The sequence below is a fragment of the Ranitomeya variabilis genome, chromosome 5, assembly GCF_051348905.1.
Source record: "Ranitomeya variabilis isolate aRanVar5 chromosome 5, aRanVar5.hap1, whole genome shotgun sequence".
Taxonomy (NCBI): Eukaryota; Metazoa; Chordata; class Amphibia; order Anura; family Dendrobatidae; genus Ranitomeya; species Ranitomeya variabilis.
In genome coordinates this window covers 164,642,146-164,786,324 of record NC_135236.1, presented here as the reverse complement: position 1 = coordinate 164,786,324, position 144,179 = coordinate 164,642,146, and the positions used below count along the sequence as shown (strand labels likewise).

Sequence of the window (144,179 nt, the reverse complement as noted above, 5' to 3'; positions counted from 1 at the left end):
GTCCGTCCGGCAATCCGGGGGGATCAGAAGGACATTGGTTTGTGGTTACGGATGATGGCGCCAACAAAGTTTGGTCACTCCTTTCAGAGCGGGGCCGGAACTTCCGGCCAATGCGCTTCGCAGGGTTCCTCTTCAGGAGCCGGGGGTCAGTCGGGTCACTCCGGCGGCCAGAAGCACAGAGTTTGTTGGCAGTTCAATGATGGCCAGTGCAAGTTCGGAGCGACTTGTAAGTTCAAGCATTTGTGTTCTAACTGCAATGGTGCCTTGCACGGAGCTTCCAAGTGTTTTAAGAAGAAAGGGAAGCCAGAGGGTAATTCCAAAGAGGGTGACTCTGGTGAGGTTGGACGCGTTGGTCCCCTATCTAAATAGGTTTCCCGACAGGGAGAGGGTGGAGTTGCTCCGGGTTGGTTTTGAGGTTGGTTTTTGTATACCTGCCCCGGATTTTGTGGTATCACCGAGTTTGAAGAACCTCAGATCGGCCTTGTTGCACGCATCAGTCGTGTCAGAAAAGTTGGGCAAAGAGGTGGCTTTGGGTAGGATGTCTGGACCGTTTCCCACTCCTCCCTTGGATGATTTGGTGGTGTCGCCGTTGGGTGTAGTCCCCAAGAAGGAGCCTAATAAATTTAGGCTCATTCAGCATTCGTCCTACCCGAAAGGGAGGTCCGTGAATGGTGGTATCGATCCAGAGCTTTGTTCGGTGGTGTATACGTCGTTTGATAAGGCAGCCAGGTGGGTGCGCAGTTGTGGTAGAGGGGCATTATTAGCTAAGACCAACATTGAGTCGCCCTTTCGTTTGTTGCGGGTTCACACCGATAGCGTAAATGTCATGGTTCCCAATGGCAAGGAAACCTCAGAGAACATAAATAACAGAACAGCTCTTGGGTGATGGAATCTCGAGCTGACCGTGAGCTAAACCTACCACACAACTAACAGTGGCCGGGTGGCGTACCTACGTTTTATCCCTAGACGCCTAGCGCCAGCCGGAGGACTAACTAACCCTAATAGAGGAAAAGACAGACCTGGCTTACCTCTAGGGAAATTCCCCCAAAAAGGTGACAGAAGCCCCCCACATATATTGACGGTGAGTTCAGAGGAAAAGACATACGCAGTATGAAGGTAGGTTCAGCAAAGCGAGGTCCGCTTACTAGATAGCAAGAAGATACAATAGGGAACTTCACGGTCAGCTGAAAACCCTATTAAAATACCATCCCGAAATTACTTTAAGACTCATGTGTCAACTCATGACACCGGAGTGGCAATTTCGGCCCACAAGAGCTTCCAGCTACAGAAAAATAACATAACTGTGAACTGGAACAAAAATGCAAAACAAACTTAGGACTAAGAGTCCAACTTAGCTGATAGTAGTCTAGAAGCAGGAACATGCAACAGAAAGGCTCTGGTTACATTGATGGCCGGCACTAGAATAACTGAGCAGCAAGGCTAAATAGGATACACCCATACCCTGATGGAAACAGGTGAACAGAGAAGTGAAGCACACAAGTCCAGTACCACCAGTGACCACCGGGGGAGCCCAAAAACCAAATTCACAACACGTAAAGTTGTTAGGCTGTTATTGGGACGGCGGGTTTTATGTTTACCGTTGTTTGCCGATGGGCTGTTCGCTGTCATGTGCTTATTTTGAGGCCTTTAGTTCTTTTTTTGGAGTGGGCGGTGCGGGATGTGTCCGGATTGGATTCAGTGATTCATTATTTGGACAACTTCTTGTGCATAGGTCCTGATCAGTCGCAATGTTGTGAGGTCCTGCTGAGGACGGTTGTTTAGGTTGCTGAGTGTTTTGGGGTCCCGCTGGCACCGGGAAAGACTGAGGGTCCGTGCACGAGTCTGTCCTTTTTGGGTATTGTTATCGATTCCGTGAAGTGGGAGTTTAGGTTACCGGCTGACAAGGTGTTGGGTTTGAGAGATGAGGTGGCCCGTGCTAGACGTTTGAAGAAATTGCCACTGCGAGAGGTGCAGTTGCTTATGGGGAAATTGAATTTTGCATGCCGAATTATCCCAATGGGGAGGATTTTTTCATGAAGATTGGCTAGCGCTATGGCCGGGATTTCCGCCCCACATCATTTTGTTCATTTGTCATCCAAACACAAGGCCGACTTGGAGGTTTGGGAACGTTTTTTGTCCTGTTACAACGGGCGTTCATTGTTGATGGACGAAGCAGTGGGTAATGTGGATTTGGATTTGTTTACCGACGCATCGGGCGGTATTGGATTTGGGGCCTTTTTCAGGAGCCGTTGGTGTGCTTCACGATGGCCAGAAGCTTGGTTCGAAAAAGGATTGGTACGATACATTACTTTGTTGGAGATTTTTCCGATTTTGGTGGCTGTGCAGCTTTGGGGCGACGATTTTAGAAACAAAAGGGTGCGTTTTAACTGTGATAATATGGCGGTCGTGTGTGCCATTAACAGTCTGACGACAGCGTCGCCTCCTGTGATCAGAGTTCTTCGGCAGTTGGTTTTGTCTTGTTTATCCTTGAATGCTTATTTAACGGCATCTCATGTGCCCGGTGTTAATAACGGCATTGCCGATTCTCTGTCTTGTTTCCAGTGGGAGTATTTTCGGTCGCTGGCTCCGGAGGCTGTGGAAACGGGGCTGGAATGCCCAGTGGAGCTTTGGAGCGTGGTGTCCGGGCTGCAGAACCTTTAATTCAAGTGTCTTTGGCACCGAGTATGTGGTCGTGTTATCAGGCGGTATGGAGCACGTGGGAGAGCTGGTTGGTGTCATGTGGCGTGGTGGGTACTGGTCGGGAACAAGTTGGGGCGTTGTTGTTGTGGATGAGGCTCGGCGTGGACCGGGGTTGGTTGGCAGCAAAAGTTGATAGGACGATAGCGGCTTTAGCTTTTGGTTTCAGGCTCCAGGGCCTGCAGGACTTGACAAAGTCTTTTTTGGTAAAGCAAGCTGTGAAGGGGTTGAGAAGGGCAGGTAGCCATGGCGATTGCAGGCGCCCGGTGTCTTTTGAGATGTTGGAGCGGTTGGGGGCACGTTTGGGCGATATTTGTGTTTCCGGTTTTGAGGCTGCGCTATTTCGCCTAGCCTTCTCGTTGGCTTTTTACGGAGCCTTGAGGGTGGGAGAGTTGGTGTCTCCCACTACAGTTCATCAAGGGGGCCTTTGGGCGGGGGACTTTTTTGTTTCCGAGGGTGTCCTGTCCGTTGCTGGCAGGATTTTGATAGGCTTCACCCGCGGGGTGATGAGCCTTTGTTACGTCATGAGGACGGGTCTTTTCTGTCAAGATATCAGTTTGTAGTGGTTTTTCGGCAGTCTTTAGAGGCCATCGGTGTGGATTCTTCCAGGTTCGCCTCGCATTCTTTTCGGATTGGGGCCACTACGGAGGCAGTGCGGAGTGGTTTGGCTCCTGCAGTGGTACAGAGGATAGGGCGGTGGGAGTCTGGTCGTTATCGGAGCTACGTGAGGCCCTGAGAGGCTGGTGACTGTCGGTCTCTGTACTTGTTGTTGGTGCGTGCCTAAGTTGTTTATGTTTTTTCAGGTTCATCCTCGCTGTTGGTGTGGATTGTCGGCCACTCTTACGTGTACTGGTGTGCGAAGCGAGCAGACGTCCAACAGGATGGAAGACAGTTCAGCTTTTCCAGGGACGTGGCCATCATCAGGTGGTTGGGGTTTCGGGGTTTAGGTTGGAACAGAGTCCTGGAGGAGGTACACAGTGGCATGCAGTTGGACAGGCCTCCCGACATCCTGGTGCTACACGTTGGGGGAAACGACTTGGGAGTTCGTCCTTGCCGTGAGTTGATCCGGGACATTAAACATGACTTGCTACGGTTATGGGTCTCTTTTCTGGATATGTCTATTGTGTGGTCGGAGATTGTTCCTCGGAACTCCTGGAGGTACGCTCGGTCGGTAGGCAAGATCAATAAGGCCCGATCAAAGTGAATAGGGCTGTGTCTGGTTTTGTTGTACGGAATGGGAGCTTTGCTGTGCATCATTTCAAGTTGGAGTGTGGTGGTGAACAATATCTTTTGGGTGATGGTGTTCATCTGAACGCGGTGGGCATTGACTTGTGGGCCCTTGGGCTGCAGTCTGGAATTGAGTGGGCCGTAGCGTTTAAGGTTGGTGGGGTCTCGGATATTTGAGGGGGTCAAGTATCCTCGTGGTGGCGGGGGAGGGGTCCTTGGAGTTGGTGCTAAATTGGCCTGGGGGGTCCGTCGGGATACGGATTCTCCAGTTGGTATAAGTTTTGGTTGCGGATCTGGTGATTTGGGAGAATCTTGGTAACGGTGCGCTAGATTCCTAAGTTGGAAGTGGACAACGGGAACCCTTCGGGGTATTTTGGTGCTCTCGAGCGTGGGGTAACGGAAGAGAGTAATCTACGGTTGGTCTCTTGTGCACTTGTTTATAATATGGTTAACACCAGATTTTTAGCTTCAAGGAGACTAGTTGTTATGATATCTTCCATACATTGCATTGTGCACTGAAAGGGATTCCGGTTCTTGTTTCATTTTTTTTCAAAATCAGCACTGGAGTGAGATAAAAGACTTATTTTCTCTCCCTGCTCCTTTATCCTCCCCCTTTCCACTCACACTGGACCTGCAGTTCTTCTCCTCTGAACAAGATGGCCTTGAGCTGCTTTTTCACAGTGGATGACATATTCAGGAAAGGAGGGGAGATTAAAGGGAATCTGTCACCCCGTTTTTTCCGTCTGAGATAAAAATACTGTTAAATAGGGCCTGAGCTGAGCATTACAATAGTGTATTTTGTGGACCCCAATTCCCCACCTATGCTGCCGAAATACGTTACCAAAGTAGTCGTTTTCGCTTGTCAATAAGGCTGGTCTGGTCAAAAGGGTGTGGTGTCTTCCCCCAGATCTTGCTTAGTTTTCCGTTGGTGGCGTAGTGGTGTGCGCATGCCCAAGGTCCCGAATCCGCTGCACAGGGGAGTGAAAAGAGCGCAATGTGCACTATTTCATTGGTGATCTGTGGGGGCGGCCATCTTCCTTTGGCCGCGCGTGCGCAGAAGCGGCGCTCTGCTGGCCGCGGCTTCAGGAAAATGGCCGCGGGATGCCGCGTGTGCGCAGATGGAGATCGCGGTGGCCATTTTCCTGAAGCCGAGATGCGAACTCTGCTTCAGGAAAATGTCTCAGGCCCTATTTAACAGTATTTTTATCTCAGACGGAAAAAATGGGGTGACAGGTTCCCTTTAAGAAATGTCTTTTCTAGGTGGAGAAGGAAGCAGCATTCTATGACCGGAGGTAACAGACTTCAGCTGCTGAGAGAGTATTACTCCCATTAGCCTACATCAATGACCACTGAAAACAGCGAGAGCAGTCACCGCAGATGGGAGTATTCATCAACCAGCTCAATAAATAAATTCAAAAAAATGTGGGGTCTCTTCTATTTTTGATAACCAGTACAGGCAAAACTGACAGCTGCGGGCTGCAACCCTCAGCTGTCAGCTTTATCATGGCTGATTATCAAGAATAGATGGGTCCCACGGCATTTTTTAAAATGATTAATTATTATTATTTTTGACCACCAGACACCATAACCCTAATCACAACCCTAACCCCAACAGACCCCTAACCACAACCCTAACCGCAACACACCCGTAACCCTAATTCCAACCCTAACCCTAATCCTAACCCTAATCCCAACCGTAACCCTAATCCCAACCCTAACCACAACTGTAACCCCAACACACCCCTAACCCTATCCATAACCCTAACCACAAGCCTAATCTTAACCCTATTTCAAACCCTAGCCCTAATTCCAACCCTAACTCTAATTCCAACCCTAACCCTAAGGCTATGTGCCCACGTTGCGGATTCGTGTGAGATTTTTCCGCACGATTTTTGAAAAAAACACTGGAAATCTGCTGTAAATCCGCAGGTAAAACGCAGTGCCTTTTACCTGCGGATTTACAGCAGATTTCCAGTGTTTTTTTGTGCGGATTTCACCTGCGGATTCCTATTGAGGAACAGGTGTAAAACGCTGCAGAATCTGCACAAAGAATTGACATGCTGTGGAAAATACAACGCAGCGTTTCTGCACGGAATTTTCCGCACCATGGGCACAGCGGATTTGGTTTTCCATAGGTGTACATGGTACTGTAAACCTGATGGAAAACTGCTTCGAATTCGCAGCGGCCAATCCGCTGCGGATCCGCGGCCAATCCGCTGCGGATCCGCGGCCAATCCGCTGCGGATCCGCTGCCAATCCGCTGCGGATCCGCGGCCAATCCGCACTGTGTGCACATGCCATAACCCTACCCCTAACCCTAACCCTACCCGTAACCCTAACCCTACCCCTAACCCTACCCCTAGTTCTAACCCTAACCCTAGTGGAAAAAGAAAAAAAAATATTTTCTTTATTTTATTATTGTCCCTACCTATGGGGGTGATAAAGGGGGGGGGTTTATTTATTATTTTTTTTATTTTGATCGCTGCCATAGAACCTACCACAGCGATCAAAATGTACTTGTAATGAATCTGCTGGCTGGCAGATTCGGCGGGCGCATTGCGCATGCGCCCGCCATTTTCCAAGATGGCGGCGCCCATGGAGAAGACGGCCGGACACCGGGAGGGACATCGAAGCTAGGTAAGTATGGGGGGGTGGGATCGGAACACGGGGGGGGATCGGGGGAGCGGACAAGAGGACCGGGGGAGCAGACAGGAGGGAGGAGGGGAGCGGACAGGAGATCGGGGCAGAAAGGACGACTGGGGGGGCGATCGGTGGTGGTGGGGGGGGCAGATCGGGGTCTCCAGCCATGGCAGATGCTATTGCAGCATCGGCCATGGCTGGATTGTAATATTTCACCATTTTCATAGGTGAAATATTACAAATCGCTCTGATTGGCTGTTTCACTTTCAACAGCCAATCAGAGCGATCGTAGCCACGGGGGGGTGAAGCCACCCCCCCTGGGCTGAAGTACCACTCCCCCTGTCTCTGCAGATTGGGTGAAAATGGAGTTAACCCTTTCACCCGATCTGCAGGGACGCGATCTTTCCATGACGCCACATAGGCGTCACAGGTCGGATTGGCACCGACTTTCATGACGCCTACGTGGCGTCAAAGGTCGGGAAGGGGTTAAAGATTTTGATATGCTGAACACGAATATGTTCTTTAAAAGTCTGTATCGCGTAAGGTTTTTAAAAACCTTATGTGATACAGACTTTTGGAGCACATGTTCGTGTTCAGCATATCAAAATCTATAAGACACAATCAAACTTTCTCAGGGGACAAGAACTTCCCTGAAATTTCTTGCGCAGTGTTATCTTCTCATTGGACACGTGAGAAATACCATTGTTTATCATTTTTCTACTTTTCTAGGGGACATGGGCATCGGTGGATTAGGCATAAAGGTGAATATTATGGTTGTTTATTATTTTCTGTCTTTTACAGGGGACATGGGCATCAATGGATTAGGTGTAAAGTGAGTATAAGTATGTTTTTAATTTGTATTTCAAGTAAAGGAGTCTGTGTCATTATTTCAATTAAAGGAGTTTATTCTGGCTGTGTCTTTTTTACAGTCTAACTATGAGGTTATTAATGGGGGCGTCTTATAGATGTCTCTCCATTACTATTACCTGTTTGCTTGATGTCAGCAGCCAATAAAGAGCTGACATCAACCCAACAACTATTACCACACTTGCGACCACACCAGGGCAAATGGGAAGTGCTGGGAAAAGTGCCATAATTGGGGCATCTAATAGATACACCTTTTCAGAGGCAGCTATGGGCAGCTATTTTTAGGCTGTGGGGGCCAGTATTCATGGCCCCTTACCAGTGTGAGAATACTAGCCCCCAGCTGTTTCCTTTAGCTTGGCTTGTTGTCAAAAATAGGGGGGGACCCCATGCCATTTTTTTAAATTAATTACTTAAATAATATTAAAAAACAGCATGTGACATCTCTATTCTTGATAACCTGCCATGATAAAGATCAGCTGAATTTTGCAGACTGTAGCTGTCAGTTTTGCCTGCTCTGGTTTTCAAAAATAGAAGAGGAGAAAAATCTATGCAAATGCAATACATAATCAAACAAGGCGACTTGGTCTTCACCATTCTTCCCCTTATCTGTGATGCTGAACTTGAGGACACTGATTAAACATAAAAAGTGGTGATATGCCTCTGAGAGACACAGACAGAAAGACAGAGAGAGACAGCCAAGATTCTGCCAAGACATCCCAACATCCAGGGGACCCTACAGGACTGCTGCCAATATATCATGCCCCATCACGAGGGACACAGATCTATCTTTCTACAGGAAACAACTTAGTGTACCTTTGTCCTGGTTGGAAGAATACAGATCTGCTCCATTGACCATCGCTGAACCATGGATTTGTTTGAAGAATGCCAAGATTGGGATCTGCCAGTTGCCTGGCTCCATGGAGATGTTCAGAGAAGCCAGGTTGTGACCCTTGGGTCAATTGACTTTGTACCTCAATGAACTGTCATCATCCTAAGCTTGTCACTACCTCCTCTCTGTGTGTGGGCCATAGCTGAGGTAGTCGACCCTGGAAGCTCTAAAGTAACAGCTGCTATTTTCCCGGTGAGTCAGCAGAAGGGTGAAACTCTGTAATGTGCACCACCTTGGGGTATTTTGCTTGGACTGTTCTAGGTATTATTTGCCTGTTTTGTAGTTCAATAAAGCATTGCCACACTGTTTTACCCTCACCCTGTGTTGTCTGAGTAGCGTTATGCCCACTTTAAAAGGAGAGCTTGCATTTGGTTTGACAAACCCTGGTCAATGCGGTTTTGGCTAGCAGACCTGGGCGCCTGCCGACCCCCCCGTGTCTCCACATTCAGGTTTGCCCCATCTCTAGTTGTTACCAAACAGTAATATCATTAGGACTATTACCTTTTGGTAACAGCCTAAATTTGTAGGCGGATTACTGGAAAGATCAAGATCTCACTTTTTCACTGCAATAGCACCTCAGAGAGGAATAGAGTCAGTGAAAGGCCTGATGGGGTGAGAATAATTTATTTTATTGTTTTACCCCTTCCAGACCTTAAAGCTGGGAACCATATTGCTTAATAAGAGTGAATTGAATTTCAAAATAGTGGGGTTTTCCAAATCTGAATTTTTTTATAAACTCTTAGGCAAATTAAATTTGTTTCAAATCAATCTCTATCTATAATGTTAGCTTTAAATGCACTGTTTTATGGAGAATTGGGTTGTAGTACAATGACCACACATTTTAAACTCTGTCTGCATTGAATACAGTTTTTCACATTACTGAGAAAGGAGACGAGAGTTGCTGCTTTTAAGATTCTATGATGGGGAGGAGCAAGAGGCAGAATCAGACATTCTGCTGCAATTTCTTTAAAATTACAGCTATACTTTAAAGGGAACCTGTCAGGTTGGATAAACCTATTAACCTGCAGATACAGGGTTAATTTGCAGGTTAATCACATTAGGAAGATGCCAAACCACTGAAATTAAGAAACCTAGAAGAAAATTAACTTAATTTCTTCCAGAAGCCACCAGATTTCAGTCATACAGACATATCAATGAGGCTACAGTAACTGCTAACAGCACTGTGAACAGAGGCTTTGGGCATGCCTCAGCACTTTGACTGACAGCCGGTACAGTACATTACCAATCAGTACAGAACCAGCTGTCAATCATAATGCCAAGGGGTGTTTACAGGCATCACTTTCAGTGACTGAAAGCTGGCATCTAAGGGCTAAATAAAGTTCATTTTCTTCAGTTTCAATAAGGCAGCTGGGCACCTTCCTAACACTATTAACCCACAGATTAACCCTATATCTGCAGGCTAATAGTGTTATCCGACCTTAGAGATAGAAATTTCATGTTACAGATTTCCTATGACAAATAACCAGAGCTAGAAAAGGCAAGAATAAAAGACCTCAACATCAAGGCTGCTTTAAGATGTCAGTGAGCCTGGGGCAACAATCCAATTATTGTGTCCTTATGTCCCTTGTAAAACACACTACATGGCGAGAGCAACATCCATCAAGATATCAAATGTATGCATGTTTCCAATGAAGAATTGATTTGTGCAAATATCTCAGCTTTCTTAGCATTTTAATATTTCATAGCTTATTGTAACTTGCAGTAAAAGACTAGAAAGAAGAAATAACAGCTTTAGTACAAGAGGTCACCAGACTTCCCTTTACATAAAGATGCTGAAATATCAACTGTGCTAAGGCTGTGGCAAATCAAGCTCTATTACTGGCACAAGCGCCTGTGGATTCAGGGCAAATAACATTTAAGTAGACAGCATGGCATATAATTGGTATATTGTTTGTAAAACCATGCACTGGATGAAACATTTGTATGTACTGCAGTGTCTTTAACTATATCTAACAGCAGCAGGTTTTTATATGCCATTTATCTGTTGCATTTTTATAGTTTCCCCTAAATCAGAAATGGAGTAAATGATGCAGTCCTCATCCAAGATTCATCAAATTCTTAGTTATGCATTCTTCAACTGTGTGTAAATTGCATCCAATTTTGTTTGACCATTTCCGATTGATGTTTCCCTCAGATCTCAGGAGATTCACATGGTGTCTGCCTCAATTTTTTGCTGAAAGTTAATAGGACTATATCACCCGCTTGTCAGGCTGCCTTGCCATGGGTAGTCAGACATGCTGCTGCAGCAACCTCTGGCTAGACATAAGGGTTGTTGTGCTGTCACTTGCGGCTTGGAAATGGCTTGAACACCAGAGAACAATATCTGATCTGCTCAACCAATGCTCGTCACACCATCTGATTAGAATTTGGTGAACTGAGCTTTGGAGGCAGAGCGTTTCCCTTGAGAATGAATAGCCTCAGGGGGTATATAATTGCCTATTCTCTATAGTTATACTGTGATTAATCTTTCCCACTTCTTCAGCCTACATAATCTCTATCAAAAATGTATTTTTATGACTGAATTTTCACCTTCTTAATTAAATATATTCATATTATAGTTCAATCAGCTGAGCACATTGATTTATTTTATTGTATTGATATTAACTATTCGCTACTACAGTCTCAGTCGAACAGACCAAAAGGTTACAGGTCATCAGGAAGACATTTTTCTAGTCTACCCTGCTGAATATGAGACCCTTGTACTTTCCACCCAAATACCAATAGTATTGACCTTTTATCATCAGTCTCCTGTACTATACAGCTTCTCTGCCTGCCCAGGAGAGAATACTTTCTTATCGCAATAGTCAATAGAAATGAGCAGATCTATTTGAATTCAAATTTGCCAACTTTTCAGAATTTTCGCCAAAAAATTTGATTTGTGGTGAATACATTTGTGCAAATCTCAATACTGGAAAATGTGTAATTGATTGTAAAAGGGGAAGAGAAGAGAAAGAGCAGGAGAGAGAGAATGCCACTGACCATAAGGGCTCATTCACATTATGATCATTCTGTATTTTTAGCATTTACTCAGAGGATTATGGTTAAATCACTTAAAACAGTATTCAGTTGTGCCCCTCGTTGAACTCACTTTAGTTAACTTTAATAAAGCAAATAGAGTCTAAACGATGAAACTTTAGACTCAGTATAACCTTCTTTATAGAAGTTTGAGTTTTGACCTCTTGCTCTAAGAAGGCCAAATACAGTCCAGATTCCATCAAATAAATTGATATGTCAGGGTATGTCTAAAAACAATTTCAGGCTATTCAACTGGAATCTTCCAACAGAGTTCTAAGTGTAGAGTGTTATGATAATGTGAATAGACCATAGAAGTGCTGAGTAAAGTTATTTTCTTCCATGCTAAATTTTAAGGACAGGTGGGTAAGTAGCACTGGGTCTACTTACATTGTGCGGTCCTCCCTGATCTGTGGATGACCTCCACTCTTTAATATATGAGCATACATAGTACACCAATACAGGTAAACCCTATGGTAGAGCAGGGCGTCAGGCAAACTGGCAGGGACACATAGGATATGTGATGGGCAGCACACTGGCTCAGTGTTTTCCACTTGTAGCTCTGGAGGTCCTAGGTTCAATTCCCACCAAGGTCAACATCTGCAAGGAGTTTGTATGTTATCTCTATGTTTGTGTGGGTTTTTTCTCTGTACTCCAGTTTTCTCCCACACTCCAAAGACATACCGGTAAGAAATTCAAATTGTGAGCCTCACTGGGGACAGTGATGGTGATGTCTGGAAAGCACTGTGGAATAACATGACAATGAATACAGGACATCATTGTTCCAGGGGCACCGTTTCTTCTGAGATGGTTTGCAGTTTAAGGTTGTGAGGAGTTATGACTTGGAAGGCGAAGAGGCCTCCAAGATTAAAGTGAAGCCTTGCGGGTGTATGCAAGTAGCATGACAGGAGTGATGAACTGCAGGATGTGGCTGAATATAGAGGGCAGGATGTATGTACTGCAGGATGAGGCTGCAGGGCTGCCATCAGGAATTTCGGGGCCCCATAGTGGCTACATTTTTGGGGACCCTTTAGATGCCACCCAGGCTCCACCCTAGCTCTGCCTCCAACCTTCTACAGTCCCACCGCCCACTCATAGAAAAACTCCACATCTGCACCATGCCCTCACCAATCACAAATATAGCCATCAGCTTTTGTTTTTGCTAAAAGATTTTTTTTAAGCCACCACCACGACTAGGTAGATTATTTTGGCCGGGCCCTACTCTACTCTAACCTATTAAATATTTGTTAAAATATCCAATAATCTTTTTATGTATATGTTTATTTATGTTTTTTTAATGTGTTACATACAATTTTTAAAATGAACAATATCACCACATACAAGGGACAAATATCGTCACACCATGACCAGACCACATATTAACCCCTACATAGTGACCAAATAATACCACATACAAGGCACAAATACAGCCACACCATGGTCTGACCACATATTACAACTACATAGTGACCGAATACTACAATACTGGTCATTAATAAAAAAAATACTAATTTTACCATAAGTACCATTTTACACATGAGCTTTGTATATAATACACAGTGTATAGCAGTGTTCCTCAACTCCGGTCCTCAAAAACCACTAACTGGTCATGTTTTCAGGATTTCCTTAGTATTGCCCAGGTGATAATTGCATCACCTGGACAGGCAATAATTCAGTCACCTGTGCAATACTAAGAAAATCCTGAAAACATGACCTGTTGGTGGCTCTTGAGGACCGGAGTTGGGGAACACTGGTGTATAGTGTCAGTGTACAAGTAATACAGTCATCACCGGTGACATTATACACAGAAGCTCTGCATATAGTGTATAGTTTACAGGTAATATAGTGATCACCAGTAACATTATACACAGGAGCTCTGTATATAGTGTCACTGCACAGATAATACAGTGATAAATACATTATACACAAGCGCTACGTATATACTGAAGTGTCAGTGTACAGGTAATATACAGTGATCACCAGTGACATTATACACAGGAGCTCTGTATATAGTGTCACTGCACAGATAATACAGTGATCAACGGTGACATTATACACAAGCGCTCTGTATATACTGTAGTGTCAGTGTACAGGTAATATACAGTGATCACCAGTGACATTATACACGGGAACTCTGTATATAGTATACAGTGTGTAGTGTCAGTGTACAGGTGACACACTGACTCACCGGTGACGTCTCTAATTGAAATCCTTCATCTCCACTTTTCATCTTCATCCACAGCACACTGATATCACTTTTTCCAAACAGGACTCGTCTCTGCAGAAAATACACAGTTATCTAGAGCACATTCCCAATTTTTCCCTAACCTCTACACTATCACAGATGAAGAAAAAAAGTGACCGTGTCGCCCTGCACAGTAACAGGACCTCGCCTCCCCCACACTGACAACAGTATCCTCAAAAATAATATCCTTTAATTAGCCCTTACAGTAATAACATCCCACATTCTGGACCCCACGTGTCCCCCATTCTGCCTCATGTCTCTCCATATTTCCCCATGTCTCTCCATATTGCTCCCATAATCATCCATAATAGTATAATATACAATATATTCATATATATAGCAGTATAATGCACCCCCATAGTAGTATAATGCACCCCATAGTCATATATAGTATAATGCACCCCCATAGTAGTATAATGTACCCCCAGTTATATAGTACAATGCAGTAGTATATGACTGGGGGTACATTATAGTATAATATTATAATATAATGCAGCTCCATTCTAGTGTAATGCACCCCATACCAGTATAATGTAGCCCCATAGTGGTATAAGGCAACCCCATGGTGGTATAATGCACCCCATAGTCATATATAGTATAATGCACCCCCATAGTAGTATAATGTACCCCCAGTCATATAGTACAATGCAGTAGTATATGACTGGGGGTACATTATAGTATAATATTATAATATAATGCAGCTCCATTCTAGTGTAATGCACCCCATACCAGTATAATGTAGCCCCATAGTACTATAATGCACCCCCATAGTGGTAAAATGCACTGCCCCATAGTAGAATAATGCAACCCCATAGTAGTATAATGTACCACCTGTTGGCGCGGGCGTGCAGGGGTGTGGCCCCACTGTGCCACAAACCAGACTACCCTGGAAGGGGCGTGACTAAATAGCTTCCTAGGTGTTCGCTGGAGCCTCTGATAGTGAGGTCAGGCCTGTGCAGCAGGAAGCTACCAGGTAACACTCCAGGGTGGTGTCTGGCTGTGGCTGCTGATCCCACCGGGGGATGGAACACAGGCAGGCAGGCACGGCTGTCACACTGGCAGGTGGACGGGTACGGCAGAGACACTGGCAGGCAGGTGGGCACGGCTGGCACTCTGGCAGACAGGCGGCAGGGCTGGGACACTGGTAGGCAGACAGGCATGGCTGGCACTCTGGCAGGACAGGCAGGCATGGCCGGTAGCAACCAGTATACAGACAGGTATGTGGATACAGGTAGGAACCTGTTCAGACAGGAGGGTATTTGAGAACAGATAGGGATCTGTTCAGATAGTTGCAGAACGGAGGTGGAGCAAGACCGCAAGAGCGGATGCAAAGCAGAACCACAGGAAGCGGGGCTTTGAGCAGAAATATTGGAGGCGGAGCCAAGAGCAGAGACGTAGGAGAGGAGCAGGGTAGAACTGCAAGGAGCGGAGCAGGGTAGAACTGCAAGGAGTGGAGCAGGGTAGAACCGCAAGAAGCAGAGCCGCAAAGCGAGAGCAGAGCAAGAGCAGAGAGCGGAGCCACAGAGTGAGAGCAGAGCGGAGCTGCAGAGCACCTGCAGAGCGGAGCCGCAGAGTGCAGAGCCGAGAGCAAAGCCGCAGAGTGTAGAGCCGAGAGCAGAGCAAAGCCACAGAGTGCAGAGCCGAAAGCAAAGCCACAGAGTGCAGAGCCGAGAGCAGAGCAAAGCCACAGAGTGAAGAGCCAAGAGCAGAGCAAGGCCACAGAGTGCAGAGCCGAGAGCAGAGCAAAGCCACAGAGTGCGGAGTCAAGAGCAGACCAAAGCTAGAGGGTACGGAGCAAAGAGCAGAGCAAGATCAAAGAGCTGCATGAGGTTGCGAACAGAGCAGAGAGGCGCAGAGCCACCGGTTGTGGTGAGCAGAGCAGAGAAAGAGAACACAGAGGTACGAACAGCAGAGAAAGGAAGCCAAGACAGGGATACAAACAGACACAGGAATAGGACTAGGCAGAAACGATCAGGAACAGGACAAGGCACAGAAACAAGGACACTGGCCAGGGTACGATGACCCACTGGGTGGCAGACACAGGTGTAATGGAGAACAAAGGTACAAGCCAGGGTACCATACCCCACTGGGTGGCAGACACAGGTGTAACCGAAGACAGGTACAGGCCAGGGTACGATGTCCCACTCAGTGGCAGACACAGGAGTAACCAGACAGGTACAGGCCAGGGTACAATGCCCCACTGGGTGTCAGACACAGTAGTAATAGAATCATAAGTACAGACCAGGGTACGACGCCCCACTGGGTGGCAGACATAGAAGTAACAGAAACGGGACCTTTCACCTCAGCAGTGAGACACTGACTGAGGAAGTAAGTTGCACAGGTGTCCTCCAATGGGTAGGGACGCCTTAAGTACATGAGGCCTCATGGCAATTGGCAGGGGACACCTTAGGAAGGTGCACACAGTCTCAATAAGAATCAGGAGTTGAAGATGCCGCCCCCCTATGCACACAGCCAGGAAGCATGCACAGAGCAGGCAGGAGGCATGAAACACACAGCATGGCCCGAAGCAGAGAGTAAGTAAATGTGTAAGGTAGGTGGGGGATGGGAGGCCATGCAGTGATGCCGGCAGGGTTGTTACAGTACCCCCCCTTTACAGCCCCTCTTCTTCAAGCCGGCCAGGATGATTTGCAGAAGGAGAATAGGTCCACACACAGACAAGCCATGACATGTTCAGGGTAGAATAAGGCAGGCGGGTCACCAGGAATCTCAGAATGCCAAGTCTCTTTGTGCCCGATTGGGTTAGTTTCCACAATGACCTGGGTCTCTTCCTCATGGTAGATTGAAAGCAGGGACTTGAAAGCTTCCTTCTTGACATTTGCATCAACTGGCCAACTGGAAACTGAAAACACTCTCACCGGGTACAACTTCTGCCTGTAGTTCCGAGAAAACTAGACTTCCTCCTCCAAATCAGGGGAGAGCCGAGACAAGAACATTTTTGTCTTGGTATTTTTACCAGCCAGCCACACGGAAGTTGAGGACACATGCACAGGATCCATCCTTTGCCCGATATCCAGAGAAAAATTTCTAATTGACAGAGATGTTCCTGGGTACTGGTCAGTGGTCACAGGTAAAGTCATTGGAGATGAGTGAAAAGAAGGTCACCTCCACCGGGTCAGAGGGAAGCTGAGATGAGTAAATTTCTGTTTCATCAACAGGCCATAAGGAAGCTGAAGGTACCCACATAGGAACCATCTTCTGCCTGTTATCCAGAAGAAAACGTCCAAGAGGCAGGGATGTTCCTGGGAACAGATTACTGGTATAGTCGTTGGAGATGTGTGGAGAGATCGTCACCACTTCCCCAACTTTGGAGACATCATCACACCTTGACTCGACGACTAGCAGAAGCAGACCAGCTGAAGAAGAAGATGACACTGCTGACTGTTTTTGACGCATGGGAACCAGACTTAGTAGATTCAGGCGAAGCACCTTGCTGGGTCTCCAGACCAGAATGGGTGATAGAGTCTTTGGCTCAGGATGACCCATGGGCATATCAGACAGCATATGGAAGACAAACTTCTTTGAGTATAATGCTCCGACTTGGAGCTGTAGTTTTCCTTGCAGGACTAAACTGCTTTTAAGTAGTGCTCGGCCATCACCGGACAACGCCCTCACCAGGTTCTGGAGCTGTAGGATGGAGATCACACACCGACTCCGTATGACTGGTGACTTAAACACACCAAAGCTCCCAGAAGGCATAGAAACAGTCATTGACTTTGATGGAGATCAAGTACTCTCGCCAAGGGCAGCCTCTCCTACTGGCCCAGGGTTTTGGAGTACAGGCTTCACAAGGCAGAGTCCGTCCGGATGTTACTTTCAACCACAGCAATACCATATTTCAATCTCAGCACTAGATTCAGGTTGCAGGTTTGCCAGCCCCCTCTTATCAGACCTCTTGGATCTTGCTCGGGTGGCTGCTTTGGCAGGGTGTGGAACAGGTGAGCCTTGGACAGACATGGACGGAAGTGATGGTTTACCCACAGGTTTCTTTCATCTGGACTGTCTCTGTGAGCTTGGAGGGGAAGACTTTTCAGGAGATGCTGTACTAGGCACTTACTTGCTGTACTAGGACTTACAGAAGGCCACCAGGAAGGCCAGCAGATTCGAGATGATGGGGTCCCCTGCTTCCCACCGGGGGACAGAACACAGGCAGGCAGGCACAGCTGTGAGACTGGCAGGCGGACAGGTGCGGTAGAGACACTGGCAGGCAGGCGGGTACGGCTGGCACTCTGGCAGGACAGGCGGGCATGTCTGGGACACTGACAGTGTCTGACATTCCGGTGTTAGGGGTGACGAGTGAAAATGTAGGGACTGCACAACATAGGGACCCAACTCTGAAAGAAGCCTTCAACAATGTCACTGTCATTAATAGGGTTGCACAGGAGTGGGTGCTGTCACAAGGTTTCCCTATTTTATGATGATTGGGGAGTTGTGCCGGGTCAAGAAAATAATGGAGGAGTTGGTGGAGCAGTTAATAGTGCTGGGGCCCTATAGACTGAAGGTGTTGGACATGGACCATTCACACATTTTGGAGGGACATCTGGGAGTGGAAAAAACGTAGGAACAGATTGTGCAGAGGTTCTATTGGCCTGGGTGTCACTGGGAAATATTAAATTATTGCAGGTCCTGTCCCACATGTCAGTTAACTGCCCCTACCTCTCATTTTTAGAGTCCCCTCATGCCATTGCCCATTATTGAAGTGCCATTCAAGGGAATTGATATGGACTTGGTTTGTCCCCTGGTTAAATCAGCTAGTGGGCATCAGTATATATTGGTCATCCTGGACTATGCCACATGCTATTCTGAGGCAATTCCCCTGAGAAACTTCTCCGCGAAGAGTATAGCCCGCGAATTGGTCCATGTATTTTCCCAGACAGGTTTACCGAAGGAGATCCTGACAGACCAGGGAATACCGTTTATGAGTAAGGTGATGAGGGAGTTATGCAAGGTTCTGCAAATCTCCCAGTTGAAGACTTCAGTGTACCATCCTCAGACAGATGGCCTTCTGGAGAGATTTAATAAAACACTGAAGAGCATGCTGCGGAAAGCCATAGAGAAAGACGGTAGAGACTGGGACTGTCTCTTACCATATCTGCTGTACTCCATCTGTGAGTGAGGTTCCACAGGCCTTTATGGGGTTCTCAACCTTCGGACTTTAGTATGACTGACATCCGCGAGGTCTGCTGGATATAGCCAAGGAGACCTGTGAAGCCAAAGTCACACCCCACAGATGCGTCATTGAGCACATGGCGCTGATGCAGAAAAGGATTGCAATGGTGATGCCCATCGTGAAAGAACACTTCCTCCAGGCACAAGAAGCTCAGGCCAGGGTCTACAACTGGTGAGCCAGAGTGAGGCAATTCCATCCAGGAGACCGAGTTCTCGTGCTAATTCCTACGGTGGAGAGCAAGTTCTTGGCCAAATGGCAAGGACCGTATGAGGTGGTGGAGAAGCTTGGGGATGTAAATGATAAGATTCATCAACCAGGAAGATGTAAATCATATCAGGTCTACCATGTCAACCTCATCAAGCCATGGAAAGGCAGAGAGCCAGTTGAAACTCTGTGCTTGCTGGGCAGCCCAGAAGGCGAGGTTTGAGATGTTGCCATAGCGGAGATGCTGTCATAGGCCCAGAAACAACAGTGCCGGGAGTTATTCCAGAAGAACAGGGACCTGTTCTCAGAATTGCTGGAGTGCATGAAGGTCGTAGAACACAAAGTTCTGACGGAGCCACATGTGCGCGTAAACGTGAAACCTTATCGGATTCCAGAGGCCCATCGAGAATTGATCTACAAGGAGGTGGAGCACATGTTAAAACGCAAGGTCATTGAGAAGTCCAAGAGCGGTTGGTCGAGCCTGATTGTCCTGTCCCAAAGCCTGATGGGGAATGGAGGTTCAGCAATGACTATGGGAAGTTGAATAAGGTCTCCACATTCGACGCATATCCAATGCCACGCGTCAGTGAGCTAATCAAGAGACTCGGGCCAGCAAGGTACATAACCACCTTGGATCTGACAAAGGGATATTGGCAGATCCCCATGGCGAAGGAAGCCAAGGAGAAGACTGCGTTTCCTACACTGGATGGATGCTTCCAGTATGTCCAGATACCATTTGGACTGCAGGGGGCTCCGGCGACCTTCCAGGGAGCAATGGATAGAATCCTTGCACCCCATAAGGAATACGCCACTGCATACCTGAATGATATTCTTATCTTTAGCCCGGACTGGGAGAGTTATCTAGAAAAGGTCCAAGTGGTGTTTTATGCTCTAAGTAAGGCTGGGTTTTCAATAGACCCAAAGAAGTGACTTGGGGAAAGAAGCCAAGTACCTGGGTTATGTAGTGGGTTGAGGCAAGATCAAACCCCAAATCGGTAAAGTAGAAGCAATTCAAACATGGCCGAGACCGCTGTCCAAGAAGCAAGTTAGAGCCTTCCTGGGAATCATGGGATACTACAGGAGGTTCATCCTGAACTTTGCAATGATGGCCGCACCCCTGACTGACCTCATTAAGGGGACGAAATCAGTAATGTTTAAATGGTCTGTAGAGGCAGAGATGGCCTTTCACAAAATGAAAGGGTCTCTATGTAAGCAACCGGTTCTGGTGGCACCTGACTTTAGGAAAGAGTTTATACTCCAAAAAGACACCTCAGATGTCAGTTTAGGAGCACTCCTTTCCCAAGAGAAACACGGGCAGGAGCTCCCTGTTCTCTACCGGAGTAGGAAGCTGTCCTCATGTGAGAGGAATTATTCATAGAGAAAGAGTGCTTGGCCATAAAGGGCTGTGGACACATTATGGTACTATATGGTAGGACGTAAATTTAGATTGGTATCCGACCATGCCCCACTCAGATGGAAGAGGGAAACAAAGGGTAAAAAGCTAGGGTCACCCACTGGTTCTTAGCCCTGCAAGACTTCAACTTCCATATGGAACATAGTGCAGGGAAGCTACATGGTATAACCGATGCCCTCTCAAGAATCCCTTGTCTGGTAGTAAAAAGTGCCAAGCCCCATGGCTTTAGGCAGAGGGGGAGGTATGTAAGGAGTCTAATGGCCAAGTAATCGATAGGAAGTATGTGTCACAGAGATGGCTGCTCTCTGTGATGTAACCCGAAGTATTTTCTTTAGTGCACGTAAGCACTAAGATGTCGCTTGGTGCATCTGGGTTTAGGTTGCGAGTAGCTATGAGAGATGGGTGTGTCTGGCTACCCACATACCTCAACTCTGGGTGTGGTTACAGCCTATATAGTGTAGGCTGTTATTTGGCACATGGTCTGTGTGTTGGGATGGAGAAGGCCTCCTGTGTGTGGCTCCAGTCCGAGCCGAAGTGCTGGAAATTACCCCAGCATGTGTGCCCACAGGCCTGGCGGAGCAGAACCCTGCTATGGACATTTATGCTTTTTTTTTTTTGCCTGATCTGAAGGCTGTTTACTTTTTGTTTGTGCTTCTGGGTTTATGAAGCAATAAACCCTCATGAACTTTTAACGGAACATGCCCCCTGTTTCCTCCTGTCACACTCGAGTGAGTACAATCCCTACAGCACGTAAATGGTCCAAAAATGCAATGGAATAATTATGCAAGGTAATGCAATGACAATCCTGAAGTGCTGTGCACAAGATTAGTAAATTTCCGTTCGTATTTGCAGCATTTTATTTTCTGCAGCATGTCAATTCTTTTTGCTTTTCTTCAGCGTTTTTGACTAATTGACTTCAATTGAGTAAGACAAATCTGCAGCAAAAATGCAGGTGTAAAAAGGTTTGCAGATTTGCTGCCAAAAACGCTGCAAATTGTCAAAGGAAATGATGTCAGAAGGAGGAAGAGTGTGTGGGTGGAGAATGTGTGTGTCTCTGTGTGTGGGCAGGAATATGTGTGTGTCTGTCTTTGTTTGTGTCTGTGCCTGTCTGTGTGTCTATCAGTGTGTCTGTCTGTGTGTACCCATGCGATGTGTGTACCCAGGCATCATCTGATAAGACTACTACTACTCCGGCTATGTCTTTTGTCACATATAACAGACATACATAGACAGCATGAGCCAATGATGGGAGAATAGTCTCATCATCCAGCGCCAGTATTCAATTGTAAAAAAAACAAAAACATTTACATAATTATATCACATACACAATACATACTCACTGAACGCCTAATCCCTGATGCCCGCGTCTCCTGCAAACAATAAAAAATAATAAACCAACATATACTCACTAGGGTTGAGCGACTTTTATTTTTATAGGATCGGGTCAAGTTTCACGAAACCCGACTTTCTCAAAAGTCGGGTCGAGTGAAATCGGCCGATCCTATAAAAAAGTCGGGGTCGGGGGTCGGCCGAAACACGAAACCCAATGCAGTGCAATGGGATACTATGGTTCCCAGGGTCTGAAGGAGAGGAAACTCTCCTTCAGGCCCTGGGATCCATATTAATGTGTAAAATAAAGAATCAAAATAAAAAATATTGATATACTCACCCTCGGACGCACCCTGGTACTAACCGGCAGGCTTCCTTCCTAAGAATGAGCGCGTGAATGACCTGCGGTGACGTCGCGGCTTGTGATTGGTCGCGAGCGGTCACATGGACAAGCCGCGACGTCATCTAAGGTCCTTCACGCGCTCATTCTTAGGAAGGAAGGCTGCCAGAAAGAAGCAGGGCGCGTCCGAGGGTGAGTATATACCTAATAGGAATAGGACCGCCATCGGTTTTCCCTCTGCTGGTTATGAAAATTATGCGGGAGTCCACCCAATTTTTTTTTTTTTATATTTTGAAAAATAAACAGATATTGCATTTCACATAGTTTTCTGACAGTTGCTGTTTTGTTACAGCATATGTAGGTTAATTAAGTTAATGCTCCTGCATAGGCTGGTAACTATGTGTGTTTTTATTTAATATTAATGATTGTATCTGGCTGAAGAGGTTGAACAATGAAATGAAAATTCTGTTTTGTATAATAATATATCTTTATTTAGCTCTATGGATTTACAAAAACGTATGAAAAAATACATGCAAAAACGCATAAATACGCGTGTATTTTCAGCTGTGTTTTTCTGCCAAAAGATGCAGAAACCTTACAGAAATTTCTGCAAACAAATACGCAACGTGTGCACATAGCCTAAGGCTCAAAGATGTACTGTGCCATACTTTTCACTTTGGGTCAGAATAAGCACAAAATAGGTGCTAACTAATAGGTGATGAGGGGAGTATTCAAAGAGACGAAGCTTGGTAATTTACTTCTTTATTGATACTTATTAGTGATGAGTGAACAAGCTCGGTAAGGTGTTATCCCAGCATGCACTTGTGCTAACCGAGTTTCTTCGGCATGCTCGAATAATATGTTCGAATCCCCAGTGCATGCATGTCTTGCGGCTGTTTGATAGCTGCAATACATGCAGTGATTGCCTAACAAACAGGTAATCCCTTAGTGTTTTGCAACTGTCTAACTGGAACATATTATTCGAGCACCCCGAAGACACTCGGTTAGCACACGAGCATGCTCCAATAACACCTTATCCGAGCATGGTCTCTCATCACTAATACTTATCTTAACTGTTTCCATGAATAAACCATGACAATGGGGGTTTATATATCCATTATGTTGGGAATAAACAGCACAAAGGGTCAAAGGTTATGCCTAGTTGCACAACAAATGCATAAAATATACTTATAATTTCTTTAGAGAATAAAACAGTGTAAGTAATGTCACTAGTATAAAATATGGAAATTTGAATCATATAATGAATGCTTACATGTAATGGAAATGAAAAAAAAAGCAAGAATAGAGGAAATAGCATTTTCCAATGTTGATTTTAGAAGCATGGTCAGCACTAAACCTAGACTTTGTCTAATAGACTTTCTGCAAGCATTCTAGCATTAAACAAGAAAAAATTGGATTTTTAACTGGTTTCAAGTCCTTGACACTTTGGTTTTGGAAAACATCAGGACAATATAATTCCTGAAGTAAAACCTGATTAAATAAAGAGTCAAGCAGGGATTTGCATTCCCTCTTGCAGAGAGCCCAGGGGCAAAGAAATGTATCCGTCCCACTCTGCGGACATGTAAATGGAGTTAGTCTGAAGACCAAAGCTGACAGTTAATGAGTTGGAAGCCTCAAGGAATAAATGAATAGATCTACATAAATTAGTTTTCCACTGGGAAAGAATTTGCTGCCAGCCTTTCATTCAGCAAGAGCAAAACTTCGTGCTGGGTTGAGATGAAACCTGTAGATGACGCATCAGACTGGAGATGTGCAGGTAGGGCAAGAGCTTGGAAGCACTCAAAATTTCGAGTTTCAGTAATGTATCAGTCCGCTCTCATGTATTCCTTCACGGCCCATGACATTGACAAGGACTCAGCTAGTTGTATTAGTCTCCAAGGACCTTACCAGAAAAACATATTACTTTTGTAGGTGGTTAGCGACCTTGATTATTAATGCACAAGGGAGAATTTTTTGCTCTACTTTTCATCAAATAGATTATTTAGACTGCATGTCCGAGGTCTGGTATATTTCTAAGTAGCTTCAGGTACCAGCCAAGATTCATTATTTTATTGTATCCTCTTCCTAAAATACTGGTTTGTATGCTGTGCTTAAAGGGGTATTTCCATTTTAAAAACAGTTTTGTTGGTGTTTGACCTCTGGTACCCTCACCAATTTTTAGCATGAAGGAAATTCAGCACTGATATATCTCTGCATTCCCTTCATTCTCAGTATCAATGGGAGTGCAAAACTTTGAACTACCACCTATCATGAAGTTATCTGCATCAGCCAGTGATTGGAAATCTTGGCCATTTCCGATGTGGAGAACACTCGTGATCTGGTTACCAGAGCTGTGGAAGATCGGTGAGTATCAATTCATTTTTTTTACTAATCTAGTCTGGTATCTGGTATATCTGTATCAATATTTTTAGAGTACAAATGTCTTTAATTTCTTTGCAAACACCAACAATTTATATGTTTGGATAGAATGAAATCAGTCCGAAGTTGGATGTGTCCAGTTGAGAGATACAAAGTAGATCATGAACATTGTCATTGGCGCAAACTAAAATGACTGACTACTGTCTACGATCTATGTATTGTGTTGTGGTAATGTTGGCACTGTTATAAAAAGTAGGAAATAAACTGATAATAAATCAAGTAATTGATTGACTGCCTTAATCTCTCAATATGGTATTCTCAATATTATATTGATACACTTCCACATTAAATATGGGGCAACACAGAAAGAAAGGAAATTGATACAGTGCCGCTGTCATTTAATATCCTGCTATTACACTGAAACTGTATAAAGAAAGCTTTTTGATGGTGACCCTGTAAGACAAGCCTTGTGTTATTTACTCAAGTGTGACTATGGATCTGATGCAGTTAAGGTAAATATCATGAAGCCCTATAGGCAATATTTAATATATTAGAGACCTTTTTCTAAAGCCTCCGGCATTATAACAGAGCCGCATTTAAGGTTACTTGTATACAAACTAATAATTTACTTACAGTTGCTCCTTGAAGCAATCTCTGACAATTTTGATCCTCGGAGAATAAGACAATTTTTATTGACAATTTAAAAAAAAAAAAATTCTGTAAAATTCACAGTAAACCATTTTACATAGTGTAAATAATTCTCTGAGTTCTCTATGGAATTTGAAGGAGACATTAAAATATAATTAGTGCGACCAAAATTATGGAATGTGTTTATTTTTTTTATTGGGTTTATATTTTTTTCATTAAACTCAATATGAATCTTCTAAATCATCTGAAAGATTATGTTGCTGTCAATATTTTATTTATATTTATCTGAAAGTAATATAGTTAGCTGATAAATCCTTCATTGCTTCAGATCTATTGGTTCTTGAAAAAGCGTCCTGCAGTGATGTCGTACCTGTCTCCCCAGGCGACCGATGCAGCAATCACTGTCCAGAGTGGTGTATGGCACGAGCCTATAGGGGCTGCTAATTGGTTGCATTGGCCATGCAGGTACTGCTCCAACAGTGTAAATGACAGGTGAGAGCAGTGGAGCACTTCTTTGGTGAATAATGGTATATTTTTTAGTATTTTGCCTGTTTTATTTTTTATTAACTTAGAAAACCTCTTTAATATATCTTAATTTATCTATTTGGGTAAGTATACTGTAGGACATCTGGACAGACTGCATCATTTGAAGGATGGGTTGCAAAATAATATTTTATATTTCTAAATACACATTTACTTATCCTGCAAACTACACGTATTAATACAAAACTTTCTGAATTTAAAAATAAAAAAATGTTATTGTACAATCAGATTTTTGTGTGTAGTATGTATGAGCCTTCAAAACTTTTACATGTGTGCTGCAGATCTAACCTTCCAACAATAGAGCTGAGTGTGAAAACAGCTCCTTGGACCTGCAGAATCAAAAAGGTAGTCAGGCTCTTTGATATAACACAGCCGAATGTGCCGATAAACATCTTGGAAAAACAAAGCTGATTAGGGAATCGGGCACCTTAATATAGAAAAGATGAATGTGCACACAGGTACTTTGAAACAAGGAAATAGTCAGGTAGCTTGATATATCAGAATTGTGTGTGCAACAGGCAGGCATTGAATAGACAGTCAGGCCACCATGATACAACAGAGTCGAGTTTGTCCAGTGGATCAGTAGCACTAGCAACCATTAGAAGCAGGGTGGGCTTACTACCTGACTACTCAGGCAGCATGCAGCCACTTGAGCCAGCCTTAACAGGCCTAGAAAGGTGACATCAGAGATGCATGTTGCATTACTATAAAATTAAAATAAAATGTGCATTAAGAGGAAAGAGAGCTGGTCAGCAGGTAAGGAAGACGTGAGGATCAACATTGGAGCCAGGACAGTTGAGTAACACCTACATTACCATAGCCACCTTTCATTTCTAGCCTTTTAATACATTTCAATACAGTGAATGACAGTGCTGAGAATGTTGTAATCAAATGGATTTATTAGATAGCAGAAAAAAACTCACAGGCAACTTGTACATTTTTTATATATGATATCCTAGTTATTTTAGTGGCCTTGCTTTCTATATGTTCCTGAAGCAAAGTTCTACAGTAGCCTACTTCTTCTTCCGCCTTACTAAATTAAATAGAGTGAAACTACTTACAACACAGAGCCCTCACTTAGGTTTGAAAGGGTTTTCCAGGCTTATGATTTCAATTACTTATCCTTTGGATAGATTGTCAATATCAGATTGTGTTCCAACACCAAACATCCCCACCGATCATCTGTTTTCAGCTCTCGCTGGAGCAAGATGTAATTAGTGGAAAAGCCCAGTGGAAATTTCCGATAGGTGCTTGCTCAGCTTCTGTTCTTGTTAATAGGAGCTAAGCACCAGGACTCGGCAATGGCCATTACACAGTAGACAGAGCTATGCTGTTCTGGTCTTATTCACAGTTTATGTCTGGCCACCGTAAGAGCTGGAAACAATGATCAATGGGGGTGCTGGTTTTTGGACCCTGACCAACGATATTGATGACCTGCCATCAATATCATAAGCTTGGACCACAACTTTAAACTCTTTAATTACAAACTGACATGCCGTGTTTTGGAAAAAACTTAGCTTTCAATGGGTTTTAAAAAAAATGGAATCTAAACCAGTCAGTTTTAAACAACTGCACCATTTTTTTTGCTTTAGTTTTCTATTCTACATTGTGATTTTCTTTTGTGCCAGGGGCAGCACTACAAGACATCTCTAGTCTCATGCAGGCCCTAAAGGGAAAATTCTTCAGATCCGTTACATTGTGTGTACATTGTGTGTTTGGCTTTTACATTTTTGCAATTTTTTCATTTGTTTTCTCTTTCGCTATATAGGTATGTTGCCATTCTTATGTTTTATACACTTCTGTTTTTAGAATTACTTTGAAATAAACCTCTTTTTATTATTAACATTTTTTCATATGCTTCTTAATAATCTCCAGATCCTTTGTTTGGTGGTAAATGTGCTCTGGCAAGACATCCAGAAATAGGTGAATGTTTATCAGACTTACATTATGTGCTTTATATATGTCTTGTAACAATTGTATTCCCAGTCTGAAGAAGGTCTGGTTGTAAGACCGAAACGTCACACAAGATATTGGAATTACCTGTCTTCAATACATTTTTCTGCAATAAACTTTTAGATTGCCAGATTTTTTTATATTCTTAATTGTATTTGTCACATAATTTTAAAAATATGTCACCCACATAATGAAGAACTTTCTTTCAAGTTACTGCTATAAATGAGCTTTTGCTAACACTTACACTCCCTGCCAAGCCAAAAGTTATGTCGCTTATCCATGTTATGCAAATAAACGCTTGTAACCTGACGTTAAATTCATCCATTGGTTTTATAAATGATTCTTTTGAAAGCTGAAACCCTCTGCAATGTGGTTTAGGTTAAGAAAATAAATTGGCATCAATGCAGAAATATTGATCAGTTAATGGACACAGAATGGTCAGATTTTGGCAAGACAAAAGTTTTGTCGCCTGGTCATATAATGCACCAAATCCTAGTTTACATCCTCACCTGTGCTCAGTAAATGATCTTTTAATTAGAGTGTGTGTATAAAAAGAAACTCAGCACCCAAGACCTTCACTTGAACTGCAACTTGAGCTCTGAGAACATGCCAAAAATCCACCCTGCTACCAAAGCCTGGATTATAGAGGCTGAAGACCAGACCACTGCAGAGGTGGCTGGCACCTTTAATGTGTCTCAGCGTCAAGTACAAAGTATTTAAAAAAGATTTGAAGAGACTGGACATGTGTTTGACAAACCCAGGTCCAGTAGACCCCGCAAGACAACTGCTCAGGAGGAACGTTTGTTGGTTAGAAAATCCAAAGCAAGCCACTCTTCAACTGCAGCAGAGCTCCAACAGGCCTGGTCACCTCATGTCTCTGTGTCAACTAGAAGAGTTTGTCTGATTCTGTCTTGAAATGGCCTCCAAGGTTGAATCAGTGCCCAGAAGCCATCAGTAAACAAAAGGCAAATAAAAAACTGTGTGGCATTTGCAAAGTCCCACAGCCTGCTAAACAGATGGATGCTGGAAAAGTGGCAGAAGGTGGATTTCGCTGATGAATCTTCAGTAGAATTACACCACAGCGGCCGCAAATGCTGCAGGAGACCTACTGGAGCCCGTATGGATCCAAAATACACCCAGAAAACAGTTAAATTTGGTGGTGAAAAGATCATGGTCTGGGGTTACAGGGGGTGTGCAAAACATTTGCAAGGTGGAAGGCAATATCATTAGCCTAAAATATCAAGAAGTATTAGCTACCTCTTATATTTTAAATCATAGAAGGGGTCAAATTCTGCAGCAGGATGGTGCTCCATCTCATACATCCATCTCTACAACAAAGTTCCACCAGGAAAAAAGATCAAGGTGCTCAAGAACTGGCCAGCCCAGTCACCAGACATGAACATCATTGAGAATGTTGGGGGTAGGATGAAAGAGGAAGCTTGGAAGACAAAACCAAAGAATCTAGATGAACTCTGGGAGGCATGTAAGATTGCATTCTTTGCTATTCCTGATGACTTCTGTTATGGACTGGTAATTTAGGAGCGATATGCGACTAGCTCTGAGCAGGTGGTAACTATACAGACCGCAGTTCCTGATCTTAACACAACACTAGCAGTAGCCGTGGGATGTTCCTGTCACTCCCTGGACACCTCGTCACAGCCGGAGAACTAGCTACCCCTAAAGGTAGAAATAGGAAAGCTATCTTGCCTCAGAGAAAATCCCCAAAGGATAGGACAGCCCCTCACAAATAATGACTGTGAGAGGAGAAGAAAATGACATACGTAGTATGAAAAAAGATTTAGCAAAGGATTCCACTTCTAGCTAGATAGATAGTACAGGAAAGAACACTGTGCGGTCAGTAATAAAAACTAGAAAAAGTCCACCGCAGAGATATGCAAAAATCTCCACACCTGACTAAAGGTGTGGAGGGCAAAATCTGCAGCCCAGAGCTTCCAGCTTAGCTGAATAGATCCATACTGATAAGCTGGACAAATGAGCAAAACATAGAATGTGCTGAACAATAAAGTCCAGAACAAGTGGACTGCAAAAGGACAAGCAAGGACTTATCTTTGCTGAACTGGACAGAGTGTCAGGGAAATCCAAAAGAGCAGTGACTCCAGGCAGGAACAATTGACAACTGGCATTGATTGAGGGATAAGGCCAGACTAAAATAGCCGAGCCAGAAAGACGATCAGTGGAAGCAGCTGCTGATGCTAAATCCAAGAAGCAGCTATACCACTCAAAACCACAGGAGGGAGCCCAAGAGCAGAATTCACAAAAGTGCTACTTACAACCACCGGAGGGAGCCCAAGAGCAGAATTCACAACAGACTTCATTAATAAATTGTATGAATCATTGTTGAACCACATGGATGCAGTCCTTCAAGCTCATGAAAGTCACACAAAATTTTAAATATGACTCTAATAGCTCCACAACTTCATTCACCAATGATTTGCAACATATATTTGTCTTTTAAGTTAATTATTTGTTTGAATATCACATTACTTTCTGTGGGCGACAAAACTTTTGTCTTGCCAAAATCTGACCATTCTGTGTCCATTAACTGATCAATATTTCTGCATTGATGCCAATTTATTTTCTTAACCTAAACCACATTTTGGAGGGTTTCAGCTTTCAAAAGAATAATTTATACAACCAATGGATGAATTTCATGTCAGGTTATAAGCTTTTATTTACATAACATGGATAAGCGACATAACTTCTGTCAGGGAGTGTTTTAGCAACCCTCAAATCTGGGACTGAAAAGCGATAATCTTGGAAGCAGTAGGAAAGGAAAGTTGATTGGAGCAGGGGAGTCTGCTGGATGCAAAAGGTAGGGTGACTCAATGATCGAAATATACAGTCTCTTATAGTCAGAGGGTGGATGGTTGCTTTAATATCTTTGCTTCGTTTGTCTAAGGAGTTTTTTTCATTTTAAGATAGTCATGGTCGAAAGTGTTAGCATCCTTGAAATTGTTCAGAGAAACAAAGGAAAAAAGGCAAATTGGGCATAATTTCACATAGAACCCCAAAAATGGGTTGGACAAAATTGTTGGCAGCTTTCCAAAATTGTGGGTAAACAACTTTGATTCAAGCATATGATGCTCATTCCAACTCACCTGTGGCAACAAACAGGTGTGGGCAATATGAAAATCATACCTGATATCAGATAAAAAGGGAGAAATTGACTCAATCTTTGCATTGTGTGTCTGTGCGTGCCACGCTAAGCATGGATATAAGCAGAGAGAGAGTGTGTGTGTGTGTGTGTGTATATATATACATGTGTATATATATAACCGGATCTTATAAAATGATTATTCTTTTCACCCATTCTTTTTCATAACACTATTCCAGTCTTCAACTGTAAATAGTTAGAAATTCACTGGTACAATGATGTAAAGATAGCCAACTAGTGATGTGGTCCACTGGGTCACTAACAGATTTGGTATTGGGATAAACCAGGTGGCAGAGTCCCGTTATTGTATGTTCTACTACAGGGAATCCTCAGGTTGCTACACCCAGAGTAATGTCCATCAGCAATAGCTCACACAATCATGAGCTGAAGTTATTGAGACACAGGGTTTGAAGTATGTTGACAGTCACAATGGTTTTCGAAAAACTAGCGTATACGGATTTATAACCACCCACATTTTAAGGTTCATAAGACAACTGTCCATTTAGTCTCAACCTTACAAATGTGAAGCCCATTGCCCACCATAACAAGAGCTATTTAACCCCTTTTTGACCTTGGACGTTTAGGTACTTCCAAGGAAGTCTCTCTGCTTTTGATGCGAGCTTCAGCACTGAGCCCACACCTTTCCTGGCACAAGACAGTTAATTTGATCAGCTGTCATGTGTCTGTAACAGCCGTGGGTGGAATCGCGATCCACCTGCAGCTGTTAACATGTTAAATGTTAATATCTGACAGCGGCATTTAATTTGCGCAAGCCAGATGCGTGTCATAAGACACACCCATTGGCGCCCCGCTCACATGATCGTGGGGCGCCGATGGGTTGTCATGAAAGCCGGGGGTCTGCAGAAGATCAGTATTTGTGCTACTCATAGTAGGGCTGAAGTGCTTCTATATAAAGATTGCATCTTTAAGTTTCCCAAGGAGACTATTCAAGCAATTAAAAAGAAAAAAAAATGTTTTAAAAAATATATATTAAAAAAATATAGGTTCAACTCACCCTCCTATTGCCCCATTTGAAATAATTAAAAAAATAATAAAAAAATACATGTGTTTGGTATCACCTCATTCACAAATGTCTGATCTATCAAAATATAAAGTAAATTAATCTGACTGGTAAATGACGGAGCGTGAAAATAAAAATAAAAATTCCAGAATTATGTTTTTTTTGGTCACCCCAACATTGCAATAAAATGCAATAACCGGCAAACAAAACATTTTATCTTTCCCAAAATGGTATCAATAAAAACATCAGCTTGGCATGCAATAAAAAAGCCCTCACCCAGCACCAGATATCGAAAAATAGAGATGCTACTGATCTTGGGAAATGGAACCATTTTTGTTTCTTACAAACTTTTGATTTTTTTTCACCATTTAAATAAAAAAGAACCTATAGATTTTTGGTGTCTGTGAAGTCGTAATGACCTGGAATTTTTTTCCAGTTTTCCAGTACACAATATGGTAAAATCAACAGTTTCATTAAATAGTAAAACTCGTCCCACAAAAAACAAGCCCTTATACTGCTATATTGACAGAAAAATAAAGAAGTTATAGCTCTGGGAAGAAGGGGCTCCTGTTATGATGACCTGGTGGTTAGGAGCACTAGGAATGACCTGATGAGCAAACTAGTAATACAGGACAAGCTCTGGGAAGTGGGAGCTCTGCTGACCGCAACCCCTAATCCTATCACAACAACTAGAAATAGCCGTGGAGCGTACCTGACTCTGCCTAGACGCCTCTTCACAGCCTAAGAGCTAACTACTAGGGTTGAGCGAAACGGGTCGATCATTTTCAAAAGTCGCCGACTTTTGGCTAAGTCGGCGTCTCATGAAACCCGATCCGACCCCTGTGCTTGTCGGCCATGCGGTACGCGACTTTCGCGCCAAAGTCGCGTTTCAATGACGCGAAAAGCGCCATTTCTCAGCCAATGAAGGTGAACGCAGAGTGTGGGCAGCGTGATGACATAGATCCTGGTCCCCACCATCTTAGAGAAGGGCATTGCAGTGATTGGCTTGCTGTCTGCGGCGTCACAGGGGCTATAAAGGGGCGTTCCCGCCGACCGCCATCTTACTGCTGCTGATCTGAGCTTAGGGACAGGTTGCTGCCGCTTCGTCAGAAGCAGGGAGAGCGTTAGGCAGGGTCCACTAACCACCAAACCGCTTGTGCTGCAGCGATTTCCACTGTCCAACACCACCTTCGGTGTGCAGGGACTGTGGAAGCTATTTTTTTTTTTTTTTCCCCTCAGCGCTGTAGCTCATTGGGCTGCCCTAGAAGGCTCCGTGATAGCTGTATTGCTGTGTGTACGCCACTGTGGAAACCAACTGCTTTTTTCAAAGCACATATCCTCTTGTTCCTTCCTTTCTGCACAGCTATCTTTTTTGTTTGTCCACACTTTTTATTTAATTTGTGCATCAGTCCACTCCTATTGCTGCCTGCCATACCTGGCTTAGATTACTGCAGGGAGATAGTAATTGTAGGACAGTCCCTGTTTTTTTTTTGTTTTTTTTGTGGGAGATTAAGATTGGCATTTCTGCTACAGTGCCATCCCTGTGTGTGCCATCTCTCACTGAGTGGGCCATAGAAAGCCTATTTATTTTTTCCGTGATTTGTGTTCTAAATTCTACCTCAACACAAAAACACTACATCAATCAGTGGTAGAAAAATATTGGCCTCAGTCAGGGCTTGTGTGCCACTGCTGTGTGTGCTATCTCTCATTCAGTGGGCTATAGAAAGCCTATTTATTTATTTATTTTTTTTCTTATTATTTGGTTTCTAAAGTCTCCCTGAAAAAAAAAAAAAAAACATAAAAAAACCGTGGGAGAGTAATATTGCCCTTTCAGCTTGTGTGCCAGTCTTGACTCCTGGGTGTGCCACCTCTCTCTCTCATTCAGTGGGCCATAGAAAGGCTATTTTTTTTTTTGGTTTTTTTAATATTATTTGGTTTCTAAAGTCTCCCTGAAAAAAAAAAAAAAAACATAAAAAAACAGTGGGAGAGTAATATTGCCCTTTCAGCTTGTGTGCCAGTCTTGACTCCTGGGTGTGCCACCTCTCTCCCTCTCATTCAGTGGGCCATAGAAAGCCTATTTATTTTTTTTTTAAAATATTATTGGGTTTCTAAAGTCTCCCTTAAAAAACAAAAAATACATAAAAAAACAGTGGGAGAGTAATATTGCCCTTTCAGCTTGTGTGCCAGTCTTGACTCCTGGGTGTGCCACCTCTGTCTCTCATTCAGTGGGCCATAGAAAGGCTATTTTTTTTTTTGGTTTTTTTAATATTATTTGGTTTCTAAAGTCTCCCTGAAATAAAAAAAAAACTTAAAAAAACAGTGGGAGAGTAATATTGCCCTTTCAGCTTGTGCGCCAGTCTTGACTCCTGGGTGTGCCACCTCTCTCTCTCTAATTGTGGGCCATAGAAAGCCTTTTTTTTTTTTTTTTTTTTAATATTATTTGGTTTCTAAAGTCTCCCTGAGAAAAAAAATAAATAAATTAGGTGGGAGATTAATATTGACATTAGTGCTTGAGTGACAGTCCTGCGTGTGTGTCATCTCTGTGATTTTGTGCCACAGAAAACAGAGTGTGTAACATTGTGCCTGATTTTCCTTGTGGTCTCACCAACCTGTTAAGGGATATTGAAATCATACTGAAGTTATAGCTCACCGTGTAAGTTGTTTGACAGCAACAAATAAAGTTACTTTGGTTAAGATTTTAAAACAATGAGGAAGTCTGGTGCAAGAGGTCGTCGTGGGCGTTCATTGTCAGCTGGTAATGATGGTAGTGGTAGTGGAGCATCAGGTGGTCGTGGGGATAAAAATATTCCACCTAAGTCTGGAGCTGTGGAGCCAGTTTCGTCGTCAGGCTACACAAGGCCTCGAACGCTCTCTTTTCTGGGAGTAGGAAAACCGCTTTTAAAGGCGGAGCAGCAACAGCAAGTTTTGGCTTACATTGCAGACTCAGCCTCTAGCTCTTTTGCCTCCTCTTCCGAAACTGGTAAATGTAAAAGCAGCGCGTCGCTTGTGGATGTTCACGGTCAGGGACAAGTCGCTTCCTTGTCCTCCTCAGCAAAAACTACAACAAGAGAGAAGGATGCAGCAGGCGACACAACGGGTCACTCCATGGAGCTCTTTACACATACCGTCCCTGGCTTAGAAAGTGAAACATTTAACAGGCCATGCCCATTACAAGTATATTCTGACATGGAGTGCACTGATGCACAGCCACAGCCAGAGTACTATGCTGCTCCTTTGACTCAGACCACCACATTGCCCTCTCAGGGTACAGATCCACAATCAGACCCTGATGAGACTATGTTGCCCCGCCACGAACGCTATACCACCGACCGACACAGTGACACAGACGAAGTTGCACACGAGCTCGAAGAGGAGGTAATAGATGACCCAGTTATTGACCCCGATTGGCAGCCATTGGGGGAACAGGGTGCAGGCGGCAGTAGTTCAGAAGCGGAGGTGGAGGAGGGGCCGCAGCAGGCATCAACATCGCAACAGGTTCCATCTGCCGGGCCCGTATCTGGCCCAAAACGCATGTCAAAGCCAAAACCTGTTGGAGCACAGCGTTGCCATCCGGTTAAAGCTCAGTCTGCAATCCCTGAAAAGGGATCCGAGTCTAGGAAGAGTGCAGTCTGGCATTTTTTTAAACAACATCCAACTGATCAGCGCAAAGTCATCTGTCAAAAATGTTCAACTAGCTTAAGCAGAGGTCAGAATCTGAAAAGTCTAAATACTAGTTGCATGCATAGACACTTAACCACCATGCATTTTCAAGCCTGGACTAACTACCAAACGTCCCTCAAGGTTGTAGCACCCTCGGCCAATGAAGCTAGTCAGCAACGCAACATCCCTTCCGTCACTGTAAGGCCACCATTTTCCGCACCACCGGCAGTATCTGTGCAGGTTTCTTTGCCAGCCAAAAGCAGTCAGGGTCAGGGAATCACCAGTTTTGTAGGAGGAAATATTGCATCTAGGGCACCGGCGGAAACAATACCGTCTCCAACCGTCTCTCAGTCTGCCATGTACACCGGCACACCCGAAAGTTCCACGATCTCCAGCTCTCCAGTCCAGCTCACCCTACATGAGACTCTGGTTAGAAAAAGGAAGTACTTATCCTCGCATCCGCGTACACAGGGTTTTAACGCCCACATAGCTAGACTAATCTCGTTAGAGATGATGCCCTACCGGTTAGTTGAAAGCGAAGCTTTCAAAGCCCTGATGGAGTACGCTGAACCACGATACGAGCTACCCAGTCGACACTTTTTTTCCAGAAAAGCCATCCCAGCCCTGCACCAGCATGTTAAACAGCGCATCGTCCATGCACTCAGGCAATCTGTGAGTACAAAGGTGCACCTGACTACAGATGCATGGACCAGTAGGCATGGCCAGGGACGTTATGTGTCCATCACGGCACACTGGGTGAATGTGGTGGATGCAGGGTCCACAGGCGACATCAATTTAGGGACAGTTGTGCCTAGCCCACGGTCTAGGAAACAGTTGGCTGTAGGCGTTCGCACCCCCTCCTCCTCCTCCTCCTCGTCCTCCTGCAGAAGCTACAGCTCTTCCACAGAACGCAGTCTGCCAACCACTCCATCGGCAGATGACACTGTTGCACACCAGTTGTCCCATTATGGGCCAGCTACTGCCAAGCGTCAGCAGGCTGTATTGGCTATGAAGTGCTTGGGCGACAACAGACACACCGCGGAAGTTCTGTCCGAGTTCTTGCAACAAGAAACGCAGTCGTGGCTGGGCACAGTAGATCTTGAGGCAGGCAAGGTAGTGAGTGATAACGGAAGGAATTTCATGGCTGCCATCTCCCTTTCCCAACTGAAACACATTCCTTGCCTGGCTCACACCTTAAACCTGGTGGTGCAGTGCTTATTGAAAACTTATCCTGGGTTCTCCGACCTGCTCCTCAAAGTGCGTGCACTTTGCTCACATATCCGACGTTCGCCTGTACACGCCAGCCGTATGCAGACCTATCAGCGGTCTTTGAACCTTCCCCAGCATCGCCTAATCATAGACGTTGCAACAAGGTGGAACTCAACACTGCACATGCTTCAGAGACTGTGCGAACAGAGGCGTGCTGTTATTTATTTGTGGGAGGATACACGGGCAGGCAGTAGGATGGCAGACATGGAGTTGTCAGGTGTGCAGTGGTCTAAGATACAAGACATGTGTCAAGTCCTTCAGTGTTTTGAGGAATGCACACGGCTGGTTAGTGCAGACAACGCCGTAATAAGCATGAGCATCCCCCTAATGCGTCTGCTGATGCAAAGTTTGACGCACATAAAGGAGCAGGCGTCTGCACCAGAGGAAGAGGAAAGCCTTGATGACAGTCAGCCATTGTCTGGTCAGGGCAGTGTACAGGACGAGGTAGCGGGCGAAGAGGAGGTGGAGGACGAGGAGGATGATGGGGATGAGTATATTTTTAATGCCGAACCTTTCCCGGGGGCACAGGAAATTGGTTGCGTGTCACGGCCGGGTTCTGGTTTTTTGAGGGACACAAGTGACGTAGATTTGCCTGCAACTGCCCCTCAACCAATCACAACCGGAGATTTTACAACTGGAACTTTGGCCCACATGGCGGATTATGCCTTACGTATCCTAAAAAGGGACACACGCATTACGAAAATGATGAACGATGACGATTACTGGTTGGCCTGCCTCCTTGATCCACGCTATAAAGGCAAATTGCAAAATATTATGCCACATGAGAACTTGGAACTAATATTAGCAACCAAACAATCAACTCTTGTTGACCGTTTGCTTCAGGCATTCCCAGCACACAGCGCACGTGATCGTTCTCACACGAGCTCCAGGGGGCAGCAGACTAGGAGTGTTAGGGGTGCACACATCAGAAGTGGCGTTGGACAGAGGGGTTTTCTGACCAGGTTGTGGAGTGATTTTGCTATGACCGCAGACAGGACAGGTACTGCTGCATCAATTGAAAGTGACAGGAGACAACATTTGTCCAGTATGGTTACTAACTATTTTTCATCCCTTATCGATGTTCTCCCTCAACCGTCATTCCCATTTGATTACTGGGCCTCCAAATTAGACACCTGGCCAGAATTGGCAGAATATGCATTGCAGGAGCTTGCTTGCCCGGCAGCAAGTGTCCTATCAGAAAGAGTATTCAGTGCTGCAGGTTCAATATTAACCGAAAAAAGGACTCGTCTGGCTACCCAAAATGTTGACGATCTAACATTCATTAAAATGAACCACAACTGGATTTCGAAATCTTTTGCCCCACCTTGCCCGGCCGACACCTAGCTTTCCTATGAAAGGCTCTTGCCTGTGAATTACTTTTCTAATGTCTAATTTGCTGCAGCTGATTGGCCATTTACGGAGGTGTAAACATGTCGTATGCTGTACAAACTCCCCACACGGGGCCGTGGTATCGCGACTTGGCGCAAGCACCCGTGAGACTGCTGTTTGTCTGAAGAGGTGGGTGTGCTCGCTTTTGGTTGACGGCATTGCTACTGGGTCCCTCATAGTACAATGTAGTGTCTCTGGCGGTGGTGGTGCGCACCCAACGTCAGACACACCGTTGTAACATGAGGGGCCCTGGGGCGGTCCCGCCGGCCTCAAGAGAGTTCCCCCCTACCCCAGCTCAAAATGTGCTCTACCACGTGCAAAATTATGTCGCACAGCTCCACCAATCTTTAGTCTATTCGCTGACATCATTCAATGTCTGGCACTGACAATACAAATTTGTAGACATCTATGATGCAACTTAAAGTAGTCTGTGTCTGTGTCCTATATTGGCACCATTAAATAGTTACTGCCAAATTACTATGTCAGAAACTCAGCAGATGAGCCCACCCCTGTACCTAAGTATGCCACCTTTTTTTTTGTTTTGGTTGTTTTGCGAGACATTAACATCTATTTATATTTTGGGAGTACTGGGACAGACACTCCTTGCACTACTCCTCCACTCACCACCAAGCTGCCCGTGTATCCATGTAACCGCTGTAAAACTGCCATGAGCCTATTGTTTGTTATTTTAGGCCTTTGAAGCCTGTCTGCGATCCCTCCTTCCACTAGTCCTCCACTGACCAGACCACTGCTGCCCGTGTACCCCTGGAACTAATTATAAAGTGCCTACAGCCAGCCCATTTTTTTATGTTAGGCCTTTGAAGCCTGTCTGCGGTCCCTCCTTCCACTAGTCCTCCACTGACCAGACCACTGCTGCCCGTGTACCCCTGGAACCAATTATAAAGTGCCTACAGCCAGCCCATTTTTTTATGTTAGGCCTTTGAAGCCTGTCTGCGGTCCCTCCTTCCACTAGTCCTCCACTGGCCAGACCACTGCTGCCCGTGTACCCCTGGAACCAATTATAAAGTGCCTACAGCCAGCCCATTTTTTTATTTTAGGCCTTTGAAGCCTGTCTGCGGTCCCTCCTTCCACTAGTCCTCCACTGACCAGACCACTGCTGCCCGTGTACCCCTGGAACCAATTATAAAGTGCCTACAGCCAGCCCATTTTTTTATGTTAGGCCTTTGAAGCCTGTCTGCGGTCCTTACTTTAAATACTCCTCCACTCACCACCTAGCTGCCTGTGTATCCATGTAACCGATGTAAAACTGCCATGACTGCCTACTGTTTGTTATTTTAGGCCTTTGATAGCCTGTCTGCGGCCCCTACTTGCAATACTCCTCCACTGACCACAATGCTGCCTGGAGTGCCTGCCTGTGTATCCATGTAACCGATGTAAAACTGCCATGACTGCCTACTGTTTGTTATTTTAGGCCTTTGATAGCCTGTCTGCGGCCCCTACTTGCAATACTCCTCCACTGACCACAATGCTGCCTGGAGTGCCTGCCTGTGTATCCATGTAACCGATGTAAAACTGCCATGACTGCCTACTGTTTGTTATTTTAGGCCTTTGATAGCCTGTCTGCGGCCCCTACTTGCAATACTCCTCCACTGACCACAATGCTGCCTGGAGTGCCTGCCTGTGTATCCATGTAACCGATGTAAAACTGCCATGACTGCCTACTGTTTGTTATTTTAGGCCTTTGATAGCCTGTCTGCGGCCCCTACTTGCAATACTCCTCCACTGACCACAATGCTGCCTGGAGTGCCTGCCTGTGTATCCATGTAACCGATGTAAAACTGCCATGACTGCCTACTGTTTGTTATTTTAGGCCTTTGATAGCCTGTCTGCGGCCCCTACTTGCAATACTCCTCCACTGACCACAATGCTGCCTGGAGTGCCTGCCTGTGTATCCATGTAACCGATGTAAAACTGCCATGACTGCCTACTGTTTGTTATTTTAGGCCTTTGATAGCCTGTCTGCGGCCCCTACTTGCAATACTCCTCCACTGACCACAATGCTGCCTGGAGTGCCTGCCTGTGTATCCATGTAACCGATGTAAAACTGCCATGACTGCCTACTGTTTGTTATTTTAGGCCTTTGATAGCCTGTCTGCGGCCCCTACTTGCAATACTCCTCCACTGACCACAATGCTGCCTGGAGTGCCTGCCTGTGTATCCATGTAACCGATGTAAAACTGCCATGAGTGCCTACTGTTTGGTATTTTAGGCCTTTGATAGCCTGTCTGCAGCCCCTACTTGCAATACTCCTCCACTGACCACACCAATGCTGCCCGTGTACCCCTGGAACCTATTTAAAAGTTCATAGAGCCTAGTTATATATTTTATTTACTATTAATAAGGCCATGATGGACTACGCTGTACCACGCTACAAGCTAACCAGTCGACACTTCTTTTGCGAGAAAAGCCATCCCAACCCTCCACCAGCATGTAGAAGACCGCATTGTCCATGCACTCTGGCAATCTGTGAGTACAAAGGTGCACCTGACAACAGACGCATGGACCTGTAGGCATGGCCACGGAAGATTACGTGTCCATTACGGCGCAATGGGTTAATGTGGTGGATGCATGGTCCACAGGGGACAGCCTACTAAGTCTGTCTGCAGTCCCTAATTCAAATTGTCCTCCACTGTCTAAATTGGAGCTTCCACCTTCTGGCTTTTGGCCTATAGTATAAGAAATTAAACTGCATTTGGCCTTCAACTTTGGTTAGGGCCTACTAACGGCTTCTGCCCCTCCCTGGTGTTGCCCTCAACTAAATAAAGCTGAGCTTCAACCTTCCGGCTCTCATTAAGTGGTTTTTAAAAAAAAAAATGGTGGTTAGGGCCTACTAACGGCTTCTGCCCCTCCCTGGTGTTGCCCTCAACTAAATAAAGCTGAGCTTCAACCTTCTGCTCCAAATTACCATTTTAAAAAATGCAATAGGCTTTTCCGGCCTACTAAAGGTGTCTGTCTGTGTGCCCCTGCCTGGTGTTGTCCTCAACTAAATAAAGCTGAGCTTCAACCTTCTGCTCCAAATTACCATTTTAAAAAATGCAATAGGCTTTTCCGGCCTACTAAAGGTGTCTGTCTGTGTGCCCCTGCCTGGTGTTGCCCTCAACTAAATAAAGCTGAGCTTCAACCTTCCGGCTCTCATTAAGTGGTTTTTAAAAAAAAAAATGGTGGTTAGGGCCTACTAACGGCTTCTGCCCCTCCCTGGTGTTGCCCTCAACTAAATAAAGCTGAGCTTCAACCTTCTGCTCCAAATTACCATTTTAAAAAATGCAATAGGCTTTTCCGGCCTACTAAAGGTGTCTGTCTGTGTGCCCCTGCCTGGTGTTGCCCTCAACTAAATAAAGCTGAGCTTCAACCTTCCGGCTCTCATTAAGTGGTTTTTAAAAAAAAAAATGGTGGTTAGGGCCTACTAACGGCTTCTGCCCCTCCCTGGTGTTGCCCTCAACTAAATAAAGCTGAGCTTCAACCTTCTGCTCCAAATTACCATTTTAAAAAATGCAATAGGCTTTTCCGGCCTACTAAAGGTGTCTGTCTGTGTGCCCCTGCCTGGTGTTGTCCTCAACTAAATAAAGCTGAGCTTCAACCTTCTGCTCCAAATTACCATTTTAAAAAATGCAATAGGCTTTTCCGGCCTACTAAAGGTGTCTGTCTGTGTGCCCCTGCCTGGTGTTGCCCTCAACTAAATAAAGCTGAGCTTCAACCTTCTGCTCCAAATTACCATTTTAAAAAATGCAATAGGCTTTTCCGGCCTACTAAAGGTGTCTGTCTGTGTGCCCCTGCCTGGTGTTGTCCTCAACTAAATAAAGCTGAGCTTCAACCTTCTGCTCCAAATTACCATTTTAAAAAATGCAATAGGCTTTTCCGGCCTACTAAAGGTGTCTGCCCCTCCCTGGTGTTGTCCTCAACTGAACAAAGCTGAGCTTCCACATTCTGGCTTTCGCCCTATACTATCAGATATTAAACTGCATTTGGCCTACTAGTGTGGTTAGGCCCTTGAAACAGTGTCTGCTGCTCTTGGGTTTGCTACTCCACTGAACAAAGCAATGCCGCCTGTTTAGTCCTGTTACCAATTTTGAACTGCATTTAGCCTACTTTATTCTTTGGCCCTATATCTGTTTCCTCCTCATCCTGCCCATTGCCCAGCCACTGCTAAATGAGTCTGCTGGTACATTGACCTAGACCACTACATTCCCCTTGTACTCTACACAGCCAGAATCTGACCCTGCTATAAGTAAGGTTCCCCTTCCCGCATGTTATACCACCTTACAGAGGGACAAAGAGGAAGGTGCAGATGAAAGTGCAGGTTCCTTCATCAGGTGGGGGGGCATACTCGTTGGCGACGTCACTGGCACAGGGCCCCTCAGAGTACGCAAAAGTGTCGCTGCTGGTGGGAGGCGCCCCCGCCATGCAAACACACCGCCGTACTTTGAGGGGCCCTGTGCCAGTGCCAATGCGAACGAGTGGGCCCCCCCCTGCTTGCTCAGGATCACAGCACTTGCAACGTTTAAATACTTACCTTTCCCTGCAACACCGCCGTGACGTAGTCCGCATTTCCTGGGCCCACGAAAAACTTGAGCCAGCCCTACTCCCCCCACAACTTTCCCCCAATTCCCTATGCCCAACTATTATTATACAGTTAATTAAGATTGGCAAGCTTCAGAAACAAGAATGGATGTTTTTGGCATTAAAATGGGCACTGTAGGTGTTTTCCTGGCCTCCACTCACTGCCGACTATGCTTCCCCATTGACTTGCATTGGGTTTCGTGTTTCGGTCGATCCCCGACTTTTAGCGATAATCGGCCGACTGCACTCGACTCGACTCTGGACAAAATCGGGTTTCCCAAAACCCTACTCGATCTTAAAAAAATGAAAGTCGCTCAACCCTACTAACTACCCCTAAAGATAGAAAATAAGGCCTAACTTGCCTCAGAGAAATTCCCCAAAGAAATAGGCAGCCCCCCACACGTATTGACTGTGAGTTAAGATGGAAGTCACAAACACAGGAATGAAATAGGTTTCAGCAAAGGAGGCCAGACTTAACTAAACAGACTTGAGGATAGAAAAGGTATCTTTGTGGTCAGCATAAAAAACTACCAAAAAACCACGCAGAGTGTGCAAAAGAGACCCCACACCGACTCACAGCGTGGAGGTGCCACTCTGCATCCCAGAGCTTCCAGCTAGCCAGGCAGAATCATGATAGCAAGCTGGACAAAAAAATCAGTGGTAAACAAATAAGCTAGCAGGGACTTAGCTTTTGCTGGAGTAGACAGGTCATCTGAAAGATCCAAGAGCAAACTGAACCAGTACTAGGACATTGACAGCTGGCATCCAGTAACGATCTAAGTGGAGTTAAATAGAGCAGCCAGCCTAGGACTAAACGAGGTCAGCTGAGGAAGGAACCTCAGAACCAGCAGCTCCACTCACAGCCACCAGAGGGAGTCCATGGACAGAACTCGCCGAAGTACCATTCATAACCACCGGAGGGAGTTTGAGAACAGAATTCACAACAGTACCCCCCCCTTGAGGAGGGGTCACCGAACCCTCACCAGAGCCCCCAGGCCGATCAGGACGAGCCAAATGAAAGGCACGAACAAGATCGGCAGCATGAACATCAGAGGCAGCCACCCAGGAATTATCCTCCTGACCATAACCTTTCCACTTGACTAGGTACTGAAGTTTCCGTCTCGAAATACGAGAATCCAAAATCTTCTCCACCACATACTCCAACTCCCCCTCAACCAACACCGGGGCAGGAGGGTCGACGGAGGGAACCATAGGAGCCACATATCTCCGCAGTAACGACCTATTGAACACATTATGGATGGCGAAAGAAGCTGGAAGGTCCAAACGAAATGACACAGGATTAAGAATTTCAGAAATCTTATAAGGACCAATGAAACGAGGCTTAAACTTAGGAGACGAAACCTTCATAGGAACATAACGAGACGATAACCAAACCAAATCCCCAACACGAAGTCGGGAACCAACACAGCGACGGCGGTTGGCGAAACGTTGAGCCTTCTCCTGGGACAATGTCAAATTGTCCACCACGTGAGTCCAAATCTGCTGCAACCTGTCCACCACAGAATCCACACCAGGACAGTCCAAAGGCTCAACCTTTCCTGAAGAAAAACGAGGGTGGAAACCAGAATTACAGAAAAAAGGCGAAACCAAAGTGGCCGAGCTGGCCCGATTATTAAGGGCGAACTCAGCCAAAGGCAAGAAGGACACCCAATCATCCTGATCAGCAGAAACAAAGCATCTCAGATATGTCTCCAAAGTCTGATTGGTTCGTTCGGTTTGGCCATTTGTCTGAGGATGGAAAGCTGAAGAAAAAGACAAATCAATGCCCATCTTAGCACAAAAGGACCGCCAAAACCTCGAAACAAACTGGGAACCTCTGTCCGACACAATGTTCTCCGGAATGCCATGTAAACGAACCACGTGCTGGGAAAACAATGGAACCAAATCAGAGGAGGAAGGCAATTTAGGCAAAGGTACCAAATGGACCATCTTAGAGAAGCGATCACAAACCACCCAGATAACTGACATCCTTTGAGAGACAGGGAGATCTGAAATAAAATCCATGGAAATATGCGTCCAGGGCCTTTTCGGGACCGGCAAGGGCAAAAGCAACCCACTGGCATGAGAACAGCAGGGCTTAGCCCGAGCACAAGTCCCACAGGACTGCACAAAAGAACGCACATCCCGTGACAAGGAAGGCCACCAAAAGGATCTAGCCACCAAATCCCTGGTACCAAAGATTCCAGGATGACCAGCCAACACCGAACAATGAACCTCAGAGATAACTCTACTAGTCCATCTATCAGGGACAAACAGTTTCTCCGCTGGGCAACGGTCAGGTCTATCAGCCTGAAACTCCTGCAGCACCCGCCGCAAATCAGGGGAGATGGCAGACAAAATTACCCCCTCTTTGAGAATACCAGCCGGCTCAGGAACTCCAGGAGAATCAGGCACAAAACTGCTTGAAAGGGCATCAGCCTTCACATTCTTAGAACCCGGAAGGTACGAAACCACAAAATCGAAGCGGGAGAAAAACAGCGACCATCGAGCCTGTCTAGGATTCAACCGCTTGGCAGACTCGAGATAAGTCAAATTCTTGTGATCCGTCAAGACCACCACGCGATGCTTGGCTCCTTCAAGCCAATGTCGCCACTCCTCGAACGCCCACTTCATAGCCAACAACTCTCGATTGCCCACATCATAATTGCGCTCAGCAGGCGAAAACTTTCTAGAAAAGAAAGCACATGGCTTCATCACCAAGCCATCAGAACCTCTTTGAGATAGAACAGCCCCTGCTCCAATCTCAGAAGCATCCACCTCGACCTGAAACGGGAGCGAAACATCTGGCTGACACAACACGGGGCAGAAGAAAAACGACGCTTCAACTCCTGAAAAGCCTCAACGGCCGAAGAGGACCAATTGACCACATCCGCACCTTTCTTGGTTAAGTCAGTCAATGGTTTAGCAACACTAGAAAAATTAGCGATGAAGCGACGGTAAAAATTAGCAAAGCCCAGGAATTTCTGCAGGCTCTTCACAGAAGTAGGCTGAGTCCAATCATAAATGGCCTGAACTTTAACAGGATCCATCTCGATAGTAGAAGGGGAAAAAATGAAGCCCAAAAATGAAACCTTCTGAACTCCAAAGAGACATTTAGACCCCTTCACAAACAAGGAATTAGCACGAAGGACCTGGAACACCATTCTGACCTGCTTCACATGAGACTCCCAATCGTCCGAAAAGACCAAAATATTATCCAAATATCCAAATATACAATCATGAATCGATCCAGGTACTTTCGGAAGATGTCATGCATAAAGGACTGAAACACAGATGGAGCATTAGAAAGCCCGAATGGCATCACCAGGTACTCAAAATGGCCCTCGGGCGTATTAAATGCTGTTTTCCATTTGTCGCCCTGTTTAATACGCACAAGATTATATGCCCCTCGAAGATCTATCTTAGTGAACCAGCTAGCCCCCTTAATCCGAGCAAACAAATCAGACATTAGCGGCAAAGGGTACTGAAATTTGAAGGTAATTTTATTGAGAAGGCGGTAATCTATACAAGGTCTCAGAGAACCATCCTTCTTGGCCACAAAAAAGAACCCTGCTCCCAACGGTGATGACGACGGGCGAATATGCCCTTTCTCCAAGGACTCTTTTACATAACTCCGCATAGCGGCGTGTTCTGGCACAGATAAATTGAACAGTCGGCCCTTCGGAAACTTACTACCAGGAATCAAATTAATAGCACAATCACAATCCCTATGAGGAGGTAGGGCACTGGATTTGGGCTCATCAAATACATCCCGGTAATCTGACAAGAACTCAGGGACTTCAGAAGGATGGGAAGACGAAATTGACAACAATGGGACATCCCCATGTACCCCTTGACAACCCCAACTGGACACAGACATTGATTTCCAATCCAATACTGGATTATGGACCTGTAGCCATGGCAAACCCAAAACAACCACATCATGCAGATTATGCAACACCAAAAAGCGAACATCCTCCTGATGTGCAGGAGCCATGCACATGGTCAATTGAGTCCAGTACTGAGGCTTATTCTTGGCCAAAGGCGTAGCATCAATTCCTCTCAATGGAAGAGGATACTGTAAAGGCTCCAAGAAAAAACCACAGCGCCTGGCAAACTCCAAGTCCATCAAATTCAGGGCAGCGCCTGAATCCACAAATGCCATAACAGAATAGGATGACAAAGAGCAAATTAGAGTAACGGACAAAAGAAATTTTGGCTGTACCGTACCAATGGTGGCAGACCTAGCGAACCGCTTAGTGCGTTTAGGACAATCAGATAGCATGAGTGGAGTCACCACAGTAAAAACACAGCCCACTCTGACATCTGTATTCTTGCCGTTCAGCTCTGGTCAAGGTCCTATCACATTGCATAGGCTCAGGCCTCAGCTCAGAAGATACCGCCAAATGGTGCACAGTTTTGCGCTCACGTAAGCGTCGATCGATCTGAATGGCCAAGGACATAGACTCATTCAGACCAGCAGGCGTGGGGAATCCCACCATAACATCCTTAAGGGCTTCAGAAAGACCCTTTCTGAAAATTGCCGCCAGGGCACACTCATTCCACTGAGTAAGCACAGACCACTTTCTAAACTTCTGACAATATACCTCCGCTTCATCCTGACCCTGACACAAAGCCAGCAAGATTTTCTCTGCCTGATCCACTGAATCTGGTTCATCATAAAGCAACCCAAGCGCCAGAAAAAACGCATCTACATTACGCAATGCAGGATCTCCTGGCGCAAGGGAAAATGCCCAGTCTTGAGGGTCGCCATGTAGAAAAGAAATAATGATTTTTACTTGCTGAATGGGGTCACCAGAGGAGCGGGGTTTCAAAGCAAAAAACAGTCTACAATTATTTTTGAAATTCAGGAACTTAGATCTATCCCCAGAAAACAAATCAGGAATTGGAATTCTGGGTTCCAACATCGGGTTCTGAACTACATAATCTTGAATGCCTTGTACCCTTGCAGTGAGTTGATCCACACAAGAGGACAGACCTTGAATGTCCATATCTACACCTGTGTCCTGAACCACCCAGAGATTTAGGGGAAAAGAAAAACAAAACACGCTGCAGAGGAAAAAATAAATGGTCTCAGAACTTCCTTTATCCCTATATTGAGATGCATTAACACTTTACGGGCCAGCTGTACTGTTATGATGACCTGGTGGTTAGGAGCACTAGGAATGACCAGATGAGCAAACTAGTAATACAGGACAAGCTCTGGGAAGTGGGAGCTCTGCTGACCGCAACCCCTAATCCTATCACAACAACTAGAAATAGCCGTGGAGCGTACCTGACTCTGCCTAGACGCCTCTTCACAGCCTAAGAGCTAACTACCCCTAAAGATAGAAAATAAGGCCTAACTTGCCTCAGAGAAATTCCCCAAAGAAATAGGCAGCCCCCCACACGTATTGACTGTGAGTTAAGATGGAAGTCACAAACACAGGAATGAAATAGGTTTCAGCAAAGGAGGCCAGACTTAACTAAACAGACTTGAGGATAGAAAAGGTATCTTTGTGGTCAGCATAAAAAACTACCAAAAAACCACGCAGAGTGTGCAAAAGAGACCCCACACCGACTCACAGCGTGGAGGTGCCACTCTGCATCCCAGAGCTTCCAGCTAGCCAGGCAGAATCATGATAGCAAGCTGGACAAAAAAACAGTGGTAAACAAATAAGCTAGCAGGGACTTAGCTTTTGCTGGAGTAGACAGGTCATCTGAAAGATCCAAGAGCAAACTGAACCAGTACTAGGACATTGACAGCTGGCATCCAGTAACAATCTAAGTGGAGTTAAATAGAGCAGCCAGCCTAGGACTAAACAAGGTCAGTTGAGGAAGGAACCTCAGAACCAGCAGCTCCACTCACAGCCACCAGAGGGAGTCCATGGACAGAACTCGCCGAAGTACCATTCATAACCACCGGAGGGAGTTCGAGAACAGAATTCACAACAGGCTCCGTCTCCTGATCTGTCTGTGTGCACTTAGCATTGCAGAAAATTGAGCGGATGTGAGTGGAGAGCACAGATTATAATTTATAGTCTGTCTTCACTGCTTATCTAGTGAGTGCTGGGTAGCAGCCCTGTGCGAGCACTGTCTGAGACTGTCAGCAAAAGGAGGCTGGTTCTGTGCATGATTTGTAATGCTGCTGATGAGCAGTCAGTGCTTGTGGGGCTATTACTAGCACTCACTGGATAAGCAGTAGGACACAGCATGATCCCCCCAATCCACCATCAATTCTTAGAGATTGCATATGTCCATCACATAGTATGAAAATGCCGAGCTCAGAGGGAGAGCTGAGGGATTTATAGCTCCATCCCTCTAGCCTAATCAGCACATGTAGGCACTAAATAACCCTCAGCCTCATTATATTATTGGGAATGTCCACTTCAGTCCATAAAATGTAAACATTTCAAAGAATAAACTCGTCAGGTACTCCCCCATCCCCACCAGGGTCCACACGTATCATCTTCCACCATTCAGTCTATGCCGAGACTGGAGAACCTGTCAGGACCCTTTTGGTGCTTGGAATCAAAGTTGCCAACCATCCAGAAATTCTAGAACAGTCTGTAAAAATAGGGCATTTTTTTGATCTGTCCGTAAAAAAAAAATTTTTTTTTTAGAGATATCCGTGATTTTTTTTAAACATATACATATAATTCTAACTATAATTATTATTATTTTACAGTTCACTGTGAATCCAGATGATGTCTTCACATCAGAATTATGGGCTGTAGACATGGATCACTTATAATCATAATGATTCATTATGGTTTTCCAATCTGTCCTTAAAAATGTTGACTGTCCGTAATTTTTTGATAAGCCGTCCAGACAAAATAAATAGTCAAGTTACCAACTCTGGTTGTTACGTAACAATAAAAAGCAAAATTTCTGTATTGCGCTTTTCTCATAGTGGATTCCATTCTCACATGACATAAAGGTCCTGGCAGAATATTCAGTTTCTGCATAGACTGAACATTGACAGAAAGATCCAATGGCTATTCAGCACAGACAAGCAGCAGGACACATTCAAGGTGTGTGTTGATGTAGCAGATCAGTGTGTACACTGTGGAGATGTCATACTGTGTGTGATAGCATTGTGGAGACCATGAAAATGGTACCCTACTGTGTGAAAACTGGCTTCACTAAGAGCAATATTTCAATTTTGGCACATATAGAAGAGGATGAGGTTAGGGTCCAGACTAAGGGTACTGTCACACAGTGGCACTTTGGTCGCTCCGACGGCACGATCCGTGACGTTGCAGCGTCGCTTAATTATCGCTCCAGCATCGTAGACTGCGGTCACACTTTGCAATGCACGGCGCTGAAGCGATAATTTCATGACGTAGTTGCGATGTAGAAGTCATACGGGACATTGGGAATATCGTGCACACCTTTGTTACACGCTGCGATCATGCCGCCACAGTGGGACACTTGACGACGAAATAAAGTTTCAAACGATCTGCTACGACGTACGATTCTCAGCGGGGTCCCTGATCGCAGTAGCGTGTCAGACACAGCGATATCGTAACTATATCGCTGGAACGTCACGGATCGTGCCATTGTAGCGACCAAAGTGCCACTGTGTGACAGTACCCTTAGAGTAAAATAAATATTGCCACGTGTCCCTCATTTCTATCTTTCATGTGGTGGCTCAGTGGTTAGCACTGCAGCCATGCAGCACTGGAGTCCTGGGTTCAAATCCCATCAAGGACAACATCTGCAAAGAGTTTGTATGTTCTCCCTGTGTTTGTGTGGTTTTCCTCTGGGTACTCCAGTTTCCTCCCACATTCCAAAGACATACTGATAGGGAATTTAGATTGTGAGCCCCATCGGGGACAGCAATGATAATGTGTGCAAACTGTAAAGCGCTGAGGAATATGTTAGCGCTATGTAAAAATAAAGATTATTATTCATAGTTGGGAGCTATGTATACGCCTATGAGGCTGTTGAGTTTGGGAGACCCATGGTTACTCTGTGCATCATGGTCCATCATGGTCTGTAAAACACGGATGGCTGAATTTGGGCTAAGGCCTCATTCATAATCTATAATAATAATAATCTTTATTTTTTTTAAAATTACGCTAACATATTCCGCAGCGCTTTACAGTTTGCACACATTATCATCACTGTCCCCGATGGGGCTCACAATCTAAATTCCCTATCAGTATGTCTTTGGAATGTGGGAGGAAACCGGAGTGCCCGGAGGAAACCCACGCAAATATGGAGAGAACATACAAACTCTTTGCAGATGTTGTCCTTGGTGGGATTAGAACCCAAGACTCCAGCGCTGCAATGCTATCCACTTGGCCACTGTGCTGCCCTATATCATGGTCTGAATATGTGATTTAAGGACTTACTGTGGGTTTCCTATTTCCAACTTAACAGTGTCATATATGCCTACGAGGCTGTTGAGTTCAGGCCAGAAGTCTAGCAGTCAGTCCAAAAAATCACGGTCCGTGCTGGAAACGTTATATGCAGACACCTTAATTCAGTCTTAAGGTACGTTCAAACAAACTTATTTTTTACCCGTGTACTACCAGATGTAAGCCTATGTACTATGAAAAAGAAATCTCACCATGCTGTAGTCTGGTCTGATATATAGGACAGACTAGTGCATTTAAATAGCAGATCGTTCATGCTACGTGGACAAGTACAAGGAGCTGTACACAGAGCCAGTCAATTTCTAAATTTGTGAAGGTGACTTGCCCATGTGTTACAATGGCTATATGAAATATTACTATAGCCTAAAAAAATTGTAGATACACTAGCACTCTGACCCAAAATAACTAGAATAACTCCTTAATGACTAGTGATAACCATTTAATAAGTAGTTAGCTGTTATTTTTTTTAAAATAGGCTTTTGTAGCATCTTCATTTAGCCTATTAATATCCGTCCACAGCTGTCTGCCTAACCTTTGCTGGTTAACAATTATAGAGGGTCCCCATGTCTTTTTTCTAGGGGGTCCCCATTTTAATAACCAGTAAAGGCTGGTTTTAATAACCAGTAAGGTATCCAGCTGTGTGCTGACTTTTCTTGAACAGCATTGGACTGATTTTATTAGCGCTTATAGGTTTGAGCTCTTAACTGTATCATCAGGCATAGCATGCAGATACAATTAACCTCTGTACTAGTGCAGTGAGCCATGGATTCTCTGTGCTACCACTCTGTAGGCCACCAGTTGCTTAAAAAATAACATTTATTTAAAATTTTATGTAATCAGTAGTAGGCTATGTGCACATGTTGCGGATTCGTGTGCCGATTTTTCTGCACCGTTTTTTAAAAATCCGCAGATAAAACGCAGTGCATTTTACCTGTGGTTTAACCGTGGATTTACGGCGGATTTCCAGAGTTTTTTGTGCGGATTTCACCTGCGTTTTACCACCTGTGGATTCCTATACAGGAACAGGTGTAAAACGCTGCGGAATCCGCACAAAGAATTGACATGCTGCAGAAAATACAATGCAGCGTTTCAGTGTGGTATTTTCCAAACTGTGGGCACGGCGGATTTGGTTTTCCATAGGTTTACATAGTACTGTAAACTGCATGGAAACTACTGCGAATACGCAGCGGCCAATCCGCTGCGGGTCCGCAGCCAAATCTGCAACGTGTGCACATACCCGTATACAATTAAAATAAAAATGGTACCGCTGAAAATGTCATCTTGTCCACCAAAAAAAAAGCCGCCATACAGCTCAATCAGTGGAAGAATGAAAAAAGTTATAGCTCTCAGAATAAAGCAATGCAAAAATATTTTTTTTCTATAAAAGTTTTTATTGTGTAAAAACACCAAAACAAAAAAAAAGACATAAATGGGGTATCGCTGTAATTGTACTGACCCAAAGAATAAAGCTGCCTTATCAATTTTACCACATGCAGAACGGCATAAAAAAAAACTTCAGAAAACAATGTCTGAATTGCTGGTGTTTGTTCATTCTACCAAAAATTGGATTAGAAAGTGATCAAAAAATGTCATGTGCCAAAAATGGTACCAATAAAAACTTCAACTTGTTCTACAAAAACAAGCTTTCACATGAATCTGTCGGCCGAAATATGGATAAAGTATAGCTTTCAAAATATGGCGTCTTTAAGTAAGTGACAGCAGCCAAACATAAAAACCCAATATAAATCTGGTATCACTGTAATGGCACCAACCCGAAGAATAAAATTGTTTAATCACTTATACCCTAGAACGAACAGAGTAAATAATAAATAAAACTAATTCTTCACCTGCTGTTGATTTGTTCATTTTGCCTCCCAAAAATCTCAGTAAGGCACGGCTCACATTTATACTGTGCTTTACACTGAGCACTTACACTGAGATTTACATGTAAATTTCTGAAATACGTGATTCAGACAGAACCCCCAGCGGAAAATTCCATATAAAGAGGCAGATGGAGAAACTGTGGACGCTGTCTGATCTGTGATCCGGGGGTTTTCCGTCTTTTAGGAGTGCATAAAAGTGCAGTTGGCCACAGTTTTGTGCACTTCTGAAAAGGACAATGCTGAGCGAAGGTGAGACAGAAACCAGAGTATTTATACTGCCTCATTATAACTAGTGGCTCCCTAGGGGTTTCATCTGAATCACATCACTCAGAGTTTTAGATGGAAACCCCGATATAAGTGCTCAGCGTAGAGCGCAGGATAAATGAGATCCCAAGCGTTATGTAATAATGTTCCTAAAAAAAGTTCAAATCAATTCACAAAAAAGCAAGTTCCCACTTAGGTCCGTCATCTATCAGTGGAAATATCGTGACTTCCACATTACTCGCAGTACAAAGGCTCTGGAAAAAGCACTATGACTCCTGGCCCCCCAAAAGTAGCGTCTACATTTATGGCATTTCTGTAGCAATAAGAGCTCACCTAATTTATGGGTGCATGTCTCCAGAATCATGAGCTGGGCACAATGTACTGGTCACTACCACATAGTATAGGCATGAGGAGTCATGCATACCAGGGTAGGGGTGAAGGGACAATGCATGCCCAGCTTATACTTGAGTCAATAAGTTTTTCCATTTTTTTGTGGTTAAAATTAGGTGCCTCAGCTTATACTCGGGTTGGCTTACACTTGCATATACGGTACTTCTTTTAATTGTGATTTTTGTATAGCAATTTTACAATTTCATTTTTCCAATATTTAATATGTACATAATGTAGCATTATCCTATTTTCTATGACATGCAGTTTCAATTTTCTAAATGTATTATTCTTATTTCAGAGTGTAGCTATATTTTTCCTTATCTTGTTTTAGCTCAGAGGTGCATACTGGGCATGGAAAATTAAGGAAGAAAATTAGTGCTATCACTTACCTATAAAAGTTGATTGAAAAATATATTTGTCAGTTCCAAGAATCCCCTGAAATTTGTATTACTTGCTGAAAACAAAGGAGAAAGATATTTTTAGAACAAAGATATTCAATCAGAAAAGAAAATATTTTTGACTGAGGTACTCAGCGTTACTAAAAGAGCTAATTAACTGTGAAAACACAACTATTGGTGAATCAGCCTAGAGTCATTATCAGAGTTGTAGTAGTATAGTTAGTATGTGCCTTCATATATGTATTCAGTGATTATGTATATGTGAATATGTATTTATGTAGCATGTGCATGCATTATATACTGCTCATCGTGTAAGGGCACAAAAGTGCCGGTCTGCTATTAAAAAAAAAAATAAAATAAAATCCCAAGGTTCTTCATTCCAACAGTGCAGATCACCTAAACATTGCAGCATCCATTTTTACTATTATATGTCTGGAATAACCATTTCCTTCATCCATAGCATCCACAGGGCAGCAGCAGCGGCTCTCCACACCTTAATAAGTGTACTTGCACACAACAACTTTAGTCGAGTGCTACCTTCGCTTATAGCTATTCCTTACCAGATAACACAAACAACCGGAGTATAAGAATCCCAAAACACATGTTCATAAAGCATATAAGTCTCTTTATTTTTAACAATGAATGACAAAAATCCTAGACATAAAAATTCTGCAATAGTATATATAAATCAGGAGAATGCAAATGAGAACCCATAGGTATGCCAATGGCACAGGGAGGGTCCAAAAAGTCCCTAAGGGAATATGCATCAATGTAGCAAATTTAGCCCAAAAGCACAAAGGAGAAGGCCTGAACAGGCTGTAAAATGTAACATTGTATCAATAATACATCTCCATAATATGCTCTGCTGGGATAGTGCAAAGTGTCATAACTCACCCATTCAGGAGATATAGAGGACTCCCCCCGTGTCACCGACAGGCCCTCTGACGCGCGTTTCGCGTTCAGCTTTCTCAAAGAGGGTATTGTGCAGATTCCTTACCAGATAGTATTGCCCTATTTTGTGGACACTTCTGTCCTTCTCCACAGCTTCTCAATTTACTACAATGAGGCAGACATAGTCACTTTGTGTTTTTCCTAGCCTCCATTGCAGAAATTTTTAGGCGGGCCCAAAAACATAATCTACCACGCTATTGTGTCCATCTGTACCTGTATGCTTCATTTTAGGGAATGGCTCCATAAATACCCTGTTGACGGTAAGTCCAAATCCTGGTTTTCAGGGTTCAGATGGAAATCCTGATGCAGTCATGAAAATATGGTCTAAAAGTGATGCGATCAAGCTTTAATGCCTCGTGCACACGTTGTATGTGAATTTTTTACCTCAACATTTGTAAGCCAAAACCAAGAGTAGAACAGTCAGAGGAAAAGTATAATGGAAGCACGTCACCACTTCTGTATTTTTTACCCATTCCTGGTTTTGGCTTACAAATACTGATGTAAGAAACTCACCAAATACTCAAGGTGTAAATGAGGCCTAAGAGGGGTTTTATTCTGGGATTTATTAACTGCTGCCCATGAACCATAATGACAGGACTGCCCATGTAAATGAGACACCTCTTTACCCTGTCATATAAGGTTTCATTAACCCCTTAGTGACCAAGCTAATTTTGATCTTATTGACCAGGCCAAATTTTAGAAATCTGACCAGTGTCACTTTATGAGGTTCTAACTCTGGAACGCTTTCACGAATCCCAGTGATCCTCAGATAATTTTTTCATGACATATTGTACTTCATGATGTTGGTAAAATTTGTTCGATAAAACTTGCGCTTATTTGTAAAAATATAGCAATTTTGGCAAAAATGTTGAAAAAAATCGCAACTTTCAAACTTTTAATCTTTATATCCTTAAACCATTTAGTCATGCAGTGCAAAATTAATAATAAATAATACTTCACATATGTTTTCTTTACATCTGCTTTAGTTTTCAAACATCATTTTATTTTGTTAGAATGTTAGAGGGGTTAAAAATTTAACCGTAATTTCTCATTTTTTCAACAAAATGTACAAAATCTCTTTCTTTAGAGACCAATTCAAGTGTCAATGGAGTTTGAGGGGCCAATATATTGGAAACGCCAAAAAAGTGATACAATCAATTTTAAAAGCCACACCCCTCAAATAGTTCAAACTGCTATCAGGAATTGTTTAACATTACAGGTGCTACACAGAAAGCAATGCAAATTGGAATAACAAACAAAATAAATGTACATTTTTGTATCTAAAATGTTGCTTTAGCCCCAATTTTTTCACTTTTGCAAGAAGTGATACCAAAAATTTGGACAGTACAGTTTGTTACCCACTTTCTTATGAGTGCAACGATACCCCACATGTAGTCAAAAATTCTGTTTGGACAAACAACAGGTCTTGAAACAAAAAGAGCAATATCTGAATTTTGTAACAAATTTGGCTGAAAGAGATGGCGGCATACAGTGTCACATTTGCAGAGCCCCTAAAGTTGCCTGCACAGCAGAAACCCCCCACATGTGACCCATACACCCCTTAAGAATTTTATTCAGGGGAGTAATGAGAATTTCAAACTCACAGATACTACATAGAATTTGATAACATTGGATAGTCATATTGAATATGCAGTCATATCGTCATCACTTTTTTGTGTAACTTTTGATAAAACCTTAACCCTAAACCTCAAGGGGCTGCACAGCGAGGCACATCCCAAATGCTAACATAGTTACTAATTATTGGGATTTTGATCACGGCTATAGGGTCTATCACAATGATCAAAAGTCATGAACCAATAGGAATAATCCCTGCGGTTGCCAGGTGCCGGCCGACAGCTCTCGGCAGGCGCACTGCGCTTGAGACCTCCATTTTACTTTGAGAACAGGAGGAGGATGAAAAGGGGATGGCGGATATGGTAGTAAGGTACAGTGGGGGTCCTCAGGACATAATTTCTCTCTATTTTGACATGTTATATCATGTCAGAAGATCACGGAAATTCACGGAAAAATAGCAGTATAGTCAGTTTAATATTCCTAGTTTTTTCCCATCAAAAATAAATACTTAAAGAATAAAAATACTAAACTAATAAAACCAACAGTTCCAAGGTCTAAAATTTCAGATTACCATTAAAGTAAATGTATTAACAATGTTTGCTTTGGCAGGCTTTTTGTGTCTCCGTGGGTGTTGGCTAGGATGCCATTTGGAATCTCTGAATATCAATCCATTAGTCTTTAACTAATTGCCGTGTGGTATAGGCACGATTTGTATCTAACTATACATTTTCTCTTCTAGACCTTTAAAACCATACATTTTATCCACCAGCTAAAAGCATTCTGTAAATTGCAACATTTCCACGGCAGAGAATACTCCTTATAGCAGTGATAGAAGTCTACAATTACGTCAGCAGAGTGCATGATCATCCATATCACTAATGCATTTGTCATCTTTGCACTGTTATATACATGATAAGGAATTAACCAGGAACACATTCCGAAAAAAAAACCCAGAAAATAATTCCGCAATCACATTACGCTTGCAGTTTGATTATCATTGTGCTTCCTCATTTTCCAAGGCATTTCATACAAGGAGTTATTAAAAGTCAGACACGGAGGTCCAAGGTATAATTTCCTGTCTGCAGAGATAAGCTATGCTCTACTCTCCATTTAATTAGCACCATTATTTTAGTTTTTTTGCTAAGTGCATTCTTTTAATGGGATTTGTCCTAGGTTGTTTGCTCAATATGTTATTTACAGACCATTTAATATTTTCCTCCTTTTCATCATTTGCTCTGAAGATGATCATGAGACACGATGGATACCATGTACTCCATAGCCTCTCGCTGAGAATTTTAACTTAATCACACAGCTATAATTAATCAGGAGAATAGGCCATAATGAGGCTACTAACCGCCTGGCCATTGAATTGTAGAAATAGCCGTTTCAAACAAAGATCAGATTCTTTTTTCTCACCTCTTTGTAAATGAGGCAGAATCACTATTGGCAGCTATAATTAAGGAATACTTCAAATTGTAATGTAATAACAAAGACATTACATGTCATACTCATTTACCTTTATTTGTCACATTTTCAACCAGGTGACTTTATATATTATGTCTAAAAATGCACACACTTATTAATATATTTATCTAAATAATAAAATATTTCACATATTATATTACATATTTTAGAAAGCATTTATTGTTCTGGTTTAATTCTTCCCTGTTTATTTAAATTGGGGGTAGATCTGTACTTTCCAGACATGGTCACTACAGAAATGGTAGAGCTGCTGTGTTCCGAAAGCATCTGAGTATTTCTGATTGGCAGAGGTACCGGGTGTTGAAGCCCCATCAATCAGATATTGTTGGCCAATCCTATTCAAATAAATAGGGGGTGGATATGTTGTAGCAGGCCACGGTCACTATAGAGTTTTTTATCGGAGTTGTTGTGTTCCAGCAGCATCCGAGAACTTCCGTCCAACACTCCGACACTGGTAACAGCTGATTGGAATGGGTACCGAGTGTTGAACCTCCACCAATCAGATATGGATGGCTTATCTTATTAAAATAAATAGGGTGGTGGATCTGTAGTATCCGGCTGTGGCCACTATAGATTTTTTTTAACGGAGTTGCTGCGTCCTGGCAGCATGCAAGAACTTCTGTACGGTGCTGGTAACAGCTGATTGGCCAGGGTGCTGGGTGTTGCACTGCCAGTTATTAGATATTATTGGCCTATCCTTAGGATAGACCATCAATAAAAAAGCAGTGGCCAACCACTTTAATGTAGTATGCTATTAGCACTGCTGAAACCATCATTTGTACAAAAAATGTCTTACATTTGGTCATTGTTTGCATCTCTGATCGTTTTTAAAAATATGACAATAAAATTGGATAGGGTTTATGGAAGGACGGAGCATCAATAGGCCAACAGGTTTATTTCGTCAGGGTCAATGCCATTGTTCATTTTTGCAGTTTTGTTTTTTTCTTTCTCATCTTCCAATAGCTATAACATTTTTATTTTTCTATGGACATAGCAATCTAAAAAAATTTTTTAAGGACAAGTTATAGTTTTGGATGACATCATTTACTTTACCATATGATGTACTAAAAATAAGAACACAAATTTAAGGTGAAATGTTAAAAAAAGGCAGTTCTGGGATTGTTTTTTTTTTACAGCATTCATTATGTAGTGAAACTGTCATGGCAATATGATTTTTCAGGTCAGTACGATTAAGCCTCACTCAGATGTTTGTTTTTCACATATGTGGTCTACCCGTGTTTTTCACAGATAGAATAACAAAATGTCCGATTTTTACTTGAGCCACTTATAAAAATTATCCATAGAAGTCTGTGAGTTGATGAAAATCACAGACAGCACAAAATTGTTAACAGTGTGCAGTCCGTAATTACAATTGTAATCAATAGGAAAAGCATTGCAAATTATGTATATTTCATACATAAAATTCACTGATGAAAAAAATCATGGGAAAAACTGAAAAATATTTAGAATTGAGAGTCCTCAGTGCTTGATACCTTTTAATGGCTAACTGAAAAGATGGTAACAAATTGCAAGCTTTCGAGACTACTCCGGTCCCTTTATCAGGCATAGACTAATAGAAATTCTGAAGAATCACATATTTATGCACAACACAACACAGAAAAATGCCATAGATATGACAGGTGACGTGAAGCAGAATAACCATTATGCGAGTGATAAACAGTTATGTCCATAAATATTGGAACAGTTCATAGATAAGGAGTGTGAATGTTTTATTGTCCTCTGATTGGGGTCTGGTTCTATGTTATGGTGACCCCAGATGGTCTGAGGAGCAAATTCCTTAACTGATGTAAAACTGACACACTGAGGAAACACTGATGAAAATCTGATCCAAAACAATGATGAAACTCGGACCAGTTTTTGCATACCAGAAAAATCAGACTTCTGAATGAGGCCTTACTGAGATACCAAACTTGCCAAATTATTTTAATGACTTAAAAAATTCTAAACTTTGCTAAACAAAAATTGGTTTTGTTATGTAAAGGTTTAGTTTTTTTAACATGCTGAGCTTTAGTGTTTAGTGACACAACTTTGGGGTATTTATGATGTTTTGATCGCATTTAGTTGCCTTTTTGTGACATGGTAAGATGACAAAAAATTTGAAATTTTCAGTGTTTGCATCTTTTTTTCTTTACTACGTTTACCTTATGGGTTTTATAATTTTATATGATGATTGCAATTTTATGGATGTGGCTATACTGAAAATTCTTATTTTTGTTACTTGTTTATTTTTAAAGAGGGAATTTTTATATTTTTCTTTACAACTTTACACTACATTTTTAAGTCTCCATGCTCACGCTCAAATCTAGTCTATGGGCATCACAGGGGAATCAAGATGGCAGTGACAGGAATCTTCAGCAAGCTCCTCAGCTGCTAGGGAAATCTATTAGCACCCCGTGATCACACTGCCCTGGTGGGGGGTCATGGGTGTTAGAAGTAACTCCTACCCCCATACCCAATATCTTAAATGACGATGTCACAATTTCACAATCGCGTTTCGGAGGTTAAACTGTTGTGATTGGAGCTTGTTCCTATTGTAGCAGTTAGACAGCAGCTAACTGGTTCAGTTCCAGAGTTTGCTGCATATAGCGATGTATTACCACCAAATATTTATAGTTCACTTCTCTGAAGATACCACAAACTTCTTAAGAGACCTTTGCCACTTAAAGAGAACCTGGCAAATGATACATGCTGCCCGGTCCGTTTGCAGCTATATCAGACACCGAATGAACTCAGCCTACATGTGTAAATGTATAATAGAAACACCTCACCGATTCTGTATTTATCACCCACTCAGCAAACACTCAATGTGTGAACGTGGCCTGAAAGTATGATTTTATCTGAAAAGCCACAGAGTGTCTAGACTAAACCTGACATAATAACTTTCGGTCTTGGACCGGTGTTCCACTTGCAACTGCAATGCGAGAAACTCGCGCAGTCTCTTGCCTCAATGCCAGGCACTGCCGCCGGTGGTTTGGACCGGAGTGTTCAGCTTCATAGAAATACATGTAGCCACATACTCCGGTCCATAGTGCCGGCGGCAGTGCCAGGTATTTAGGCGAGAGACTTGTGCGAGTTTCTCGCATTGCAGTTGCAAGTGGGACACCGGCCTTAGTAAATTTTCTGTCAAGTCTTAAGGAGCAAAACTGAATGTTACTAAACTGTTTTTAGTGCAAGCCTCATGTTACACAAACAAATCGCTAGAAATGTTTGTTTTGTTTTTTAATAAATTGTCTCACATTAATTATTTAGTTTACACCACATTTTGTAGGATTAACCCAGGTTGCAATATTGCATCTAAAATTGCATAAAACTATGGCATTTTCTCAATAAAAAATGGAAATCAAAAGTTGAAATGGGTTGTAGAGGTGCTGTCATCCTCATTTATCAAAAGTAAATCAGTGGTGTAAATGTACTGCTGCTTTCAACAGGGGTAAAAAGAAATTCAAGCAGTTGCAAATGCATTAGATTGAAACATGGGTAAAATCATTTGGCTCCAATTTTGCCAACTTCATTCCCCAATTTCACAAGAAATTGGCAAAATATGCCATTATTAATAAATGCAGGCAAATGTCAGCAGGGTACCACTTTACCAAATATACTGATTTTCATTTAAGCCTAAGTGGGAGGACAAATTAATGACCTCCTCTACTTACAGTATGTCACCATTGAACTACAGTTCTATCTTGTTCAAAAGAGACAAACTTAAAGGGGTTGTCCGGTCTAAATTTATAAGTCTGCAGTCACTTTGTGTGGCAGCAGACTTATGAATCCCCCCAGCACATGCACTGTGTGCTACAAAGATTCACCAGTTTCTGAGTTGGAACGGGCTGGTATGTCCAGAGAGTGCGGCCGCGCTCAATAAAGGTGTATGAAGCGAGGCCGTGCCCACTTGTCGGGCTCTGGCCAGGAGTATGCATAACACATACATCTCCCATAGGAGCGCTGTGCAAGAGTGAAATAGTCGTCTTCCTTTGCACCCCACTCTCCCCCTGCTCACCGCTTGTATGTCCTATCACCTGGATTAAAGGACTTATAATACTTCACAATGTGGCTAGTGCTGCTCTTCTTATTCTACTTATCAGCATACATCACCGCCATTCTCGGCTCAGATACCAGTGAATCCTCGCAGTGCACAGTGTGTGAACTCGGGGGATTCAAAAGTCTTCAGTCACACAGAGTGACTGCAGACTTAACAATTTAGACTGGACAACACCTTTGAAGGAGTTGACCACTGCTGGGACAACCCCTTCTCAATTCTGTTGCTTCAGAAATTACTTTCTAGGTGAAGGCATAGTAGTCTTTTACAGTGCTGAGCAGTCACCACTGTTCTTACAATCATGCCCACAGTTCAGTTAGTTGACCAATGACTCAGCACAAGCACAGAACAAGTGGGACATCAATCCAGTTGACAGTTGGCATGAACGGTAGAATAGGAGTCACCCTGAAGACTGGAAAGGAGTGGAAGCATCATTATTATAACATTATTTATTCCACCCATCGCGACATGCAAACTACACCCTGGACATAATTGAGAATAAGTATTAACAAGTGCTATAGTAGGCTACAAGCCTTTATTTAGTTGTTGATATGACTGGTTCCCTTTAATCAGGTCCACAGTGGAAGAAAGGGTCTAGACACAAGTAGTGCAGAAGTAGCTGTCATACTCAGATCACAGAGCCTGAAGACACCAGTATTATCAGTGGCACATGGTAAGTAGGAGTCCTGTTACAGACTCTTCACTGGAGCCCAGAAACTTCATGTTCATCCTCTGATCATTTATAGCAAAGGAAGATTATCCTATTTGTGCTAACTGCCATAAGGAGATAGGGCATCTGGATAGTATTGCGACCGTATCATTATTATTATTACACATTTTTATAGCGCCATTTATTCCAAGGCACTTTACATGTGAAAAGGGGGCAAATATAGACAAATACAATAAGCATGAGCAAAAAACAAGGCACTAACACTACAGAAGGAGGGATGATCCTGCCCACGAGGGTTCACAATCTGCAGGGGATGGATGAGGATACACTAGGAGAGGGTAGAGCTGGTCGTGCAGCGGTTCAGTAGGTTGAGGATCACTGCAGGCTGTAGACTTGTTGGAAGAGATTCTTTTTGAAGGTTTCTATAGTAGGCAAGAGTCTGATGTGTTGGGGTAGAGAGTTCCAGAATATGGGGGAAGCACAGGAAAAGTCTTGGATGCGGTTGTGGGAAGAAGAGATAAGAGGGGAGTAGAGAAAGAGATCTTGTGAGGATCGAAGGTTGCGTGTAGGTAAGTACCGGGAGACCATGTTGCAGATGTATGGAGGAGACTGATTGTGGATGTCTTGGTATGTCATAGTAAGGGTTTTGAACTGTAGCCTCTGGACAATAGGAAGCCAGTAAAGGGCTTGGCATAGGGGAGAGGCTGGGGAATAGCGGGGTAACAGGTAGATTAGTTGGGCAGCAGAGTGTAGGATGGATTGGAGTGGTGACAGAGTGCTAGACAGGAGGCCAGAGAGTAGGAGGTTGCAGTAGTCAAGGCGAGAGATGATAAGGGCGTGCACTAGTGTTTTTGTAGTTTCATTGTCGAAGAATGCACGGATCCAGGAAATATTTTTGAGTTTGAGATGGCAGGAGGAGGCAAGGGCTTGGATATGTGGCTTGAAAGAGAGGGCAGAGTCGAGGATCACCCCGAGGCACCGAGCATGCGGGACTGGAATTCTGTTTTGTCCATGTTCAGTTTTAGAAAGTGAGCAGAAAAGAAGGTTGAGGTAGCAGATAGACAGTGTGGGATTCTGGTGAGTAAGGAGGTGAGCTCAGGTCCAGATAGGTAGATCTGCGTGTCATCGGCGTAGAGATGATACTGCAAACCGTGGGATTCTATGAGCTGTCCCAGGCCGAAGGTGTAGATGGAGAAGAGTAGGGGTCCCAGAACTGAGCCTTGAGGGACACCAACAGACAAGGAGCGAGGTGAGGAGGTGGTGTGGGAAAGGGAGACACTGAAAGTTCGGTCTGTTAGATATGATGAGATCCAGGATAGGGCCAAGTCTGTGATGCCAAGAGATGATAGAATCTGTAGCAGGAGGGGATGGTCCACAGTGTCAAAGGCAGAATACAGGTCTAGGAGAAGGAGGACAGAGTAGTGTTGCTTGCTTTTGGCAGTTAGTAGGTCATTGGTGACTTTAGTTAGGGCAGTTTCAGTTGAGTGATGGGGGCGGAAGCCAGATTGTATCCGGTCAAAGAGGGAGCAGGAGGAGAAGTGGGAGGACAGTTCAAGATGGACATGCTGTTCGAGTAGTTTTGAGGCATAAGGGAGAAGAGATATCGGGCCATAGCTAGACACAGAGGATGGGTCGAGGGAGTTCTATTTGAGGATGGGTGTGATCTTGGCATGTTTGAAGGATGAGGAGAAGACACCAGTTGTGAGTGAGAGGTTGAAAAGGTGTGTTAGGGTTGGGATGAAGACTGTGTTGGGGTTAGGGTTGAGGTGGGAGGGGAAAAGCATCTCCTCTGGTAATTGTATGGCTGACAATGCTAGGTGGCACAGTTCCATCATGTCCCAGAACCCAAAGGCAAGAGAGTTCCATAAGAGGACATCATTAAAACAGATTCATCTTTCAAATTATGAATGACCCTGTATACATTAAAAACCCAAAGGTTTTGTCAGGATCCGATGACATTTATTTTGTGTAGGGGTCTCATGATTCTCACCAGACTGATGATGTCGGGAAAAAATATTATCAAGTAGTATAAATTTATCTGCCACTGAGCATGGTAATTAGCACTGTAACTTTGCAGCGTTGGGGTCCTGAGTTCAAAACTCACCAAGGACAACATTTACGTGAAGTTTGTATGCTCTCCTTGTGTTTGCCTGTGTTTCCTTCAGGTACTCCGGTTTCTTCCCACTCTCCCAAGAGATACAAGTAGGAACTTTAGATTGTAATGCAAATAAGGACAGTGAAGATGTTGGGTCGATTCATCAAGAGTAAAGCACAATCTGGAGTAAAGCACAATCGCAATATACCAGTCTTACTGAAATAGAAGGCACTGACTTCTTTAAAAGGAACAAGCCAGGAGCTAGAGGAGGACTGCTACTGGGCCTCTCTAAGCTGAGAGCAGAAACCAGGTAAAGCAGCAATCAGAGTCCAGAGTCACCGTGGACAGAGACGCCAAAGAGATGGCTCCAGTTGCCTACTGTGCAGGTACTGTCCCTGGACAGGGGAAGAAAGAGGACCTTGTTAGAGAGCTACAGGCAGCAAGGGACCACAGACCAGCGCATAGTGGAAGGCTCCTAAACTGACCTGTCAAGGGGATTTCCACCTGTCTTTGGGCTGCCTGGACTCCATCTTTACCTGTTACCGGTACCCTGGACTGAGGTGGCTAAACACCAGTAAACCAGGTAAAGACTGCAACCCTGTGTCCTCCATTTATTTGCCGGCATTCACCATCCCTGCCAAGTGCAGCGGGAGCCCTGGGGACACCGCTTCACCTGTGGGAGGCGACACGATCTGTGCTGCAACACCATTGCCCCCAGAGGACCCTTTTAAGTAGTGTCGGTCACCTCTGACCGAGAACCACAGGTGGCGTCACAAACTTTTATTATTTCCACAACCCCTTTAAAGACCGTCCTTTTTACTTGGGCGCCCAGGGCCACGGACCGGGTCGCTGCCACCGTGACCACCCCTTTAATTGTGACCGGACTCGGTACTGAGTATCCCACAGCCCTGGCGGGCGACTCACTATAGAGAGGTAATCATAATGAATACATTTGGGAAAATAGTCAACTGTCAGAGGTAATGGGTGTACTAGCTGGTGACTGAATAAATCTAAATATAGGACACACAACATTTTGTGTGTGTGTGTATATATATATATATATATACACTCACCGGCCACTTTATTAGGTACACCATGCTAGTAACGGGTTGGACCCCCTTTTGCCTTCAGAACTGCCTCAATTCTTCGTGGCATAGATTCAACAAGGTGCTGGAAGCATTCCTCAGAGATTTTGGTCCATATTGACATGATGGCATCACACAGTTGCCGCAGATTTGTCGGCTGCACATCCCAAAGATGCTCCATACAAGGCAGGATGGATCCATGCTTTCATGTTGTTTACGCCAAATTCTGACCCTACCATCCGAATGTCGCAGCAGAAATCGAGACTCATCAGACCAAGCAACGTTTTTCCAATCTTCTACTGTCCAATTTCGATGAGCTTGTACAAATTGTAGCCTCAGTTTCCTGTTCTTAGCTGAAAGGAGTGGTACCCGGTGTGGTGTTCTGCTGCTGTAGCCCATCTGCCTCAAAGTTCGACGCACTGTGCGTTCAGAGATGCTCTTAGGCCTACCTTGGTTGTAACGGGTGGCGATTTGAGTCACTGTTGCCTTTCTATCAGCTCGAACCAGTCTGCCCATTCTCCTCTGACCTCTGGCATCAACAAGGCATTTCCGCCCACAGAACTGCCGCTCACTGGATTTTTTTTCTTTTTCGGACCATTCTCTGTAAACCCTAGAGATGGTTGTGCGTGAAAATCCCAGTAGATCAGCAGTTTCTGAAATACTCAGACCAGCCCTTCTGGCACCAACAACCATGCCACGTTCAAAGGCACTCAAATCACCTTTCTTCCCCATACTGATGCTCGGTTTGAACTGCAGGAGATTGTCTTGACCATGTCTACATGCCTAAATGCACTGAGTTGCCGCCATGTGATTGGCTGATTAGAAATTAAGTGTTAACAAGAAGTTGGACAGGTGTACCTAATAAAGTGGCCAGTGAGTGTATATATATATATATATATATACAGGGGTTGGACAAAATAATGGAAACCTAACGTTTTGGCATCATAATCTTCGAACATGTGATAAACATGCAAACCGTGACATATGGTAATGTTTTGTAGTTAATTATTTGTGTTATGTGATATGTGTATGCAATTTAACTGTTTGTTTTTCATAATTGTAAGAACATTGGTGAGAACCTGATACCAATGGCAGACCTCTTGGATTTTCAAAGAGACCAAATTGTTGGTGCTTGTATGGCAAGCGCTAGTGTAACAGAAAGTACCCGAATGCTTGGCGTGTCAAGAGGTACTGTCTCCAAAGTAATGACTGCATTTGAAAGAAAGGAAAAATGTCCGCAGCAGAGCACAGGTCCAGCCGAAAGTCAAAGTTGACTGAGAGAGACCATCGGACTCTAAAGCAAATTGTGAGAGAGGATCGCAAGACCACGGCTCCGAAAATCACTGCTGAGCTCAATGAACACCTACAGAACTGTTGTGAACTCCATTTTCAGGCTCCCTCTTGTGGTCACAGATGGTATTGTGTGATTTTGGTTTTCTGGCTCCCTCTGGTGGTTTGGTTTATTATCCTGCGGGTCTGGCTGGATCAGCTGCCTCGTTATTCACCAGGGAGGTTCCTATTTAGCTCTGCTTCACTTCCACTTGTTGCCGGCTGTCAATGTATTCAGTGCTATTCTGATTACTCCTGATTATCTCGTTTTCTGCCTCTTCAGGATAAGCTAAGTTCTGTTTGAATATTTTTTGCTCATCTGCCTGCAATATGATTTCTGTGTAAGATGAGTCTAGTCCAGCTTGCTAATATGTGATTTCTTGTTGCTGGTAAGCTCTGGGGGAAGGAGTTGCTTCCCCCGCACTGTTAGTTGGTGCGGGGGCTCGAGCAATCTCTGCGCGGATATTTTGAATAGGGTTTTTTTATTGACCGCACAGTTTCCTTCCTATTTTCTGCTATCTAGTATTAGCGGGCCTCATTTGCTAAATCTGATTTCATCTCTGTGTTTGTGCTTTCCCCTTAACTCACCGTTAATATTTGTGGGGGGCTATTCTATATCTTTGGGGTCATTCCACTGAGGCAAGAGAGGACTTTCTTTCCCTCCAGGAATAGTCAGTTTCTCAGGCCGTGAAGAGACGTCTAGGATTTTCAGGTAACGTTCCACGGCTACTTATAGTTGTTTGCGGATAGGATCAGGTTGCGGTCAATCTAGTTACCACCTCCCCAGAGCTAGTCGTCTGTTCAGTTACTTAGCTAGTCCGTCCTGCGATCCTTGCCACTAGGATCATAACAGTACAGCCGGCCAGTAAAGTGTTAATTGCATGGCAGAAGCAGGAGAAAAGAAGCTTGGATAAATTTTTTTTTTTTTTTTTGCTGCCGTGTGTCTAGCTGCTGTGTGTCTGGCTTCTCTCCTCCTCTTAATCTTGGTGTGGCTCTGAGTTCAGCTGCTGATATGGATATCCAGAGTTTAGCCTCCAGTGTAGATCATCTTGCTGCAAGGGTACAAATTATTCAGGATTTTGTTGTGCACAGTCCTATGTCAGAGCCTAGAATACCTATTCCGGAGTTGTTTTCTGGAGATACATCTAGGTTCCTGAATTTTAAGAACAATTGCAAATTGTTTCTTTCTTTGAAACCTCGTTCCTCTGGGGATTCTGTTCAGCAAGTTAAGATTATTATTTCTTTCTTGCGTGGCGATCCTCAAGATTGGGCTTTCGCATTGGCTCCAGGGGATCCTGCATTGCTCAGTGTGGATGCATTTTTTCTGGCCCTTGGATTGCTCTATGAGGAACCTAATCTTGAGAACCAGGCTGAAAAAGCGTTGTTGGCCCTCTCTCAGGGGCAAGATGATGCAGAGGTGTACTGCCAGAAATTTCGGAAATGGTCGGTGCTTACTCAATGGAATGAGTGTGCCCTGGCTGCAAATTTCAGAAAAGGTCTTTCTGAAGCCATTAAGAATGTCATGGTGGGGTTCCCTACGCCTGCAGGTCTGAATGAGTCAATGACTCTGGCCACTCAGATTGATCGGCGTTTGCGGGAGCGCAAACCTGCGCATCATTTGGCGGTGTCTGCTGAACAGACACCTGAGTCTATGCAATGTGATAGAATTCTGACCAGAAATGAACGGCAAAATTATAGACAGCAAAATGGGTTGTGCTTTTACTGTGGTGACTCAGCTCATGTTATCTCAGCATGCTCTAAGCGCACAAAAAAGATTGATAAATCTGTCACCATCGGTACTTTACAGCCTAAGTTTATTTTGTCTGTTACCCTGATTTGTTCCCTGTCATCTTACCCGGTTATGGCTTTTGTGGATTCAGGTGCTGCCCTGAGTCTGATGGATTTGTCATTTGCCAGGCGCTGTGGTTTTGTTTTGGAGCCTTTAAAATTCCCTATTCCACTAAGAGGAATTGATGCTACACCATTGGCTACGAATAAACCTCAGTACTGGACACAAGTGACCATGTGCATGACTCCTGTTCATCAGGAGGTGATTCGCTTTCTTGTATTGCATAATTTGCATGATGTTGTCGTGTTGGGCCTGCCATGGTTGCAGACTCATAATCCAGTCCTGGATTGGAAAGCAATGTCTGTGTCAAGTTGGGGTTGTCAGGGAATTCATGGCGACGCTCCTGTGGTGTCAATTGCTTCATCCACTCCTTCTGAGGTGCCTGCGTTTTTGTCGGATTACCAGGATGTATTTGATGAGCCCAAACTCATTTCTCTACCTCCTCATAGGGATTGTGATTGTGCTATAAATTTGATTCCTGGTAGTAAGTTTCCTAAGGGACGACTTTTCAATTTGTCAGTGCCGGAGCATGCTGCTATGCGGAGTTATATAAAGGAGTCTTTGGAGAAAGGACTTATTCGCCCCTCCTCCTCCCCTCTTGGTGCGGGGTTCTTTTTTTGTGGCTAAGAAGGATGGTTCCCTGAGACCTTGTATTGATTATCGCCTTCTAAACAAAATCACTGTCAAATTTCAGTATCCTTTGCCATTGTTATCTGATCTGTTTGCTCGCATTAGGGGGTCTAGTTGGTTCACCAAGATAGATCTTCGTGGTGCGTATAACCTTGTGCGTATTAAGCAGGGTGATGAATGGAAAACTGCATTTAATACGCCCGAAGGCCATTTTGAGTACTTGGTGATGCCTTTTGGACTCTCTAACGCTCCTTCTGTCTTTCAGTCCTTTATGCACGACATCTTCCATGAATATCTGGATAAATTTATGATTGTGTATCTGGATGATATTCTGTTTTTTTCGGATGATTGGGAGTCCCATGTGAAGCAGGTCAGGATGGTGTTTCAGGTCCTGCATGCCAATGCTTTATTTGTGAAGGGCTCAAAATGTCTTTTTGGAGTCCAGAAGGTTTCTTTTTTGGGTTTCATTTTTTCTCCTTCTGCTATTGAGATGGACCCAGTCAAGGTTCAGGCTATTCATGACTGGACTCAGCCTACATCTGTTAAGAGTCTTCAGAAGTTCTTGGGTTTTGCTAATTTTTACCGTCGCTTCATCGCTAATTTTTCTGGTGTTGTTAAGCCATTGACGGATTTGACCAAGAAGGGTTCTGATGTTACTAATTGGTCTCCTGCGGCTGTGGAGGCCTTTCGGGAGCTGAAGCGCCGGTTTTCTTCGGCTCCGGTCTTATGTCAGCCAGACGTCTCCCTTCCTTTCCAGGTCGAGGTTGATGCTTCTGAGATTGGAGCGGGGGCTGTTTTGTCACAGAGAAGCTCTGATGGCTCTGTGATGAAGCCATGTGCTTTCTTTTCAAGAAAGTTTTCGCCTGCCGAGCGGAATTATGATGTTGGTAATCGGGAGTTGTTGGCTATGAAGTGGGCATTTGAGGAGTGGCGACATTGGCTCGAGGGAGCTAAGCATCGTGTGGTGGTCTTGACTGATCACAAGAATTTGATTTATCTCGAGTCGGCCAAGCGGCTGAATCCTAGACAGGCTCGTTGGTCGTTGTTTTTCTCTCGTTTTGATTTCGTGGTCTCATACCTGCCTGGTTCGAAGAATGTGAAGGCTGATGCTCTTTCTAGGAGTTTTGTGCCTGACTCTCCTGGTGATTCAGAGCCAGCTGGTATCCTCAGAGAAGAGGTGATTTTGTCTGCCATCTCCCCAGATTTGCGACGAGTGCTGCAGGAGTTTCAGGCGGATAGACCTGACCGTTGTCCACCGGAGAGACTGTTTGTCCCGGATAGATGGACCAGCAGAGTTATTTCCGAGGTTCATTCTTCGGTGTTGGCAGGCCATCCTGGGATTTTTGGTACCAGAGATTTGGTGGCTAGGTCCTTCTGGTGGCCTTCCTTGTCGCGGGATGTGCGTTCCTTTGTGCAGTCTTCTGGAATTTGTGCTCGGGCTAAGCCTTGCTGTTCTCGTGCCAGTGGCTTGTTGTTACCTTTGCCTGTCCCGAAGAGGCCTTGGACTCACATTTCCATGGATTTTATTTCAGATCTCCCTGTCTCTCAGAGAATGTCTGTCATTTGGGTGGTGTGTGATTGTTTTTCTAAGATGGTCCATTTGGTGCCCTTGCCTAAGTTGCCTTCCTCCTCTGAGTTGGTTCCTCTGTTTTTTCAAAATGTGGTTCGTTTGCACGGGATTCCTGAAAATATTGTTTCCGACAGAGGATTCCAGTTTGTGTCTAGATTTTGGCGGACCTTTTGTGCTAAGATGGGCATTAATTTGTCTTTTTTGTCGGCCTTCCATCCTCAGACGAATGGCCAAACCGAGCGCACTAATCAGACTTTGGAAACCTATTTAAGATGTTTTGTTTCTGCTGATCAGGACGACTTGGTGACTTTTTTGCCATTGGCCGAGTTTGCCCTTAATAATCGGGCTAGTTCTGCTACTTTGGTTTCGCCTTTTTTTGTAATTCAGGGTTTCATCCTCGTTTTTCCTCGGGTCAGGTGGAGCCTTCTGACTGTCCTGGAGTGGATGTTGTGGTGGATAGGTTGCATCAGATTTGGAATCATGTGGTGGACAATTTGAAGCTGTCGCAGGAGAAGGCTCAGCGCTTTGCCAACCGCCGTCGCTGTGTGGGTCCCCGACTTCGCGTTGGGGACTTGGTGTGGTTGTCTTCTCGCTTTGTTCCTATGAAGGTCTCCTCTCCTAAGTTTAAGCCTCGGTTTATCGGTCCTTATAAGATTTTGGAAGTCCTTAACCCTGTGTCATTTCGTTTGGACCTCCCGGCATCGTTTGCTATTCATAATGTGTTCCATCGGTCATTGTTGCGGAGGTATGTGGTGCCTGTGGTTCCTTCGGTTGAGCCTCCTGCCCCTTTGCTGGTTGAGGGAGAATTGGAATACGTGGTGGAGAAGATCTTGGATTCTCGTATTTCTAGACATTGGCTTCAGTATTTGGTTAAGTGGAAAGGCTATGGTCAGGAGAATAATTCCTGGGTTGTCGCCTCTGATGTTCATGCGGCCGATTTGGTTCGTGCCTTCCATGTGGCTCACCCTGATCGCCCTGGGGGTTTTGATGAGGGTTCGGTGACCCCTCCTCAAGGGGGGGGGTACTGTTGTGAACTCCGTTTTCAGGCTCCCTCTTGTGGTCACAGATGGTATTGTGTGACTTTGGTTTTTTGGCTCCCCCTGGTGGTTTGGTTTATTATCCTGCGGGTCTGGCTGGATCAGCTGCCTCGTTATTCACCAGGGAGGTTCCTATTTAGCTCTGCTTCACTTCCACTTGTTGCCGGCTGTCAATGTATTCAGTGCTCTTCTGATTACTCCTGATTATCTCGTTTTCTGCCTCTTCAGGATAAGCTAAGTTCTGTTTGAATATTTTTTGCTCATCTGCCTGCAATATGATTTCTGTGTAAGATGAGTCTAGTCCAGCTTGCTAATATGTGATTTCTTGTTGCTGGTAAGCTCTGGGGTACGGAGTTGCTTCCCCCGCACCGTTAGTTGGTGCGGGGGCTCGAGCAATCTCTGCGCGGATATTTTGAATAGGGTTTTTTTATTGACCGCACAGTTTCCTTCCTATTTTCTGCTATCTAGTATTAGCGGGCCTCATTTGCTAAATCTGATTTCATCTCTGTGTTTGTGCTTTCCCCTTAACTCACCGTTAATATTTGTGGGGGGCTATTCTATATCTTTGGGGTCATTCCACTGAGGCAAGAGAGGACTTTCTTTCCCTCCAGGAATAGTCAGTTTCTCAGGCCATGAAGAGACGTCTAGGATTTTCAGGTAACGTTCCACGGCTACTTATAGTTGTTTGCGGATAGGATCAGGTTGCGGTCAATCTAGTTACCACCTCCCCAGAGCTAGTCGTCTGTTCAGTTACTTAGCTAGTCCGTCCTGCGATCCTTGCCACTAGGATCATAACACAGAACCCAGTTTCCACAGAAACTGTTCGTCGGGAGCCGCACAATTCTGAATTCCACGTAAGAGCTGCAATTAGAAAACCGCTGCTCTCAATGACAAATGTTTCCAAGCGTTTAGAGTGGTGTAGAAACCTCCAGAGTTGGTCCTCGAGCAGTGGAAACATGTGATATTCTCTGGCAAATCATCGTTTACCCTATTTCCGACCTCCGGCCGAGTGTACGTTTGGAGACAGCCAAAAGAAGCATTCCATCCAGACTGCCTTCTCCCAACCATAAAACATGGTGGAGGTTCTGTGATGATCTGTGGTGCTATTTCGTGGAGGTCCGCCGGGCCAATGATATCCCTTCATGGAAGAATTACCAGCCAAGATTATTTAGGCATTTTGGGTGACCAAGTGCATCCAATGTTTGAAGCACTGTTCCCGGAGGGGAACGCCATCTTTCAGGATGATAAAGCACCAATTCATACAGCTAGAATCATTAAAGCATGGCACAAGGAACATTCTAATGAAGTTGAGCATCTCATCTGGCCCCCACAATCCCCAGACCTCAACATTATTGACCAGTTATGGTCGATTTTAGAGATTCAAGTTAGACGTCGATTTCCGCCGCCATCGTTGTTCAAAGAACTGGAGGGCGTTTCAACTGCAGAATGGGCTAAAATTCCTTTGGAAACAATTCACACCTTATATGAATCCATACCTCGGACAATTGTGGCTGTAATCGCCACAAAAGGTGGACCTACACCATATTAAACTAACTTTTGTTGATGTTTCCAGGTGTTTCCATTATTTTGTCCAACCCCTGTATATGTGTATGTATATATATATATATATATATATATATATATATATATATATATATATATATATATATATATATATATCACATGGCAGCCAGTCATCATTGTTTAGAAAGTGATTCCTTCATGAATACACATCACATGCGCATATGGGCAGGTGCAGATGATTATGCTAATCAGACTCTGATCAGCGTTTGATCAGAGTTGAATCTGATTTTCTCAGAGGGGCAGAGAAAAAAAGAAGTTTTTCCACCTACTCCATTATGTCAGTCTGTGAAAATTGGACCCATAGAGATGAATGGGCGAGTGCCATCCATTTTTGGAGGCATGTGCACGGCCCCATAGAATAACATTGGTGTGAGTGCTAATCTGTTAAAACCATGGATAGAACTCATCTGAGAAAATTGTTTGTGTGCACGAGCCCTATAAAAGAGTGGGATTGTGTCCTTACACATAAATATGTTACCTGTCTATTGACCTATCCTTTGCACATATTACATCTCTGTCAATATGACTCATGAATCATCACTATTTATAATGAGGACTTTTCCAGTTAAGCTTATAAAGTACGGTAATATAAAACACACGCTTGCACATATAGTACTAAACAGCACAGTGAAATAAAACATGAAATCTGTTCCCGACAGCTGTTTTATTCCGTGATTGATCTGTTTGAATAAAAGCATAGAACAAACATGAACTATGTGCACGCTTTGGGGTTCGAAGGGGATTTCTGACAGGTTCAGTCATTGAAAGCTTAGTGTTATGGAGTGCTTATTACTGAAAGGTCTCCAATCTCTTCTGAGCAAATACAGACATATGGCTGTTGTTCCATCCAGCTCACTTACTGCCCATTTAGCACATCTATCCATCTTCATCCACATGGCCATGTCAAATGATAAGACCCGTGAATGCAATGTGTCTTTCTCTAGGTCAGCCAGCTGAGAGATGGTTTCCTGCACTACATTATGACTGTATGGCAGTCAATTTCAAGTAATATCAGTATAAACTGGGAATAGATCTTAGACTGGAATATATTGCAGATACGATCAGCTGCAATATTATAGCTGGCTTGTTATAAATATATTGTAGCATTGTGAGGCATATTTATAGTGTGACATTTATTTCACTGAGCCAAGAGAATCCAATTTTTATGGATATGATATAAAATGTCAAGAATATGAACTGCAATGGCAATATACTTGAGGCTTTAGATAAAGCCTAGAAGCAGGAAACAAGACAATTATATAGAAAACTAGATGGTGGACCGATTCTAACGCATTGGGTATTCTAGAATATGCATGTCCACGTAGTATATTGCACAGCCCATGTAGTATATTGCCCAGCCACGTAGTATATTGCCCAGCCACGTAGTATATTGCGCAGTTACGTAGTATATTGCCCAGTGACGTAGTATATTGCCCAGCCACGTAGTATATTGCGCAGTTACGTAGTATATTGCCCAGTGACGTAGTATATTGCCCAGTGACGTAGTATATTGCCCAGTAACGTAGTATATTGCGCAGTGACGTAGTATATTGCCCAGTGACGTAGTATACAGCAGAGCCACGTAGTATATTGCCCAGTTACGTAGTATATTGCCCAGTGACGTAGTATACAGCACAGAGCCACGTAGTATATTGCACAGCAACATAGTATACAGCACAGAGCCACATAGTATATTGCCCAGCCACATAGTATATTGGCCAGTCACGTAGTATATTGCCAAGCTACGTAGTATATTGCCCAGCCACGTATGTCACAGGTTAAAAAATAAAAAATAAACATATACTCACCTTCCGAGGGCTCCTTGTAGTCCTGTCGCCTGTGTGCGGTGCAGGCGGCAGCTTCCGGTCCCAGGGTGTGATGATGTTGCAGTCACATGACCGTGACATCATGGCAGGTCCTTCTCGCGCAGGCACGCAGGACCTGTGATGACGTCGCGGTCACATGACCGTGATGTCATGGCAGGTCCTTCTCGCATACCATCCTTGCCACCGGAACCTGACGCTTGCATGGAGCGGTCACCTGAGCATCGCGAGGAGCGGGAAAGGCGGCGGAAGGTGAGTATATAATGATTTTTTATTATTTTAAACATTAGATGTTTTTACTATTGACGCTGCATAGGCAGCATCAATTGTAAAAACCTGGTCACACAGGGTTAATAGCGGCGGTAACGGAGTGAGTTACCCGCGGCATAACGTGGTCCGTTACCACTGGCATTAACCCTGTGTGAGCGTTGACTGCAGGGAGTATGGAGCGGGCACTGACTGCAGGGGAGTAGGGAGGGACTAATCGGACTGTGGCCGTCGCTGATTGGTCGCGGCAACCATGACAGGCAGCGACTTGGATTCCATGACAGACAGAGGCCGCGACCAATGAATATCCGTGACAGACAGACAGACAGAAAGACAGACAGACAGACAGAAAGACGGAAGTACTCCTTAGACAATTATATAGTAGATAATTATTGTCACTTTTATGTGCTAATTTGATGTGATTTGATGTTAGTCTAATGTGAGTTCTGCATTTACATGTATACAATTACAAAATATTCAATATTATATCCCAGCCTTCGATATTTTGTCTAAAGCTTTTAAAAATTGTTATTGTAGCGAGTAAATTGTTATTGTAGCGAGTGTAGTAAAGAAAAGTTCTAGAGAACAGAATGGTCACCTATACTGTTTCCTTTTTCAGGTCATGTACACACAGGTTTCTTTTGCTGAGTTTTTGGAGCCGAAACTCAACATTTTCCATTTTTTTAGGACGATGTAATTAGTGTGTGCATAAAAGTGTTGTCCGACAATAAAACATTTTTTATGATTACTAGATGGTGGCCCGATTCTAACGCATCGGGTATTCTAGAATATGCATGTCCACATAGTATATTGTCCAGTCACATAGTATATTGCCCAGCCACGTAGTATATTGCCCAGCCACGTAGTACAGTTAGGTCCATATATATTTGGACAGAGACAACATTTTTCTCATTTTGGTTATAGACATTACCACAATGAATTTTAAACAAAACAATTCAGATGCAGTTGAAGTTCAGACTTTCAGCTTTCATTTGAGGGTATCCACATTAAAATTGGATGAAGGGTTTAGGAGTTTCAGCTCCTTAACATGTGCCACCCTGTTTTTAAAGGGACCAAAAGTAATTGGACAGATTCAATAATTTTAAATAAAATGTTCATTTCTAGTACTTGGTTGAAAACCCTTCGTTGGGAATGACTGCCTGAAGTCTTGAACTCATGGACATCACCAGATGCTGTGTTTCCTCCTTTTTGATGCTCTGCCAGGCCTTCACTGCGGTGGTTTTCAGTTGCTGTTTGTTTGTGGGCCTTTCTGTCTGAAGTTTAGTCTTTAACAAGTGAAATGCATGCTCAATTGGGTTGAGATCAGGTGACTGACTTGGCCATTCAGGAATATTCCACTTCTTTGCTTTAATAAACTCCTGGGTTGCTGTGGCTTCATGTTTTGGGTCATTGTCCATCTGTAGTATGAAACGACGACCAATCAGTTTGGCTGCATTTGGCTGGATCTGAGCACACAGTATGGCTCTGAATACCTCAGAATTCATTCAGCTGCTTCTGTCCTGTGTCACATCATCAATAAACACTAGTGACCCAGTGCCACTGGCAGCCATGCATGCCCAAGCCATCACACTGCCTCCGCCGTGTTTTACAGATGATGTGGTATGCTTTGGATCATGAGCTGTACCACGCCTTCGCCATACTTTTCTCTTTCCATCATTCTGGTAGAGGTTGATCTTGGTTTCATCTGTCCAAAGAATGTTCTTCCTGAACTGTGCTGGCTTTTTTAGATGTTTTTTAGCAAAGTCCAGTCTAGCCTTTTTATTCTTGACACTTATGAGTGGCTTGCACCGTGCAGTGAACCCTCTGTATTTACTTTCATGCAGTCTTCTCTTTTTGATAGATTTGGATATTGATACGCCGACCTCCGGGAGAGTGTTGGTCACTTGGTTGGCTGTTGTGAAGGGGTTTCTCTTCACCATGGAGATTATTCTGCGATCACCCACCACTGTTGTCTTCCGTGGGCGCCCAGGTCTTTTTGCATTGATGAGATCACCAGTGCTTTCTTTCCTTCTCAGGATGTACCAAACTGTACATTTTGCCACTCCTAATATTGTAGCAGTTTCTCGGATGGGTTTTTTCTCTGTTTTCACAGCTTAAGAATGGCTTGTTTCACCTTCATGGAGAGCACTTTTGACCGCATGTTTACTTCATAGGAAAACCTTCCAAATGCAAGCACCACACCTCAAATCAACTCCAGGCCTTTTATCTGCTTAGTTGAGAATGACATAATGAAGGGATTGCCCACACCTGTCCATGAAATAGCCTTGGAGTCAATTGTCCAATTACTTTTGGTCCCTTTAAAAAACAGGGTGGCACAGGTTAAGGAGCTGAAACTCCTAAACTCTTCATCCAATTTTAATATGGATACCCTCAAATGAAAGCTAAAAGTCTGAACTTCAACTGCATCTGAATTGTTTTGTTTAAAATTAAATTGTGGTAATGTCTATAACCAAAATGAGAAAAATGTTGTCTCTGTCCAAATATATATGGACCTAACTGTATATTGCCCAGTCACGTAGTATATTGCCCAGCCACATAGTATATTGCCCAGCCGCGTAGTATATTGCCCAGTGGCGTAGTATATAGCACAGCCACATAGTATATTGCCCAGCCACGTAGTATATTGCCCAGCCATGTAGTATATTGCCCAGCCACGCAGTATATTGCCCAGTGACGTAGTATATTGCCCAGCCACGTAGTATATTGCCCAGTGATGTAGTATATTGCCCAGCCACGTAGTATATTGCCCAGCTACGCAGTGTATTGGCCAGCTACATAGGATACAGCACAGCGACGTAGTATATTGCCCAGTGACGTAGTATATTGCCCAGCCACGTAGTATATTGCCCAGCCACGTAGTATATTGCCCAGTGACGTAGTATATTGCCCAGCCACGTAGTATATTGCCCAGCCACGTAGTATATTGCCCAGTGACGTAGTATATTGCCCAGCCACGTAGTATATTGCCCAGCTACGTAGTGTATTGGCCAGCTACATAGGATACAGCACAGCGACGTAGGATATTGCACAGAGCCACATAGTATATTGCACAGCTTTGTAGTATATTGCCCAGCCTTGTAGTATATTGTCCAGCCACGTAGTATATTGCCCAGCCTTGTAGTATACAGCAGAGCCACGTAGGATATTGCCCAGTGACAGGTCCAAAAAATAAAAAATAAACATACTCACCTAACGATCCGAGGGCCCCTTGTAGTGTATCATACTCACCATTCTTGTCGCTGCTCCTCCGCGTCCCGCCTCTCCTCTTCCTGGGATCCTGTGCAGATGGTAGTGCTCGGCTTCAGGAAAATGGCCACGGGATGCCGCGCGTGCGCAGATCGAGATCGCGGCGGCCATTTTCCTGAAGCCGAGTTCCATTGCAAGTGCCAGGGCTGGTGGGAGCAGGACCTATGAAGACGTCGCGGTCACATGACCGTGACGTCACGGCAGGTCCTTGCCGCACACCAGCCCTGGGACGGGACCTCACCGCAAGCTGACGCTTGTAATGGAGCGGTCCAGGGAGCGTGGCGAGGAGCGAGAAAGGCGGCGGAGGGTAAGTATAGCAGGTTTTTTTTTTTTATTTATTATTTTTAACATTACATTTTGTACTATTGATGCCACATAGGCAGCGTCAATAGTACAAAGTTGGGGACACACAGGGTTAATAGCAGCGGTAACGGAGTGCGTTACCCGCAGCATAACGGGGTCCGTTACCGCCGGCATTAACCCTGTGTGAGCGGTGTATGCGGGCGCCGGGCAGTGAGTGCGGGGAGTAAGGAGCGGCCATTTTTTCTGGACTGTGCGCGTCGCTGATTGGTCGCGGCAGCCATGACAGGCAGCTGCCGAGACCAATCAGCGAACGAATAACGGTGACAGAAGGACAGACGGAAGTGACCCTTAGACAATTATATAGTAGATTTGAAAGTAACAAATAAAAGCATACTCTGTTCGAAGCTCTATTGCTGAAACATCCAATGATGTGCTCTTCTAGTCACCTAACGGCTGCAGGCAATCACAGGCTTCTGAACATATTAGACATGCCTTCTAAGACTGCAGCAAATCTCCATTGTGGCCAGCATTGATCTGTGGGGGCGTTGGAAGGTGAGTATGCCTCCTTTTGTTATATTAAAATAATCCGTGCTTAAAAAAATATATTTTACTGTCAGACAACCCTTTTAAGTGTAACATAAAGAATTGCCGACTGATACTACTCTTCTTCCCATTTTAATAAATACGTATATTAATCCAATTCATGTGTGCTTCCTTGCCAGGAATTGAGGGATAGCAATCAGCTGAATGAGTGGTAATAAACCCCTTCACAAGTATAGGTACATGAAATGTCATGTCAAACGCTGAGCCAACATCTTTCTCTGCTCATAACAGCTGATCTAATCTATCAAAATATAACGTAAATTAATAAGACTGATAAACAGTGCAACAGGATAAAAAAATCAAGCCCCCAGAATTACATTTTTTTGGCCGATTCAACATTGCAATAACATACAATAATGGGCTATCAAAGCATTGAATTTACCTCAAAATGGGAACAATAAAAATGTCAGCTCGGGGTGCAAAAAATAAGCCCTCACCCAGCCCCAGATCACGAAAAATGAAGGCACTTCAGGTCTTGGAAAATGGCAACATAAGCATAAAAAATGTTCTTACTCTTACAAATTTTGGATTTATTTTTCACCGCTTATATAAAAAAGAACATATATATGATTGGTATTTACAAACTTGTACTGACCTGGAGAATCATTTAAAGTAAGAAAGTAGTGACGGCACTACTAGTACAATTGGGATCAGCCAATACACACCAGAAACAATCATGTACTGAAGAAAAAGAAGTGTGCACAACAGGATCACCAATATAAATAATTATTTTATTAACAAAAGCAAACAGTGACATAATAATAAAAACAATTAAAAAAAAAAAAAAAAGATAAAATGAACCACCGGGTATGTCCATGTAAAGACTATCACCCCCCCTCCTCCAATGTGCGCACCAGCTACTCACAATTAAATAAAACAAGCAATCACAGTAGGTAAAAATAAATACAGAAGCATTCTGTAGCACTATAGCATGGAAACATAAAGTATATGAAATATGAATTGAATTACTGGTCTAGATAATAAGAAAAAATGGAAATGCTTAGCACATAATTTGGCCAATTTGTTCATGCCCAGCAGCCAACGACAAGGCGATATCTGGTTGTTGGGAACCTATCTAATGTGAGTCCTCTCAGAAGGTTGAATCCTGCAATGCTTTACACAACAGAAAATATTTTGCATTCTTTAGGCTTCTCATAGAGGTGTGTTTAAGTGCCATTTTTATCTACTGTGACTGCTTGCCTTTTTTGTGGGATTCTGGTGCGCACATTGGAGGAGTGGTGATAGTCCTTACGTGGACATGGCTCACAGAAAAGGACAAAATAAAGAACCATCACAGAAAAGAAACCAGCCTTACCAACATCAGGTCAGATTACCAATGCACTAGCAGAATGCAGCGGACCTCTATAATAAAGGCGGGTGCAGCACAGATGCAAAATACTGATGCAAACAGACAGAATTTGGAAGTGTGCTGCCCCCACTATTATCATGGAGGTCTGCTGCATTCTGTTAGTATAATATATAATATAGGTGAATATAGGTGAATCTAATGAAAATGTAGAGTCTCTGTGGGTGGAGATAAGGGGAGGGGGAAAAAATAATAAATTACTGATAGGGGTTTGTTATAAATCTCCAAAACTAATGGAAGCAATGGAGAATATCCTCGTAAAGCAAATAGATGAAGCTGCGACTCAAGGAGAAGTCATTATTATGGGGGACTTCAACTACCCTGAAATAGATTGGGGAACAGAAACCTGCAGTTCCAGCAAAGGTAATCGGTTTTTGACAACTATGAGAGACAATTACCTTTCACAACTGGTTCAGGACCCAACAAGGAGGGGGGCACTGCTAGACCTAATATTAACCAACAGGCCAGACCGCATATCAAATATAAGGGTTGGGGGTCACTTGGGGAATAGTGATCACAAAATAATAAGTTTTCATGTAACCTTTAATAAGATGGGTAGTAGGGGGGTGACAAGGACACTAAACTTCAGGAGGGCAAATTTCCAACGGATGAGAGAGGATCTTGGTGCAATTAACTGGGACGATATCCTGAGACACAAAAATACACAAAGAAAATGGGAGACGTTTATTAGCATCCTGGATAGGACCTGTGCACAGTATATACCGTATGGGAATAAACATACTAGAAATAGGAGGAAACCAATATGGCTAAATAGAGCTGTAAGGGGCGCAATAAGGGACAAAAAGAAAGCATTTAGAGAATTAAAGGAAGTAGGTAGTGAGGAGGCATTAAATAAATACAGAAAATTAAATACATTCTGCAAAAAGCAAATCAAGGCAGCAAAGATTGAGACAGAGAGACTCATTGCCAGAGAGAGTAAAAATAATCCCAAAATATTCTTTAACTATATAAATAGTAAGAAACTAAAAAATGACAGTGTTGGCCCCCTTAAAAATAGTCTGGGTGAAATGGTGGATGAGGATGAGGAAAAAGCCAATATGCTAAATGACTTTTTTTCATCAGTATTTACAAAAGAAAATCCCATGGCAGACAAAATGACTAGTGATAAAAATTCCCCATTAAATGTCACCTGCTTAACCCAGCAGGAAGTACAGCGGCGTCTAAAAATAACTAAAATTGACAAATCTCCGGGCCCGGATGGGATACACCCCCGAGTACTGCAGGAACTAAGTACAGTCATTGATAGACCATTATTTTTAATCTTTAAAGACTCCATAATAACAGGGTCTGTACCACAGGACTGGCGTATAGCAAATGTGGTGCCAATATTCAAAAAAGGGGCAAAAACTGAACTCGGTAATTATAGGCCAGTAAGTTTAACCTCTACTGTGGGTAAAATCCTGGAGGGCATTCTAAGGGGTGCTATGCTGGAGTATCTGAAGAGGAATAACCTCATGACCCAGTATCAGCACGGGTTTACTAGGGACCGTTCATGTCAGACTAATTTGATCAGCTTCTATGAAGAGGTAAGTTCCGGACTGGACCAAGGGAACCCAGTGGACGTAGTATATATGGACTTTTCCAAAGCTTTTGATACGGTGCCACACAAAAGGTTGTTACATAAAATGAGAGTAATGGGGATAGGGGAAAATATGTGTAAGTGGGTTGAGAGCTGGCTCAGGGATAGGAAACAAAGGGTGGTTATTAATGGAGCACACTCAGACTGGGTCACGGTTAGCAGTGGGGTACCACAGGGGTCAGTATTGGGCCCTCTTCTTTTTAACATATTTATTAATGACCTTGTAGGGGGCATTCAGAGTAGAATTTCAATATTTGCAGATGACACTAAACTCTGCAGGGTAATCAATACAGGGGAGGACAATTTTATATTACAGGATGATTTATGTAAACTAGAAGCTTGGGCTGATAAATGGCAAATGAGCTTTAATGGGGATAAATGTAAGGTCATGCACTTGGGTAGAAGTAATAAGATGTATAACTATGTGCTTAATTCTAAAACTCTGGGCAAAACCGTCAATGAAAAAGACCTGGGTGTATGGGTGGATGACAAACTCATATTCAGTGGCCAGTGTCAGGCAGCTGCTACAAAGGCAAATAAAATAATGGGATGTATTAAAAGAGGCATAGATGCTCATGAGGAGAACATAATTTTACCTCTATACAAGTCACTAGTTCGACCACACTTAGAATACTGTGCACAGTTCTGGTCTCCGGTGTATAAGAAAGACATAGCTGAACTGGAGCGGGTGCAGAGAAGAGCGACCAAGGTTATTAGAGGACTGAGGGGTCTGCAATACCAAGATAGGTTATTACACTTGGGGCTATTTAGTTTGGAAAAACGAAGACTAAGGGGTGATCTTATGTTAATGTATAAATATATGAGGGGACAGTACAAAGACCTTTCTGATGATCTTTTTAATCATAGACCTGAGACAGGGACAAGGGGGCATCCTCTACGTCTGGAGGAAAGAAGGTTTAAGCATAATAACAGACGCGGATTCTTTACTGTAAGAGCAGTGAGACTATGGAACTCTCTGCCGTATGATGTTGTAATGAGTGATTCATTAATTAAATTTAAGAGGGGACTGGATACCTTTCTGGAAAAGTATAATGTTACAGGGTATATACACTAGATTCCTTGATAAGGCGTTGATCCAGGGAACTAGTCTGATTGCCGTATGTGGAGTCGGGAAGGAATTTTTTTCCCCATGGTGGAGTTACTCTTTGCCACATGGGTTTTTTTTGCCTTCCCCTGGATCAACATGTTAGGGCATGTTAGGTTAGGCTATGGGTTGAACTAGATGGACTTACAGTCTTCCTTCAACCTTAATAACTATGTAACTATGTAACTATGTAACTATGTTAGTGCATTGGTAATCTGACCTGGTGTTGGCAAGGCTGGTTTCACATTAAAGGTACCTTCACACTAAGCGACGCTGCAGCGATACAGACAACGATGCCGATCGCTGCAGTGTCAGTGTTTGGTCGCTGGAGAGCTGTCACACAGACAGCTCTCCAGCGACCAACGATGCCGAGGTCCCCGGGTAACCAGGGTAAACATCGGGTTGCTAAGCGCAGGGCCGCGCTTAGTAACCCGATGTTTACCCTGGTTACCAGTGTAAAATGTAAAAAAACAAACAGTACATACTCACCTTCACGTCCCCTGGCATCCACTTCCTGCACTGACTGAGCGCCGGCCCTAACAGCAGAGCGGTGACGTCACCGCTGTGCTGTGCTTTCACTTTACGGCCAGCGCTCAGTCAGTGTAGGAAGCGGATGCCGGGGGACGCGAAGGTGAGTATGTACTGTTTGTTTTTTTACATTTTACACTGATAACCAGGGTAAACATCGGGTTACTAAGCGCTGCCCTGCGCTTAGTAACCCGATATTTACCCTGGTTACCATTGTAAAACATCGCTGGTATCGTTGCTTTTGCTGTCAAACACAACGATACACGGCGATCTGACGACCAAATAAAGTTCTGAACTTTAATCAACGACCAGCGATATCACAGCAGGATCCTGATCGCAGCTGCGTGTCAAACACAACGATATCGCTATCCAGGACGCTGCAACGTCACGGATCGCTAGCGATATCATTTAGTGTGAAGGTACCTTTAGTAGGTTCCCATCACCTGGAGATCGCCTTGCCATTGGCTGATGGGCATGCATGAATTGGCCAAATGATGTGCGCATCTCCATTTTTTCTTATTATCTAGACTGGTAATGCAATTCAAATTTCATACATTTCATGTTTCCATGCTATAGTGCTAATTGTGGGTTGCTGGTGCGCACATTGGAGGAGGGGTGATAGTCCTCGCATGGACATATCCGAAGGTTCATCTTACCTTTTTTTCTTATTAATTGTTTTAATTATTATCACTGTTTGCTTCTGTTTTTTTTTTTTAAATAAAATAATTATTTATATTGGTGATCCTAACTGTTATGAACACTTCTTTCTCTTTCGTACATGACCTGGGGAGTCATATTGCCAGATCAGTTTTACCATAAAGTGAATATAGTAAATAAAAAAAATAAAAAAAACAATTGTGGAATTTAACTTTTTTTTGCAATTGCACCACAGTTGGAATTCTTATCCTGTTTTCCAGTACAATATATGGTAACATCAATCGTGTCATTCAAAAGTACAACTCATCCTGCAAAAAACAAGCCATCACACGGCTATATTGATGGAAAAATAAAAAAGCTATGGCTCTGGGAAGAAGGGAAGCAAAAAAAGAAAGCACAAAAATGTAAAATCGTAAAGTCATGAAGAGGTTCATTGCTATGTAAGGCTCTGTATATACCACATTTAGAGGGCATTCAGATACAGCTGAAAACCACAGCAGCTCTGAGTCCCTGCAGTCTTTTAATTAAGATCAAATGGGCAGATTTGTGTGAGCAGATCCTTAGGATATGAATGTAATAGCGACTGTATTGTTTATTAATGTATTCTTTCACTTTAAAGGAGTTGTCCGGCCTTAGGTTACAAGGCTGCAGTCACTGTATGTGACTGCAGACTTAGGAATTCTCATATTGTGTGCTGTGAGGAATCTCTGATTCCGTCACGGGCAGTTATGTGACCGCAAATATGCAATTTGCATACTCCTGGCCACATTCTGACTAGACTGTGTCTGGTCTCACTGAAAACACTTGAATTGAGTAAGGCCATTCCCATCTTGTCATCATGTGACCACATGTATACAAATAGCATACAAATTGCATACATGCTGTCACACACCTGCTGTTCCCAGCGCCTGAATCGGAGAATGATCACAGTGTTCGGTGCGCGTGATGTGAGGATTTAGGCCAGAGGCACACTAGAGAGGAATATGGACAAGTGCTATGGAAGAAAAAAATCACATAGCACTCAACCCAATGTTAATCTATGGGGCAGTATCGGCCTATACCGGCAAAGTATCGGATCTAATCCGATACCGATACCCGATACCAATACAAGTCAATGGGACTCAAGTATCGGACGGTATCCTGTATGGTTCCCAGGGTCTGAAGGAGAGGAAACTCTCCTTCAGGCCCTGGGATCCATATCAATGTGTAAAAGAAAGAATTAAAATAAAAAATAGGGATATACTCACCCTCTGACGCGCCCTGGACTTTACCGCCGTAACCGCTTGAAAGACCTTAGGTGACGTCACGGCTTTGTGATTGGTCGCGTAGCGGTCACGCGACCGCTACGGACCAATCAGAGCGCCGTGACGTCATCTAAGGCCCTTCAAGCGCGCATTCTTAGGTACAACGGCTCCCGGTTACGGCGGTAAAGTCCAGGGGCCGCTGGAGAGGTGAGTATATCCCTATTTTTTATTTTAATTCTTTCTTTTACACATTGATATTAATCCCGATACCGATTCCCGATACCACAAAAGTATCGGATCTCGGTATCGGAATTCCGATACCGCAAGTATCGGCCGATACCCGATACTTGCGGTATCGGAATGCTCAACACTAGCAGTAAACCATGCATATCCGTTAGTTTTTTTTATATGTCCCTAACTAATAATGTTAGTAGTATATGTGTGTAAAATTGTGGAGCTGTAGGTGTTAAATTAAAGAATTAAATCATGGAAAAAACTGGCATGGGCTCTCACGCAATTTTCTCCACCAGAGAGGGAAAGCCAGTGACTGAGGGCAGATATTAATAGCCTAGAGAGGGACTATGGTTATCGGCAGCCGCCAGGCTAAAAACATCTGCCCCCAGCCACTCAAGAAAAGGCACATCTGTAAGATGCACCTATTCTGGCACTTAACCACTCTCTTCCCACTCCGGAGTAGCAGTGGGATATGGGGTAATAAGGGGTTAATGTCACCTTGCTATTGTAAAGTGACACTAAGCCCAGTTAATAATGTAGAGGTGTCAATAAGACACCTATCCATTATTAAGGATAAAGTCTTTTAATGAAATAATTAACCACACAGGTTTTCCATCTTTAATGCACTCTCAATCCAAGCGAAGCCCTCATTCTTCTGTAAAAAATGTAAAAAAATGAAAAACAACAATATCCCATACCTGTCCGCTGTACAGTCAAGTCCCATGCTACAATCCATCTCAAGGGGTTAAATAGTTTACAACCAGTAGTAAACCACTATGTAATGAATGAAAAGCTGCCTGCACAGCCTTCCCGCCTGACTGGACATGAACTCATTAGTGTGGGAAAGCTTCTGATCATTTTTCCACGCTGTCAAGCTCACCACGTCAGGCGGGGAGTCTGCGCAGCCTCAGTGACTACTGCAGACTCCTCGTCTGATGTGGTGAACTTGACAGCATGGGAAAATGATCAGCACATCTGGGACATCATGTCTCACACCATCCACCAATGTCACATTGCCCCACAAACTTCATTTTCCACTTTGATTTTGAGCATCATTCCAACTCCAGACCTCCGTGGGATATTAGTTGTGATTTACATTGATCATTTTTTGGTTTTATTGTTCTCAACACATTCCACTATATAATGAATAAAGATTTACAACTGGAGTATTTCATTCAGTGATTTCTAGGATGTGGGATTTTAGTGTTCCCTTTATTTTCTGAGCAGTGTACATGTATGTGAATATAAATATATATATATATATATATATATATATATATATATATATATATATAGTACAGACCAAAAGTTTGGACACACCTTCTCATTTAAAGATTTTTCTGTATTTTCATTTATATTATTTCATTTATAATTTTCAATTATATACTTAACAAAAAAGTGTAAAACAACTGAAAATATTTCTTTAATTCTAGGTTCTTCAAAGTAGCCCCCTTTTGCTTTGATGACTGCTTTGCACACTCTTGGCATTCTCTTGATGAGCTTCAAGAGGTAGTCACCGGGAATGGTCTTCCAACAATCTTGAAGGAGTTCCCAGAGATGTTTAGCACTTGTTGGCCCTTTTGTCTTCACTCTGCGGTCAAGCTCACCCCAAACCATCTCGATTGGGTTCAGGTCTGGTGACTGTGGAGGCCAGGTCATCTGGCGTAGCACCCCATCACTCTTCTTTTTGGTCAAATAGCCCTTACACAGCCTGGAGGTGTGTTTGGGGTCATTGTCCTGTTGAAAAATAAATGATGGTCCAACTAAACGCAAACCGTATGGAATAGCATGCCGCTGCAAGATGCTGTGGTAGCCATGCTGGTTCAGTATGCCTTCAATTTTGAATAAATCCCCAACAGTGTCACCAGCAAAGCAACCCCACACCATCACTCCTCCTCCTCCATGCTTCACGGTGGGAACCAGGCATGTAGAGTCCATCCGTTCACCTTTTCTGCATCGCACAAAGACACGGTGGTTGGAACCAAAGATCTCAAATTTGGACTCATAAGACCAAAGCACAGATTTCCACTGGTCTAATGTCCATTCCTTGTGTTCTTTAGCCCAAACAAGTCTCTTCTGCTTGTTGCCTGTCCTTAGCAGTGGTTTCCTAGCAGCTATTTTACCATGAAGGCCTGCTGCACAAAGTCTCCTCTTAACAGTTGTTGTAGAGATGTGTCTGCTGCTAGAACTCTGTGTGGCATTGACCTGGTCTCTAATCTGAGCTGCTGTTAACCTGCGATTTCTGAGGCTGGTGACTTGGATAAACTTAGAAGTAGAGTTGACTCTTGGTCTTCCTTTCCTGGGGCGGTCCTCATGTGAGCCAGTTTCTTTGTAGCGCTTGATGGTTTTTGTCACTGCACTTGAGGACACTTTCAAAGTTTTCCCAATTTTTCGGACTGACAGACCTTCATTTCTTAAAGTAATGATGGCCACTCGTTTTTCTTTAGTTAGCTGCTTTTTTCTTGCCATAATACAAATTCTAACAGTCTATTCAGTAGGACTATCAGCTGTGTATCCACCAGACTTCTGCACAACACAACTGATGGTCCCAACCCCAATTATAAGGCAAGAAATCCCACTTATTAAACCCGAGAGGGCACACCTGTGAAGTGAAAACCACTCCCGGTGACTACCTCTTGAAGCTCATCAAGAGAATGCCATGAGTGTGCAAAGCAGTCATCAAAGCAAAAGGTGGCTACTTTGAAGAACCTAGAATATAAGACATATTTTTAGTTGTTTCACACTTTTTTGTTAAGTATATAATTCCACATGTGTTAATTCACAGTTTTGATGCCTTCAGTGTGAATGTACAGTTTTCATAGTCATGAAAATACAGAAAAATCTTTAAATGAGAAGGTGTATCCAAACCTTTGGTCTGTACTGTATATATGTAGCTTTGTCGCCATAAAAGGAGGGAGCCCAGACACATTACTTGCACAGGGGCCCCAAGCTGTCAATGCCCGCCCCTGGTCATTGGCCACATTGAAAGTCAGTATTTGGTTAGTATTTTACCTCAATATTTGTAAGCCAAACCAAGAGATTTTGTTACAGAAATTCCTGTGACTGAAAATCTTTTCTAATCATGAGTATGGTTGTTGCATACGTCTTGGGCAGATGCAGAAATTTCTGCAACAGGATTTGCAGCAAATGCAGGACATGGGTAAGTTCACACATTGCATATTTACAAATGTTCCATTTATTGGGAATAATGCCAGGTCGTCTGATGGTGTGGCATTGTAAGTGAAATAGCTGTTTGCATGCAAGACTAAATGATTGTTCTGCTGTTTCACTTGCAGGGAAAAAACACAATGGCACAAGGCTTCTGTATAAAATCCAGTGTGATTTAGGCTACTTTCACACTAGCGTCGTGTGACGTACGTCCCAATGCATCGTTTTGGAGAAAAAATGCATCCTGCAAAGTTGCCCGCAGGATGAATGTTTTCTCCATAGACTTGCATTAGCAACGCATTGCGACGTATGGCCACACATCGCATCCATCGTGCGACGGATGCATCGTGTTTTGGCAGACCGTCGGCACAAAAAAAAGTTCCATGTAACTTTTTTTGTGTGTCGCGTACACCATTTTCAACTTTGCATGCACGACCGGAACTTCTCCCCCTCCTCCCCGGACATTACAATGGGGCAGCGGATGCGTTGAAAAACTGCATCCGCTGCCCCCGTTGTGCATTTATTTCACACCGTCCATCGGTACGTCGGGCCGACGCATGGCAACGGCCCCGTACCGACGGAAGTGTGAAAGTAGCCTTAGTGTGATCGTAGCCTTAGTCTGAAAAAAGTAGATTATGCAAAGAACTTGCGCAATAAATACTTATTAAGGCCTCATTCACACGTCCGAGTTTAAACATGAATGTGCTAAAATGCTAAAAGTGTCATCAGTGTTTTCAAATAATGTATGGTCCATGTGTCCATTTTTACCATCAGTGTGTCATCTTTGTACTGTCCATGTGTCCATTGTCACCGTCTGTGTATTTCTTTTTACTATTTCTGTATCATCAGCGTACAGTCTGTGTCCATTGTCACCATCAGTGTGTCATCAGTGTCTCTGTTTTCACAGGGGTAACGTTTCTCCTTAAGGAGAGTGACATACCAGCTGGCTTGTCAGGCTGGCGTCACACTGGCGAGTTTTACGGACGTAAGAGCGCAGAAATTACGTCCGTAAAACTCGCAAAATAAACGGCACAATTATTCTCAATGGGGCTGCTCCTATCAGCCGTATATTACGGTTCAGTATTATACGGCTTTCTACGGCCGTACAAAATCGCAGCATGCTGCGTTTGTCAGCGCATTGCGCAAAAAAATCGCCAATGAAAGTCTATGGGGCGAGAAAAATACGGATTCCACACTGACCAGCAGTGTGACTTGCGAGAAATACGCAGCGGTGTTAGTGAAAAGTCGGTAATTCAATTGCCGGCTTTTCATTTTTCCTGCACAAACCCGACAGGATATGAGACATGGTTTACATACAGTAAACCACCTCATATCCCCTTTTTTTTGCATATTCCACACTACTAATGTTAGTAGTGTGTATGTGCAAAATTTCAGCGCTGTAGCTGGTAAAATAAAGGGTTAAATGGCGGAAAAAATTGGCATGGGCTCCCGCGCAATTTTCTCCGCCAGAGTGGTAAAGCCAGTGACTGAGGGCAGATATTAATAGCCAGGAGAGGGTCCATGGTTATTGGCCCCCCCGTGGCTAAAAATATTTCTGCCCCCAGCCACCGCAGAAAAGGAACATCTGGAAGATGCGCCTATTCTGGCACTTGGCCACTCTCTTCCCACTCCCTGTAGCGGTGGGATATGGGGTAATGAAGGGTTAATGCCACCTTGCTATTGTAAGGTGACATTAAGCCAGATTAATAATGGAGAGGCGTCAATTATGACACCTATCCATTATTAATCCAATTGTTTGAAAGGGTTAAAAAACACACACACACATGATTTAAAAGTATTTTAATGAAATAAACACAGCGGTTGTTTTAATATTTTATTGCTCTCTCAATCCATCTGCAGGCCCTCGCTTGGCAAAATAATAAACGCACAAGATACATACCCTCAGATGAACCATCACGTCCCACGATGTAATACATCTGAAGGGGTTAAAATAATTTACAAGCAGGAGCCCTGCTAATGCAGCTGTGTGCTCGTGCTTGTAATTCCCCGGCGAATGAATGAAATGTAGGTCATTGACCTACATTTCCTTCAGTCGCGGTGATGCGCCCCCTGGTGGATGTCCTCATATGACCTGGAGCGTGGGAAAAAGTTCCCAGGCTGCAGTTCATGAGAACATCCAGCAGGGGCGCATCACCGCGACTCAATGTAAGTACAGATCCAGCTTTCCTTTCAGCACCCGGGGGATTACAGACACGAGCGAGTGGTTTATCGCAGCTCGTGCCTGTAATATTAGTTAACCCCTTCAGATGGATTACCTCGTGGGACGTGATCGGACATCAGAAGGTATGTATCTTGTGCGTTTATTATTTTGCCAAGCGAGGGCCTGCAAGTGGATTGAGAGAGCAATAAAATATTAAAACAACCGCTGTGTTTATTTCATTAAAATACTTTTAAATCATGTGTGTGTGTGTTTTTTAACCCTTTCAAACAATTGGATTAATAATGGATAGGTGTCATAATTGACGCCTCTCCATTATTAATCTGGCTTAATGTCACCTTACAATAGCAAGGTGGCATTAACCCTTCATTACCACATATCCCACCGAAGAGAGTGGCCAAGTGCCGGAATAGGCGCATCTTCCAGATGTGCCTTTTCTGGGGTGGCTGGGGGCAGATGTTTTTAGCCACGGGGGGGCCAATAACCATGGACCCTCTCCTGGCTATTAATATCTGCCGTCAGTCACTGGCTTTACCACTCTGGCGGAGAAAATTGCGCGGGAGCCCATGCCAATTTTTTCCGCCATTTAACCCTTTATTTTACCAGCTACAGCGCTGAAATTTTGCACATACACACTACTAACATTAGTAGTGTGGAATATGCAAAAAAAAGGGGATATGAGATGGTTTACTGTATGTAAACCATGTCTCATATCCTGTCGGGTTTGTGCAGGAGAAATGAGAAGCCGGCAATTGAATTACCGGCTTTTCACAGATATCGCGCCGAATGAAATCTAAATACAGAATATATATATATGTGTCTCAATGACATATCTATATATATATATATATATATATATATATATACTGTATATATGTTTTCCCGAACATTTGAGCACATAAATCCATTAAATGTCGGTTTTGCAAGCCTGCGCGAAAATCTCGCAGTACGGATGCCATACGGATTACATACGGAGGATGCCATGCGCAAAATACGCTGACACACCCTGACTACGGATCAATATTTTGGGAACATTTCTCCGTATTACGGCCGTAGTACGGACGTATAATACGTGGCGTATTGTCTTACGCCAAGTGTGACGCCGGCCTCAAGGTAAGGAGGCTTATTCGCCATGCAATGCTCCTCTGGGAAATTAAATATGCAAATTGCCTCTTCTGAGAAAAAGAGGACTTAACTCTACAGCGCCACCTGTTGGAAGTAGCGATCCTACAACTCACAATCAACCCTTTAACAAGTCGTGCAATATGACTTAGGATAAAAGCCAAATCAGTATCTCAATTTGCAAATACTGATTGAGATACTGATTTGGCTTTTATCCTAAGTCATATTGCACGACTCGTTAAAGGGTTGATTGTGAGTTGTAGGATCGCTACTTCCAACAGGTGGCGCTGTAGAGTTAAGTCCTCTTTTTCTCAGAAGAGGCAATTTGCATATCTGTTTTCACAATCAGTGTGTCATCAGTGTACGGTCTGTGTGCGATTTTTCCATCAGTGTGTCATCAGTGTATGGACTGTGTGTCCATTTTTTACCATCAGTGTGTCATCAGTGTACGGTCTGTGTGTCCGTTTTTACCATCAGTGTGTCATCAGTGTATGTCTGTGTGTCCGTTATTATCATCAGTGTGTCATCCGTGTATGGTCTGTGTGTCTGTTTTTTACCACCTGTGTGTTATCAGTATATGGTCTGAGTGTCCGTTTTTTAGCACAGTGTGTCATCAGTGTATGGTCTGTGTGTCCGTTTTTACAACCAGTATGTCATCAGTGTGTGGTCTTTCTGTCTGTTTTTAGCATCAGTGTGTCATCAGTGTATGGTCTGTGTGTCCATTTTTTACCACCAGTATGTCATTAGTGTATGGTCTGTGTGTCCGTTTTTACCATCCATGTGTCATCAGTGTATGGTCTTTCTGTCCGTTTTTACCATCAGTGTAACATTAATAGATCAAGGGGATCAATGTCGTCAATTTCATTTCTCACAATCACAACATAGCACAGCTAAGGTACCAAATTATTGACAGTATACCTTTAGCCCGAAGGGGAGGAGACAGGATCTCTAAGTTAAAAGAGAAAGAGGCATACTGGATCTATACCCTTCAAACCTTGGAACCCAATGGTTTGAATAGGGAGTATGAATTATTTTATTAATATCGCAGGTACACGAATGGTCTCTTGTGTATATGATACTGAACTGTCTTGTCTATATTACTTACATGTGATTTAGGGATATCATACTCTCATAAACTTGGTTGGTCGATTCTTTAATATATGTTCTCTTTTATATAAAAAAAAATTTTTTAACATCAGGTTTTTTTTCCTTTTCAGACTTAGTCCAGTGGTCTTCTCACATGTTGGATACCTTGATTTCCCTAAGGTTTGTGGGACTCTGGTTCTCCGTTTTTTTCTGCTATTCTATTCTCTTCTTTGCTTCTTTATACTTCATATATACCTGTTCATATATACCTGTTCAGTTATACTATTACATATGACATTTATACATTTCTTATTTATCTCTTGCTATTTACTTCTCCCACTTTTCCTTTTTTCTTTCTTTACGGTTCTTCTATCATATAACACACTTACACATATCTGTACTGATAGTCCTTTCCTTTACACTCTTTTCCCTTATTTTGCGCAAGTGTAACATCATATATTCCGGCAATTCCGTCATCAGCCCGTATGTTGCCCCACTTCCGTCCTTCTTCTCCTATTGCGCAAGCGCGATACTTAGCATTGGCGCATGCGCAGACACCTATTAGTCCTTTCCCTTCATCCGGCCGCACTTATTTACTGACGCCATAAATAGGCGCCGCGTCAGCCTCATAACACACCACGCACCTCGCCGGCTGTATCCGGATTGCCCTGTTCCACACAGTTCCTATCCTACAGGTATGCTCTAGCCTTTTTCTGTACTTACCTTACTAGACCCCTTTTCCTTTGTGCACTTATGGCTATTTATTCTATTTTTACAGCACCATTTCCCATGTCGACATACAGGTAAACATGGACTCTATGTTTCTTTTACTTTATCCACTGGACTCGCTCTGACCTCTTGAGATCATTTTCTCTCTCTGTCCCGGAGTGGTGTATGATTTTTAATATGCTACTCTACAAGATACAATTATTATGGTTGGTTCCTTTTCCCTATTTTCCTGCCTCCCTCTAGCTTGAGAAGAGACAAATGACTATGTCCTAGAGGAAGATATCCCTTGTTATGATTAGGATGATGATGATTACTACTATTATTACTCATTCTTGTTTTGTATGTATCTCTGAACGATAACATATGTATGAATTTACTTCTGATTTGATATCTCGACCATGTGACTTATTCATGTAACATGATGTATACTTAATTTTGTTTATTATAATGTGTTTGTAGATAAAATTGCCGTGTAAATGGCCGCTATAGGCCGAAACGTTGGCTTTTTGTATGTCTGGTCGAAGATTTCCTTTCTTTCTCCTTGAAGAACTTAAATAAAGATTTTTTGCATATTTTGCCCTCAGATTGATCTTTTTATATTTTACCATCAGTGTGTCATCAGTGTATGGTCTGTGTGTCCGTTTTTACCATCAGTGTGTCATCAGTGTACGGTCTGTGTGTCCATTTTTTACCATCAGTTTGTCATCAGTGTATGGTCTGTGTGTCCATTTTTTACCGTCAGTGTGTCATCAGTGTATGGTCTGTGTGTCCGTTTTTACAACCAGTATGTCATCAGTGTGTGGTCTTTCTGTCCGTTTTTAGCATCAGTGTGTCATCAGTGTATGGTCTGTGTGTCCGTTTTTACAACCAGTATGTCATCAGTGTGTGGTCTTTCTGTCCGTTTTTAGCATCAGTGTGTCATCAGTGTATGGTCTGTGTGTCCGTTTTTACCATCAGTGTGTCACCAGTGTACGGTCTGTGTGCCTGTTTTTTACCATCAGTGTGTCATCAGTGTACTGTCTGTGTGTCCGTTATTACCATCAGTGTGTCATCAGTGTACGGTCTATGTGCCTGTTTTTTACCATCAGTGTGTCATCAGTGTACGGTCTGTGTGTCCGTTATTACCATCAGTGTGTCATCAGTGTACGGTCTATGTGCCTGTTTTTTACCATCAGTGTGTCATCAGTGTACGGTCTGTGTGTCCGTTATTACCATCAGTGTGTCATCAGTGTACAGTCTGTGTGCCTGTTTTTTACCATCAGTGTGTCATCAGTGTACGGTAAGTGTGTCCATTTTTTGCCATCAGTTACATTTCCAAATTAGCAATATTCTTATAGTATTAGTGCATAAATGACCAGAGAACATTTGTTTGTTTGATTTGAAACACTGTGGTCACAAATTTGCAAAAACAGAATTATTAACCCACCAATCCATTCCCATAATATCTATCAGGTGTTGTGATCTCCATTATAAGAGCTACTGGGGTTTATATGGATGAACCAGTATCAGAAAGGGCACTGTACTTCATGTGTGACACTGCTTGCAATGTAAAGCAAAAGACGGTCACAGTGCTTGCATCTTCCATTGTCTACTTTGTTTCTGGCCTCTGGCCTGCTGCAGCATCCATGTTCCCTAACTCCAGTGGCTATATCACTTGAGGGTGGATTTATACACAGGATGTCATCCAGAATAACGCCTCCTTCAACCTACTGGACATAATGGGAAAACACATGGTGACACACAATAAGTGCAGTGAATATGTAGTGGACTTCATTGGATTTTAAATTGATTTTTTTTTACTCTGTCTTTTTGTAATTCTGTATTCCATTGTAAATTGTTCTGAATTACCGATGTGGGATTCAATAAATTCAAAAATGTTGGGTAGGCTCTTCGTGCAAGTCTGAGAGTCTTCTGGTTCTCATACTTTTACATTGAGTAGAGACTTCCATATCGCACAGCAAATACGGGAGCGATTTGGCAGGTCACAAACTAACTGCTACATACCGACCAGAGGAGAGACGATAACTGCTGAAGACAACAGCTGGTAAGTATAAGACTAAGGGCAGGGAACTTAGATTAGTTGCGTCACTCCAGCTCTACAATTAAAAAAAGCTGGGGAGGTGCTATAACTTGGAGTCCGTGTCAGATCAATGTTACAGTACAGACATGCCCCTTCATATGTCTGGGGCAAATCTTTTGCGCTATACTTCATTTTGTCCCTGTATTCAGATTAAAGAAAAAACCTGAAGGCGGATATGCAGCTATTGAATTGGGTATGACGTTATGCAGAGTACCGTGTAATTGAGAAATGCAACCTGCAATTTTAGATACAGCAAGAAATAGCACAGTCCCCCAAGTTAGCACTAACACAATCCACGGTTGAATGAGTCACATAAGTGAATAGTTTTTTTGCATATGCACTTAAAAGGGGTTCCGCTATTGGACTGCGGCGTTACAGGAGACCCAGCACTGACATCGTTGGAATGGCGCCTGTATGGGAAGTGAGTACATGTTTATGTTATTTTTATTTTATTTTCCAAAGGCGATCAATTCATTTTAAAAAATCCTGCAACAATTTACCTTGTTTTATTGCTGATTTGTATGCGTGTCCCATTCTAATAAATCTCCAATCCCCACTATATGCACATAACAAATCACCCCCTTCTTACGTATTGTAGTAAATCTGCGGAGTGTTATCAGAAGCAATGTTTTCTCAATCATCGCGCTGGCCAGGCACAGCGGAGGTTTTGTTTGGTAAGTCAGCATAGCGGGCAGAGAGCTTCCCTCAGCCAATCAAACAGCAGGAGATCAGCGGCTAGTCTACTGTCACTCTCCACAGCTCGGCATGTGTACAGCGTTACCTAGCTTTATCACAGCAGGAACAGCTGGGTATCATATCAATACACACAAATATAGGAGGCCCTGAGTCTCTGGACTAGATGCAAAATGCACGGACAATCAGGTGAAAAACAGGGAACATCCGTAATACATGAATGGAAAGTTTTATTTCTCTTGAAATCTAGATTCCGCATACTGGGCTCTGTTCACATTTCCTATTACCTTTTCCATTTCTCTGCTCCATTTACAGCAGAGGAATGGAACAGATTAACGGACGTCGCATCCTGTGCATTCCTGCGTCATACAAAATACCCATTAATTTTTACAAGAGTACATCTGCTTTTTGATTGTTTTATCTTTTAGAACAAAAAAAACTTCTGCATGCTGAATTTTTTCTTAATATCACAAGGACTTGAATTTGTTAGTAATATGTACCCCAATTCCAACATATAATAGTTGCAGATTTATAAAAAAAATAAGCAAATACACCAAAACTTATTTTGGGCCGATTGGTTTAATTTGGATGGCAGATACAATAAACAAATTTGTTCTAAATTGAAAGTGTTCTGATTTCCCAAATATGTTTATTAGGCTCTGGGGTCTCTATAGACCCCAATACATAATAAACAGAGAGAATGGTTTAAAGATAATAAAAGATTATCCTCCCTGCCCTGTCACCGCAGCCACATGTAATATCATATTTTAACTCCTTATTGGCCCTCAAATTAATTTGTAAACATTTTCTAAAATCCAATATTTTTGGGACATTTGTAACAAATTTTATTAACTATAAATCAATTATGCTCATTTCTACATATTAACTTATTGATATGGTAATGATGCCTCTTAAAGCAGACCTGTTATCTCATCTGATATGTCCGTGTTAGTAAAATAAATGATTGTTTTTGTTGTCGGCCTCTCCGTGGAGAACGTATGAAAACTTAGCTTGGCCAACGGGGAAGTGGGGGATTGGGAGAGAGATAGCTTCTGGCTAATGTAGCATTAGGGTATGTGCACACGTATAATGGTCCACTGACGATTTTTCTGCAGCGGATTTGATAAATCTGCAGGGCAAAAATGCTGTGTTTTTGCTGCAGATTTATTGCGGATTTACCGCGGTTTTTCTGCGGATTTCACTGCAGTTTTACACCTGTGGTTTTCTATAAGAGCAGCTGCAAAACCGCTGCGGAATCCGCAGAAAGAAGTGACATGCTGCGGAATGTAAACCGCTGCGTTTCCGTGCGTTTTTTTCCGCAGCATGTGCACAGCGTTTTTTGTTTCCCATAGGTTTACACTGTAATGTAAACTCATGGGAAACTGCTGCGGAAACGCTCTATTTGGTTTTGCATGAACATAACGCAGCCTTTTATTGCACCAGCAATGTGAATGAGATTTCTGAAATGTCATGCACACAATGCTTAATGTTTCCTTGCAAATTGCAAGCTGTTTCAAATCTGCAGCATGTCAATTCATACAGCATTTTTCATTTTCACCCATTCAAATGACTGGGAAAAAACTTGCATTTAGGGTATGTGCACACGTCCGGATTTCTTGCAGAAATTTCCTGAAGAAAACCGGAAATTTTCTGCAAGAAATCCGCATTTTTTTTTTTGCGTTTTTTTTCCATTTTTTTCGCGTTTTTTTTTAGCATTCTGCAAGCGTAATTAGCTTGCAGAATGCTTCAGTTTTCCAAGCGATCTGTAGCATCACTTGGAAAACTGACTGACAGGTTGGTCACACTTGTCAAACATACTGTTTGACAAGTGTGACCAACTTTTTACTATAGATGCAGCTTATGCAGCATCTATAGTAAAAGATAGAATGTTTAAAAATAATAAAAAAAATAAAAAAAATGGTTATACTCACCCAGACATCTCATCAGCGGCGTCCGTTCCTCTTCCTATAGCTGGTGTGTGCGCGCAGGACCTTCCATGACGTCGCGGTCATGTGAGCGGTCACGTGAGCGGTCACATGACCGCTCACGACCAATCATAAGACAGTGACGTCATCGGCAGGTCCTTCACCGCACACCAGCTATAGGAACCGAAGCGGCAGCATGCAGCTGTGAGGCGGGAAGACATCGAGGGTGAGTATAGGACTATTTTTTATTTTAATTCTTTTTTTTTTACCAATTATATGGTGCCCAGTGCGTGGAGGAGAGTCTCCTCTCCTCCACCCTGGGTACCAACCGCACATAATCTGCTTACTTCCCGCATGGTGTGCACAGCCCCGTGCGGGAAGTAAGCAGATCAATGGACTCCTAGGTGTGCGGAATCCTCGCAATTCCACATTTTTAATGAACATGTTGCTTTTTTTTCCGCGATGCGATTTTTTCGCGGTAAAAATCGCAACATTTGCACAAAAAATGCGGACTACACTGTAACTAATAGGAGGCATATGTTGGCGTTTTTTTCGCGTTTTTATCACGTTTTTATAGCGAAAAAACGCGAAAAAAACGCTAAAAATCCTGAACGTGTGCACATGGCCTTAATGCAGTGTATTTCCTGCCAAGTGAGACATTTTTGATACAGAACTATCTAGCACAAATACAAAATTTCTGCACAAACCCTATGTGTGGTCACATTAACTTGTACTCAGCTAATATGGAGGCCACCAGTACAGAGTACACAGTTTCTTAGAGTCCCACATCTTATTACTCTGCAGGCAGTTCAGATCTGCAATTCTTAAAATAAATCGAAAGATAGAGCTTCGCTAACATTTGAAGGGTTACTGTCATTTTCATGAATGCAATTAGAAATCTGTTGTGTTCCATGATTTGGCATACAGTGGGTTTGTGGCTATAAATATTGTAACTAAGTACTTACCTCCATTTGGAAAAGCACCTAATAGGTCATCCAGGGCCATAGACCTGAATGGAACATTAATGTGCATGCTTGACTATGTATTTTAAACTACTATTTTTAGTTGGGCTGACCATGGTTCCCTAGTCTAGTTGCTGCATGGATGATCAGCTGATTGTCAGGGGTGCTAGAAACAGGACCCAAGGCAAACAGCTATTTTTGCCGGAGGAAGTCATGGCCAGATACACATTTTCACTGCAGTGGCCAATTCAGGGATAATGTCATATATAAAAGGAAAGTCATTCAACTCAATTCATTGTCATCCTCGTAATATAAGGACAGCTTTAGTCCATACATCCCTTGTTTCGATATTACTGCATACCTAATCAAATTTATGTTTCAGAGGTCATGGGAATCTGACTATCACCTCAAATTGTATTGTCAGCCATATTTTTTATTACCAGGTATTCCCAGGAATGACTATTACAAAAAAGTTAAATCACTGGGGAGAATGTAGTGCAAATAGGGTCTTATCCAAGAAACAATTAAAACATTTATCAGATTCTGCTAACCTGATCCACACAGTTCAGCTGTAAACTCTGGTCACCTTTCTCACGTCAGCGCTATGCACAGCAGGCCTGTTTCAGTGTGGTCTGGCTGGCGTGGAGAGCAGTCACACCATTGATGTGACCGCTCTCTAATTTGGCTAGGTCATCGTGGAACATGGCCATTAATGGATTATCATCAGACATGGTGTTTTATTATCTTTTGTCTTTTACAGTGGGATATGGGCATCAATGGATCATTGGCGGAAAGGTGAGTATAACTTTGCTATTTTATTTTTGTAAATAAATGGGCAAAATAGGGTGGGGAGTTTTTATTTAAAATATAGAAGTATGTGTCTTTCTTTCAATTAAAGGACTTTTGTTCTGACTGTGCATCATTTACAATATGACTATGGAGTTAGTAATAGATAGGTGTCTTATAGACGCCTCTCCACTACAAACCTGTGGGCTTGATTTCAGCTGACATTACAAAGCTGACATCAACCCCACAACTATTGCTCCACTTGCCAAAGCACCAGGGCAAGTGGGAAGAGGCGGGCAAAGCATCAGAATTGGCGCATCTGATACAGTTGTGCTCAAAATTTTACATTCCCCTGGAGAATTTTTGCTTTCTTGGCCTTTTTTCAAAGAATACGAATGATAGCACCAACACTTTTTCTCCACTCATGGTTAGTGGTTGGGTGAAGCCATTTATTGTCAAACTACTGTGCTTTCTCTTTTTACATCATAATGACAACCCAAAACATCCAAATGACCCTGATCAAAAGTTTACATATCCTGGTGATTTTGGCCTGATAACATGCACAGAAGTTGACACAAATGGGTTTGAATGGCTACTGAGGGTAACATCCTCACCTGTGACCTGTGACAAATGTCAGGAAAATTGTTTAAGATGCAAAGAAAAACCCACAACTAACATCAGCTGAAATACAGGACTCTCTGAAACTAGCGGTGTGGCTGTTTCTCGATGCACAATAAGGAGGCACTTTAAGAAAAATGGGCTGCAAGGTCAAGTCGCCAGAAGGAAGCCAAATGACCCTGATCAAAAATTCACATACCCCATTTCTTAATACCATGTGTCACACCCTCTAACATCAATGACAGCTTGAAGTTTTCGTGGTAGTTGTGGATGAGGTTCTTTATTTTCTCACATGGTAAAGCTGTCCACTCTTCTTGGCAAAAAGTCTCCAGTTCCTGTAAATTCCTGGGCTGTCTAGCATGAACTGCGTGCTTGAGATCTCCCCAGAGTGGCTCAATGATATTGAGGTCAGGAGACTGAGATGGCTACTCAAGAACCTTCACTTTGTTCTGCTGTAGCCAGGTCGACTTGGCCTTGTGTTTTGGATCGTTGTCATGTTGGAACATATAAGTACATATGTCCCATGCGCAGCTTCTGGGCTGATGATTGCAAATTTGCCTTCAGTATTTGCTGATAACATGCTGCATTCTGAGAATACCAACCTCCAGCTGTCTGCTTTAACTTTGCTGGTTGTCAAAAATGGAGGGGACCCCACGCTGTTTTTTTAAATTATTTATTTAAATAATTAAAAAATATGAGGTGCAGACCCCTCTATATTTGATAATCAACCAAGATAACGCTCACAGCTGGACTTCACCTGCACTGGTTATCAAAAATAGAAGAAAATCCAGACTACTTTTTTTTAATTTATATATTACCAGCTGATGAATACTCTCATCAGCCACACCTGATCTCACTGCTATCAGCGAGAGCAGGTGTAGGATGATGAGAGTAGTACTGTGACCAGTGGTAACCTTTTTACCACCGGTCACAGCTGCTGGCTCACTTTCTCTCATCTGACATCGTGCAAACCAAAGCGCTCTTACCGCTGAACAGAGCCCATGTTTCCTGCACTGCCTCGCAGATGACAGTGTGGGAAACAACGGATGTTCGGGTGTTATCTGAATATGCTCCAGGTTCAAGTTCAGGTAACATTATGGTACTCAATTCAAACTTTTTTAAATGTTCGCCCAAACCCACCGGAGCCAAACATCCACAGGTTCGCCCATCACTACCAGCTACTTGTGTATATAAAAATCTTTATCTGGTGTTTATGCAACCGTCAAGTATTGTCAAGTGTTAAAATCTTTTCAGGCTGAAAGCATTATTTAGCTCAGTGATACATGACATTGATAAAGTTAGGTCTATTAACAACTTTAAAATAATTAGGTTATGTGACCTTGTCATACTTATAGTACTTTTTTACTCAGTCCATGTCTCATTAGTTTGGAAAAAGTGAAGAGGTGCTAGACATGACCGCGCACCTGCAGAAACACAACCCAGGCACAAATCTTTAATGACTAAAAAACTGAATTTAGATGTTATGAGGGAACTTGACACCAGCTGGTATTACCACATCCAAATGGTTCATCTTTTACTGTTGTTCTGACCCTTTATATGTGACTTTAGTTTTCTAAAGATGTACACTTTACATGCTGTTTCCTCCAATATCTATAATTATCAATTACGGTAAGTCATGGGGAAAAAATGCATGGTACAATGGTGACAAAATCTCTTATTACTTTGTATGAACATGAGCTAGCCCATTTGTGGACATTTTTATGAAAAAATAGTTATCAACCATAATTCAACAATTCTAATACTGTACAGGTTCTCCTTTTCTCAACAAAAAAGTGTCACACATTGAGGCATGAACTTCCGTCACACTTCTGAAAGTGCCCAGTAGTATTTGACACTAAGATTTTCATTCCAGATTTTTTAATTTTGTAGGTGTCAATGTAAAACTTCCATGAATTGTTTTTCAGCTCATTCCACATATGTTCAATTGGAGTGAGGTCACTGTCATGTTCTGCCAAGAATTCATAAGAATTTTTGCAGAGTGGCATTATCATACTGAAAGTCACCCTAGCCATTATAGAATACTATTGTCATTAAGGCCTGTACTTTACTTGGTCTGCAACAATATTTAAGTAGGTGTTACGTGCCAGAATAAAATTTACAAGGATGGCATGACTAAAGATGAGCCAATTGGATTGAATCAAGGTGAATTCACACTAATATTACAAAAAATGTTGTAATTTACATCATGAATTAATCAAAATGGCATCCATTTAGCCACCACTGGTTTGTATAGTGCCAGAAAAGTGATTGAAAAATATGTTTTGCCACTCACCTATCCTACTGCTGCAGTCTCATCCCTCTTCATTTGCTCTTACATAAAGCTCTGTCGGACATTTTTTTCCTTCAGCGCATGACGTCCACTTCTGTCATCGTCTCTCTGCACCAGTTCTTTCAGCACTAAGTAGGTGACAACACATGTCATGACGTTGGAACATCAGAGAGCGTGATAAGTCCAAGGTCAGAGTGAGATGCCAGAAATGGGCACCACGCACCAAAAAAAAGATGGGCTGGATGGAGCTTCATAGTGGACCGAACTGGTGGCTGTAGAAGCAGGACAGGTGTTTCTTTTCTTAACATCATGTTTGCAACACTAATCTGCCGGATTAAACCAAACTGAAAAATTCAAAGTCCATCACCAGCCAGCCCGCAAAACTTTATCCAGGGCATAAAACTCTCTACTTTAGCTTGCTTGTTTCCCATTATGCATCCTAGTGCCAGCTTCTTCTTAGGTAAGCAGTACATGCACCCTGTCAGTGAAATGTGAAATATCACATTAGACCAACTTGTTTCATTGCTCCATAGTTGACTTCTGATGTTCACATGCCCAGTGTAAGTGATTTTGGTGGAAGAAAGAGGTTAGCCTAATCACTTTGATTGGTCTGCAGCCATGCAACCATTGACACAGCTAGCTGGGATGCACTGCTTGTTTTGATGCCATTCAGCATAAACTTTTTCAGGATTTTTTGCTACAGTAGCTGTTCAGTGGGACCAGACCTGACGAGATAGACTTTAGTCTCCAGAAGCATTAATGAGCATTGAGAAGTCATGATCCTATCCTCAGTGCAGTTGTTGTTCTACCTTGGACCATTTTTGGTAGATACTTTCCTCTATATACTGTATTTGAAACACCACACAAGTCCTGCCATTTTTAACCCTGAAATCAAAAAGGGCCCCGTTGCATGAGAAGATACCAAGATTTTAAATCGCACATGATAAACTAAAAGGATGCAATTGAAGATTTTTCTTTAGGAGCTTTATTTTACCTTTCTGTCTTCCACCTTTTCCCAGGTGAGGCTATATATTTATGGTATATTCACATTTATATATTTGTCTTAAAATATTTGTAAATCATTGCTTATTATTTTATTAAGTAAGGTTTTACAGGGAACATTGAGGAATTCACTCAATGATTTCAGTTTTCTGGCCACCTATGCCATTTTTACCATCCCAAATTGCCAACAATTCTACAATATCAAGCACTATCATCATATATGTAGACAGGTAATTAATTGAAAATTACGTAATATCAGTAGTGAATGGAGATCATTTTTAAAGATCAATCCTTCTGCTGTAAAGATTATTAGTCATCATCATTTTAATATTATTATTTTTTACTATTGCAGGTTTAGTCAATCTAATCTCAGCACCACAGTTTAGGTGCATATATATGAGATACATTAACATTAGTCTCTGATTCTGCAACCCTTACCAGCAGTAAAACCCAAAAGTCCCCAGGCTATTATCTCAGCCAAGATCTTTTAAATCTTTTTTGATGACTATCCATTTGCCAAACTAAAAGTTTAATACAAAGAGATTTCCAAAGCATACTAGCTCCATCCCCCCAACCTCGATTTCAATCACTTATTGGCAGTAATCACTTGTTAGGTATTCCCTTTAATGCCAAAGACCCTTGTTAATTTGTGATTCAGCATGTGTCGCAGTCTGATGTGTAATTAGAAATCCTAAGGCCTGTCTCTCACCATAATTGCCTTGACTAAGGCCTCTGCATATCCACTTGTTAATTAGTAAACCACAATATCCAGGGGGCTCGTGGAGAGCTGGCTTAATTGTATTTCAGAACGAAAGCATAATTACCCTTCTCCATCCATGCTGCTTTTTAATTCCTTTCTTTTTTTGGTTTTTATTTTATTTTCCCTTTTTTATATTCCATATTTCTTCACCACAGCAAGAAACAGAATCATTTTATTGGTCAGATCATAAGGATACCGTTAGGACAACATGTGCCTAAGAGAAAGTGAATTGGATTATTTGCTTGTTCAGACTATTGCTCTGAAAAAACACTAGATCCTCCACTATGGTAATGCTACATGACATGTTTGGAAACAAACAAATGGAGTTATATGGAATTAGAGCGTACAACAATGAAGACGGCATTATGTGAAGACATTATGCAGATTACATCAGTAGGGATTCAAGCTGCGTAGAACCCAGCAGATGGCTTTGCATCAACAAGTCAACCTGTTTTTCTGCACAGAACCAAACATGTCAAATGGTGATGAAGCCACTAATATTAAAGGGTAACCCTTTGAGAATTGCCATTTTAGAGCATAGTTTATAAACAGATTGGTCTGATCCAATTCTATAGAAAAGCTGAATCCGTAATTGTCAAGGTAGTACAGGCTAGAAGTCCATCTGTGTAAAAAAATATTATCTACTGCTCCATCATGCACTGGGCATTATACAGTGATCTTAATTTTTATTTTTCTAATGGAGTGTCACGACATCTTGCCATCTTAGTTCCAGACTCTCTCTAAAATTCTGTTACTCTTAAACATCTGTTACAAAATTGTTTTCTAAAAATTGAACAAAAAGAAAGGTATGATCTCATTTCTAATTCAGTCTTTCGGTTGGAGAACGTCACAACAATATCAAGTTTCCATAGTGATTGAGGACATTGGAATAAAGTCCCAAATGTTCTGCTAAAACCTGAGGCTACCACCTGCCACCAACTTGTGATATAGGAGGAAATCAAATTTAAACATAATGAACCATTTAGTCTAATTGGCCAAATGAACCTGCATTATGATGATAAGTGCAGAAATTATTATTCAGAAATCTATGACTCTCTAGACTTTATTATTGCTAGGTGTGAACGTTTGTCTTATTCTGGTCTGATTTCCAAACCTTTTGCTTAAAAGATCAAAAACGGAAAATTGTCTTATACTGATATAAAATGACAGTCCAAACTAGATCTGGATGCGACCCTCTTCAGAGACTCTCAGGGCAGAAATGTAGTTGCAAAATTGGTTATCAGTTAAGGTTATATTTTGGAAATCATAGACAGTAGATTTAGTCTACAACCAAGATTCCCCAAAAATTGAGACTCTATGTAAAATTTGAAGAAAACAAGAATGTAATGATTTGGAAATCTTTCATAACCATATATTATTCACAACAGGAGACAGAAAAAACACAGAACGTTAATTTTTTTCAAATGAAATGGAAAAATGTCTAACAAATTTCAAAAACTTTGGACAAGACCATATCTGTTATTGTGTAGCATACCCTCTTCTTTTTACAACAGTCTATAAATGTCTAAAATGTAGTTTTGTGAGAGGAAAATTGTCTCATTCTTGTCTAATGTAGGATTCTTGATGCTCTACAGTCCAGGGTCTTTGCCTCATTTTTCTTTTCATAATGCGCTAAATGTTTTCTATTGGAGAAAGGTCCGGACTGAAGAAGGCCTGTTCATCACTCAAACTCTTCTGCTGCTTAGCCATGCTGTTTGATGGATGCAGTATGTGGTTTATCATTGTCTTGCTGGATTTCTGGAATATGCAAGGCCTTCATTGTAATAGACTTGTCTGGGTAGGAGCACCCAGTATGTTGTTATAAAATGTCTGTATAATGCTCAGCATTGATAGTGTCTTTAAAGATGTGTAAACTGTCCATACTATAGGCACTAATACAATCCCATACCATCAGAGATGCATCTTTTCAACTGTGTACAGATAACAAGCTGGATGGTCCCTCTACTGCTGAATCTGTGGTTTTCATAAAGAACTTGACATTTTGATTCATCTGACCACAGAACAGTTTTCCATTTTGTCTCAATCTATTTTGAATGAGCTTTGGCCCAGAGAAGATGGCAGTATTTCTGTATTGTGCTGATATACGGCTTCTGACTCTCCCCATACACTGACTGCCATGAGACGAGATCTGGAAGGGTTTGCAATTAAGTATAAGTCAACTGTGCTGTATCTCTACACTGTAGCTGTAGAGATCAGTGAGGAGAGGAGGGTGTGTTCTTTTTCCCCTCTGTGTAGCTGCTTATGATTAGCCAACCTCATATAGGGGGAGAAGTACATGTCCCCAGAGAGAAATATCTGGTAACACCAAGTAGAACTACAACATAAAATATAACCTAAACTTTACAAATTAATATCTCTGCAAAGGAGAGGAGAAATTAAATAATAAAAACTATATTCCATGCAGCCACTATTCCATGATGTGGCCAGTTTTGATCATAGTCAAACTGGTGAAAGGTCCTCTTTAAACATTTTAGTCCAGTTTGGAAAGTCTGTTTCACTTTTATCACCTGTTAATTGACCTCTGGAATTGCCCTTTAACATTAGAGTAGAGATTTTACAATGAATAGTTCCCCATCTAGAAGTGCCCACACTATTGGTTGCCACATAATGTAAATAACTATTTTGCAGCCACTATCCCCAGTAGCAGCAGCAGAACAATATTCTGAAATCATCTTTTTAAGGCGGACATCCAAGTAAGTGTAAATATAATAACTGCAAATTAGCTCTTCTCAAAAGGAAAAATACTGGCTCTGTAGTGCCACCTTCCGGAAGTATCTACCGTATTTTTCAGACTATAAGACGCACCGGACTATAAGGCGCACCCAGGTTTTAGAGGTGGAAAATAGGGAAAAAAATATTTGAAGCATAAAAATGTGGTAAAATATTTAATAACATACTATTATATGTGGTGTTATTTTATATAATAGTATGTTATTATGTTGGAAGCTGTGGGACCAGTATGGTGTTTGTGAAGTACTATATGAAGATGCTGGAGGGTGAGTATAAGAATGGGGGCACAGGGCTTATATTGAAAGCACCACTCCAGCACTGCAAAATAACACTGGAGTGCTGCTTTAAAATCCCATGAGAGAACTATAACTCCCAGCATGTCCTGCAGATCCTATGACATGCTGGGAGTTATACTTCACTAAAGGAGTGGCAGAGTGCTTTATTGTGTTTTGGAAAGACTAACCTCTTAATTGTGGCAGCCAGCCACTGTGGTGAGGTAAAAGTATCCCATGACTGCACACATAGAGCTCTCCCTCTTGTTGCCTTTCCACAGCACAGGTAATGGAAGCCAGCAGATTCTAGTATTGGAGTCTGAAGGACCTGTGATGATGTCAAGAAGAGGGAGGGCTCTGTGCTGCCATGTGATGCTCCAGCCCGCCCTCTTCTGACATCATCACAGGTCCTCCTTGTGCACACTGCACAGCACTCAGCTCCAGCCCAGGAAGGTACCCAGCGATCTCTCCCCTGGACCCTGCTGCTGCTGCCTCCTCCTCCTCTCCCCCGAACACACGGATCTCCCCAGCTGCTGCAGGAATCAGCGCTGAGGAAACCATGTGTGTCCCTGCTTAAGTGCAGTATTCATTTTCTGCTCCGGGCTCACTGCTCAGCTGATAGGTGGGCAGGGAAGCAGCTAATGTACAGGTCCTTCTCAAAAAATTAGCATATAGTGTTAAATTTCATTATTTACCATAATGTAATGATTACAATTAAACTTTCATATATTATAGATTCATTATCCACCAACTGAAATTTGTCAGGTCTTTTATTGTTTTAATACTGATGATTTTGGCCTACAACTCCTGATAACCCAAAAAAACTGTCTCTATAAATTAGCATATCAAGAAAAGGTTCTCTAAATGACCTATTACCCTAATCTTCTGAATCAACTAATTAACTCTAAACACATGCAAAAGATACCTGAGGCTTTTAAAAACTCCCTGCCTGGTTCATTACTCAAAACCCCCATCATGGGTAAGACTAGCGACCTGACAGATCTCAAGAAGGCCATCATTGACACCCTCAAGCAAGAGGGTAAGACCCAGAAAGAAATTTCTCAACAAATAGGCTGTTCCCAGAGTGCTATATCAAGGCACCTCAATGGTAAGTCTGTTGGAAGGAAACAATGTGGCAGAAAACGCTGTACAACGAGAAGAGGTGACCGGACCCTGAGGAAGATTGTGGAGAAGGACCGATTCCAGACCTTGGGGAACCTGAGGAAGCAGTGGACTGAGTCTGGTGTGGAAAGGCGTGTGCAGGAAATGGGCTACAGGTGCCGCATTCCCCAGGTAAAGCCACTTTTGAACCATAAACAGCGGCAGAAGCGCCTGACCTGGGCTACAGAGAAGCAGCACTGGACTGTTGCTAAGTGGTCCCAAGTACTTTTTTCTGATGAAAGCAAATTTTGCATGTCATTCGGAAATCAAGGTGCCAGAGTCTGGAGGAAGACTGGGGAGAAGGAAATGCCAAAATGCCTGAAGTCCAGTGTCAAGTACCCACAGTCAGTGATGGTGTGGGGTGCCATGTCAGCTGCTGGTGTTGGTCCACTGTGTTTCATCAAGGGCAGAGTCAATGCAGCTAGCTATCAGGAGATTTTGGAGCACTTCATGCTTCCATCGGCTGAAATGCTTTATGGAGATGAAGATTTCATTTTTCAGCACGACTTGGCACCTGCTCACAGTGCCAAAACCACTGGTAAATGGTTTACTGACCATGGTATTACTGTGCTCAATTGGCCTGCCAACTCTCCTGACCTGAACCCCATAGAGAATCTGTGGGATATTGTGAAGAGAAAGTTGAGAGACGCAAGACCCTACACTCTGGATGAGCTTAAGGCTGCTATTGAAGCATCCTGGGCCTCCATAACATCTCAGCAGTGTCACAGGCTGATTGCCTCCATGCCACGCCGCATTGAAGCAGTCATTTCTGCCAAAGGATTCCCGACAAAGTATTGAGTGCATAACTGAACATTATTATTTGATGGTTTTTTTGTTTGTTATTAAAAAACACTTTTATTTGATTGGATGGGTGAAATATGCTAATTTATTGAGACAGGTTTTTTGGGTTATCAGGAGTTGTAGGCCAAAATCATCAGTATTAAAACAATAAAAGACCTGACAAATTTCAGTTGGTGGATAATGAATCTATAATATATGAAAGTTTAATTGTAATCATTACATTATGGTAAATAATGAAATTTAACACTATATGCTAATTTTTTGAGAAGGACCTGTATATTCACTGCACTTAATCATCGGGACCACATGGTTTCCCCAGCGCTGATTCCCGGCAGTGGGGACATTTTTCTGCCTCCTGAAGTGGGATAACAGTGCGATCCCACTCGCTGCTGCCCCCTCCCCACATGCTACATCCCTACCATAAGACGCACCCACACTTTCCTCCCAAATTTGGAGGAAAAAAGTGCGTCTTATGGTCAGAAAAATATGGTAACTTATTAGTCAGTGTTGACCTTTTAACATGCTTTGCTATTGTCTAAGAATATTTACTCAAACTAGTGTTTACTCATCAGGGCAAAGTATTGAACTGGTTGGCTGCCCATGAAAGGCCACCCCTCCAGCCAAACATTTCCATACTGTGCACTGATGAAGATCGAGAAGCCTACTTCTACCACAGCCTACTTTATCTTGGTATAGAGCTAATTTGCAAACTCATTTCCCAGAGAACACTGACTGAACTATAAGTCTTGGCAGTCTGCAAACAGGATCCCCTAAACCTAAAAGTTTCATGTAACACTTCTTCCTTTACGATGAACCCTTCTCTACTGTACGGGATTAAGACATGAAAAGTCTTATCTCTGTTTCTAATAAGTGAGAAATGGAAAGTCATACATAGACTTCCATCATATTTTGTTTTCTCACATTGTTTAATGCCGCAATCTTCTATTATCTTTGGTCATGATCATTATATGTCGAAAATGCTAATATACCCTCTTTTTATTTCTCACGCTACAGTTTTAAACTGATATTTCATGCTTTTTAGTCTGTTGCTATTACGTTTTCTGAAAAACTATAGAGCTGGGTCTTCTGGGAGAAAAGTGGAAGATAAATAATTTATGTGTATTATTATGAATGCATTATAAGTTATGTCAGAACTTGGTTTTATTACTAGATATGTCAATAACATGAACAGATATAGACAGGAATAATAAATCTGAAATACTGTCCTATACTATTAAGAAACTAATGAGTAGTGATGAGTGAATATACTCGTTACTTGAGATTTCTCGGGCATGCTCGGAGGTCCTCCGAGTATTTTTTAGTGCTCGGAGATTTAGTTTTTCTTGCCGCAGCTGAATGATTTACATCTCTTAGCCAGCATAAGTACATGTGGGGATTCCCTAGCAACCAAGCAAACCCCCACATGTACTTATGCTGGCTAACAGGTGTAAATCATTCAGCTGCGGCAAGAAAAACTAAATCTCCGAGCACTAAAAAATACTCGGAGGACACCTGAGCATGCTCGAGAAATCTCGAGTAACGAGTTTATTCGCTCATCACTACTAATGAGCAATACACTATATTGCTATACTTAGGGCAAGAATTAAAGGGAAGGCATCACATCCCTTCTTTTTTTTTTCCTGCAGATTATGGACACATATATTTTGGGTGAATTGCTGATCTGAGCTGGGAAAAATGCTTCAGAGTTTTGCTTTGTAGCAACCATATGGACATATATGTTTCATCAGTATTTGGCCAGTGTGTCAGTTTTTAACAACAGTTTTTCATCAGTTATTTTTCTCATATGAAATAAAAAATAAATTGCAAAGATTCTCCTAAACATTACAATATTTATATCTGACAGCAATCAGACTGTATACTGATGCCACACATGTGCTGTCCGTGATTTTCATAGATCCATAAACTTGTATGGGTCATTTCAATTTGTGACTCCAATCAAAATTGTACGTCACTGTGATTTCTGGACACAGAGTCCAGAAAAAACACAGACATGTGAATAACATCATAGACTATAATGGGTACGCATTCTTACGGGGAAGAGCGTAGACAGAACACATACTTGATTCATGGACAGCTCAATGAGCCCAAGGTGCACTTACTGTAGGCTTTAAGTGATTCACATGTTCTTCAGAAGCTTGGAGCAGTTTGATAAAGATACGTATATATGATGTGGGTTCTCTATGCTGAAACCTGTTTGGTGTCTGGCTACGCTGGGGTGTGGAGTCTAAGTGAACTGATAGCCTTCACCCTAGATTTTGATCTTCTGAAAAGTTAGAGATTGGCAGCAATAGTGTTGATTGCTTAGTGTTATAAAAAAAATAATATCTCAGAAAAAAAGGAGCCATGCTTACCAATGCCTCGTCACAATATTAAGGACTGAAGGATGGAGCAATTCAACATGGCAAAAGGCGGAGGCAACGCAGGTGCAAAACTCTTATAAAACAGCCAGTCACACACCTACTAATCATGGGTGGTTGCCCACAGATAAGGCTTGTAGAGGGCACCAGCCACACTGATGTAGTGCACAGTGTCTGGCTCCCAGCCTATTATTGACCCCCACTCTACTAGATCAGGCAAACTTCCCAGCACTATATAAGTGCCACCCTGAGTGACAGACCCTCTATTTCCTCCAACTAATACAGTGTATTAGGACCAGGTATTGGTAAGTATAGCTACTTTGATGTTTGTAGGACTTGATGGCCTTTTTAGTGATTTGTTTTAATTCTTGTGGAAGGACACAACAAGACAACGAGGAACCTTGATGTGATTGTGAATTGTAGTCAAATTATCAATCAATATCTCATACATTTTTTCATCTTTTGCAGATTGCAACCAAGTCCTGTAGCATTGATAGGGGAACATGGGGTGTCTGTCGCTGTGGAGTGCACTTAGTACTGGGCAGCCCGCCTGATCTAATAGTACAGACGTGAACAATAGGCTGTAAGCCAGTATGGGGCACTACACTGTGTGACTGACGCCATAGACAAGCCTCATCCAGGTGCAGTTAGAATACTAAGCAACCACTCCCTCTGTAGTTGGTAAGTTGTGAGTGGTTGTTTTATCAGTATTTTGCACCTGTATTGCCCTCATCTTTTCTCATGGGAGCCTGCGGCATCCTGAAATGCATTCGTTCGTATTGTGACCAGGTATTGGTAAGAATGGCTGCTTTTATTAAAATGTTTTTTAGATTGTATGTCTTTTACAGTGAATTGCGTATTAATGTAGTCAGAAATGAAGCCAAGAGTTGCCAACAGGAGAGCAGTCAGAAAACGACAGGCTAGAAGATAAGACATGGCTGTATTCCGCATATGGTCAGTAGTCAAGAGCAAGAGTAGAACAACAGGTACTAGTCAAATAATCAAAATGGCATGGCAGGGGTATATTCACAGTCAAGCACAGATTCAGGAACAAAAGATCAGCAACAAGCACATAGGAAAAAGAGCCAAGTAAAATGAGAACCTTAACCAGCAGGCAAAGCAATGGAGGCAAATTTCCCACTAAAGAAGGTCCTAAGACCTGATATATTGTGAAGAAACAAGTTGCCTGGCAATACAATGCTGAATCTCAAGGTAAAGGGAATCTGTCACTAGGTTTTATTATACTATCTGAAAGCAGCATATTGTAGGGACAAATACCTTGATGACCGTGATGTATCACTTACTGGGTTGCTTGCTGTCATTTTGATAACATCACTGTTTTCTCTGCTGCAGATCTAGCTGTTCTATAAGTGCTGATGTACGTATAGCCCCACCCACACCACTGATTGGCAGCTTTCTGTATACACTGTGCATAGGCAAAAACTGCCAATCAGTGGTGGGACGGGTTGTACAGAGCTCATGAATATGCTTTATTATCTGTCCTCTATGGATAATCTGCTGCTGATAAAACTCTGATGTTTGTCAAAACTATACTAAGCAACTCAGTAAATGAAACATCACTGGAATCAGGAATTCTGTGTCTACATTATGCTGCTCTTGGGATAGGTGGCAAAAATCTGGTGACAGACTCCCTTTAAGAAAGCGAAATCCATGAAGGATAGGACTTACATTAGGACAAGCCAACTGGATGAGGATATTGGCTGGAATAAGTCTCTAGGACAAGGTGCCGGAATCTTAGCCATTTTACTATATGTTTGGTCAAACATTCATGATATTTAGCAATCCAAAGACATTGCAATGGCATAGAACTTTATTATGACTTTATTATATTCTCACTATTAGTGGATATATTTAACTATAGAAAATGAAAGACCACACTTGTCATAATACAATGAAGTACCTTGTTTCAGACTAGTTCAATGGAAAAAACTATGATATCTGATAAATTGGTCCAATACAATGGATTCTGTATGTCAACCATATGTCAGAAACCTTTCATGTCATATAATCCTGCCAAGATGTAGGTGTTACAATGATGGATGTCTCACCAGCCCTTCAACATAAAAGCTAAAAATATGTTTAATCTGAAACAGTTCTCTGTAACCGTTTTATGAGCAAAATATGGAATCATGAGTTCCTTTATGTGATGCAAAAAGGAAGTTATATAAAAGAGTTGTATTCCAGGGGTGGTCACATCTCGATTGCACCTTCTAAAATGTAGAGAGCAGTCAGATAATTGGTTTCTTTGAAAAGGTTTTATTTTTTAGCTGCAAGAGAGGGTCTGCAGCAGTGGAAACTCTCTCCATATTATCCATAAGGACTAAAGAAGTATATAGACCTGGGTTATTATAGTGCAAAATATGGACATGAGTTGTCAAGGCATAAGGAAATGAATTGCCATAATTATGTATATAAGCATAGGTTGTCACCATATGTCAAAATACTAGAATATCCTTTCGTATCTTTCATATTACAGTTTTATACTGACATTGTATATTGCTTAGTCTTTTTCCATTACATTTACAGAAGATATAGAGTTAATTCTTCTGGGAGAAAGGTGGAGGATAAATATTTTGGATAGCTTCTCCTATGTGGTATATGGACATTAGGGTATAAAAGGTAATAAAATATTTAGGCTGCCATAAAGGGGCATATGGGCATGGATTGGCATAACAGATATGGGTTGGCATAATGGGGCAGGCAGAGGTTGTCTTTATAAGGGCATATTAATATTGGTTGGCATAATGTCATATTCTCTTTAACAGAAAAAATTTATAAGGGATGGATTTAAAATATACAAAGATTGTTAGAAGTGCCCTCTCTGTATTTCCTCTAGTTTTCGCTCATGTTTCTGTGTTGCATTTATCCACTTGACTCTGTGGTTATATCAAGTCTTCCTATGGGATGCCGATGATCTACCATAAAAAAAGGTTTAAAGACAGACAGAAGGAAATTTTAATTTGGTGCCTCCAATGCTGGAATAAGCCTCAAGTGACATCATGACCTCACGACACAGGTCGTAAGGATACGAGAGACCTAGTGAGCTCTGGATGTGCTGAAGAGTAAGGAAGACTGAAGACGAAAGAGATGACTGGAGTTTCAGAGATCGAGCAAGCCTACAGAGGAACATGTGAGGAGCTGCGGCGCCTGAGCAGGTGAAGGGCGAGGTGAGTATAATATTTTAATTTTTTAACTTTCAGTCTATTATGCTCTGAGGTCTGGAGAGACCTCAGAGAATAATAAATAGCTTTTACTAGCAATTTGCTTCAAATAAATGCAGAACAAATAAAATTTTACTGAGATAATCTAGCAGGTTGACTTTTGTCAGATTTGCAATTTCTAGTGTGTTATTATGGACGACAGTTTAGACTGTTCAGTGCATGTCTAGATTACAATTATTAATCTAAGGCTAGGGTCACGCGACCATTTTTTTTCACCTTTTTTTTTAGAAAATCCGTTAAATTATGCCAATCACTCTCTGATCAAACTTTGATCAGCGTTTGTTCAGAGTGTGATCCGATTTTCTCATATATGGAGAAGGAAAAAAAATTCTTTGTCTTCTTCATTCTGTCAGACTGTAAAAACCGAACGACACTCGGATATCTTTCGAGCATAATCAGATTTTTCTCCACGGACATGAATGGCCGAGTGAGATCTGACAATTGGATGCATCTCGTGCATGCTACAATTTGTTCCTCGGGCCAACTCAGTCCAGGGAAAGAATCAAACATGTGCACAGCCCCATAGCATAACATGGGGACGAGTGCCATCTGTCAACGCTCATGATAGCACCCGTCCAATTTTTATGGTCGTGTGCACAAGCCTTAATGACCCAAGTCACCTACGCATGTGACAAATCTATATTCTACTTAGTGCTATTCAAATAATGTGTGCACAAAAGTGTTAGAACTGACTGAACTAAGATTAAAAGAAGAAATCTTGCATTATCGGAATAACAGTGTTCATTACATGTAAATCATAATTATTTGCAATGCATATGGGTGCTGGCGGATATAGACCTGCAATAGATAGAGACCTTGTGATACAGTTAATTGATTGATTGATTGATTGATTTAGATGATTGGTTGTATGTTATTGTTTTCAAAATATACAATTTTCCAATTTAACACCTTAATACACACTCCACTTTATTGGCCTATAATGAGAGGTTAGAAAAGTTGGGATTGTTTAGCTTAGAAAAAGAGGCCTCAGAGGAAATCTCAAGTGTGGTTAATACCCAGGACTGGCACATGACTTATTCCTTCCAAGGACTTTACAAAGAACCAATGGGCATTCATTGTTTGTGGAGGAAAGAATAATCTGGGATCTCCATAGGAAAGGGTTCTTTGTAGTTAGAGCAATCTGTCTGAGGTAATAATGGCCCATATTATAGCAGCATTCAAAAAAGTGGTTAGATGCATTTCTCAAAACAAGTGTTATTGGGGTATTACAAATAATCTAGCTATAGATAATATATCATAATGAGTCAAGAAAGATTGAAATTGATGAAGTTGTATGTAACCTCCATTAGGGTTATGTATTTTAACACAAAAGGAAATGATGATATCCCAAGTCTTGTAGCATACTATGTATGTCCAATGTTCCCAGTTTATGAGAAATATGTTGGTTTGACCCTTTTCTTGTTAAATGAATTGGCTGTAAATTAAAATTCACTGAAAATGAATGCCAGTGGGCCCGGCTTCCCGAGGATCTCACGCAGAGAGTTGGTGTGTTACAGCTTATTTGTACCTATCATTCATTCCGCTGATAAAAGGCCTTCTACGTTCGCTGCTTTTTAGCAATATCAGTCACAGCACAACACATTCAGTCCCCCCTGAATTACCCTTGTGCCAGTCACTGATTACGCAGCTGGCTTAAATGAAGCACTTCAAATAACCATGGTAACAATTAAATGTCTTTGTCTTCTTTTTTTCTGCGTCTTTTACCTCATTTCACAAGAGACATTCTGGAAACCTGAGCACAGTCTGAGGATATTTCATTGGACATCTATGAAGAAGATATTATTCCAGAACTATCATTGACATGACATCCTATTTCTAGCCTTCTACCTGTGCTACCTGCATACATACACTCACAGCCAGCTCTTTGAGGCACAGAGAAGCAATATATGGCAATAGGATTTGATAGCGTTGATTGATATGGATGTGTCAGCTAGCTGCCAATATGAGACGCCTGGGGCCATTGACACAATGGGAAAGGCATTCATAGGGTGAGTAAGCACAGACAGGGGTAGTATACAACAAATTAATTAAAAGTTTCACCCCATATACCTCTACTTCTAAAATGCTAATGTATGCCTTTCAGGAATTCTATATACTGTGCCTTGCGAAAGTATTCGGCCCCCTGGAACTTTTCAACCTTTTCCCACATATCATGCTTCAAACATAAAGATACCAAATATAAATTTTTGGTGAAGAATCAACAACAAGTGGAACACAATTGTGAAGTTGAATGAAATGTATTGGTTATTTTAAATTTTTGTGGAAATTCAAAAACTGAAAAGTGGGCGGTGCAATATTATTCGGCCCCTTTAACTTAATACTTTGTTGCTCCACCTTTTGCTGCAATTACAGCTGCAAGTCACTTGGGGTTTGTCTCTATCAGTTTTGCACATCGAAATACTGAAATTCTTGCCCATTCTTCCTTGGCAAACAGCTCGAGCTCAGAGAAGTTTGATGGAGATCGTTTGTGAACAGCAGTTTTCAGCTCTTTCCACAAATTCTCGATTGGATTGAGGTCTGGACTTTGACTGGGCCATTCTAACACCTGGATACTTTTATTTGTGAACCATTCCATTGTAGATTTTACTTTATGTTTGGGATCATTGTCTTGTTGGAAGACAAATCTCCGTCCCAGTCTCAGGTCTTTTGCAGACTCCAACAGGTTTTCTTCAGGAATGGTCCTGTATTTGGCTCCATCCATCTTCCCATCAATTTTAACCATCTTCCTTGTCCCTGCTGAAGAAAAGCAGGCCCAAGCCATGATGCTACCACAACCATGTTTGAGATTGGGGATGGTGTGTTCACGGTTATGAGCTGTGTTGCCTTTACGCCAAACATATCCTTTGGCATTGTTGCCAAAAAGTTCGATTTTGGTTTCATCTAACCAGAGCACCTTCTTCCACATGTTTGGTGTGTCTCCCAGGTGGCTTGTTACAAACTTTAAACAACACTTTTTATGGATATCTTTGAGAAATGGCTTTCTTCTTGAAATTCTTCCATAAAGGCCAGATTTGTGCAGTGTACAACTGATTTTTGTCCTATGGACAGACTGTTCCACCTCAGCTGTAGATCTCTGCAGTTCATCCGGAGTGATCATGGGCCTCTTGGCTGCATCTCTGATCAGTCTTCTCCTTGTTTGAGATGAAAGTTTAGAGGGATGGCCGGGTCTTGGTAGATTTGCAGTGGTATGATACTCTTTCCGTTTCAATATGATTGCTTGCACAGTGCTCCTTGGGAACTTAAAATTTTGGAAATCATTTTGTATCCAAATCCGAGTTTAAACTTCTCCACAACAGTATCATGGACCTGCCTGTTGTGTTCCTTGGTCTTCATGATGCTCTCTGTGCTTCAAATAGAACCCTGAGACTATCACAGAGCAGATGCATTTATACGGAGACTTGATTACACACAGGTGGATTATATTTATCATCATTAGGCATTTAGGACAACATTGGATCATTCAGAGATCCACAATGAACTTCTGGAGTGAGTTTGCTGCACTGAAAGTAAAGGGGCCGAATAATATTGCACGCCCCACTTTTCAGTTTTTGAATTTCCACAAAAATTTTAAATAACCAATAAATTTCATTCAACTTCACAATTGTGTTCCACTTGTTGTTGATTCTTCACCAAAAATTTACATTTGGTATCTTTATGTTTGAAGCATAATATGTGGGAAAAGGTTGAAAAGTTCCAGAGGGCCGAATACTTTCTCAAGGCACTGTAGATATGGACTGCTATTATTACATAGAGCATAATGTGACGCCCCTAGGGGTATTTGCCACAAAAATAGTTATTGACACCAAATACAAATATTAAAATAGCAAGACTGCACTACCATCTCCGTCCAGAAGGGGGAGCTCCAGAGACTCCCCTTGATCTATTCTGGTCTGAGAAAAGGACTGGCAGTTGGGTTGAGGAGCTGAAAGTGAGAGCTCGTATAACTGAACTCCTAACAGCCCTATGACGGATTATAGGCCCGTAATACCCATAGTAGGAAAAGAGGAATAGAGAAAAAGGACATTGTGAGAACCGGGTAGCAATAATTTCTACCCAAAATAGAGACAGATACCGGATCCGTGGCTATATTCGTTATATATAATACAGCAACCGGAAGAAAGTGAGGTGATATCAGCTTCACCAGGGTAAGACGCAGCAACAGACACAGAGTTCAGCGGTACTCCCAAAGGGGGTAAGCCGACAAAAAGGACTCGGGTTGTCCGTCGAACCAGAGCACAGAAGAGACAGATTGGGTCGGCAGCCAGTTCACATACAGCAGCAGGGCCATACAGAAACTGCGCATAATAAGAGGTGGAAATCCTGACAGGGTCAAAGTAATTCAGAGTTCTTATACAGACTCCGGTGACAGTATTGGTTGCAAATACCTTTTTGTTGAAGTAAACTGGTTAAATGTTTCAGCGCCTCAGTCTTTCATTTGGACAATAGCCATCGATCCAGGATCGGGGTCATCACAGCTGAGAGGACCTGCTGCTGATCAAGTAAGTGTCTGTTCCTTCATGATATCCCTTGCACTGTGCATCGCCTGAGGCCACAGCACCGGGTCAAGCCACTAGTGACATCCCCCTCAAGAGACGGACCTCTTTGATCTGGTGCTGGGTACCTCGGTCTCCCGAGCGTCACAACTGGCGTCACAAACAGGATTGGGCCAGCCCGTACACCGGGTATTGTGTGCCGTAATTGGAGTCTGAAACTGTGAAAATTTGGATGAAAAATCTTGGAAATTGACTTTGTTAAAGAAAATCCCGTTCCCCATTGAAAACTATTGAAAGTGACTTTTCTCCATTGGTTATAATGGGGTAAAAATGGCCGCCATCCCCTGATGTGATCATCTCATAACTGTTAGGCACAAAACTGTTAATCGAGCTACGTCATTACCCAAGCCCCAGTCTAACTGAAAAACTTCAAAATCCATCATCACAGAGCGTGCGGCAGTTAGAGGCAGCAGGGGGCGTGTCATTGTCATCCTGCTGCACAGAGGAACAAATCTACATTATCTAGACGGAAGCTGGGACGGAGGGGTCTGGATTAACTAAGGGGGTACAGTATGTCGCAGCACGGAGATGCCGCAGCACCCGGCGACGCTAATGCAGCTGAAAGACAGAGTGTCGATAGAGAGCCTGACAGCGCAGCAGTGCAAGGAGTGGCGCCCATCATGCCGGTGTTGATGCCATATACCCCGGGTGGCCCGTGGCTTCCAATGTATGAAGGTGAACCTAATACCCTTGACAGTTTCAGGGAAAAGATGCTGGCTCATTTTGATATGTTCCCCGTGGGTGAAGCTCAGCGTGTTAGTCTCCTGATGATGCAGTTAAGTGGCCATGCTAAGCGAGAAGTCAAGGCATGGGCAACTGATCTAAAAGGTACTGTTGAACGCATATTTGCTGGATTAAAAGCTACATTTGAAACCACTGCCAGCAGCAAAGCTAAAGTACGATTCTTTAATTGCAAACAAAAAGCTAATGAGGGCGTGAGAGATTTTGCCTTAAACCTGCAGGAAGCCCTTAAATCACTTACACTGGCTGAACCCATTTTTAACACAGGAGCTGATAAACTGCTAAGAGATCAATTTATTGAGGGACTCTACACCCCTTCTCACCGGGGGCATGTGAGCATGCTTGTTTTTAAGAACCCTGAATTGACATTTGCCCAATTAAAGGAGAGCGCTATACGTCTCCTGCTGGCAGAGGCACCTCGGGATCAGGATCTCACACAACCCATGGCAGATGCACTTCAGCAACGGGGAATGCCAGTGACATCAGCTACGTCCGGTGCCAGTGCTAAGTCCCTGGGGCCCATTACTAATGAGACTCTTCAGCAAAAGCTTGACTCTTTAACTGATGTTGTTGCTTCAATGGCTAAAACCATGCAGGAGATGAGAGAACCCAAGATGGAGGATGTTCCATGGATGAGGTCCCGGAGATACCCGACATGGAGAGGACGGCCCCGTGACCGCTACCAACTGGATGGACAGCCCATTTGCCGCCATTGCCAGCAGCCAGGCCACTTTGCACGAAATTGTGATTTAAACGGGAATCCCCTGGGAATGCGGGCCACTTCGCAGGAATGAATTTTCAAGGCCCAACACCCTGGCACGACAGATACATCGGAGTACGACCCATCATCCCTATCGTGCTGGACGGAATTCCCCTCAACGCTTTGCTGGATACAGGTTCCCAGATTTCATCTATACCATATATCCTTTATAAGAGGTACTGGGCTGAGGTAGATATTGATAAAGGACCCTCTGATGTTGAACTAGATATATGGGCCAGTAATGGTAAGTTGGTACCGAAACTAGGATTCAGGGAGATGACCATAAAGATTGGTAAAGCAGAATTGAAGAAACAAGGTATAATTGTCGTTGATGTTGATCGGCAGAACTGTGAACCAACTGTATTGATAGGGATGAATGTGTTAGAGAATTGCTTTTCCGAAGTTATTTCTGTCTTACAACAAATTGCTGAAACTGCCCGATCCTGCCAGCAGAGAGTTCTCCGGAGGGAAATAAAAGTATTAATGTTAAGGCAACAGATAGAAGTTGCAGGTGGAGAAATCGGCAGTGTGAGGGTGAGTGATCCAACGTCTATTGTAATCCCACCAAAAACAGAAATGCTGGTATGGTGTAGAGCGGCCATTGGTACTAAAGGATGAGACTATCAAGCCTTAATACAACCTGCGTACACCGACAGCAGGCCCACTATACTCACGGCACGATGGGTGGTCGAGGTACACCGGGGACGGGTGCCGGTACGACTTTTGAACTGTGGAGAGGAAGAGGTCACTTTGCCAAGGTACGCTACAGTGGCAAAGTTATATACTGTTGACAACAATGCCATCACAACCGTTGAGCCCTTAGAATCGACCTGTCAGGTGGAAAATAATGGCTCAGATGGAGAATCGGAGGATTGGTGCCAACAGCTAGACGTGGGTGTAGATTCAACACCTATCCATCAAGGACAAGGGGTGTATAGATTAGTGACGGAATATGAACAGGTCTTCAGTAAACACCCATTGGACTTCGGACGGATAGAAGGGGTGGAACATAAAATCCCCACCGGTGACCATCCCCCGATAAAAGAAAGATATAGACCCATACTGCCCGCTCACTATCAATGCGCGAAGGACATGCTGAGAGAGATGAAACAGGCCGGGGTAATAAGAGATAGTTGTAGCCCTTGGGCGGCCCCTCTGGTGATTGTCAAAAAAAAGGACGGAACCATGAGAATGTGCGTAGACTACCGGCGGATTAATAATATCACCCATAAAGACGCCTATCCCTTGCCTAGGATAGAAGAGTCCTTGACTGCTTTGAAATCTGATAATTATTTTTCCACCTTAGACTTAACAAGCGGGTATTGGCAAGTCCCTGTGGCTGAGAGAGATAAAGAAAAAACGGCATTCACCACACCAATGGGTCTAAACGAATTTAATCGCATGCCGTTCGGACTCTGCAACGCATCCGGTACTTTCCAGCGACTGATGGAATGTTGCCTCGGACACAAGAACTTCGAGACCGTCCTCCTGTACCTAGATGATGTGATCGTCTACTCAAAGACTTACGAACAGCACTTAACAGACCTGGCAGAGGTGTTCGAAGCCTTATCCAAGTATGGTATGAAAATCAAACCATCCAAATGTCACCTTCTCAAGCTAAAGGTACAATACTTAGGGCACATCGTGAGTTCGGAGGGAATAGCACCGGATCCCGAGAAAATAACTGCCATAAGGGATTGGCCAAGACCTACCAACGCAAAAGAAGTGAGGCAATTCTTGGGATTAGTGGGTTACTATCATAGATTTATAAAAGGATTTACCAAATTGGCAGCGCCCTTGCAAGATGCTTTGATAGGGCAGACGAAGAAACCTTCAAACCGAAACCCTCCTTTTCAGTGGAACGACGAAAGAGAAGACTCCTTTGAACAACTAAAGAAAGCACTAACCGGAGAAGAAGTTCTGGCGTACCCGGATTACCATCAACCTTTCATCCTCTACACCGATGCCAGCAATGTGGAATTGGGAGCGGTGCTGTCACAAAAGCAAGAAGGTCGGGAGAAAGTCATCGCCTTTGCAAGTAGAAAACTCCGGCCTACTGAAAGAAATTCAGAAAATTATAGTTCCTTCAAATTGGAGCTACTGGCAGTAGTTTGGGCTGTGACTGAATGTTTCAAACACTATTTGACTGGTGCAGAATTTATTGTCTATACTGACAACAATCCATTGACCCACCTAGACACGGCTAAGTTAGGTGCGTTAGAACAGCGATGGATAGCCCGGTTATCTAATTACAACTTCGTGATCAAGTATCGAGCAGGTCGCAAGAATGGAAATGCTGATGCCCTATCCCGGATGCCACACTTGAGAGATGTAGAAGAAGAAACGGGGGAGCTTGAAGAAATTGAACTACCAGCCTTTCATCAGCCCAAGGCAAAACATCGTCAGTCAAATACCTATCAGAAACAACAAGAAGTGAATTTTAATCCGTTAGCACACCATAGATGGGCTGACACCCAAGATAGCAATCCGGCTGTGAAGCTAGTGAAGGAACTATTGACTGAGCAAAGTGCATATCCCGATGAGGATGCCCCAGAAGAGACGCATCAACTCTGGAAAGAGAGAGGCAAAATGTTCCTGTATCAAGGGAAACTCTGTAGAAGATACACCAATCCGAAAACACATGAATTGGTTTGGCAGATTATCGTGCCTAAACAAGATGTGAAGATGGTCCTCGAGGCTTACCACAATGGTGCTGGTCACTTTGGTTGGAAAAAGCTAGAAGTACTTCTGAGAGAAAGATTTTATTGGGTCGGGATGAGAAAATCAATCGAACAGTGGTGTAGAAACTGTGGCCCGTGCAACCTCAGAAGGAACGATCAAAAGAGCCAAAGAGCACCACTGCAGCCCATAATCACCAAACTACCACTTGAACTGGTAGCCATGGACCACGTGAAGTTGACACCGAGTCGGTCCGGTTACGTCTATGCCTTGACCATCGTGGACCATTATTCACGCTTCTTGGTAGTAGTACCTGTAAAAGATCTAACTGCGAAAACAGCAGCCAAAGCGTTCCAAACGTACTTTTGTAGACCCCATGGATATCCGGAACAGGTTCTCACTGACCAGGGTACAGCCTTTGAATCAGAGATCTTCAGAGAATTCTGTAATATGTATGGTTGCAAAAAGATCCGGACGACGGCCTATCATCCGCAAACAAATGGCTTATGTGAGAAGATGAACCATATTGTGATAGACCTACTAAAGACTTTACCTGAAACGGAAAGGAATCAATGGCCAGAGAAATTGCCTGACTTGGTGGATCTGTATAATCATGTCCCGGTGAGCTCTACCAACTGCACCCCAGCTTATCTTATGCGTGCAAGACCCGGCCAATTGCCAATCGATCTAGAAATGGGAATTCTGAAACCAGACGCGGAAGTTCAAGACTCCAATTGGGATGTCGTACGGCAAAAGCAGTATCACCAAGTGCAAGAGAGTGTGGAAAGAAGCCTCCAGCAAGCCAGAGGAAGACAAGAGCGAACTTTCAACCAGAATGCTCTAGCAACTCCATTAAGACCGGGTGACCAAGTACTCAAGAGGAATCGTCGAACCAATAAACTGGATAATCAATGGGAAGCCGTACCCTACACAGTTTTACCAACAAGAATGAATAATCCTAAAATGTGTCTCATTAGCAAAAACGGAGGTTTAACATCTGTACTAGTGTCAAGAGACAATCTTAAATTATGTCCGGAAACGTTGAAAGAGCCAGAAGTTGTCCAGCCAGAATCAGAAGTTATTCAACCTATACAGGTTCAACCAGTAAAGGAAAAAGAGGAGGAAATGTATCACACCTGTATAGGAGACTTTCCCAAAACCCTACTAACATACCATGAAGCAGTAGTGGTTCCCATGGTGGCCTTTTATCCAACACCGAACCCAATATTAGAAGTCCCAAGACAGGAAGAGGCTGACCCGTACTACAAGAGGTTCCAGGTCAGGAAGAACAGATTCCTGATCAGAGTGATCCCATTCACGGTGGACTTGCCAACCCCATAGTGGTGGAATTATCTATAGCTGAGAGGGCAGATACTATATCCGCAGTAGACAGTAGTACACCACATAAAGAGACACCGCTATTACGTAGATCCCAGCGTAGTACCCAGGGTCAATTACCGGCCAGGTATGCGGATTACCAACTATAAGACTATAGTCATTGTTATCGTTCTGTAACGTTTAAGCCCAGTACCTACAGAGACTTACCTGTATGAACTTCTTGCATATTCTTGAACTTTTATCAGCCTGGAAACACTAAATCAAAGCTCCGGAAAGACTGCTTTGTGAACTTTGCTTCCTAGTACCTTCAAGGATAAAACTGTATTAATGCACGCTATTTGAAGTGACTTTTTACAGAATTCCATTTTTTTTTGTTTCTTTGAGTGGTTTTTGTAACTTTTCATTTTTAAGACTCTGTACATATCAATTGTTACTTCAAAATGTTATCGTCCCACAGTCCCGGAGTACTGTTCTTAACTAAGGGGGAATGTGACGCCCCTAGGGGTATTTGCCACAAAAATAGTTATTGACACCAAATACAAATATTAAAATAGCAAGACTGCTGTCATGGTTCCCAATGGCAAGGGAACGTCAGAGAACATAAATAACAGAACAGCTCTTGGGTGATGGAATCTCGAGCTGACCGTGAGCTAAACCTACCACACAACTAACAGTGGCCGGGTGGCGTACCTACGTTTTATCCCTAGACGCCTAGCGCCAGCCGGAGGACTAACTAACCCTAATAGAGGAAAAGACAGACCTGGCTTACCTCTAGGGAAATTCCCCCAAAAAGGAGACAGAAGCCCCCCACATATATTGACGGTGAGTTCAGAGGAAAAGACATACGCAGTATGAAGGTAGGTTCAGCAAAGCGAGGTCCGCTTACTAGATAGCAAGAAGATACAATAGGGAACTTCACGGTCAGCTGAAAACCCTATTAAAGTACCATCCCGAAATTACTTTAAGACTCATGTGTCAACTCATGACACCGGAGTGGCAATTTCAGCCCACAAGAGCTTCCAGCTACAGAAAAATAACATAACTGTGAACTGGAACAAAAATGCAAAACAAACTTAGGACTAAGAGTCCAACTTAGGTGATAGTAGTCTAGAAGCAGGAACATGCAACAGAAAGGCTCTGGTTACATTGATGGCCGGCACTAGAATAACTGAGCAGCAAGGCTAAATAGGATACACCCATATCCTGATGGAAACAGGTGAACAGAGAAAGTGAAGCACACAAGTCCAGTACCACCAGTGACCACCGGGGGAGCCCAAAAACCAAACTCACAACAGTACCCCCCCTCAAGGAGGGGGCACCGAACCCTCACAAGAACCACCAGGGCGATCAGGACGAGCCCTATGAAAGGCACGGACCAAATCAGAGGCATGAACATCAGAGGCTGTCACCCAAGAATTATCCTCTTGACCATAGCCCTTCCACTTGACCAGATACTGAAGTTTCCGTCTGGAAACACGGGAGTCCAAGATCTTCTCCACAACGTACTCCAATTCACCCTCAACCAACACCGGAGCGGGAGGCTCAACGGAAGGCACAACCGGTACCTCATACCTGCGCAATAATGACCGATGGAAGACATTATGGGTAGAAAAAGATGCTGGGAGGTCCAATCGAAAGGACACGGGGTTAAGAATCTCCAAAATCTTATACGGGCCAATGAACCGAGGCTTAAACTTAGGAGAAGAAACCCTCATAGGGACAAAACGAGAAGACAACCACACCAAGTCCCCAACACGAAGACGAGGACCAACACGACGACGGCGGTTAGCAAAATGCCGAGTCTTCTCCTGGGACAACTCCAAATTGTCCACCACCTGTCCCCAAATCCGATGCAACCTATCCACCACAGTATCCACTCCAGGACAATCCGAAGACTCCACCTGACCGGAAGAAAAACGAGGATGAAACCCCGAATTGCAAAAGAAAGGAGAAACCAAAGTGGCAGAACTAGCCCGATTATTGAGGGCAAACTCCGCCAACGGCAAAAAGGCAACCCAGTCATCCTGATCCGCAGACACAAAACACCTCAAATAAGTCTCCAAGGTCTGATTAGTTCGCTCAGTCTGGCCATTAGTCTGAGGATGGAACGCAGACGAAAAAGACAAATCAATGCCCATCCTAGCACAGAACGCCCGCCAAAATCTAGACACGAACTGGGTCCCCCTGTCAGAAACGATATTCTCCGGAATACCATGCAAGCGAACCACATTTTGAAAAAACAGAGGAACCAACTCGGATGAGGAAGGCAACTTAGGCAAGGGCACCAAATGAACCATCTTTGAAAAACGGTCACACACCACCCAGATGACAGACATTTTCTGAGAAACAGGGAGATCAGAAATAAAATCCATAGAGATGTGAGTCCAAGGCCTCTTCGGAATAGGCAAAGATAACAACAATCCGCTAGCCCGAGAACAACAAGGTTTGGCCCGAGCACAAACATCACAAGACTGCACAAAAACTCGTACATCTCGAGACAGGGAAGGCCACCAGAAGGACCTAGCCACCAAATCCCTGGTACCAAAGATCCCGGGATGACCTGCCAACACAGAAGAATGAACCTCCGAGATGACTCTACTGGTCCAATCATCAGGAACAAACAGTCTACCAGGCGGGCAACGATCAGGTCTATCCGCCTGAAACTCCTGCAAAGCCCGTCGCAGGTCTGGGGAAACAGCAGATAATATCACCCCATCCTTAAGGATACCTGTAGGTTCAGAATCACCAGGGGAATCAGGCTCAAAACTCCTAGAAAGGGCATCCGCCTTCACATTTTTAGAACCTGGTAAGTATGAGACCACAAAATTAAACCGAGAGAAAAACAACGACCAGCGCGCCTGTCTAGGATTCAGGCGCCTGGCAGACTCAAGATAAATCAAATTCTTGTGATCGGTCAATACCACCACCTGATGTCTAGCCCCCTCAAGCCAATGACGCCACTCCTCAAAAGCCCACTTCATAGCCAAAAGCTCCCGATTACCAATATCATAATTTCGCTCGGCGGGCGAAAATTTTCGAGAAAAGAACGCACAAGGTCTCATCACGGAGCAGTCGGAACTTTTCTGCGACAAGACCGCCCCAGCTCCGATCTCGGAAGCATCGACCTCAACCTGAAAAGGAAGAGTAACATCAGGCTGACGCAACACAGGGGCGGAAGAAAAGCGGCGCTTAAGCTCCCGAAAGGCCTCCACAGCAGCAGGGGACCAATCAGCAACATCAGCACCCTTTTTGGTCAAATCAGTCAAAGGTTTAGCAACATCAGAAAAACCAGTTATAAATCGACGATAAAAATTAGCAAAGCCCAAAAATTTCTGAAGGCTCTTAAGAGAAGAAGGTTGCGTCCAATCACAAATAGCCCGAACCTTGACAGGATCCATCTCAATGGAAGAGGGGGAAAAAATGTACCCCAAAAAAGAAATCTTTTGAACCCCAAAAATACACTTAGAACCCTTCACACACAAGGAATTAGCCCGCAAAACCTGAAAAACCCTCCTGACCTGTTGGACATGAGAATCCCAGTCATCCGAAAAAATCAAAATATCATCCAGATACACGATCATAAATTTATCCAAATATTCACGGAAAATGTCATGCATAAAGGACTGAAAGACTGAAGGGGCATTTGAAAGACCAAAAGGCATTACTAAATACTCAAAATGGCCCTCGGGCGTATTAAATGCGGTTTTCCACTCATCCCCCTGCTTAATTCGCACCAAATTATACGCCCCACGGAGATCAATCTTAGAGAACCACTTAGCCCCTTTTATTCCAGCAAACAAATCAGTCAGCAGTGGCAGAGGATACTGATATTTGACTGTAATTTTATTCAAGAGTCGATAATCAATACACGGCCTCAAAGAGCCATCTTTTTTAGATACAAAGAAAAAAACGGCTCCTAAGGGAGATGAAGAAGGACGAATATGTCCCTTTTCCAGGGACTCCTTAATATATTCTCGCATAGCAGCATGTTCAGGTACAGATAGATTAAATAAACGACCCTTTGGAAATTTACTGCCCGGAATCAGATCTATGGTACAATCGCAATCTCTGTGAGGAGGTAGTGAACCAAGCTTAGGCTCCTCAAAAACATCACGATAATCAGATAAAAATTCCGGAATCTCAGAGGGAATAGATGACGAAATGGAAACCAAAGGTACGTCCCCAAGAGCCCCCTGACATCCCCAGCTTAACACAGACATTGCTTTCCAGTCAAGGACTGGGTTATGAGATTGTAACCATGGTAATCTGAGCACCAAAACGTCATGTAGATTGTACAACACAAGGAAGCGAATCATCTCCTGATGGTCTGGATTCATACGCATAGTCACTTGTGTCCAGTATTGTGGTTTATTACTAGCCAATGGTGTAGAGTCAATACCCTTCAGAGGTATAGGAACTTCCAGAGGCTCTAGATCAAACCCACAGCTCCTGGCAAAGGACCAATCCATTAGACTCAAAGCGGCGCCAGAGTCGACATAGGCATCCGCGGTAATTGACGATAATGAACAAATCAAGGTCACAGACAGAATAAACTTAGACTGTAAAGTGCCAATTGAAATAGACTTATCAACCTCTTTTGTACGTTTAGAGCATGCTGATATAACATGAGTTGAATCACCACAATAGAAGCACAACCCATTTTTTCGCCTAAAATTCTGCCGTTCGCTTCTGGACAGAATTCTATCACATTGCATATTTTCTGGAGCCTTCTCAGAACACACCGCCAAATGGTGCACAGGTTTGCGCTCCCGCAAACGCCGATCAATCTGAATAGCCATTGTCATGGACTCATTCAGACCTGTAGGTGCAGGGAACCACACCATAACATCTTTAATGGCATCAGAGAGACCCTCTCTGAAATTCGCCGCCAGGGCGCACTCATTCCACTGAGTAAGCACAGACCATTTACGAAATTTTTGGCAGTATATTTCAGCTTCATCTTGCCCTTGAGATAGGGCCATCAAGGCTTTTTCAGCCTGAATCTCTAAGTTAGGTTCCTCATAAAGCAACCCCAAAGCCAGAAAAAACGCATCCACATTGAGCAACGCAGGATCCCCGGGTGCCAATGCAAATGCCCAGTCTTGAGGGTCACCCCGCAGCAAGGAAATTACTATCCTAACCTGCTGTGCGGGATCTCCAGCGGAGCGAGATCTCAGGGAAAGAAATAATTTACAATTATTTTTGAAATTCAGGAAACGAGATCTATTCCCGGAGAAAAATTCTGGTATAGGAATTCTAGGTTCAGATATAGGAGCATGAATAACAAAATCCTGTAAATTTTGAACCTTCGTAGCAAGATTATTCAAACCTGTAGCCAAACTCTGAGGATCCATTTTAATCAGGTGAGATCAGAGCCATTCAAGGATTAGAAGGAGAGAGAGAGACAAAGGCTGCAATTAGAGCAGAAATGCAACTAAGTCAACTATAGAGCAAGCTCAGAGGGGAAAAAAAAATAAAAAATCTGCAGACTTCTTTTTCTCTCCTTTCTTCTGCCAACGGTTTTAACACTGGGCCGGCCATACTGTCATGGTTCCCAATGGCAAGGGATTGTCAGAGAACATAAATAACAGAACAGCTCTTGGGTGATGGAATCTCGAGCTGACCGTGAGCTAAACCTACCACACAACTAACAGTGGCCGGGTGGCGTACCTACGTTTTATCCCTAGACGCCTAGCGCCAGCCGGAGGACTAACTAACCCTAATAGAGGAAAAGACAGACCTGGCTTACCTCTAGGGAAATTCCCCCAAAAAGGAGACAGAAGCCCCCCACATATATTGACGGTGAGTTCAGAGGAAAAGACATACGCAGTATGAAGGTAGGTTCAGCAAAGCGAGGTCCGCTTACTAGATAGCAAGAAGATACAATAGGGAACTTCACGGTCAGCTGAAAACCCTATTAAAGTACCATCCCGAAATTACTTTAAGACTCATGTGTCAACTCATGACACCGGAGTGGCAATTTCGGCCCACAAGAGCTTCCAGCTACAGAAAAATAACATAACTGTGAACTGGAACAAAAATGCAAAACAAACTTAGGACTAAGAGTCCAACTTAGCTGATAGTAGTCTAGAAGCAGGAACATGCAACAGAAAGGCTCTGGTTACATTGATGGCCGGCACTAGAATAACTGAGCAGCAAGGCTAAATAGGATACACCCATATCCTGATGGAAACAGGTGAACAGAGAAAGTGAAGCACACAAGTCCAGTACCACCAGTGACCACCAGGGGAGCCCAAAAACCAAACTCACAACAGACTGCACTACCATCTCCGGCTAGAAGGGGGAGCTCCAGAGACTCCCCTTGATCTATTCTGGTCTGAGAAAAGGACTGGCAGTTGGGTTGAGGAGCTGAAAGTGACAGGTCGTATAACTGAACTCGTAACAGCCCTATGACGGATTATAGGCCCGTAATACCCATAGTAGGAAAAGAGAAAAAGGACATTGTGAGAACCGGGTAGCAATAATTTCTACCCAAAATAGGCGCAGAGACGGATACCGGATCCGTGGCTATATTCGTTATATATAATACAGCAACCGGAAGAAAGTGAGGTGATATCAGCTTCACCAGGGTAAGACGCAGCAACAGACACAGAGTTCAGCGGTACTCCCAAAGGGGGTAAGCCGACAAAAAGGACTCGGGTTGTCCGTCGAACCAGAGCACAGAAGAGACAGATTGGGTCGGCAGCCAGTTCACATACAGCAGCAGGGCCATACAGAAACTGCGCATAATAAGAGGTGGAAATCCTGACAGGGTCAAAGTAATTCAGAGTTCTTATACAGACTCCGGTGACAGTATTGGTTGCAAATCCCTTTTTGTTGAAGTAAACTGGTTAAACGTTTCAGCGCCTCAGTCTTTCATTTGGACAATAGCCATCGATCCAGGATCGGGGTCATCACAGCTGAGAGGACCTGCTGCTGATCAAGTAAGTGTCTGTTCCTTCATGATATCCCTTGCACTGTGCATCGCCTGAGGCCACAGCACCGGGTCAAGCCACTAGTGACATCTCCCTCAAGAGACGGACCTCTTTGATCTGGTGCTGGGTACCTCGGTCTCCCGGGCGTCACAATAGTGTTTCATTACATGATTTAATTTGCGTAGAGATGTTTATAGGATGGAATGTATATGTCCAAAATGAACTTTTCATCAGATCTCTAATATTAGAACTATTATGAATTGTAGTCCAAGTCAAATATAGGGATACAACTAATACTCTTTAATACTCTTTAATACTCTTTAGTTTAACAGCACTTGGGGTGAAAAAATGTACAGCAAGAACCATTGTGAATTTTTAATCAAAGAACACTTAATGTACACATATTATTCTATCAGAACTGCCTGAATTGATTATAATAAATGGATGCATAATGGGGGATGGGTCTCTTAATAATAGTAGAAAAAAAGATGCTGTTTTAATTGGGGATCATTCTGTATGACAGGGTACCAATCATCTGTGTTTATGACTCCTTTGAATGACAGGTAATTATATAACAAAGCTAAGCAGCAGAACAAAATAAAATTGGATAGGGGGTTGGTCATGGGAGAAAAAATGGCTGAGCTGCAACTGCAATATTTACTTGCAACCATTGAGGAGGAAGCTTTCGGTGAATATGGAGAGACCAGAATTAGAAAGTTAATAATAAAATAATATTAGTAATTCTATACCCATGGCCAATGCTAAAGCAAAAAAAATATATGTGGGTTTCTTAAGAAAAGTGAGATTTCCTCTGTATCATCAAATAGCTTCCATTCAAAAAATACTTTTGGGGTCTAGAGCAGGTACACTATCATAGATGAAGAACAATGACATAGATGTCAGTACAATGAAAGACAAAATTGTAAATCAGACATTATGGATAATGTAAAGATTAATCCTGGGGGTATCCAAATTGATTGTTATGATGGGCTATGCCATTTGAATGTAGTGGAAAAACATATTGCAATCTAGCGCTCAAAAATATTAATTAAAATTCATTCTTTATTGGACAAATATCTCCATAAAAATTAGATAAGAGTCCAATAAATCATATATAACAGTCTTAGTTTTCCTTTTCTTGGACTGCTAAGAGTCCTTCATCAAAAAATACTAAGTTCTCTACTATCATTGGTACCACCATATGTTGGACTTTTCAGTTCTCCAGAAAGAAATAGACGTTGTCCATAAATGTGGTGTTCTCCATCATGAGGGATATGACATGCTTGCCCTTTCCCTAACTTTTATAGGCCACAGTGGCGTTACCGATGCATATTTGGGGCTACTTCGGCTACGTCACTTCTTTTCTCTTACGAACCACAGAGGAAAGCAGGAGACACTCTCCACAAAAGTGGAACCACCCCACACACTCTGATTATGATATATACCATTCATATGCTGAAAATGGGATTACCCCTTTAATGAAGATCTTTCACTTATTTTTTTTATGTAAACTGAGTACGTCCTCCAATTGGTTTTGTTCCATTGATTCTGAAACATCTTTTTTTCTTTCATGTCCTTCCATTAAAAAGTTATGCCCATGAAAATACAAATACAAATGATCCTTTCAACCAATTGGGCGCACATACAACTTCTCTGTAGATGTTTTGGTTGCCAGACAAAAGCATGTTGGTTAAAGGAAAATCTGCAGATTTCTTACTAGGGTCAAAATTTTGGAATAGAGGGTTATAGAAGAAAACACTGTTGCAGAATCATTGGAGCTTCACCAATTTTAGGAGGTAACACAAGTGGTACAATGTAAGTATGTGGCCCTTAAACCAAAGAGGTTTTCTACCTTTGGCTTACACAGTAATAGAAAGCAATTTAGGCAGTAATAAGTTTGGTTTTATAGCTGAATTGTCTGATATGACATGATTTCACAGTGGGCAAATTTTAAGTCAATAGCTGAATGTTGCATTATAATAAATACAATTGTGCAGCCTGTAAAAGTAAAGATCTTAACAAAACGATCAATGAAAGAAAAGCCGAATAATGACCTAACAGATACACTAATATGTAAATACATATAAAAGCAGAGGGGAATACAGTGAAAAATGTATCAGCACAAAGGGACCTGTTGTGAAATTGGATTCTGGGCTCCCCCGGTGGCCACTTGTGGAATTGAACTTGTGTGCATCATCCCCTCTGTTCACCTGCTCCTATCAGGATGTGGGAGTCGCTATATAACCTTGCTCCTCTGTCAGTTTCTTGCCGGTCAACAATGTAATCAGAAGCCTTCTGTGCTTGTTCCTGCTACTAGACAACTCCCAGCTAAGTTGGACTTTTGTCCTTGTGTGTTTTTGCATTTTGTTCCTGTTCACAGCTGCTGTTTCGTTACTGTGTCTGGAAAGCTCTTGTGATCGGAAATTGCCACTCTGGTGTTATGAGTTAATGCTAGAGTCTTAAAGGAATTTCTGGATGGTGTTTTGATAGGGTTTTCTGCTGACCATGAAAGTGTCCTTTCTGTCTTCCTGCTATCTAGAAAGCGGACCTCGATTTTGCTAAACCTATTTTCATACTACGTTTGTCATTTCATCTAAAATCACCGCCAATATATGTGGGGGCCTCTGTCTGCCTTTTGGGAAAATTTCTCTAGAGGTGAGCCAGGACTGTCTTTTCCTCTGCTAGGATTAGGTAGTTCTCCGGCTGGCGCTGGGCATCTAGGGTTAAAAAACGTAGGCATGCTACCCGGCCACTTCTAGTTGTGCGGCAGGTTTAGTTCATGGTCAGTATAGTTTCCATCTTCCAAGAGCTAGTTCTCATATATGCTGGGCTATGTTCTCTCGCCATTGAGAATCATGACAGTTTGACCGACCCAAAAAAAGGGTTAAATTACTGGCTGAGAAAGGAGAGAAAAAAGAAGTCTGCTACAATTTTTTTTTTTTTTTTTTTTCCTCTAGTTCTGAGTGTGCTCTTAATTGAATCACTTGCTAGTCTGCCTATACTGCAGCCTTCCTCTCTTTCTCTCCTTCTAATCCTTGAATGGCTCTGTGTTCACCTGTTTCAAATGGATCTTCAGAGTGTAGCTACAGGTTTGAATAATCTCGTCACAAAGGTACAAAATTTGCAAGATTTTGTTGTTCATGCACCTATGTCTGAGCCTAGAATTCCTTTGCCTGAATTCTTCTCGGGGAATAGATCTCACTTTCAAAATTTTAAAAATAATTGCAAATTGTTTTTGTCCCTGAAGTCTCGCTCTGCCGGAGACCCTGCACAGCAGGTCAGGATTGTAATTTCCTTGCTCCGGGGCGACCCTCAAGACTGGGCTTTTGCATTGGCACCAGGGGATCCTGCGTTGCTCAATGTGGATGCGTTTTTTCTGGCCTTGGGGTTGCTTTATGAGGAACCTCATTTAGAGCTTCAGGCGGAAAAGGCCTTGATGTCCTTGTCTCAGGGGCAAGATGAAGCTGAAATATACTGCCAAAAATTCCGCAAATGGTCTGTGCTTACTCAGTGGAATGAGTGCGCCCTGGCGGCGATTTTCAGAGAAGGTCTCTCTGATGCCATTAAGGATGTTATGGTGGGGTTCCCTGTGCCTGCGAGTCTGAATGAGTCCATGACGATGGCTATTCAGATCGATAGGCGTCTGCGGGAGCGCAAACCTGTGCACCATTTGGCGGTGTCTACTGAGAAAACGCCAGAAAATATGCAATGTGATAGAATTCTGTCCAGAAGCGAGCGGCAGAATTTTAGACGAAAAAATGGGTTGTGCTTCTATTGTGGTGATTCAACTCATGTTATATCAGCATGCTTTAAGCGTACTAAGAAGCCTGACAAGTCTGTTTCAATTAGCACTTTACAGTCTAAGTTTATTCTATCTGTGACCCTGATTTGTTCTTTGTCATCTATTACCGCGGACGCCTATGTCGACTCTGGCGCTGCTTTGAGTCTTATGGATTGGTCCTTTGCCAAATGCTGTGGGTATGATTTGGAGCCACTGGAGGCTCCGATACCTCTGAAAGGGATTGACTCCACCCCATTGGCTAGTAATAAACCACAATACTGGACACAAGTGACTATGCGTGTTAATCCGGATCACCAGGAGGTTATTCGCTTTCTGGTGCTGTATAATCTACATGATGTTTTGGTGCTGGGATTGCCATGGCTGCAATCTCATAACCCAGTCCTCGACTGGAGAGCTATGTCTGTGTTAAGCTGGGGATGTAAAGGAACTCATGGGGACGTACCTTTGGTTTCCATTTCATCATCTATTCTCTCTGAGATTCCTGAATTCTTGTCTGACTTTCGTGACGTTTTTGAAGAACCCAAGGTTGGTTCACTACCTCCGCACCGGGAGTGCGATTGTGCCATAGACTTGATTCCGGGTAGTAAATACCCTAAGGGTCGTTTATTTAATCTGTCTGTGCCTGAACACGCTGCTATGCGAGAATATATAAAGGAGTCCTTGGAAAAGGGACATATTCGTCCTTCGTCATCTCCCTTAGGAGCCGGTTTTTTCTTTGTGTCTAAGAAAGACGGCTCTTTGAGGCCGTGTATTGATTATCGACTTTTGAATAAAATCACGGTTAAATATCAATATCCGTTACCACTGCTTACTGATTTGTTTGCTCGTATAAAGGGGGCCAAGTGGTTCTCTAAGATTGATCTCCGTGGGGCGTATAATTTGGTGCGAATCAAGCAGGGGGATGAGTGGAAAACCGCATTTAATACGCCCGAGGGCCATTTTGAGTATTTGGTGATGCCTTTTGGTCTTTCAAATGCCCCTTCAGTCTTCCAGTCCTTTATGCATGACATTTTCCGCGATTATTTGGATAAATTTATGATTGTTTATCTGGATGATATTCTGATTTTTTCGGATGACTGGGACTCTCATGTCCAGCAGGTCAGGAGGGTTTTTCAGGTTTTGCGGTCTAATTCCTTGTGTGTGAAGGGTTCTAAGTGTGTTTTTGGGGTTCAGAAGATTTCTTTCTTGGGATACATTTTTTCCCCCTCTTCCATCGAGATGGATCCTGTCAAGGTTCAGGCTATTGGTGATTGGACGCAACCCTCTTCTCTTAACAGTCTTCAGAAATTTTTGGGCTTTGCTAACTTTTATCGTCGATTTATTGCTGGTTTTTCTGATGTTGTAAAACCATTGACTGATTTGACTAAGAAGGGTGCTGATGTTGCTGATTGGTCCCCTGATGCTGTGGAGGCCTTTCGGGAGCTCAAGCGCCGCTTTTCTTCCGCCCCAGTGTTGCGTCAGCCTGATGTTGCTCTTCCTTTTCAGGTTGAGGTCAACGCTTCTGAAATCGGAGCTGGGGCGGTGTTGTCGCAGAGAAGTTCCGACTGCTCCGTGATGAGACCTTGTGCTTTTTTTTCCCGTAAATTTTCGCCCGCCGAGCGGAATTATGATATTGGGAATCGGGAGCTTTTGGCCATGAAGTGGGCTTTTGAGGAGTGGCGTCACTGGCTTGAGGGTGCCAGACATCAGGTGGTGGTATTGACTGACCACAAAAATTTAATTTACCTTGAGTCTGCCAGGCGCCTGAATCCTAGACAGGCGCGCTGGTCGTTGTTTTTCTCTCGGTTTAATTTTGTGGTGTCGTACCTACCGGGTTCTAAGAATGTTAAGGCGGATGCCCTTTCTAGGAGTTTTGAGCCTGACTCCCCTGGTAATTCTGAGCCCACAGGTATCCTTAAAGATGGAGTGATATTGTCTGCCATTTCTCCAGACCTGCGGCGGGCCTTGCAGGAGTTTCAGGCGGATAGACCTGATCGTTGCCCACCTGGTAGACTGTTTGTTCCTGATGATTGGACCAGTAGAGTCATCTCTGAGGTTCATTCTTCTGCGTTGGCAGGTCATCCTGGAATCTTTGGTACCAGGGATTTGGTGGCAAGGTCCTTCTGGTGGCCTTCCCTGTCACGAGATGTGCGAGGCTTTGTGCAGTCTTGTGACGTTTGTGCTCGGGCCAAGCCTTGTTGTTCTCGGGCTAGTGGATTGTTGTTGCCCTTGCCTATCCCGAAGAGGCCTTGGACGCACATCTCGATGGATTTTATTTCGGATCTGCCTGTTTCTCAGAAGATGTCTGTCATCTGGGTGGTGTGTGACCGTTTCTCTAAGATGGTCCATCTGGTTCCCTTGCCTAAGTTGCCTTCTTCTTCCGAGTTGGTTCCTCTGTTTTTTCAAAATGTTGTTCGTTTGCATGGTATTCCTGAGAATATCGTTTCTGACAGAGGGACCCAATTCGTGTCTAGATTTTGGCGGGCATTCTGTGCTAGGATGGGCATAGATTTGTCTTTTTCGTCTGCTTTCCATCCTCAGACTAATGGCCAGACCGAGCGGACTAATCAGACCTTGGAGACATATTTGAGGTGTTTTGTGTCTGCGGATCAGGATGATTGGGTTGCTTTTTTGCCTTTGGCGGAGTTCGCCCTCAATAATCGGGCCAGCTCTGCCACCTTGGTGTCCCCGTTTTTCTGTAATTTGGGGTTTCATCCTCGATTTTCCTCCGGTCAAGTGGAATCTTCGGATTGTCCTGGAGTGGATGCTGTGGTGGAAAGGTTGCATCAGATTTGGGGGCAGGTGGTGGACAATTTGAAGTTGTCCCAGGAGAAGACTCAGCTTTTTGCCAACCGCCGTCGTCGTGTTGGTCCTCGGCTTTGTGTTGGGGACTTGGTGTGGTTGTCTTCTCGTTTTGTCCCTATGAGGGTTTCTTCTCCTAAGTTTAAGCCTCGGTTCATCGGCCCGTACAAGATATTGGAGATTCTTAACCCTGTGTCCTTCCGTTTGGACCTCCCTGCATCCTTTTCGATTCATAATGTTTTTCATCGGTCATTGTTGCGCAGGTATGAGGTACCGGTTGTGCCTTCCGTTGAGCCTCCTGCTCCGGTGTTGGTTGAGGGTGAGTTGGAGTACGTTGTGGAAAAGATCTTAGACTCTCGTGTTTCCAGACGGAGACTCCAGTATCTGGTCAAATGGAAGGGATACGGTCAGGAGGATAATTCTTGGGTCACTGCCTCTGATGTTCATGCCTCCGATCTTGTCCGTGCCTTTCATAGGGCTCATCCTGATCGCCCTGGTGGTTATGGTGAGGGTTCGGTGCCCCCTCCTTGAGGGGGGGGGTACTGTTGTGAAATTGGATTCTGGGCTCCCCCGGTGGCCACTTGTGGAATTGAACTTGTGTGCATCATCCCCTCTGTTCACCTGCTCCTATCAGGATGTGGGAGTCGCTATATAACCTTGCTCCTCTGTCAGTTTCTTGCCGGTCAACAATGTAATCAGAAGCCTTCTGTGCTTGTTCCTGCTACTAGACAACTCCCAGCTAAGTTGGACTTTTGTCCTTGTGTGTTTTTGCATTTTGTTCCTGTTCACAGCTGCTGTTTCGTTACTGTGTCTGGAAAGCTCTTGTGATCGGAAATTGCCACTCTGGTGTTATGAGTTAATGCTAGAGTCTTAAAGGAATTTCTGGATGGTGTTTTGATAGGGTTTTCTGCTGACCATGAAAGTGTCCTTTCTGTCTTCCTGCTATCTAGAAAGCGGACCTCGATTTTGCTAAACCTATTTTCATACTACGTTTGTCATTTCATCTAAAATCACCGCCAATATATGTGGGGGCCTCTGTCTGCCTTTTGGGAAAATTTCTCTAGAGGTGAGCCAGGACTGTCTTTTCCTCTGCTAGGATTAGGTAGTTCTCCGGCTGGCGCTGGGCATCTAGGGTTAAAAAACGTAGGCATGCTACCCGGCCACTTCTAGTTGTGCGGCAGGTTTAGTTCATGGTCAGTATAGTTTCCATCTTCCAAGAGCTAGTTCTCATATATGCTGGGCTATGTTCTCTCGCCATTGAGAATCATGACAGGGACCATTACCAGAAAAGAGCTACACTGATAAGCAGTATGATAATGTCATCAAATATGCAAAATTAAAGAATAAGCAATCTCAAATAATACCGCATATATCTGCCTTAAAAGCTGAAGAACGGGCTGAGGACAACTGCCCTCAAAATCACTCCTTGTGAGACTATTAATCATCTAAAAGGACAGTCTTACACAAGAATCCAGCCCAATCTGTACACTTTTCCTTATACAAGAGGTCCATCAGGAGACAAGTAATACAATAATACAAGAAAATCACACAAGTGTAGGTGCAGAGTAACCATGTTGGTACATTTGGGAATGTGAGTGGGCTGTAGGCAAAGAACTGGGGAAATAGTGCATAATGCACATGATCCTAAAACTAGAAAGCAAGTTTTCATTTTTTTTCCCTTCCCTACTTCCAAGAGCCATAACTTGCTTATCTTTCAATCAATATGACTTGTTTTTTGCGCAGGATTAGTTGTACTTTCGAAAGACACCATTCTTTTCATCATGTGATGCACTGGAAAGTGGGAAAAATTTCCAAGTGTGTTGACATTGCAAAACAAAGTCTAATTCTACAATTCCTGTTTGATTTTTTTCATTTATCAAGTTCACTATATGATAAAACTGACCTGGTAATATGATTCTCATCAGTGCGAGTACGCTGATTTGCAAACATGTATATATTTTTTTATTTAAATGGTAAAAAAAAATTGGGAAATTTGTAAGACAAAAAAAGTTGCTTTTGTCGCAGTTTTCCAAGACTCGTAACATTTTCATTTTTCAGGATCTGGGGTTGTGTTATGCCTCATTTATTGTGCCCTGAGCTGAAATTTTTACTGTTACCATGTTGAAGTAGATACAATGTTTTGAAACATAATTCTAACATTTTGGGGTTTTTTTCTTTACGCCGTTTACCTTTCGGAGTAATTTATTTTGTATTTTGATAGATCGGACGATTTGAAATGCAGGGATACCAAATATGTATATATATTTTTTTTCATTGTTCTACTTTCAATGGGGCAAAAGAGGGATGATTTGATGTTGTCTTTATTTTTTTCATATTTTTTAAAAGTTGGCGTTTACAGGAGGATCGTAATGGCTTCAGCAGACCCTTGGCTGTAACGAGAACCGATCGGCGGCCTCCAGTCACGTCACGGGCGCACCGATGGGAGCATGGAATGACATGCGCCCATGTCAGCATGTGCTAAATGCTGCTGTCAGAGATTGACAATGGAATTTAGCAGGTTAATAGCTGCGGATGGAACAGTGCTCTACTCGCGGTTGTTAAGAGCAAATGATGGCTGATTGAATCAGCCATTATGTGCTAGGAAAGATGTAGGCTCAGCGTGTGAGCCCGCATCAAAGGCAGGGACATGACATATGACGCAAGTTTATGTCATATGTTGAGAAGGGGTTAAGAAAGGGATCACAAAGCTACACATGCCCAGGCATGATAGTTTATGTGCCTGCAGCTTTATGGAAGAGCTGTTCAGTTGTGGACTGCGCAGCCTGTGCGGCAGGACCATGCGGCCGGACCATGGATTATTTCACCTTTGTGGTCATGAAGGTTAGTGTTGGGCAGTCAGTGGCTACCTGGGGAGGCCTGCTGGGTGCAAGCGGGTGCAGTTGGCTATATTGGGTGTGCGTGTTGGCTGTAGAGAGGGCAAGAACCAGAATGGTATATCCGAGTTGAGCAGGTGATAAGTTGGACTACCTCAATGTCCTTCACATGCTTTTTGAATAGTGTGGTGAAGTGACACTTTTTGGCATCTATACATTGCTTTGTGTATGTACAGTATTGAGTCTAGAAGACTCTGAGGTTTATCGTGTTCACACCTTATGCTTGACACTGTATTCTTATCAGTGCATCCATCAGCCTGATGAACTCAGAGATACCATATGCTCCTGACTACGACTCACATGCTAAGTGATGACAGCACTCCCGGGAGCCCCCTATTATAACCATCTTATAGATGCCCGTCATTAAAATGTCCTATTGATGCTATATTTACCTTCAGGTAAAGCTGTGTTTCTATATTTTTCCCAATAAATAAAAGTCATAGTTTATGACAAATAATCTATATGTGTACAATACATTTGTGGATTGATGGAACATGTTTGCATTTGTCAGAAATAAATGTATTGTCATCCCAACATATTCAGATCCAGCAAATTAATGTCACACCTATGACTACCCGAGATATTATCATGTGTCTCATTCCAGTATCCTGATAATAAATCCACTCCAATTCTACACTATCTGATTCTCATTTTTCTCACTATCTGATCTATGGTTTCAATTACTTTATTATTACCACTAGGTACAGAACTGACTATTTTATTTACGGACATTAAATTTAGTGATAGATAGC

The 144,179-nt window shown here is 43.1% G+C and overlaps 1 long non-coding RNA gene across 1 annotated transcript; it reads left to right on the top strand.

Annotated features, from left to right (window-relative positions):
- The first annotated feature begins 23,758 nt into the window (after positions 1 to 23,758).
- On the top strand, positions 23,759 to 95,792 carry LOC143773495 (uncharacterized). Its single transcript, XR_013215202.1, has 4 exons — positions 23,759 to 23,850; positions 24,306 to 24,437; positions 94,605 to 94,653; positions 95,252 to 95,792. It is a non-coding gene; the product is annotated as an uncharacterized LOC143773495 (long non-coding RNA).
- The last annotated feature ends 48,387 nt before the right edge of the window (positions 95,793 to 144,179 follow it).